The following is a 134,193-nucleotide window of genomic DNA, read 5'->3' on the forward strand; positions in this document are numbered from 1 at the left end:
CCCCTAATCTTGTGCTTTGGAATGTTTTGGCCTGCGCTCCCTGGGTCTTATTAAAAAGGCTCCTCCACGCGGCACCAGTGAGGGTGGCTCTGGTGTCCTACCAAGAGCCTTACTCACGTATTCAGTGTGGAGCCTCTCCCTCCACCCTGCTGGCCCGTCAGAGGACACGGCCACCATCCTCCTAGACCAGCCTGTGCCCAGACACTGGGCTCCTGTTCTCTGCTGCCCCCCAGTGGAGCTCAGGTGGCACACCATCATCTGCACAGCTGGGCGGGGCAGCTACCTCATTTCCCACGCTCCTGACCCCATTAGTCTCGTTTTACTGGAGCAGCTTTAAGCACTGGGGCTTTGCCAGGGCCTCTGAAAACCCTGAGAGAAACCAGTTACTCGGCGGCATGCCTGAACAGCTCCCCACGGTGCACAGGGACACGCACACGTGGGCATTGCACACCAAGAGACTCAGCTGTACTCACAGGGGACCACGCAAACCTCGCCAGTGCTGGGTTCTGCTCCAAAGCGGCTCCAGCAACATGCTGCATTATTGTTTTTACTTATTTTGAAAGTCAGAGTTACAGGGAGACAGACAGACAGGTCCTCCATCCACTGATTCACTCCCCAGCTGGCTACAGCAGCCAGCCCGCTTCAGACGGAAGCCAGGAGCTTCTTCTGGGTCCCCCACGTGGCCCACCTTCTGCTGGAGCAGCCAGGACACAAACTGGATGTTGCTGGCTCAGGCAGTGGCCGTGCTGCAAGGCCGGCCCCAACCTGGTGCATTTGTGAAAAGTAGTGCTTGATGCTGTTTGTTGGCTGGAAGCAGCTTGCATTCCCTGATAAGGCTGGCAAGCCACCCCCAGACGGACACTGCACACCCACTTCTGCCAACATGGCCATGGCTACAGCCTGAGGCCGTCAGCGCCGATGCTGCGAATGCTGGGGAAGACCCCTTTCCCCCAGCACCTCCAGCGTGGAGACTCCCGAGCAAGGGTCTCCCCAAAACAGGGTCACAGATTCTTGTCACCCAGAGCAGCCTTCATTCCCAAGGGGGTGGCACCGTTTGTGAATGTTCAGATAATCACCCACTCTTCATTCTCACTCTTGAGGACAAGGAGAGTTGATCGCTCCTGGTCGCCTGGTCCAGCAGGGGCAGGCAGGGGTCTGTCCGTAAGCCCAGGTCCCCTCGGAGGGCCATGCTCCAGCACAGGTGATAACCCCCTGCTGCCTTGCGGTTTTACAAGAGCCATGGGGGCAGGTATGGGAACTTTTCTCCAGCTGGGATAATAACCCAGTGGGGAGCAAGACTGGGTCAGGGCACCACCACAGAACACCCCAAGAACTGGCTGCTGGACCACAGTAGGGCCAGTGAAGGGTCCCATGCTGCCCGTCTGGTTGAAGCAGCACCCACACACACACACTGAGAACAGGCACACCACCCCATGTTCACCATCAGGCAGGGTGCTGGGAACACCTGGAGAGCTGCCAGGGGGAGGTGCCTGAGTGGGAGGATGTGGCATCCTATTTCCCAAATCCAGCCTGAAGCCCTGGGGTCAGGACCTTTGGGCAGCACACGTCTCCACTGGAAAACTCTGCTTCTCGCCCCGGGCCAGAACCTCACCAGCCTGGGCATGCCAGGCCCTGTGTGCCACCCAGCCCTGGTTCCCTGTGAATCAGTGACCTAGCCACATGCTCCCTCCCTCCATGCTGCAAGCACCAAAGCTTGATGGGAGCCACAAGCCAGAGAGGCAGAAATGGCCTGAGGAGTAGTTCAGGCCAGTTCCTGCGGTTCAAACCTGCAGGAGTTTCCACACGTGGGGACAAGGGCCTTGTCTTGTGAGCAACCTGGCACCCAGTCCAGACTCGCCCGGGGCTCGGACTGCAGCTCACGGCCCTCATTGTGCACCTGCTGCTGGCAGCTCAGGAAAGCAGTGTCTATGGGATGCATTCTCCGACCAGGTGAACATGAAAGGACCCTCCCCTGATTCCCTCCTGATTTCTTCCTGTCCTAGCAGGAAGCCCTGTCCCCCGCTGGCCCCCAGGGTGGGGGAAGGCAGCTACAGCCATGTGCCCAGGATGCAGCCACGTGACCCGTCGGTCGTCCACTGTGTTTATTATGCTCTGTCTGTCCGGTGCCATGGGGATATACAGGTGTGCCAGGGAGCTCATTGGACACCCGGCCGCGGGCTTCCCCCACAGCCTGGACCGTCGCCTTCAAGATGACACTCATTTCAACCCCACGTCCTGCTGCCTGCAGCAGCACCCAGCTAGTCAAGGGCATGTGTGCCACCTAACGTGGTGACCGCTCCTCCAACCAGCCCCTTGCCCGCTCCTGGGATCTGCAGGCCCTCCTGGCTCCCAGAGCCAGGAGCTTCCTCTAACCTGTACAGGTGGGCAGCCAAGGTCCCCTGGTTCCTAACCCGCCACCGCCCCTCCATGTCTGCGGTTCTAGGCGTAGGGGCCACTTGCCTCTGCCCAGCACTGTCTCTGCTCTGGGCTCAGGCCCTCCCGCACACAACATGCCACCTTGAGACCCAGGCCATCCCTTGCTCACATCCCAAGACCACCCAGACCGGTGCCTGGTGCAGAATCACAACAGTGATGCCTTCTTCCCGAGACCACCCTGTCCACCCCACCCCCAGCAGCACCGTGCCCTTCTGCCCAAAGCTTTAAATGGGAGAGCCCAGGGACAGACCTGACGGCTCCCCAGCCCCATTATTCCCTTGGCCTGCTCCAGTGCCCTGGGGCATTGCTGATGGGTCCCCAGCTGAGCTGAGCAGAGCCAAGGGCCAGCAAGGCGCGAGCAGGCACAACATCTGGCCCGGTGAGTGCCTGGCCCAAGCCATGGTCTGGTGCCAGGCGCAGGTCAGCTGTGTTGGCTGCCCCTGCAGTGTGCTAGGCACAGCTCCAGCACCAACTCTGGGTTAAGGGCTATGCCCTTCTCGTGCAGTCCAGACACTCCCAAATCCGGGCGAGGCACAGCGGCTGCCCCCTTGCCTCCTGCAGCTGAGGTCTGTGGCAAACATCCGGGTCCGGCCTGGATGTGGGCGCTGCGCTGGTTCCTCGAGGCCGTCAGCTAGGGCTTGTTTCGCTGCCGCACACTCCAGGTACTCCGTGCTCAGCAGGGGCCGTGGATCCGCCAGGAAGCTACCACGGCCGCCAGAAGTCAGGGCCGCGAGGAGGCGCGGGCGGCGAGGGCGGAGGCGCGGGCGCTGGCGCGGGCGGCGAGGGCGGAGGCGCGGGCGGCGGGGCGGCAAAGGGCGGATCCCCGGGGTCTCCAGGGTACCCGCCGTCTGGGGTGGCGCCGGCTGCCCTCCGGTGCAAATGCTCCAACAGACGCGAGCTCACGGCGGGCTCCAGGACGCGGCAGGAGGGCAGCACCCGGGCCAGGCGCGCCAGGCAGGCGCGGTAGCCCTCCCGGTAGCTGTCGGCGGGAGCTGCAGGCAGAAAGAGCATCGTGAGGCTCCGACTGGGGTGCAGGAGGTAAAGGAAGGGTAGCCCAGGGAGGAGCGCGGCGCGGTTCTCACCGGGCGCGGCGGCAGGAGCAGCGGACGCCGGCAGCTCCTGCAGGAAACGCACGGTCATCTCCAGGATGTCTGCCTTTTCCAACTTCGAGGAGCGCGAGTTCTGCGCCCCGCCACGAGGGAAAAGGCCAAAGAAGGGCAAACCAAACGGATGTGTGCGGGCTGCCACCGTGAGCGCCGCGCTCCCGGCCCGCAGCGGGTCTGCCCCGCGGCTTGCGTCCCAGCAGGGCTCGGTCGCGGGCGCCGCGCGCAGCCCAGTCGCCGGTTCACCTGCAGGAGCGCAGCCGCCCGCCCGGGGAGTCTCCACCCGCGGCACTCACCTCCCGGCCCAGCAACGGCAGCAGGAGCCCCTGCAGCTGGCTCAAGCTCTGGTTGATGCGCGCTCGCCGGCGCTTCTCCAGCAGCGGCTTCAGGCTCTGCGGGGCGGGCGCGGAGGCCGCGGTTAGGTGGCACCGGTCGAGGGTCGCGCCTAGTCCTCCCGGCCTCTGCCGCTCGTTCCTACCTTGCGCAGCTCCGCCGCGTCCCCAGCTCTGTCAGGCAGCCCCATGTTCCCAGCGAGGCACGGAGGCAGAGGAGTGCGCGCCAGGCGGGCCGCCGGGCTTTATGGAGGCGGCGGCCGCCCCGCCCCGCTGACCTCCCGCGGCTCCCACCTCCCGCCTTTGTTCCTGCGCTGGGATTGGAGCGGGGGAGAGGTTGGAGGGGGCCCGCAGGGGGTCCCCAGGGAATTGGCTCTCGGCCTCCGCGTCCCATCTGCGGCGGGTCCTGGGCGAGCGGTGTGGGCTCCTTCGGGGACCGCCACGGGCAGGACGGACGAGCGGGACCAGGCCTCGCCAGGTTGTCCGCGTCCCGCCTCTTCGACGTCACCACCATCCATCCCCAGACCGTCGTTCCGCTCCGTGCCTCCTCTGCACCCAACCGTGGGGCCTGGACGGCCCTGAGGAGCTCCCATGGGGGGCTAAGGGAGCACGGACCCTGTCACAGCTGCTCCACGGATCGAAGGACCGAGCTGGAAGGGGAGCTGAGGACCCCTGTCCTTAACACAGGGACCCCTCCCTGTGGTCTCCTACTCAGAGGTCGCCTGGCTCCCCCACTCCAGCTTGCAGTGGGAAAGCTCGGGGAAAAGGACACCGGGCACCCTCCGCACTCCTCTCTGCCCCCACGGTTCCGGCTCGCGTCCCTCTCGGGCGCCAGCTCCCGCCTGGTCCAGACCCCAGCGGCCACCGGGCCCGCCTCCGCGCCGCGCGGCAGTTGCTGCGGCCAACGGGCCGGCGTCCCCTGCCCATCTGCTGCGGCCCCCTCCCCGGCCGGCCGGCTGGCTGGGTGGCAACGGCCACTTGGCGGGCTGCAGTATAAACGCCCAGCACACAGGCCGGGGCGCAAGGGTGGAGGACGCGGGCTGGACCAGCGGAAGACCCGGCGGGTGGGGTCGGGGCGAGCTCTGTCCAGGGTGCTGGCTCCCTTTCCCCATTCCTGCGGCGGGAGCCTCACCCCGCTTGGCGGCCGGGCCTCCTATCCCTTGCTCCCCAGCAGAGCCCTAGGAAACCAGCAGATACCAATCCATAGAAGGGGTTCCAGAGCCCAGGGCTGGGCAGCTGGCATGCCTTCCACCACGAACGGGGCCAAGCTGAAGGCCCAAGGCTTCAAGGCCTGAGCCTCCATTAGCCTTCACAATTGTCCGAAGGATGTGAGTAAATCACTCCAAGTACTCAGCCCAGCCCAGGCGAGTCGAGCCCTTCCTTCCCAAGCTGAGTCCTACAGCCTGGCTCTGTTCCAAGTAATCGTGTTTTTAAGACATGTTTAATCTCATTAGAAAAGCAGGTTTGCAGAGAGAAGGCGAGATAGAAAGATCTTCCATCCACTGGCTCACTCCCCAAATGGCTGCAGTGGCTGAGCTGAGCTGATCAGGAGCCAGGAGCTGCTTCCAGGTCTCCCACACGGGTGTAAGGTCCCAGGCGTTGGGCCGTCCTCCACTGCTTTCCCAGGCCACAAGCAGGGAGCTGGATGGAAAGCAGAGCTGCCGGGATTAGAACCAGTGCCCTGTATGGATGCTGGCACTTGTAGGCAGAGGATTAGCTGGTTCAGCTATTGTGTCAGCCCCGAAGTAATCCTTCTCTCCCCCCCCCTTTTTCTTTTCCTTTTTCCTCTGCCTACCCCATCCAAGTAATCATTTAAGAGCTCAGGGCTCAGTGTGAAGGCTCATTGGCTAAATCCTCGCCTTGTATGCACCGAGATCCCATATGGGACTGGTTTGTAACCTGGCTGCTCCATTTCCTCTATGGGAGACCCAGAAGAAGCTCCTGGCTCCTAGATTCAGATCAGCTCAGCTCCGGCTGTTGTGGTCATTTGTGAAGTAAATCAGCAGATGAAAGGTATTTTTCTCTGTAAATCTGCCTTTCTGATGAATATAAACAAGTCTTTGAAAAAAAAAAGGCTCAGGAAGGGAGCAGCGGGCCTCCCCAGCCCAGCAGCTGATTCACCCATACCCTATATGGGTGCAGATTCCAGTCCCAGCTGCTCCACATCCTACCCAGCTCCCTGGTTATGCACCTGGGAAAGCAACAGGGATGGCCCATAGTCCCAGGACCCCTGGACTCATTTGGGAGACCAGGAGGAAGCTCCTGGCTCCTGGCTTCAGACTGGCTCAGCCCTGGTTGTTGTGGTCACTGGGGAGTGAGTAGTGGATGGAAGATCTCTGTCTCCTTTTTCTGTTGTTTCTGCCTTTCAAATTTATTTATTTATTTAAAAAATATTTCTTCTGGGCCTGGCATGGTAGCCTAGCTGCTAAAGTTCTCTCCTTATATGTGCTAGGATTCCTTACAGGTGCCAGTTTGTGTCCCAGCAACCCTGCTTCCCATCCAGCTCCCTGCTTGTGGCCTGGGAAAGCAGTCAAGGACGACCCAAAGCCTTGGGACCCTGCGCCAGTGTGGGAGACCTGGAAGAGGTTCCTGGTTCCTGGCTTTAGAACAGCGCAGCTCCAGCCATTGCAGTCACTTGGGGAGTGAATCATTTGTCAGAAGATCTTTTTATCTGTCTCTCCTCCTCTTTGTATATCAGTCAGATATACAAAATAAAAAATAAATCTTTAAAAATAAGTTTCTAAGAAAAATGAAGGGGAACCCCTGCTTCGGTGGCCCCAGCTCCTGCGTCCTAGCCTCTCAGCAGGCGTTGCACATCCAGGGCAGGTCTGGCATGCATGCTGGGAGTTCCAGCACGTGTCACTGTGCTCTGGGACTGTTGGGGAAGCCCCCAGGGTGGACACAGCAGGAAATGCTGGCTCCCAGGCTCAGCCACGTCTTCTGGGGGCACACAAGGCTGGTCAGCAGTGGGCGTGTTCACACCTGAGTTTACCAAGATATTGCCTGTAGTGGGAACAAGTCTGGGGCATCCACCTGGACCACCACACAGCAGCAATGTGTCACCTGGGCACGGCCCACAGATGACACCTCTACTACCTTCCTGGTGAGCTTCCAGGACCAGGAAAGAGGTGTTCGGCAGGACTCTTCAGCTCTGGAGAAGGCACAGGGGAGGCCCCCTCCCCACAACCTGCTGGCCACTGCATGCACTCCTCTCTGGGCTTGTGTCCACTGCTCCAGCCCCCCCGGCAGCCCCACCACCCCACCCTTGTCTGCAAGCCTTGGGGGTATCCAGTGGCCACAGGAGCCAGCGAGGCCAGCTAAGGAGAGCAGAAGTCTTTGGAGAAGCAGGTGGCAGGTGGCCACGCATGACGCAGCTGCAGGGGTTACCACACAGCGCTTCCAGGTGGCAGCCCAAGGAATCGCATCTGACAGAACCTGTGGAGACTAGCACTAAAATTCCCAGGGTCTCTGCAGGTGGCTTCATCCCACAGCCTCCTTCCCAGCGATGCCCTAGGCTGGGCGCAAGCAGTCGGCTCCGCCTGCGTGGATCCTCACCAGGCTCCTGCTGTAGGTGCGACTGGGAGGGGAAAGCATGGCTTATTTCTTTTTCTTTTCTTTCTTTTAAAGATTTATTTACTTTTATTACAAAGTCAGATATACAGACAGGAGAGACAGAGGAAGAGCTTCTGTCCGATGATTCACTCCCCAAGTGAGCGCAACGGCCGGTGCTGTACTGATCCGAAGCCAGGAGCTCTTCCAGGTCTCCCACACGGGTGCAGGGTCCCAAGGCTTTGGGCCGTCCTCGACTGCTTTCCCAGGCCACAAGCAGGGACCTGGGTGGGAAGTGGAGCTGCCAGGACTAGAACCGGCGCAGACATGGGATCCTGGTGTGTTCAGGGCGAGGACTTTAACCGCTGCGCTATCCCGCCAGGCCCGTGGCTTATTTCAAGGTCCCAGCTATGCTGGCTGCCCCCACCCTGGCCACTCTCCCACCTGTGCCGCCCACCCCACTCCTCCAGCTCCCGTGACCTTGTCTGGTGGTGGTGGCCTGGCTCACGTGGCCCGCCGGCGCCCTCCATGCCTTGCCGGTCTCCTCAGGCAGGACCTCATACCCCTGCTCTGTCTCCTGTGGGGTTGTCTGGCTCAGGCCCTGGCCCTGCTGGTGGCCTACTCTCCCTGTCAGGGAAGGCGGCTCCGGGCCACCTGATTCCGGGGTCGGATTGCACCAGGCATCCCTGTAGCTTCTTCCCTCTGGGAGGAAGATCTGGAAAGATCCGCGGGGACAGGGACTTGGCACCCTTGGCACTTGGGGGGAGGCACCCCCAACCCTAGGTCTGGTCCTCTCTCAGGGCCTCCGCGAGACCTGGCCCTCCTCTCTGGCCAGCCCCACAGCACAGCCTGGGGTGGACCTGTCCTTTGCACCCTCCTCAAAGATGCTGTCCCTGGTCCCCCAAAGAGCCGCATTCTAACCCCTCGAATTCTAACCTCGTGCGGCCGCTCTCTGCGTCTCGGTGTCCACCTGAAAGCAAAGTAAGGAGGGAGGCAGCGGGCTCCCGCAGGCCCTGTGGCCAGGCGGCGGGGCCGGGCGGAGCCTGGGGCTGGCGGAGGGGAGGTCCTGACCGAGGGCGGCCCCGGGGCGGGCCCGAGCTTTAAGGCCCGAGCCCGCGGGATCCCCGCCCCAGAGCGCAGCGGAGGCGGAGCGGAGCGAGGAGTCTGGAAGCCCAAGCCTGGCAGGCAGCCGCTCCGCCTCCCCAGCCCGCACTGCCCCGACGGCCGCGGCGAGGGCTCCTGCGGGCGCCCGAGGGGACACGCATGGAGCCCGCGAGAAGGCTCTGAGCTCCGGGTCGCGGCGCCGCGGGCGGCACCATGGCCCTGGAGCAGGCGCTGCAGGCGGCGCGGCAGGGCGAGCTGGACGTGTTGAGATCGCTGCACGCCGCCGGTCTGCTGGGACCCTCGCTGCGGGACCCCCTGGACGCGCTGCCGGTGCACCACGCGGCCCGCGCCGGCAAGCTACACTGTCTGCGCTTCCTGGTGGAGGAGGCCGCCCTGCCCGCCGCGTCCCGAGCGCGCAACGGCGCCACACCAGCCCACGACGCCGCCGCCACCGGCCACCTGGCCTGTCTGCAGTGGCTGCTCTCACAGGGCGGCTGCCGAGTGCAGGTGGGTCCATGTGGCTCGTTGGGTTGGGCGACCAGGGGCTTCCTTCCGGGGGCAGGGCTCGGGCCCAGAGGGGTGGGCAGGGATTGGCCCACCCTGGCTCCCTGAATTTTGGGTAGGGTGAGCTCCGTGGCAGCCCCGTGCCAGGTGGGGCTGGAATGCGCGCACGGAGTGTCCGGGCATCTGATCTACCCAGCGGGCAAGCTGGTGGGGTGGGAAGGGCCGGCGCAGCAGGGTCGAAAACCCTCCAGGATTAGGGCCGGAGGAGGATGGGCCGGGCTGCAGGTGTCTGGCGCCAGGACACAGGGGAAGGGTAGTGGGCCCGGACCACTGGGGGTGTCACCGCAGGGTGTCAGGCCAGTGGGGCCTCCTGGCTCCAACTCCAGACATGCCTCCTCCCCCAGGCAGGGGCATGACTGCCTCTCCCAGGCCTGGCTGCACAGCAGGGAGGCCGGGGGGCGGTGGGGGAGCTGGGGCAGGTGCACCTGGAACAGGCAGTACAGGGCCCTCAGGCGTGCATTCCTGCCATGCTGGAGGCCAGTGTGTGGGCGTCCAGAGGACCAGGCCTCAGCAGGAGGGCAGGGCACAGGAATTGGGGTGCTGTTCTGGTTGCAGGGGCAGCCAGAGGAGGGAGTAATGGAGTGACAGGATGCGGACAGCCATGCAAGCCCTGAAGCTGGCCATCACACCCCACCCCCTGCCCTCAGAGGATGAGGCCCCCTCCCTCTTAGATAGCCCATCCTTATCTCCTCGCTGGCCCTGTTATCAGGGGTTCCTGGCCACATGGCCCATACCCCGTCTTCTGGGAGGTGGCACGCCTCCTGGCTCTCAGTGTCCATGCCTGGCCGGAAGCCTCCCTGAGCACTGCAGAGGCGGGCGGGAGAAACAGCAGGTGCCCTTGTACCCAGCTTATCAAGTCTCCTGCCTTCAGCCCCCGGCAGGCTCGGGGGCCCAAGTGTGGGGGGATATGACCTCGATCCTCGATCCACAGGACCAGGAGATAAGCAGCTTAGGGCGCAGGCCCTGGCACGTGAGGCTCCCAAGACCTGCACAGCCCTGACGGCTCAGGGACAGGCCAGGGGCCTGTGGAGTTTCCCTTCTGCCACCACCACCCAGAGCCACCAGGGCCTCGAGATCCAAGCCTGAGGGTCTCAGCAGGGATTCCCACACACCTGGCCGGGGTCACCTCCAGCCGGGGCACAGTACATACACCTGTCAGTCGCCGGTCCTCCCTGGGCTGCCGGGCATATGGCCAGGGCTCAGCGTCCCCCTCCTCATCAGGTCTGGCCGCTGCCAGCCCTTGACCCTGGCCTGGCTCGTGACCTGCCCACTGTGTCCCTTTGTTTGTGTCGCCCCCGCAGGAGCCGTGTGTCCTCTTCCCACAGGAATCTGCCCTCCTCAAGCTTGGCATCGCTAGCCTGTGCCTTCTGCCTGGGCCATACTGTCCCCACAGTGCGCTCTGTCCACACTGCCCAGTGCTCCTCCCCCAGCTGCCCCAGCCCCCTCCCCATGTCCCTGCCCACCTCTCTGTGGCTCCTTGTGGTTGGCACCACGGCAGTGCTGTGTTCTGAAGCCAGTGTCCACTCTCCCAAATGTGCCAGCCTTCTAGCCCAGATGTCACCCGAACACCCCCACCTGCCCAGAGCCCAGGAGTAGCCCTTCCTTGCAGGCTGTGCCCCTGACAACAGCACAATGTGGGGGTACACAGATGGCACATTCAGTGGGGCCAGGCCCACCTCCTCTGAGTCCGCAAGCTCACCCGCCCCTGCACCCCCCCCCCCCCGCTGACTGCTCAGGCCTGTCCTCCATTTCTCCCCAGGGGCCAATGTACTGCCTGTGCCCATGTCGAAGCCAGGGACAGCCGCTAGACGGCAGTTTTCTGTAGAGGTTGGGTTATTGAAGTCCACCAGGGTGACCCCTGACCCTGCTTACCCTGGCTACTCCTAGGCTCTCGTCCAGGTGTCCCTGAGCCCTTGGCTGTGACTGAGCACTGGACTCCTGCCACGGAGACCAGACACCAAGTCCTGGGCACCTGCTGGGCATGGGCGTCTCCTGGTCATGTGCCTACAGGCCTGTGATGCTACTGTGCATGGACCGAGATACAGGAAGAGACACTGCTGAGCGTGGCCCGGGCTCCACTCCAGGAGGCCCCGCTCCGACTGTGGGCGGCTGGGGGTGGTCTGGGCCTGGGGCAGTGGGCTATGGGACTCTAACTGGCTCCCTTCCCACAGGACAGAGACAATTCTGGTGCCACAGTTCTGCATCTGGCTGCCCGCTTTGGCCACCCTGAGGTGGTAAGCTGGCTGCTGCGTCATGGCGGTGGGGACCCCACCATGGCCACAGACACGGGCGCCCTACCTGTCCACTATGCTGCCGCCAAAGGAGACTTCCCCTCTCTGAGGCTGCTCGTCGGGAGCCACCCTGAGTAAGGACACCCGTCGGGCCAGGAGGGTGGACCAGGGCCTGGCGGTGGCGGGGGGACAGTGGTGGTGCTGGGGCCTTGCTGTGCCTCTCCAGGACTCCTGGGAGCTGTGGGGGGTGGCAGAGGGCCGACCCTCGCCCATGCCCAAACCTGTCCTGCAGCCACTGTCCCCAGGCCCTGCAAGCAATTCTTGCTCCCCCACCTCCACCCTGCACCCTCAGCATGAGGGAGGGGAAGGTGGGAGAGGCTGGCACACACAGGCAGGGTCGCGGCTCCTCCCTCGGGGTGCTGGCCAGCCCATAGCTGGTGACTCCGCTAGCCCTGGGCCCATGCTGGTCTGAGCTTCAAACTTCCTGATGGCACAGGCCCATTAGGTGGGGCTCAGGGCAGGGGTCACATGGGAAGGGGGAGAGGCCCTTCTTGGGTGCTCCTGAGGGAGGCAGAACCCCTTGGGGAACATTGATAAAAGGGCTGCCAGACCCAAGGGGCCTGGGCCTGAGCAGTCAGTCACAGTGGATGCTTACACCAAATGACCCCAACTTCAAAAGACGAGTGGTCTGGCCTGTCCCCACTGGTCTGTTGCGTAGAACATCAGCACAGCCATCAGCCAGGCACCAAGAGCAGGTGGGAGATTAGGAAGCATAGTGGGTGCAGGGAGTGGCCTCAAGGACTCGGAGGCCCTGGTGTGGCTGGAGCAGGCCCTGAGGACAGGCTGCACCTGTCTCTGTTGTTAAGCAAGGATCTGTTTGGCGGGGGCACAGCAGGTACCAGCTCTGGGGTTAGGATTGCTGCTTGGACACGGATATTCCGGATCTTGAGCTTGGGTGAAGTCTGAATCAGGGGACTTAGAGAAGGGGGGCCGAAAGACCGGCAGGTCCTGCCCAGCACCTCTGCACCCTGGTGGCTGCGCCCCAGACTCCTGCTGGACTTTTGTCCGTCCAGCGGGAAGCCAGGAGCTGCACGGGTAACATCCCCAGGCCATGGCGGATAGTCTGGCTGCCCCGCCCTCTCACTTCCACTGACTCCTCGCGGGCGGGGTGGCCCAGCAGCCAGAAAGCCCTCTTGCACCTGCTGTGTCGTCACACCTGACTGCCCCTGAAGGCCAGCCTGGTGGCAGGGCCAGTGGAGCCCAAGGTGGTGCTGAGAGGGCTTTACACCCACCAGGGCTGATGAGGCATGCCGGCCTCAGGGTCGTCCCCGCAGAACCAGCCAGGATCCCTCCCAAGTTCCAGCTGGGGCCAGACCCTGGAACACAGGCCTAGGTGCCTTGGGGCCTTTTCAAGCCATGCCATGTGCTGGGTGCGATTGGGCCCTGGAGCCCATTTTGTAGCCAGATGGCCTGGGCCACTGAGCTGCCAGCCCCCTCCAGGAAGTCACCATGAATGCTAGGAAAATGGACAGAGGACATGGCTCCCATCCCTGTGGCAGTGTGGGACCAGCTAGAATGGGCTTGGGCAAGTGGCATGGCTGGGCATCACGGTTGGGGGCTGGTGTGCCCACTCAGCCTACTGCCTTGGGGATGAAGATCCCAGAGCTGGGAGCTGGGGTGGGCAGAGGCTGCACTGTGCCCAGCAAGAGGCCCCCTCTTAACGCGGCAGCACTGTGTCCCAGCACCACTGTGAATCCTTGTGAATTATTGACGAGGGCTCAGCTCGCTCCCTGGTGGGTGGGTGAGCCTGAAAGGGGGGGGAGCTTGTACCTACCCGTGGGAAACTCGATCGTGCCCAGGAGGCTGTGGGTGTCCGTGGGCAGCAGAGAAGCCAGAAGCCTGGCCAGCCTGGGGCGGACCTAGCTGATGCTTGCTATACCTTAGGGGGCTGGGAGGTCTTGGGGTCACACCAAGGCCTGCCTCTGCAGGTTCTGGGGCCCAGGGGCCACTTTGCACTCACATTGCCTCCCCCAGGTCTGCTCCGGGAAACCAGTTGGCCCAAAGATCACTATCGCTATTCCTGTAGGCTCCAGCCTTCCACCCAAGCTCTTCCCCAGCCCCAGGGACTGGAAAGCACCCTGGTCCAATTTAGGATAAGCCTAGAGCAGCTCCCACCCTGCCCGCCCGTTGTCTGCCCTTCCTCTGGCGCCACCCCCTATGGCCCAGCCGCCTCATAGCTCCGTCAGCTGGACTCGGCCACAGGTGAGCAGCCGGGATCCCTCAGTAAGCCATTGAGCTGCCTGCCTCGGCGGGCTGGCTGACAGCTGTGGTTCCCAATGCCTTGCTGTGTGGCCTTGGGCCCACCGTACCCCCTCTCTGAATCCGTGCCTTGCCCTAATCACTTGGGAGTCTGCCCCTTTGCCCTCACTTCCTGCGAAGCTTCGTGGAGACCAGGCCATGGGTCGTCGCACTCTGCCCTGCCCCAGGCAGTGGGACTCTCTCATTTTTGGTACCTTCCCCAGCCCCATGTCAGCTGACCCTCGGTGCTTGTCCAGGCCACCTTCCCAGGGAGGAAGGTGGTGGTCATCCTTGGCCCCTCTGGGTTTGGGGAAGGACCGTTCGCCCCATCTTGTCCCTCCAGTCCAGCCTGTCTTTGGCGCAGGGCAGTGACCACCCCTCCCCATGACTGGTCTGCCTGCCTCCACCGTAGCCCTCACCAGTCCAGCCCTGCCCCAAAGCTCTGCTCACCACCTGTAGAAAATCAAGTCACAGCTCTGGCGCTGTAGCGTAGCACACTAAGCCTCCACCTGCAGTAGCAGTCTCCCAGATGGGCACCAGTTTTAGTTCTGACTGCTCCGTTTCCAGCTCCCTGGGAAAGCAGTGGAAGGTGGCTCGAGTGCTTGGGAAACCCGGAGGAGGCTCTGGGCTCCTGGCTTAGCTGTGGCCATTGCAGCCGCTTAGAGAGTGAACCAGTAGCCAGGTGACTGTCTCTGGAACTCTACCTTTCAAATAAATAAAACATTAAGTCTAAATAAAAATAAATAAAATCTAAACAAACAAAAAAAAGAAAATTCTGCTCCATCTCTCCTCCTCTCTGTACATCTGCCATCCTCCAGGCCTCTGCTCACTGCCCCGCCCACACCCCACCCCAGCAAGGCCACCTGGGCCTGATCACCCCATGGTGTGCCCCCTTCACTGCCTCCCTCCGCCGTCAGTGGGCACCCACACTTGGGTCTGGCTGTGTCCTGGCAGCCTCCCACACTGGCACGGCCAGGATACATTTTGCTAAACTCCCTTGACCCTGACAACAGCCACAAGTCTTAGAGACACCCCAGCCCCCATTCCTTGTTCCTTAAAATAAGAAACAGATTTCTTTATTCATTCAAAAGAGTTAACAGAGGCAGAGAGACACAGAGAGAGGTCTTCCATCTGCTAGTTTACTCGCCAAATGGCCGCAGTGTCTGCAGCTGGGCAGGCGGTCTCCCAGACGGGCGCAGAAGCCCACCTCTGCCCAGGCACATGACAGGGCACTAGACTGAAAGCGGAGCAGCTGGGCCTTGAGCGGGTGCCCATGTGTGATGGCCAGGAGGTGGCGCTACGCGTTATGCCACAGCAGCAGCCCCTCCTTGTTCCCTTGGTCTAAGTTACTAACTAGTTACAGTTGGTCCTTATCTTGCCTTTTCCTCGAAGGAGACCAAGTCCCAGTTGGAGCCTCAGATCTAAGACAGGGCTTGAGCGGCAGGTGCCTCAGGGATGAGTGTGGGCAGGGAGACGTGAGATCTACTCCACCCACAGTGGTCCGAGGCAGGGGGCCGGGTGGTGAAGCCAGCCTCAAGCTGGAGAGGTGAGTAGCTATGGGGCACAGATGGTCCCAGGCAGGGCCTCGAGGCTGCCTCGCCAGGCAGGTACCATCAGAAAGGAGGTGGCACCCTGGGGCACACCCACGTACAAGGTCAAGGAACTAAAGCGCCTGGCCAGTGAGAACGGTGAAAGTCAGAGAACTGGGGTGGGACACCTAGTGGGAAAAGTTGGGTGGCTGTGGCCAGAGATGCCTGTGGGTGGGGACACAGGGCGAGACCCCTGGAGAGCCGGGATGGGGAGCTGCTCCAAGGTACCAGACTCGCCCTCTCCCTCGGCTGGGGAGGGGCCAGGCAGTGGCCACGCCCTTTGCCAAGGCAAGAGGCAGAACTTGGAGGTTGGGGGCTCCTGCTAAGACCCTGCCTGGGCAGGCTTGGTCCCCCTCACATGTTGTACTGAGCGTGAGAGCTTGGGCTAGAGCTGGGCGGGGGTCTGGAGGACCAGGGTCTGCCCTGCCATCCTGTCCTATCAGGAGCTGTGCTTGGCAGGGCTGGAACCCCCCAGGCCAGCAGTGGGCACAGTGGGGATGTGTCCTGTGCCAGGGGTGTGCCAGGCCTGGGGCTCTACAGGTGCGGCCCACAGGGCCAGAGCGACCATTACGGGGCCCCAGCAGACTGGTCAAGCAGCAAGGAACACAGTTTGGGGGTGAGCTTCCCCTGAGCCTGGGGCACCCCCTGGCCACATCCCAGTCCCACACAGAGCTGAGTGGGCTCTGGGCACGAGGCAGGTGGCCATCCCGAGTAGTGGGAGCAGTGTGGACGGTAGCATCGGAGACAAGTGGGCACCTGTCTTGAGGGCAGTGGGGACCTGGGGGGAGGTTGAGCATGCCAGCCATTCAGACCTGGGCCTGGCCAAGTGCCCTGGTATCAGCTGTAGTGGGGAGGTGGGCCGGTGGGCTGGGGGGATTTGGCTGAGTTTGTGTACAGCGTTGAACCTCCAGAGAGAACTCGGGGGGCCTGTGGGAGCAGCCCCGTCTGCCCTCTGCTCCCTGGAGCTCAGCGCCCGCTGAGCCTCGGCAACAGGCTGCTAAGTGTCGCCATGAAATATTCAGCAGTCAATGCCTGCCGCGCCAGCGGGCCCCGTGTGGGGGCGCTGGGTGACACGGGGCCGGGCTCCAAGCCATGTGGGCGGGCCCTGCTTGCTGGCCACCCTGGGGTGTCCAGGAGGCAACCAGGCCCGCCCCTGCTCCTCCCATGAAAATGCAACACGCTCACCCAGGGCCCCTGGGAAGAGGACCGTCCATGTCTAAAGGAAGATGGGGCAGCTAGGGGGTGCCTTGGGGAGAGGGGGACAGCGGATGGAGGACCTGAGCTTCTGGGAAATGCGTTACATGCTGGGACGAGAGGGTGCATGGGCAGATGGAAGGGGAGGAGTGGCCTGATGTGGGTGCTGGTGGGCAGACTGGAGGCCAGCAGCTAGACTGAGTGAGTGAAGGCTTTAACGGGTGGGGGTGGAGCCTATCACTCATTGTTGGGTAGAGGGCAGGAGGCAGGTGGTTGGACGAAACTGTTTCTGGGGCACAGAGGGCTGACCGGAGCTGGAGGGTGCACAGCCCCCACCTTGACTTAAGCTGGTGGACTTGAAGGGTGGACACACCTGGGCATCGCGGTGGGAGGGGGAAGTGGAAGGGGCGCCACCTAGTGCCCCCTGTGGTAACTGCACCCTGCGCTGTCCATAGGATTCTGCACAGGGAGCCAGGCCAGCTTTGCAGTTCCGGTTTTAGGAGCCTTCTGGGCTCGGGGAGCAAGAATGAGATGCAGTACAGGAGACACGGGCCCTTTTAGCCCCAACGCCCCCTCTGCTAAAGGGGATGTGACAATAGGACTTCGAAGAACCTGTGGGAGGTGGGAGGGGGCAGGCCTGGTAGCACTGTGGATTAAGCCCCTGTCCCAACTCTACATCCCATATCAGAGTGCAGGTTCAAGTCCTGGCCTCTCCACTTCCAATCCAGCCTCCTGTTTATGCACCCTGGACGGTAGCAGAGGGTGGCTCAAGTGCGTGGGCCCTGCAGCTCACCCTGGAGAGCCAAATGGAGTCCCAGGCCCCTGACTTCAGCAGGGCCCCTGCCCTGGTCCTTGCAGGGGTTGGGCGAGTGAAGCAGCAAGTGGAAGATTCCTTCCAGGACCAGGCGTGTCAGGGCCACACGTTCCAGCACGGGGTCACCAGATTTGCAAGAACAGCGGGGTTCCCTTTGAATTTCAGACAGTGCTTAGTGCCCTCTGTCCATGCCACTTACTCGGGTTTGACGGAGCCTCATCTTGTGCTGCTGCTTCTGGTCTGTCGCCTGGGTCCCTCATGGTCAGCCAAGCCTGGCAAACAGTGTGGGCACAGGGCAGAGCAGGGCAGAGACCGCCAAGTTCTGTTCTGAAGGTGGAATTAGGACAACCCTGGCGGAGCAGGGGTCTGCTCCGAGTGGGCTGGTCGGAAGGGCCTTGGAGTGGAGGTCAGGTGCTTGGTGACCACCCACCATTTCCGCAGGGGAGTGAATGCCCAGACCAAGAACGGTGCCACGCCCCTCTACCTGGCGTGCCAGGAGGGCCACCTGGAGGTGACGCAGTACCTAGTACAGGAGTGCGGTGCGGACCCGCACGTGCGCGCCCACGACGGCATGACCCCACTGCACGCGGCCGCGCAGATGGGCCACAGCCCCGTCATCGTGTGGCTGGTAAGCCGCGGCAAGGGGAAGGATTTTGGGGACCCGGGCGGGGGGCGGGCTGTAGTCGAGCCCACGCTCCTCTCCCGCCCAGGTGAGCTGTACCGATGTGAGCCTGTCGGAGCAGGACAAAGACGGCGCCACGGCCATGCACTTCGCGGCGAGCCGCGGCCACGCTAAAGTGCTCAGCTGGCTCCTGCTGCATGGTGGCGAGATCTCGGCTGACCTGTGGGGCGGGACCCCGCTACATGACGCCGCGGAGAACGGGGAGCTGGAGGTCCGGGCGCCGGGCAGGGGCCGGGGGCCGGGAGCCGGGGCGGGGCCCACGTGCCCTCTGCCGGATGCGTGTGCTGACCACCTGCCCCTTGCAGTGCTGCCAGATCTTAGTGGTGAACGGCGCGGAGCTGGACGTCCGCGACCGGGACGGGTACACGGCCGCCGACCTGTCCGACTACAATGGCCACAGCCACTGCACTCGCTACCTGCGCACTGTGGAGAACCTGGTATGCCGCGGGCAGCCTCTCCTCGGACTCCCGGTGGTCGGTGATGGTACCCCCTTGACCAGGGAGGAAGTGGAGGCCCAGGGACCTGAAGTCCTGTGTTCCAAGGTGACCACTACTCCGCGTGGCTGATTGGCCGAGAACCTGCTGCCCGCTGTGGGGGTGGGGAGCAGAGGCTGAGAGATGGGGGAAGGGAGATGAGGGGCTGCAGGCTCTGACAGGGTGCTGGGAGACCTCAGGCACTCAGTCCTCCTGTCCACAGCTGTTAGCTCATTTATCTCCGCTGCTGTGAGGCAGGTAACGTGGGGGTCTTCAGGGACCCACAGTCACACGGCCACCTGCCCCAGCCTCTCCAGTTTCCATCTCCTCCCTTCAGGGAACCCCTGTGGCCAGGCACGGAACAGTGGCAGAGGGAGGGCTGGGTCTCACAGCTCGGAAGGAGCTGGCCAGCGCTAGGGCGGGCCTGGCCGCTGAGGAGCTGCACAGGAGGCCCCTCGGGGAGGGCGCAGAGAAGGACGGCCCTGTGCCCTGAGCACCAGCCTGCTCTGTGCGTCAGCCGGGTCTGCCAGCACGTGAGGCTGCCACGGCCTGGCCTGAGGGAGGGTGAGATGGGCTGAGCCCGCTGGCCGGGGGGGCTATGTGAGCAGGTGTGACCACTGCAGCTGAGCTGTGGGGGAGGTCCCAGGGGTCCCGGAGCACCCCCACCCCAGTGCAGCCAGCGCCCTGAGTTCTGGTGGGCAGGTCCCCTGCCTGGCACTGGGCGTGGGCTTTCCTTGTTCCTCTTCCCGGTGGGAGGGATGCTTTGCACCCATGGTGTTTGCTGGCATGTCACTGACTTTGTCCCAAATGAGAGGACTGGGGAGAACAGCCCCACTGACAGGTAAAAGCAGAGAAGTCACAGCCGGTGTCGGGCAGGTGGCAGTAGAGCCCATTCCCTCCCTCTGCAGGCTGTGCCCACAGTGTTCAGGGGCAGGGGTCTGTGGGCACAGTGCTACCATCAAGCAAAGTGCAGCTTCAAGGGTGGGCTGCCCTGGCCAGCTCCTTCGATGCCCCCTTGGCTCCTCGGGCAGGCAGCGGGGCCTGGCAGTGCCAGCTGTGGCAGTGATGACTTCCAGCCACTGAGGATTCTGGCCCAGAAAAGGCAAACAGTCCCACAGAGCCCCTAATTACAGGGCCAATGAGCGTGGCCGCTGAGCTGTTACCTGGTGCCAGGCAGCCTCCCTCTCCCAGGGGGCCTGTGACACTTCTCAGGCTGGGAAGGGGCACGGGGCAGGGAGGAGCAGGCTGGGCAGGCGGCAGCAGAGCCACAGCGGCACGGTCGGCATGGGCAATGTAAGGAGGGCCCCCTCCCACAGTGGGCACGAGCGGGGGCGGGGGCAGGCTTAACAGCCTGGGTTCAGGTGCCCATCCCAGCTCAGCTGGGCCATCCTGGCCCCTGCCCTCTGCCCACTGGCCTTCACATGACAGGTTGGGCCCACAGCGGGAGGCTGGCATGGGTTCAGCCCAGAGACACTGGGGTTTGCAGCCGGATAATGGGGGTTTCTGCAGCTACGGGGCCTGCAATTGCTCCCCACTGACGTGCTGGGGCCAAGCCCTCTTGCCCTCTGGTGAGGAAGGAAGGTGGGGAGCGGCAGCAGCCCCAGCGCCCTGTCCTCCCAGTCAGAGGGACAGGAGTTTCCCAGAAAGCCCAGGCCCTGCTGCTGGGGGTGGGGCTCAGGGGCAGCTGGGCGGCAGTCACACAGCAAAGGCCCCGCAGACTGGCTCACGCTGCTTCTTAACCCCGCAGAGTGTGGAGCACCGTGTGCTGTCGCGGGATCCGTCCACCGAGCTGGAGGCCAAGCAGCCTGACTCGGGCATGTCCTCGCCCAACACCACTGTGTCAGCGCAGCCGCAGAACTTCGACCTGGGCTCACCCGCCAGCACCCTCTCCAACTACGACTCCTGCTCCTCTGGCCATTCAAGTATCAAGGGTCGCCGTCCTCTGCTTGGTGAGTGGGCTGGCCAGGGAGAGGGAGCAGGGTGGGCTGACCACCCTGGGAGGGGCTGGCCTTCCTGATGAGACACAGGGGCTGGGGTGGGCACACACACATCACGCGCCCCCACACCCCTTCACGCCCCATCTCCTCACGCTCAAAGGTCACACGTGTTCGTGTGTGCATGCTGTGTGCTACACCCAGCATTACCATGCTGCAGCTGTGCAAACACACACACACACAAAAGCACCGTGCCCGCAGCCCAGCACAAACAGAAAGCTGGCTCAAACACGAGCAGATGCCCTGGCAGCAGCCAGGCGGGTAAGCACCCACCTGCCGACCACACCCTGAGCATGGTCCTTGGTGCACCCGCAGTGCGTGCTCTGCGCCACCAGGGGGTGGCCAGCAGGGCTGGCAGAGGTGCCTGGCAGTGCACGCTGCACCTGCCATCCTGGACTGGACCACTCCCCGCCCCAGGTGTCTCTGTCCTTCAGCCACACCCTGGGCCCCAAAGCCCCCCTCTCTCTTGCTTCCTCTCCACACCTCAGCAAGTGCGGGACTGGAGGTGGGCAGGGCCAGGGGGAGGAATGGACCAGCACTGCCAGGGGCTGCGACAGGGTACACGGAGTGACACTGTGGTTCTGCCTGGTTGGCGGGCACCTGGAGGCGGTGGCCTTGGTCCTGGGAGACGGCTTTACTGCACACCCCCAGGGCCAACTGTCCCCTCTCCCCTTCCCAGGACTGCCTGGTGCTGGAGCTGCCGACATGCAGAGCTACATGGACCTGCTGAACCCAGAGCTGGGCCTACCTCGGGGCAAGATGGGGAAACCTCCACCTCCACCCCCTCCCCCGAGCTTTCCTCCACCACCGCCGCCTCCGGGCACACAGCTGCTCCCGCCCCCACCACCGGGCTACCCGGCACCCAAGCCTCCAGTGGGGCTCCATGCGGCTAACATCTACATGCAGACCAAGAGCAAGCTGCGCCATGTGGGGCCCGAGAGCCTCAAGGAGGTATTAAGTCCACCCACCCGCATCCCCCCGCCTCTTAGTGGTGAGGCTGCACCGAGGGGGACCGGCTGGGCTCCTGGGCACAGGATGGGTGTCCTTGTGTCTGCGGTTTCTGGCTGGTCTCTGAGGGATCAGGGCTGGACGCTGCCTCCTGGAGACTGTTGGGGGGTGGAGTGGGAACGCGCTCCTGGGCTGGAACGGGGGCTGGGCCACCTGCTATGCAGAGCGTGGGTGGTGGCACCTGCCACAGCCCGGGGCTCAGGTGGAGCCCTGGCCCCAGGGGGCTCAGGTGGGAGGGGCTGGTGCTGTGGCAGCCTGGAGGAAGGAGCAGAGATGAGGACCCTGACTGGACTTGAGGTGCAGTGGCTATGGAAGCTGCTGCCCCCCACCCGCTGGGGACAGGGCTAGGGAGAAGAGGCGTGTCCGGTTTGGGCACCTGGTGCCCCAGGCTTCCAAGACCTGCAAACTCCTGCTTGGGCAGAGGTCTGCTCTGGGTCACTCAGGGAGACCCAAGGAGGCCCTGGATATTAGCCACAGGGGGCACAGGGCTAGGCGGGGTGAGAGGCCAGCAGCCAGGAGCCGTGTTGGCAGACCCTTGACCTTAATGTTGTCTCAAACCTGGGGTAAATGCACAGGGTGGAGCTGAATAAAGCAGTGGGGGAGGGATGCTGAGCCTACAGTTCCACCTGCTACCCCAGCCTAGACTCATGGATTTCCCCTTTCATCTTGGGAGGTGGAAGGGACTAGGACCTGCCGCAGGAGATCTGGGGCCTGGACTCTGCGTGAGGCAGCGAGCACAGCCCAAAGTCCCTGGGAACCGGCGCCCTGCTGGAAACCCCCTCCCCACTCCCGGAGCCCCGCGCCCCTCCCGGCTGCGTGCGTGCTGGACCGCAGGTTCCCGGCCGCTCCACAAAGGGCCTTTTGTGTGCCCACTTGCGCCCCCGCGCGCGCGGGGGTGCCCAGCCGCGGGCAGGGGCAGGGTCGTGGCGTCCGGGGGCTACGGGGGGCGCAGAGGGGACGGGCTGGCCCAGAAAACAAATCCTGCGGTGTCGCGTTTCCTGCAACGTGAGCCTGGTGGGGCGGGGTGCGCGGAGGGTCTGAGGCCACCGCGGGGACGCGCGAGGCGGGGGGTAAGACAGCGGACAGCTCCAGCCAGGCCACCCGGCCTTCGGCCGCACAGCAGTCGCCTCACATCCCTGTCCCCGCGCTGGCCGTAGCGGGGGGCAGCCGTGACGGGGCGGGCCGCTGCACTGTCACCCGAGCCTCCCCGTCGCCCTTGAAATCCGAAGCTCGGGCGGCCGCGCTGGTGTCGCTTACGCGGACGGCGACGGTTTCCAGATGCGGGAGGAGAAGGGCGGGGGTGTGACCCATGGCTGCGGGTCAGATGTTAAGGGGCTACACCGCGGGTCGGGGTCCCGCCAGCCCCGTGCCGGTCGAGTCGGGGGCAGGAGGAGGGAGCTGTGTGGGAGCGTGGGCGTTTGCCGGGGCCCGACCTCGAGGACAGGAGCGCAGGGGGTGGGACCACATCTGGCCCGGGGGCAGGCAGCCAGGTGTGGCATCAGGGACCGCCGGGGGTGGGGGTCGCCCTGGGATTGGTGCACCCCCGGTGATGTCAAGCCGGCTGAACCGATAGGCGCGGGTGGGCGGGCGCGGACTGGGCTGTAATCCGAGAGGAAGGATCAGGTAACGCAGGTGCCCGGTCCTTGCCGCCCCCGCTGCCAGGTGCACAGCGGGGGGCCACCGGCACAGTCGCAGGTAGGAGCCGCCCGGCCGCCTCTGGCCTCTGGCGGACCGAAACCCGACGGGGCACTGGGTCTCCGGAGTTCCCTCCGGGCTGCGACCCCCGCAGGGGAGGGTTCGGCGGGGCCTGCAGGAAGGACGGGGTGCGGCCCGGGCCTAAGCTCTGACTGGGCTGCCCCTTCCCCGGCTCCCCCTGGCGTTTGGGCTGGGCCACCCCGCCCCCGGGCCCGCCCCCTCTAGCCTCAGTGGGGGCCCGTACCCCTTGGTCCGCGCCCAGAACCCCTCCCTCGAGTGCTGGCCGAGCCTGCCCTTCCAAGGCTCCCCCACACTGTACCCCGCTGACCCCCGTCCTTAGAAGGCGAGGGGCTGCGAAGGCGGCCGGCTGCGCGCCACTGACCCGATAGGTTGGCACACAAGGGAGACACAGAAGAGCTGTGGGGGGCTCACGGGGCCGCGCCCGAGCCCCACCGGCCCGCTGTCTCCCGCAGCCCAGCTCCCGCGACGGCCTAAACGGACTGCGGAGGCAGGACTCCGGCCGCAAACCTCGCGCCTTCAGCAAGCAGCCCAGCACGGGGGACTACTACCGCCAGCTGGGCCGCTGCCCCGGGGAGCCGCCGGTCGCACGCCCGGGCATGGCGCACAGCGACGAGGTGCGGGTCGGGCAGCCCGCAGCCGCCGGCCTCGCGGGACCTGGGCCCGCCGCACGCCCCTCACTCGCAGGCCCCTCCGATCGCCCGCAGGCCGCGTTGCTGCCCGGCGACCACGTGCACAACGGCTGCGCTGCGGACCCCAAGGCTTCGCGGGAGCTCCCGCCGCCCCCGCCGCCGCCGCCGCCCCTGCCCGAGGCCCTGAGCTCGCCGCCGCCTGCCCCGCCGCTGCCCTTTGAGGGCGCGGGCCCGGGCTGCGGGCAGCGCCGCTCCTCCTCGTCCACAGGCAGTGAGTAGAGTCGGTGCCATCCCTGAAGGGCAGGGAGAACAGGACACCGTCCCCAGCACCTAGGCCCCACTGAACTCTGGGTTTCCTCCCGACCCCTTGCCCAGCCCTGGACCCTAAGGGAAGGCTCAGAAAGCGGGTCTGGGATGTGTAGCTGACTGCTGACCACCACTCCCCCCACACACACACATCCCCTGTGTCTGGTGTTCCAGGAGAGCTATGGGGAACTGGCTTCAAGGAGACCAGGCTGCTGGGCAGCCTTCCTCCCACCTGGGCTCTGTTTCTCTCCCCACCCCCTCCTGGTTCCTCCAAGCAGGGACCTGAGCCTGTCCCCAGGCAGCCAGAGTACACCATGCTCCCCTGGGCGTCTGCACCCCCATGGCCTTGTGAACATGAGCTGCTTTTCCTGCAGGATGGGATAGTGCCCTACCCAGCACCAGGGATTCTAGGAGGCCTGGGAGCAGGTGCCTGAGTGCTGGGGCAGGGACTGTATGGGGGGGAGGCGCGGGACCCACCCCCTCCGTCATCTCTCTGAGCTGCAGCCCAGAACCCACGCGGTCAGTGCAGCCTGCTACAGGACCAGAGTGGGATCCAAGGGGCACACAGACAATGGGCTTCCCCAGGCACCCCCTCCCACCAAACCTGAGCTGGGTGCCCTTGCCCAATATAGTGCCAAGGCAGGGGCCCCCTGAGGGGGCCAGCCACAGTGGGAGCTAGACACGCCTCCCTTGTGGAGCCAGTCTCAGAGAAGCCCCTCCTCTCAGCCCCCTTCCCTCCCAGGCCCTCTGGCTGACTGCCTCCCACCCTCCCTGTTGTCACAGGCTCACGCCTGTCCCCTGTTGCTCCTAACTTCACTGTCCCTTCTCTCCTCTGATCCTTAGAAGTGAGAGTCCTGAGACACAGGAAGAGTGAGTAACAGCGCGCGGCTCCTGGCTGAGGCTGCGGCGCAGGGAGGGAGGCCTGGGAGCCAGGCAGAGGGGCCCTGCTCCCCTCACGATCCCCGGCTGGCTCGGCTGGCCCGGCTGGCGGCTCTGCTTAAACCAACGAACCGGCGGCCCAGCTCTCCTCTCGCCCTGCCTGGTCTGGCTCTGGGATCGCAGGCTAGGCACCCGAGAGCCACTGGCCAGTTTGGTGCCTTTGCCCCTGACCTGTGTCAGTCTCCAGATCCCCTTTCACTTCTGCCAGCTGCTTTGGAAAATACAAGCTCCGCCCCCAACATTTGCATGCCACCTGTCAGGGCCCTTCTTCCTGGGAGCCCCTGTCCGGTGTCCTTAGCTGGCTCCTCTTTCCTGGATCCCTCAGAGCTGAGCAGCGCTTTGCCCTAAGTGTGCTCTGCTTGCAATCCGTGTGTCTACTGTGCGTCTGTCTGTGGGGTGGGAGGGAGAGGCAGACTGGATGCCACCACCTCCGGGTCCCACCTCCGGGTCTATGGCCTCTATGGCTGCCAAGGCTCCAGTCAGCCCGGTCCAAGGGTCACTGGGCTCCGCTGATGCGCGGAGAGGGCCAGTGGCAGACTCCACCCTGGCTGGGCTGAGCTCGGGAAGCCGGGACAAAGGTCAGTGGCTGGCCACAGGTAGTGTTTCAGAACCCAGTGACAGTCAACAGTGGGGTGGAGGCAAACACCAGAGTCCCCACGGCCAGCCTGAGAGCCACCATGAACTGCCAAGGGCCTCCTGGTGGGGGCCCTGCACCCCGTGAGTAGGGCTGGGAGGATGCTGGTGCTGCCTTGGGCCAGGAGCCAATGACCCACCTCTGGGGACCCCAGAAAGCACCCCGAGGAACTCTGGCTTCACAAGACTTGCCTTGGGCCCCAGGGAGGGCTCTGTCCTTCCTGGCTTGGCGAGGGGACTTGGCAGAAAGCAGGGGGAGCGGGAAGGGAGTACTGCAGAAACTCTGCCCCACGCCTGGCCAGCACCCTCTCTTCTGCTTCCACACAGGCACCAAGTCTTTCAACATGATGTCCCCGACGGGCGACAACTCGGAGCTCCTGGCCGAGATCAAGGCGGGCAAGAGCCTGAAGCCGACGCCACAAAGCAAGGGGCTGACCACGGTGTTCTCAGGCAGCGGGCAGCCGGGCTTTCAGGTAGGCGCCCAGCTGCCCATTCCCCCGCCCGCCCCGCCCTGTCCCGCACTCAGGCCCATTTCTTCTCCCCATAGACTGACTCGCCACCACCCGTGTCGCCTGCGCCATCACCGGCTCGGAGTCCCACCCCACCAGCCACGGGGCCGCAGCCACTGCTGAACGGGAGCATGGTGCCCGCACCGCCGGCCACGCCTGCCCCGGGTGTGCAGCTGGACGTGGAGACCATCATCCCCACGCACGATGAGCAGGGCCGGCCCATCCCTGAGTGGAAGCGCCAGGTGATGGTACGCAAGCTGCAGCAGAAGATGCAGGAGGAGGAGGAGCAGAGGCGGAAGGTGGGTGGGGCGGGGTCTCCCAGAGCCCCTGGGCCCCTGAGCCAGCACCCGCTACCCTGGGGAGAAAGGCAGGGTCGCCGCCCTCGTGGGGCTGGTCCCTTTGTGGACACTGCAGAGCTGATCCAGCCAAGTGCTGGTGCTCTGTCCGCGGAGGCCCCGAGTGGGGCTGGGATCCAGCTGCATTGGGAAGGGGTTCCAGGGAGGTACTGATGCAGTGAGCTGCCAGGCCCAGGACCCTCGCTGCCACTCCCTGAGCCTCACCCAGCTTTCGTCTCTAACCGTCATGGCTGTGAGGATGACTTGCCGTGGGTGCTGTGTGTTGCATATGCCGTTGTACTCTGGGGTTCCCGGGTGAATACATTGAGGGCTGCTCTCCAGGTGACACAGTGTGTGTGTCTGTGTGCATGTGTGCCAACACTTCAGCGCCTCCTGGGTGATCAAACAGGACTTGCTGTGACAGAGGGGGTTGGCCAGAGCTGTTAGAATGCTGCCAGGGCCGGAGCAGGGGGAGCCCTGCTTGGGCTGGAAGGGGTGTTGGGGCAACACCTAAAATGAGGCTGAGGTGAGCAAGAGGTGGCAGGAGCAGGGAGGGGTTCAGGACAGTGGGTAGGAGCAGGGAGAGGTGTGGGGCAGTGGGCAGGACACGGTGCGCAGAGCAGAGCTCAGGAACTGCATGAGACGAGGCTGAACTAGGGTGGTGAGGGGGGAGCAGTGACGGGGGGCCTCCCAAAACCTGCCTCGCTGCTTGGAAGAAAGTGGACTTTCTCTCCAGCAAGTGTTGGGGGGTGGGGAGGGCAAGCATAGAGTGCCAGCCAGCAGCAGCATCCTGTCTGTGTGTGGGAAGGCTTGCAGGACGCCCCGAAGAATGAGCGGGCAGAGCAGCCCTGGTGATGGGCAACGCAAGCTAGTGGAACTGGGTGTGTCCATGTGGGGCGCCCCACGAGTCGAATGCTTTGGCCCAGTAGCTAAGGAAGGGAGCCGACAGTAGCCCAGTCCAGCCCAGGGGCCTCTCAACACCTAGACATGCAAAGAAGAGGGCTTGGACCACAGGGCAGCCAGAGAAGGGGCCTGCAGTGGTGTCCAGTGGCAGGCCTTGGCTGGGACAGCAGATGGCCTCCCGCCCATCAGCCGCGAGGCCTTTTGCATATTCCTTGGGTGGTGTAATGAGGTCCAGGTCCAGCGTGGAGATCCCATCTGCTGGCTACCCTCCTTGCCTTAGCAGCCACAGCCAGCTGTGCGCCACCCCCATCAGCGACCAAATGGACACTGACTTGAGCCCGGAGCGACCGCCCAGGGCCTGGGCCGAAGCGTAGCTCCAATAGCAGCTGGCCCGCCCGCCGGCCAGGACAGATGCAACCTCCTGAACTCATTACACCACCCCGGACATGCAAAAGGTCCCGCAGCAGCAGCGGCGCGGAGCTGGTCCAGAGGGCGACGCGCCTCCCCCCCTCTCTTGTCTTCTCCGCCTTAGCTGACGGCCGCTAGCTCGTGCTGCTACCCGCCCGAGGGCTGGAGGTACTCCCGAGAGCACAACGGCATCCTCGGGCCCTTCGGCGAGCTCATGACCGAGGCCGACATCCTGCGCATCGAGCAGCAAATCGACAACCTGCAGGTACTGCACAAGGCGCACAGGCTGCAGGCGCGCCTGGAGCAGCTGGAGCTGGAGCTGGAGCAGCTGCTGCCCGTCTCGGCCGCCCTGTCGGCGCGGCGCTTCACCGTCGACCCGCGCCGCATGCACGGCCGTGCTCCCAGCTTGCCCGCCTGGTGCAGCAAGATCTCCACGCTGCTCAAGAGCATGGCCACACTGCTGGCCGCGCTAGGCGGCCGGCCCGCGCACCTGGCTGACCTGTTGACTGCCGACACAGGCCAGCCGCTGGCGCCACTGGCAGATGCGCCCTGGCAGCCAGGGCCGCTCTGCCTGGGCCGTTCGCATTCGCTCAGCTGGTGCCGCGAGGCCGTGGCGCGCGAGATCCTAGAGTGCGGTGTCTCCGTGCGGCACCTCCGTGCCACCTACGAGCAGCGCGCCCAGGGCGCAGCGCCCACGCCCAGCCCGCGCCGCAAGCTCTCCCAGCCAGACTGCGAGCCCATCCAGGAGGAGGCCTTCTTGGATGCCGGCGGCGAGGACCAGTGCGTGGCGCCCAAGCACCAGGAGGCACTGCCGGAGCCCGAGCTACCGGGGCGCAGGCCGTCGCTCGGCGCCAGGCTGAGTGGCGGAGTCCAAGACTACATAGACATGCGCAAGGAGCGCATCGTCTATCTTTTCCTGGAGCACTGGCGCAAGTGGGCTTTCCGCGGCTCCGGCCGCCACGCCCAGGCGCGCCTGCGAAGGCTTCTGCCCCGAGTGGTGGCCGCGGGCTCGGACTTGAGCCTGTACCCCAGCCCCGACAATGTGAGCACTTGCCCGCCACCGACGGGCAGCGGCACTCAGTGCACTCGGGACGAGCAGCGGTTGCTGCACCTGCTAAGGCAGCGGCAGGTGGTGGGCGAGCTTCTGGGCCGCTGGAGGAGTCTGCTGCGGCAGGTGCCCGCGCAGGTACCGCGCGGCCAAGGCCAGGGGCCCGGCCTGTACTGGCCTGAGCACTTCCTGCCGCCTATGGAAGATGGCACATCCCGGAGCTACGACAGCCTCACCCTGGACCTCTTCATGCTTGGCTACTTCCAGCTGCTGGAGCAGGGCCTGAGCCGTGAGGAGCGCCGATTCCGCCACCTGCTATGCTACGAGATGTTTGATCGTCTGGGCAGCCACCCGTGGGAGCACATCCGTCTCTTCCACCGGGTCGTGCTGGAGGAGGTGGAGACCGGCCAGCGTGGCTGGAGAGACGGCTTCGATGACCTCAGGCGCCAGTTCTTTGGAGAGAGCCCGGAGGCTGAACCAGCAGGGCAAGAGGCTGAGGAGGAGGAGAAAGAAGAGGGGACAGGGGAAGGAGAGAGAGACAAGGAGGAGGTGGAGGAGGAAGAGAAGATAAATAGCCCAAGTGCAGTGGAGGAGGAGCCCCCGGAGGAGGCAGCCCCAGCTCCAAGGGAGGCTCAGGCAGAGCAGCAGCGCGAAGCCCCTGCCCCAGCGCCGCAGCCCCCGCCTGCCGCGCCTCCCCCTGCCCCAGGCTCCTGCAGCCCTGAAGCCCCTGCCGAAGACCCCTTGGAGCTGGTGTCGGAGATGGGAGAGTTCAGTAACGAAGACATCTGCCGTTACATTGATCGCAGCTTCTCCTTCTGGAAGGAGAAGGAGGCAGAGCTGTTTGACACCTGAGAAAGCTACGTCGTGGGATTTGCCTCTGGATGCCTCTCGGATGGGCCCCGGAGCCCTGAAACCTGCAGGCAGCCTCAGAGCACCCCTGGCTGGCAGAACACAGGGCCTTGGCCCGTGTTGGTGGAGTGTGGCGTCCACCTCTGGTCCAGTGGCTTGGCCGGGCTCTGTGTGGAGCCGGGCAGCTGCAGCCCATCTGAGAGATGGACTGTGCACCCTCCTGGGGCAGTGGGGATGCTCCTCTGGCTTCTCACTGGAGTGCGCAGCTGCACCTTAGCCACGTGTGCCGTGTGCGTGTACAGCTCTTCCTCCTCTGTAACATCCAAACAATAAATTATTTGTGGTATGCTGCCTCCCCCCCGGTCATTGCCACTCCTCTCTTGTGGAGCTGATGTACACTTCCGCAGGAGGGGAGCAGACAGGGAGGGGGTGAGTCTGTGTCTCCCCAGGCGCCCTGGCCATCTGTGCACCTGTTCCTCCTCTGTCCCTACCTCTAGGCCGCTGGGAGGCAGGAGCTCCATGGGGGAGGACGTGACCTGGCGCCTGTTGCCCCAGCTCCTCAGGGCCTCCCAGGTTGGGGGTGCCCTCATCTTGGCCTGATGCCCCCAGCTGTGCTGGCTCTCAAGTTCTGTGGTTGTGTTTCAGGAAGAGGAGGAAGAGGCGCGGCTGGCCAGCCTGCCTGCCTGGAGGCGGGAACTCCTACGGAAGAAGCTGGAAGAGGAAAGGTGAGTCCCAGGCCAAGATGGAGGCCGGACCCCGGACCGGCAGACTGTCTCAACCGCTTCCCGAAGACACCACCTAACCCTGTCTCTTCTTCCCTTCCAGGGAGCAGAAGCGGTAAGTGTGGGGCGTGGCCCCGAGCTGCCACCCCAGGACCCCACCCACACGCAGGCTTGGTCTTTGACCCCTGCCACCCAGCCCTGTGTTGTCCAGGCACATTCTCCTGTGACCTGGCCTGGCTGATCTCAACAGTCTCCCGGTAACTCGGCAGCTGGCTGTCCTCTGAGGCCAGCTGCAGGCTCTGTGTCCTCCTAATCCACCCAGCAGGCCCCCACTGCCCACCTCCTGTAACCCAGAGACCAAACACCTGCCAGGGGATCACACCCTCATTCATCTGTTTCTCCCCCAAACTTCATTCCCCCTACCGGGAGGCTAGCCCACATATAACATGAGATTTCCCATTAGAAAAGCAGATAGGTGACCTTAATTTTAATTTAATCAGTCTGCCAAAACTATGATTTGAACAGGTAATCAGTAGATAGGAAATTAAACGTGTGTAACATCCTCCCCTCAGAAACACCGAAGGTGCACTTGACCCCCAGAACCTGCCAGCATTCCCAGGGCTCAGCAGCCGCGTGTCTGCTGGCTGTCCTTACCTGCCAGTGACCTGGCCCCCTCGACACTGGGTCCCCAGAAACCCAACCCTGCTTCCGGCAGCCCAGGTCCTGGCCCTGTTGTTGGGGCCCCTTGCACCCCGTGACCCTTCCTCCCGCCCAAGTGCCGCAGGGCGAGCCAGCGACCGTTTCTAGGAACCCAGCCCTGGCCTCAATGCACTACCCACTCTGTCCTCAGTGACCCAGACCCTGCCCTCAGGAGCCCTGCACCCTTGGTCCCCCTCCGCCTCAGTATCTGGCCCCCCACCTCTTCCACCCCCTCCCCAGAAAAGAGGAAGAGCGACAGAAGCAAGAGGAGATCCGGCGGGAGCGCGAGCAGTCCGAGAAGCTGCGGACGCTGGGCTACGACGAGACCAAGCTAGCGCCCTGGCAGCGACAGGTCATCCTCAAAAGGGGCGACATCGCTAAGTAGCAGCGGTCGCGGCCTCCCGCTCGCAGCCTCGCGCGCTCAGGGGTCGGGGACCCTCCTCTACCCCCGCCAGTCCCCAGCCCCGGCCCTGGCCCGGTCTGCAGGGCCAGGGCGGAAGGGCAGGGCGTCGCGCGGCCCCCACCTTCCGCGCCGGAACCCCTCCCCGGCCCCATCTTGCCTCCCGCATCCCCGGCCCCGCTCCCGCTGCTGACGCAGAGCGCTGCTGCGCGCTCGCCTGCCGCCTCAAGCACATTTGCATGTCGGGGGGCCGCCGTCGGGGTGCGCCGCGCTCCCCCCGCCCCGGCCCCATGGGCGGCGACTCCTGGTGCGGCCGCTTGCGCCCGGGAGCCCGCGGCGCTGGCGCATCCTGGGCGGAGGCAGCCCCGGAGCTCGGGCAAGGGGCTTTCCTGCGTCCCTGACCCAGATCTGCGCCGGCCCTGTCGCCGCCCAGGGTTTCCTCCCAGTCATTTGTTTACCAGAAAAAGATGAAAGCCGCCCCGTCGCGGGGCCGCCCCTGCGCCCCGACCCCGCTCCGCCGAAGTCTGTGCCGCGGCCCCAGCCAGGCCCCCTCGCTCGCTCAGAGCCCTTTTGCTACCCTGGTGGAGCAAGTGGAGGGTCGGGGGGCCTGCCGCCAGTGCCGCCCCGCCGCACCTCGCTCCCCACCCCCATTAAAGCTCGCTCAGTCGCCTGGTGCCCAGTTTCACTCTTATTCACTGGCAGCGCCGAGACTTTCTCTGTTCCCGGGGTCACAGGGCCGCTGGAGACGCACGAAGGTTCTAGGTGCCCCAGGCCACCCTGGTCTGCACTGTGTGGGGCACTGGTCCCAGGGTCCTGGAGTGGCAGTCTCTCGGCGTCCTCCCCTCCCCTCAAAATCCAATCCCAGGCCCAAAGAAACACCAGTAAGTCACTCTTCTTCGTAGGTTTAATACCGAGTTACCCCCCCCCCCCCACAAGCCCGGGCTGAGACATGGCCGTGGGAAAACGCAACACCCCGCACGCACCCTTGCCTGCCTGCGCTCTAAGCGGAGCCCTAGGACAAACAGTGCTAGGCCGGCAGGCGCTTGCTACGCAGTGCCAGGCGGGGGCTTACTAAGTGACATAAAATGTCTACATGAATAAGTAACCATACTTAGGGCTTCTGCAGGGACCGCCAGAGCGCCAAGGCGGCCCCCGCACCACACGTCACGCACCACGCTGCAGGCGGCTGCGCAGGTCCTCGGCACAGCCGTCCAGCCCCATGCGCTCCAGGGCCGCATAGACGGCGCCCAGGCCCGCGGGCTGCTGCTGGCGCCAGCGCTTCAGCATCTCGTACTGCTGGTCGCGGAAGCGGCTGATCTCCACCTCCACCGCCTCGATCTCCGCCTCGCGCAGCCCCAACGTGCGCACGAACTCCTTCCAGCGCCGCGCAGGGACCGCGTCCATCACGTCGTAGAGCTGTGGCCCCGGCTGGAGCACGGCGGCGGGCGAGCCTGCAGCAGGCGCTAGGAAGGGCGGGGGCTCCAGAGCAGGGTCTGTGGAGTGGGGGGGACGGTGGCGAGGAGGTGGGGACCAGGCCTCCTTCCACACAACCTCCTACCTTGGACTAGGAGGTCAAGACCAGGGGCGCTACTTACCTAGAGCTCGGTTGGGCAGCTGGTCCCAGGGCCATGCCACCTGTGAGTGGGGGCCCTCCTGGGACTGTGGGGAGCTGTTGCCCACCAACTGGACGGTGCAGACTGCCCCGCCACCACCAGCAGACACCAGAAGGTTGTGGGCACTTGGTGAGGGTGAGAGGTGGTGGGCAGCCTGCAAGCCAACAGCGGCCTGGGGTTAGCGCTGCTTGTCCCTGGCTGTGGCTGCTGGCCTCAGGCAGCACAACCTGCCCCAATGCCACCCATCCCTTGCCTGTCCTCTTCGTATGGCTCTCAGAAGAGCTGCCACCTCAGCCCTCGAGCCCCTGACCCTGAACCCTTGACCCTGGGTTGTCTGCACCCAGGAGACAGCCACCACTGGGGCACAGGCTCACCCACAGCTGGCTTGGCTCCTGGCATGTTTGTACATGAGGTCTGTTCTGTGCCACTCACAGCGCCAAATGGTGAGGACCACGCATCACTCACTGAGTTCCAGCGGGTGGCACAGGTCCCATTGACTCTCTTTGCAGCCCCAGGTGAGACTTACCTGTGGTGGGGTCAGGGCCTCGGTCTCAGCTCCACCTGCCAACAGACAGAGGTCATCTGTCGGCAAGCGGGCAAGGTGCCCAGACCTGGGGGCTGGCCCACTTCCCTGGGGTCCCCCTGCACCCCACAGACTCCGCCTCGCTTTCCTCTTGCAGGTCAGGGTGAGGCGCTCTGGGTTGCTCCTCCCGGCCCCAGGCCCTGGTCTGATGTATGCATTCACTCACCACGGGCCATGCGCTTGCGAGGCCGGCAGCGCTGCGATGTGTAGGTCAGGGTGGCCCCAAGCAGGAGTGGAATCCCCAGGCCAGCCAGGAGCACCTGAACCCAAAACACTGAAGAGAACAGCTGGTGGGTTCCAGGGGTGCTGACCCCTAGCCTCCCCTTGGCGCACCCCAGCTCTCCCGCTTGCACTCCTGGGATATCACCTACTTTGCCTCCAGCCACAGACAGCAATGCATGGCTCGGGACAGCTGCCCAGAGTGCTCCTGCAAGGGACGGCGGGCTAAGAGACCGAGGGAGCACATGCGGGCAGGCCCACATTCACCATCCTGGAAGGGGTCCCTCACACCCCTGGCCTCTGGCCAGTGAGTCAAGGAGTGTCCCCAGGGCACTGCTGCAATGTCAGTGGTGTCCCCTTATCGACGACGGCAGCTCCTATCTATTGGATGCTCATGGATGAGACATAAGGGCCAGCAGAAAGCCCGTTGGACGGGGATAAGGCTCCCTGTTGTATCCTCAGCACCCTGGGTGCGCCTGGGGAATGGTGGCTTAGCAGGCTTGAAAGGGCAGTTGCATACAGTCTTGGGGAGTGGATAATGAAATCAAGGGCCTTATCCCACAGCAATCCGTGAAGAACCTGCAACACTCTCCTGGAGCATGGCAGGCTCAGGTCAAAATTCTGAACTTGCCCAAGAGACCCTCCCGGGACACCTGCCACAGCTCCAACAGTGTCGTCAGTGTGACTGTAAATGACAAATCTATCCTGACCTCATGCCTGCCAGGGCTCCTAGGGGGAAATTCCACGAGAAAATGAGAACGTGACCCACTATTTCTGAGAAGATTAAGAGTTCCCCTTCCTGTTCTACACTTGCCTAAAGTGGAGCCCGGCCCACCCCGCGACCGCCTCCCACTCATTCTGGAAGCAGCAGCCCCTGCCTTGAGGGCCCCCTGCCTACTCCCAGCCTTCCCACTCCCACCCCAGCCTCGAGCACCCAGGAAGTTACGTGGGGCAGGACACGCAGTCATCACCACGTTCATAGAACCCAGGCAGGCAAGTACCACAGACTGCATCTGTGTTGGAACCTACAGTCCGGGAGAGGGCCTGGGTCAGGATGGCAGAGGAGGGGCAGGTGGGCAGAAGGCGGCTGAAGGCCAAGAGCCCAGGCCAGGGGCACTCACAGTGCAATCGTGTGTGGCGGTGCAGGGCGCCACAGTCCGAGCAGGGGCTGCATTTGAAGGGTGAACTGTCCCCACAGTGGACGAAGAGACACTCTGGAAACCAGCCCGGCTCACAGCCGCAGTGGGTGTCTGCCACCGCTGAGCAGTTCTTCAGGGCTACCTGGGAGGCTGGTGGGGGTACAGAGAGGGGGCTGCAGACACGGTTAGGACCAGAGATGCCCCCCACCAGAAACTGACATGGGGACACAGGCCAGAGAGAAGTGGACAGGGGCTTCAGCCTGGCAGCCAGAGCACGTGGAGAGAGGAAATGTGCCAGGAAGAGGGTAGGCACAAAGCTCCCCTAGAAGGAAGGCGGGTGGTGGCATCGCAGCAGGGTGGGTACGGGGCCCTATTCCCCCAAGGCGGCTCCACACCAGCCCCCTCCTTCAGAGAGACCCTGGGCATGGCCTACCCTTGGGCAAGCCCTCACCTTGCTCGTCACAGGCCTGGCAGCGGGTACACTGAGTCCTGTAGTTCTCTCGTGCCAAGAAGGTGCCCAGAGGGCAGGGCAGGCAGGTTGAGTTGCCACAAGGCTCTGTGCAGGGGGCCTTCAGATAGTACCCTGAGGGACCCAGGCAAAATGGGGGCCATCAGAGGCCGCCTCCTCCCCTTTCCCTCCCTACCCCTCCAGGGCTCTCAGCTTCCCTCCATCCCCACCACCATCTCCCTCCCCCGACCCCCACCCCTGGCACTCACCTGCTGGACAGCCCTGGCAGCAGAGCGGGCTGTTCCTCCTGTGGAAGTCTGGGGTGCAGTCACACGTGGAGCCAGCAGTGCCTCCGCACACCCCAACACCCAGCAGCAGCAGGAGGAACGCCTGAGGGATGGGCGTTGCCGACTCCTGACTGTTGGGGTTCCCCCGTGAGAGTGGGGGACCCACTTCCTTCCCCAGGAGGGGGCTCCTGCCAGCCCTTTCCTTTTCATCCCAGCAGGACTCAGGGATCCGCACCCCCACCCCCACTTTCTGGGAGGAAGGGTACACTGAGGCTTGTCCTCCTGGAGGCCCCCCAGACCCTGGAGGGTACTGCCTCTAGTAGGCTGAAGGGCTCAGCTCTGCCAGAGCCTGTTCCTGGGGGGTTGGGGGTCCCAGCTGAACCCCAGAGACCCAGGGAGTCACTGGTGACCCGGGCTGGAGTTCAAGGCTGTCTACTGCACCTGGACTCACCACAGCCTCCCCTACCGCATGGCCCCTAGGCTGCGGTCTCATGGCCGCCGGTGCCTGGGGCCCTCTGCCCAGCGTGTGCAGCTGGGGCCTTCCCGCCACTCAGCCCCCGGTTCCGGCAGGTTTCGTGTACAACCCGGCGCCGCAGGGCCCGCCCCCATGCCACAGACAAGCCCGCCTCAGGGGTGGCGGCTAGGGCAAGCTGCCCTGCCCTGCAGGGGACTGGGACCCCACACACAACAGATTCCCCTGTCTGCTGCAAAGAGGAGCCCACAGGAAGTGGGGCTGTGACCAGTGACTCCCCCCTTTCTGAGCCAAGGAGGGCCTCGGGGCATGGGGGGACCCGCATTCTCCAGAGCACATGGTGGAGGGTCAGGGGAAGGCGTTCAAGGCAGCCCCCTTGGGAGTGACCATCAAATCGCCCACCCTAGCATAAGCTCCCAGGGGGCCCTGGTCAGGTCCCCACGGAACCCATGACACCTGCAGAGTGGGGTGCCCAGCAATGGTGGCAGGAAGGAGGCTTGTTTGGGGGTGTTGGTCTGCAAGCCTTCCTCACTTCACCATGGTCCTCCACAGCAGAGGGAGAGGTGCGGGTCACAGGAACTGGGGTTGCCCCCCCAGCAGAGGGAGGAGCATGAGTCACGGGGAGGGGGGGGAGAGCAGGAACCGGACCGGAAGCACTCTCCCACGGAGCAGATAACAAGTCTTTATAAAAGAAGCAAAGCTTAATAAATAGGCAGCTTTCCACAAAGCCCAGCCCGGGGCTGTGGCCAGGGGGCTGGCCCCTGCTGGGAGGCCACAGACAGGCTGATGAGGGAGGGGCAGCCTGGGAATCCAAGCCAGATGGCAGTTGAGGGCAGCATGTGGTGGGTGGTACTGCAGCCTGGGCCTCCCCACGCCAACCAGTCCAGCAAAGTGCAAGTCAGGCCGCAGGGTGGTGGGCAGGGGTCCTGCCAGCACTCCACGCACACGAGGCAGCAGCTGAGGCAGGTGCCGGCACCCTCCGGGAGGCGTACAGCCTGCTGTCCCCTGGTCAACGGCACCCTTGGGGGCACTCCTGCTCCACTCACACCTCCCTGCGGGGGTGGGGAAGAGGGAGAGAGGGTCCCTCCTTGGATGACCGTTCTGAGGAGGGTGACCACAGCCTCGGGCTTCCTATCCTGCCACCATTCCCAGTGGTCACCATGCCCCCAGGTCAGGCCACTCACGAGGCAGTGAGCGTGGAGTTAAGGAGCAGAGTCGTCCTGATTCGGTAGAGTTGGGCCAATGTCAGCTTCCTGTGCTGGGCGGAGATCCCTGGTGAGGGCTGCACAGCAGAAGTGGTGCCCGAGGGTTCCCTGGAGCTCCTCCCGGCTGACCCCGCGAGCTCCCCAGTCAGCTGGCCTCTGTCCTTGGCCTCCGAGGGCTTGAAGATACTGTCAGAGCCAGGAGCTCCTTGGCAAACCCAGCTGGGCCCGACTTCCTCAGGGGAACCCCTAGTCCTGCAGGGAGGCGCGGCGGCCCCCAGGCAGAGCTCTGATATGCTGCGACTGGGGCCCAGGGGTGCCTCCCGGTCAGCAGCCCCTGACAACAATTGCAGGAGACTGGCCTCGGATTTAGACTTGAGCAGGTGGGGCGGACAGGGCAGCAACTGGACAGGGGTACGGCGGCGGAGGCGGGGCGAGGGTGGGGGTGAAGGGGCAGGCGGTAGCACTGGGGGTGGGGGCACTGGCTCCGCCACAGGGGCCGGGGCCATGAAGTCCCGCAGGGAGGTTGGGGAGAGGGTGCCATAGGCAGAGTCCATGGAGCAGGAGCGGCTGTCGGCCGGGCCCAACTGAAGCAGCTCGCTGGTAGGCGTGATGGATGAGGCAGTGGTGCCCAGTGAGGTCTCATCTGATGGGGAGCTGAAGGGGCCGCTGTCCGACTCGGGAGAGGACAGCATCTCCCCAGGCCCCACCGCAGCTGTAGCCAGGGTCTCTGTGGAGCTGTCCGAGACACTACGGGGCCAGGAGAAGAGTCAGAGAGACCAGGGCAGCCCTGGGAACCCCAGGCCCACCCTGGGTTCTGTCAGGAAGGGACCCTGGCTGGCTGGAGTTTCCCTCTTGGCAAAACTGGCTCTGGCCCAAGATCTGCAGCAGCCAGCATGCCTGGCTCAGAGCCGGTCTCGGTTTGGGTGACCTGCTCTCCTTGCCGGGACCCTGGTGGGAGACAAGGCTCCCCTGCTTCTCCTGGGCTCACAGCGAGACCACTCAGAGGGACAGGACCTGGCTGGGTGTCGTGGCTGGCACCAACAGCCTTGGAGCCAGCAGCCCTGTGCTGAGCTCTGGCCGACCCCGAGGTGGGGTCTGCAACCAACATACCCGTGCTGGGAGTCGAGGCTACTGCTGCTTCTGCGCAGGATGGTGGGGGAGCTGGCAGCCGAGGTGCTGCCCTCCTCCTCCTCCTGCTCCTCCACCTCCTCTCCCAGGCTCTGCAGCTGCTGCTGGCTGCCTGGCTGCTCCTGGGCACGCAGCTGCTGCAGCTGGTTCTGCAGGAAGGAGCGGTGGTGCCCGGGGGCAGAATGAGTCATGTGACCAAGCAGACACCCCCCCACCTCTGCCCCCACCCCACCATCTCGGTCAAACCTGGGCACTGTAGATGGCCTCCACCCAGCCACGGCACAAGGCCTGGCCGCTAGCCTGGAACGTGTAGGCCCCCACGGCGCTGCGGAACTCATTCAGGTGGATGAGAAGGAAGGCGCCTGTGCAGGGAAGGGCCCCGTCAGTGTGGGTGTCAGCCAAGGTCATAGCCCCTACTACTCAGCCCCTTGCCCAGGGGCCTCACCGGGGTCCCGCAGCTCCCGGCACACAAGCTTGTCCACCAGCAGTGGCGGCCTGATGACCCTGGTCCTCTCGGCCTTCCTCACAGCCTTGGTCACCAAGAGCAGATCCGTGAAGAGGAAGCAGTATACATCCATCTGCCCAGCCCAGGGGAGCAGGTCAGGCCGGGGTCCTGGGGCTGCTGGGAGGCCCGCGTCCCCGCAAGCAGGCCCCTGCCCCGCGGCCTTCAAGGCAGTTAAGGAGGGCCATTCTCACTGAGACACTTGCCTACGTCTGACCTCAGGCTAAGCACAAGTTAGACGAGGAAAACTTAGAAGCCATTGCTGACAGGTGCTTGGCCACCCGGGCCGGGAAGGGGCGGCAACACAGCAGCGGGGATGGGACAACACAGCAGCGGGGATGGGACATGCACCCCCCCAGACCCTGCATTCACAGATGGACCTGCAGGGGCACCCCTCCCTGCCTCCATGAGTCACTTGGTCCACTACTGGATGGAGTGGACAGTGCAAAGTCATTCTCTGGAGCCCAAGAAGTACCCCTGGGAGAAAGGGCACGGAGGTGGTGGGGGTGTGGTGTGGATGCAGGGTGGGGTGTGGACACAGAGTGTGGGTGAGGGTGTGGACGTGGGGTGTGATCAGGGCAGTGGCGGGGGTGTGGGCACAGGGTGTGAGCAGGGGAGTGGGCGGGGGTGTGAAAACAAGGTGTGGGCGGGGGAGTGGGCACAGGGTGTGAGCAGCGGAGTGGGTGGGGGAGTGGGCACAGGGTGTGAGCAGCGGAGTGGGTGGGGGAGTGGGCACAGGGTGTGAGCAGGGGAGTGGGCGGGGGTGTGGGCACAGGGTGTGGGCGGGGGTGTGGGCACAGGGTGTGGACGTGGGTGTGGGCACAGGGTGTGGACGTGGGATATGGGCGGGGGTGTGGGCACGGGGTGTGGGCAGCCCTGGTGCCACCTTGCTGTCTTTGCCCTCCTTCATTCTCAGGCTGCCCTCCAGCAGCAGCTGCCGGGTCTCCTCTGGGGAGGCACCCACGATGGGCGCTGTCAAGTCCAGATGCAGAAATTCCTTCAGGAGCTGGACAAGGCAGAGGAGGGGGGAGGGGTCAGCCTAGACTCCAGGACGCAGCTGCCCCTGCCTACTGCATGCCAGGCTGGACCAGTACCTTGTCCACTTCGTCGTTGCTGCCCTCCACTGCCTCGTAGGCGTCGATGCGGCTCACCACCGCAGCCAGCCGCTGCCTCTCCTGGCGCTGTCGCATGCACGTGTTCACGTGGTTGATGAAGCGCTCCACGGAGCCGATCTGGGTAGGGACGGCAGGTGGGCAGGGAGCGGCGGGGGCTCCCTCTTCCCACGCGCTCCCAGCCTCACGGGGCACTCAGCTTACCATGGTGGCCACAGCCTCCTTGGCACGCGGCTCGTCGGTCTTCCGCAGTACCGACTTGAGCAACAGCGGGTACTTGGTGAGGCGCTGGTGCGGCTTGGCCAGCATGTCACTCAGCTTCAGTCGCTGGCACTGCTCGTGTTTCTCCGCCCACTGCGACAAGGGGCGGAGGTAAGGTTGGACCCCAGCCGCGCCCCCAACCCAAGGTGCCACGCACGCCCCTCACCGTGACGTAGGCGCGGAAGAGGTCGTTGTCCCGCAGCAGGCCACGCATGTACTCCATGCAGCCCTCCTCCTCCGTGCAATAGCGAATGTAGGGCTTAAAGAGCGAGCCGAACTGGCCGGGGTTGGGGCACAAACACTGCTGGTTACTGCGTACGCTTGTGGCCACCCCGGGATCGGCACCCAAGCCTGCGCGAACGCTACCGGGGCAGGTGGGGCTCGCGCCTGGCGGGGGAGCGGCTCTTGGCCACTAGGGGGTCGTGCGGGGTCTCCGGGTACTCGCAAGGGGAGCCTCAGCCCCACGTGGCCTCGTGCGTACCATCCTGAAGCCTTTGAGGAAGTCGGCGGGCTGCAGTGGCGCCCGCGTGCGCCGCGCCTTCTCCAGCACGGGCACCATCACGCTGCCCCACAGCCCGCCGTGCAGCCGCGCGATCTCGGGGATGTTGCTGAAGAGGCGCACGGCCTCCACCTGTGGGCGGGGCAGGAGCGGTCGGCCAGGCTCCCCCAGTCCCCGCCGCTGCCCCCCGGGCGCCCCCCAAAACCATCGCACCTCGCACAGCAGCCCCGACTCTTGCAGGTTCAGCAGGCAGCACAGGAACAGCTGTAGGGGCAGTGGGTGCGGCTGTGGGTGAAGCCTCGCCCTGCCCGCTTCTTTGTGGCCTTCACACCTGGGAGGCCAGACCCCGCGCCCAAGGGCCGCCCCAGCAAGTCACCTGCCTGGGGCGACCAGGAAGGGCGCTCTGGGAGCCAGGTCTGTCTGCCCCCTCTGGAATCTTGGATGCCACCTCGCCCCTAGTTTGGCCTCCCAACCCAAGACAGATGCTCCAGCCAGCCCCGTGAACACCCCTACCGGGTCCACCCACTCGGTCTCCTGCAGGTGTGGGGAGCCGCGCACCAGGTGTACCGCAGCTATGGGAGAAGGACATCCCACATGAGCCACTTCAGACACCTGGGCTGTGGCTCCACGCCCCCCCCCACCAGGCACCTGTGGGAGGCAGCCCTCCTCTGCCCTACGCCCCTCGCTGGCAGGCTCCTGGGCTCTCTGCGGGGGTCAGCACGCAGGGAGGAAACACTCAGAAAGGAATCAGGTGCGGGGCAGGTGCACCACACTCACGTTGGTGATGACCCGCAGCTTGCGGATGTAGGAGGCCTCCGTGTGCAGGAGCTCCCACACCGCCTCCTGCTGGTGGCACTGCCTCCGCGTCAGCTTCTGGAGACAGGAAGGGCGGAGGGAAGGATGGGTCACCCAGGAGCCCTGGTGCCAGCCTGCGAGGCATTGGGCTTTGCTCACTTCCTTAACAGGGACACAGGCTGCCCTCCCTGTCACCATCACCATTTGCCACCTAAGTCGCAGGCCTTTGCCTGCCACTGGTGCAGCCAGCAGGGCTGGGCGGGTGGTGTGGCAGCCAAGGCCCAGCTAGGATGCCTGCATGGCAGCCTGGAGTCCCCAGCTCCCAGCTCAGCCTGGCTTAGCCCAGGCTGCTGGCAGGCGTTCTGGGCTGAGCCAGCGGGAGAGGGAGCTCTCAGCTTCCCCGGGCTGGGCCAGTGACAGCAGGCTTGCAGGGGCCCCCAGACGGCTGCGGGCACACCTACCTCGTGCCCATCAATGAGTTCCCGCCAGCTGTCCTCCAGCCGCAGGCAGGAGGTGTCCTGGTCATCCTCCTCTTCCTCCTCGTCCTCCTCCCAGGAGTCGTGGTCAAAGTGCAGCCTCCGCGGCAGCCGGGGCAGCCCAAAGACGCTGTAGGCGTGCAGCTTGCCCTCCAGCTGCTCCATCTTGTCTACCTCCTGCAGGGAGGCCTGCACTCAGCACTCAGGGCTCCCGGGGCTGGCTGCCCCACCCAGGGCCCACAGCGCCACGTACCCGGCCCAGGGCGCCACTGCTGGGGCCGGAGCTGAAGAAGCCGCTGAAGCGACTGGCTGCCCGGTTCTTCCAGCTCTCGCTGCTGCCCCCACTGCTGCTGCTGGGCAGAGAGCAGCTGCAGGCTGGCGGGGGCTCCTGCCCGGGGACGCTGGCCTCCCCCAGGAATTCCGACATGTTCTTCCGGCGGCGGCCAGGGGCCTGGCCAGGGAAGGGGCGGTCAAGGTCAGGCATTCCTCAGTGCCCATGGCCCCCCACCAGAGCTTCTCCAGGACTCGGACCAGCGTGGCGTGGGCGTGGGTCCCTGCACACCTGCACTCTATCCGTGGGTGAGACAGGCTTGAGGGCAGTGAGGTCCAGAGAGAGCGACCGCTGGACGCCCCTCACCCCAAGTTCCCTAGCCACACATAGCCCATGGCACCGGGCACGCACACGTGCTCGCTGGCAGACTAAGCCATGCACAGCTAGCCCCTGGGGAGACAGTGAGGAATCCCTGGGAGTGGGAGTACCTCCCCCAGGCCAGCCCCCGTGGCCCCTCCTCCTCCTCACCAGGATGTCCAGGCTCTCCCGGCGGCCCTGGGGGTCCACACGTTCCCGAGTGGGCCGCAGGCTGGGCAGGCTCAGGCACTTGGGGTCCTTCATGCCCTGTTCCACCTTCCCCTCGTCCTCCGGCTTGGCTGGGGCAGTGTTGGGGGGGACAACAAGAGGCCTTTAGCGCCTGGGCCTGGGGTGGCGGGGGGCCCCAGTCTGCTCTGCCAGGAAGAGCCAAGCTGCCCTCCCCCACCTCCACCCTGCAGCCCCGCCCTGCCAGACCTGCCACCAACGCTCAGCACAGACACCTGTATGGTAATGAGCTTGCTAGGGGAACCCGAGCCTGGGGGAGGGGCTCCCATCCCCAGGAGGCCCTGGCGGCCGGCTGCTGCTCACCTCTGACCCGTAGGTAGTGTCCTCCGAACCGGTAGGCCTCGAAGGTAAGGGACAGTGGTGTGTTGGACTGGTCCAGGTAGATGTCCACCTTGCCCAGTGCCAGGCCCTTCCTTTCAAACACAGGCAGCAGGACCTCTCTGCCGGACACAGCATGTTAGGGATGCCACTGCCCGGCCCCATCCTCACAGCCCAGGGCATAGTCCCTGCCCCCGAGGCTCCAGGCAGGCCTGTGCCCGCATGCAGGCTTGGCCCCCAGGGGAGGCGTTCGCTGCCCAGGACCCTTCCAGCTCCCACTGCCGACCCTGCTGACCTAGGCCGGCCACTCACGTGGCAAGGCCCCTCCCACAGCCTTTAATCCTTCAGCTACACTCACATCTATCACAGACCCACAGGCTAGCAAGCACAGACTTCAGAACCCAATGTCTGTAACATGAACAGGTGGTAATAATTCAACAAAAACCATCCAGCACTGTATTTGCATAAATTTGGTCCAGATTTCTGAACTTGGCTGAACTCTGCTTTAAAAAAATAAAGATTTGGGCCTAGCATTGTAGCCTAGTGGCTAAAGTCCTTGCCTTGCACACATCAGGATCCCATATGGGCATAGGTTCGTATCCCAGCAGCCCCACTTCCCATCCAGCTCCCTGCTTATGGCCTGGGAAAGCAGTGGAGGACAGCCCAGAGCCTTGGGACCCTGCACCTGCATGGGAGACCAGGAGGAGCCTCCCTGCTCCTGGCTTCAGGTGGGCGCAGCTCCAGTTGTTGTGAAGCTCTTCCTCTGTCTCTCCTCCTCTATGGATATCTGACTTTCCAATTTAAAAAAAAATTTTTTTTAAATATATATACACAGACCCACAAACAACAAAAAGATCTTCCATCTCCTGGTTCACTATCCAAATGGCCACAATGGCTGAGCTGATCCAAAGCCAGGAGCTTCTTCCGGGACCTCTCCCCCTCCCATGCTCGTGGCCTGGGAAAGCGTAGCGGACGGCCCAAGTGCTTGTATCCACGGGCGCAGCTCCTGCTTCGGGGGGCCCAGCGTTGGCCGTAGTGACCCTCTGGGGAGTGACCCAGCACGGTGACTCTGACTTCCAAGTAAATAGCTCTTTTTTTTCAAGATTTCACTTATTTTTATTGGAAAATCAGATTTACAGAGAGAAGACAAGACAGAGAGAAAGATCTTCGGTCTGCTGGTTAACTCCCCAGTTAACCGCAATGGCTGGAGCTGAGTTCCAATCTGAGGCCAGGAGCCAGGAGCCTGATGAACTGCTGCTTATATGGGATCCCGGGTGTGCAAGGCAAGAACGCAAGCAACTAGGCTACTGGGCCGGGCCCTCAAGTAAATAGCCGTCAAAAACAAAACAAAATTAAAAAAAATTAATAAAATTACTAGTGGGCTTTGCCAGTGTAAGGGCCCAACATTTGGCATTCCTCCTCTTCCTTATATAACCACATTCACTTTGTTTCTATTTCTTCTGGCTGTGGAAGAGCGTGCCTTATTCAAGCTAACCATCTGGTTATTACAAACAGTGCATCTCCTTAGTCCAGCAACAACAAAAAGCAGTGCCCAGGCACAGAAGCCCTGCACGGGGTGTTGCCCACACGAGTCTGGGCACACAGGCAGCACACTGGAGGAACCCAGGGCCAGCCCCCGACCACGTCGCCGGCCCTGCTCCCCGTCGGCCCGCAGCCACACCAAGCCCTACCTAAGCGACTTCTTCTTCATGGCTGGGACGATCTCCGTCTCAGCGTCCATGCTGAGGTCGAACTTGAGGGTGAAGTATTCCTTGTTGGGGTCCTGAGAGGTCATGGAGACGTCAGCTTCTCCTCTGCCACCCTCGTGCCCACCTGCCCAGCCAGGATGGGGAGCCCAGGGGCCATCTGAATACCAGGAGCTCCCAGCCCTCCTGCACTCGGGGCAGGCGTCCACAGGGGCTCCTGGGCAGTGCCCGGCCACAGGCAGGGATCTGCAGCCTCCAGACCCCATCCTCTCTCCTGGAGTCAGAGCAGGGAGGTCCGGCCTCCGGGGGCGGGGAGGACTGCGCATGCCGGCCCAGAGGCTCCTTACGTCCGTGTGCCTCCTCCTTGCTTTCTTCTTGGACAGCTTCAGGCCTGTGTTCTTGCGATCCCTGCAGGGCAGCAGCGAGGGCAGCGGTGGGCCTCCACAGAGTGGACAGCAGTGGGGGCCTGCCTGGCTTTCCAGCCAACCCTCACCCCCCATGTCCCCACTCAGGCAGACAGGCCTACAGCATGGTGCGCCCTCTGGTGGCCATCGTGGGAGTCACTACTGGGGCACTGGTGGCGGACCCCAGAGCCTTCAGGGGTTGCCCAGGAGGGGACCCCCTCCTGCAGGAATCGGGCACCTGCAGGGGCAGGGAGGGGTCTGCCAGTCAGACATTCCGGGGGAAAGCCCCAAAGCACCTGTTCCTTGGACAGCTGACCCAAGATGCAGCCCTGGGGCCTCTCCACCTACCCTTTGCCATCCACAGAGCCCTCGTCCTCCTCTTCCAAGTCGACCGCAGGGCTGGTGCGCGGGGGGCATGACCGAGTGGACACGTTCCGGGCCAGGACAGAGCCTTCGCAGTAAAAGTGGAGGGTTGTGTTGTGCCCGGCCCCAACATGGCCAGGTATAAGGCACCAAACCCCAAGGTGCCCACAAGTGGCTAGGCCCCTTCAGTTCTGCTAGCAGGGTTGTTCATCCATGGCCATCTGTCCCACCCCAGACCCCAGTGACTCCAGAGCACTGAGTGACATCTCAGGTGACAAGCCCTCCCCAGTGCAAACCCACCTGCGGTCTCAAGTTACCTTTCTGTACTGCAAGGACAAGGGACCTGCCTCTGGGACCCAAATCCATGGCCTCCCCGCCCCCACACAAGAGTCCTTCTGTCTTTCTGTCCTGCCCAGCCTGGTGGCCTGACAGCCTGCACGCAGCAGGAGGGATGTGTTTCCCGCGGCCTCAAGCCGTCGCTGTCCCCGCTAGGCCCAGAAGGAACAAGGAGAAAAGGAGTCCTCTCCAGGAAGGCTCTGGGCCAGGGGCGGGGGCAGCGGGAGGTGGGAGGCGCAGAGAGCACCCAGGGCCCCGCCCCACGTTGGTTTCCCTGCAGAGAGAATGGAGGCTCACCTTGCGGGGGCAGGTCGAAGGGGACATGGTCATCGCAGTGCATGCTGCTGGGGAACTTGCTGTCAGAGGCTTCGCAGGGGCCGAGTGGCCCCCCGAGGTGCAGCTGCCGGCAGCTGGAGTGCTGACACAGCTGTGAGGGCGGGGAAGCAGAGGTGAGGCCAGGCCCCGGCTAGGTGCCCCTGCCGCCCTGCACCGCAGCGCACGGTGAGGCTGCTGACCGAGGCCAGGCTGCGCCTCCCTCGTCCCACTGTCTGCTGCTCACAGGGCCCCAGCCCGCTCCTACCCTCACTCAGCCTCAGCACCTGCGGAGTGTCCTCAGTGACAAACTACAAGGCAGGTGCAGCCAGGGGCCGGCACGCAGGACCTCCAGAAAGGAAGCCTCGGGCGGCCACGGGGTCTGGCCAACTCTGCTGGCGTGGGAGGGCCTGAGTCCCCAGGTGCCCTCCCATGGAGGTTACAGGGCAGTCAGAGATGCCATGTGTAGCTGGGCAGCGTGGGCCTCAGTTTACCCCACTGTGGCACCCCAGTTCCACACCCACACAAGACCAGGGCTCGCGCCCAGAGACATGCCTACAGCCGCCGTGAAGGCCCTCCCCCAGGACCATGCCCTCAGGCACCCGACCCTCACAGAACCTGCAGGCCCTGAACCACCTTCCGCAGAGCAGACACCTGCACCCACCCTGCCCCTGCTCTCCAGAGCCGACAGACGGCTCAGGAACAGCTCACTGCCATCCTGCAAGCTGCCCACTCCTCACCCTCCTCCCGGGCATCACCCAGAACAGGACGTCTCCTGCAAATCCAACTCAGGAAAACGGGCTCTGCCAGGCAGTCAGTCCATCTGGAGTTATGTTCACACTTTCCCAGCCCTCAAAGCTGTGTCCTGTCAACGGGGTTTGGTTATGTCTGTTTATCTCCCCAAGCCTGAATTCCCAGGGTCCAGCGCAGTAGCCTAGTGGCTAAAAGTCCTCTCGCCTTGTACGCACCGGGATCCCATATGGGCACTGGCTCTAATCCTGGCAGCCCCGCTTCCCATCCAGCTCCCTGCCTGTGGCCTGGGAAAGCAGTTGAGGACGGCCCAAGGCCTTGGGACCCTGCACCAGTGCAGGAGACCTGTAAGTAGCTCCTGGCTCCTGGCTTCGGATCAGCTCAGCTCTGGCCATTGCGACCAGATGGGGAGTAAATCAGCAGACAGAAGATCTTCCTCTCTGTCTCTCCTCCTTTCTATATATTTGACTTTCCAATAAAAATAAATAAATAAATCTTACATTGGGGTCTTTCGTGATACTGATCATTTAAGAGATCTTATTTGAAAGGTTGAGTGACAGAGATCTTCCACCTGCTGGTTCACTCCTTCAGTGGCCGCACCAACCTGAGCTGGGCCAGACTGAAGCCGGGGGCCTGGAACTCTGGGTCTCCCACATGGGTGCAGGGACCCAAACACTGAGCCATGTGCTACTGCTGCTGTGCCAGGCATGTTAGCCGGGAGCTGGACAGGAACAGGGGCTGGGGTCCTGGGGAGGGTCCCTACTGGAGATTTTCCTTTGGGAGCCCTCGGCCTGGGAGGTGGTCCTCAAGCCCTGGCCATGGCAGCTCTCCTGAGCCCCCTCCTGCCTGCCTCCTCAGCTACGTCCTGCTCCCTCCGTCGCTGGCAACCTTCTCTGTGCTTCTGTCTTTATTGTGCCCACTGCTGAACAAAGCAGAAAACTCCTTAGGCTCTCTGCAGCTGGCTCAGCTCCCATGTTCGACCACCTTGGCATCCTCAGGGCGCTACGCTGCACTTTAGGGGACTCCAAACTAGAGAATGAGTTCTGGGAGTTACCTGCCCTACTCAGGGGCCCCCGCCCCAGCACAAGCTGCCTCCTCCCTAACCAGCACACTTTGCTCAGCCCCGGCTTCACAGCGGGTGGTGGATGACAGGGCAGGAACCTGGCTAGTTGCAGAGGCCCTGGGGAGGCACCTGGGACCCCTCCAGGCCCAGCTCCTGCGACACCAGCTGGCTTGGAAACCAGGAGACAGGCGTGGTGGTAACAGGGCCTGAGGCTGCTGTTGGGGCCTGGAACCACAGGGAAGTGTCCGGTGCAGCTCTTAGCTCCTCTGCTCCCGAGCATTAACAGACAACCAGGTACCTGGGCCCCCGCACCTACACTGGAGACCCCGAAGAGGCTCCAGGATCCAGGCTCCAAGCCAGCCCAGCTCCAGCCATGGCAGACATCTGGGGAGTGAACCAGCAGATGGAAGACCTCTCTCTCTGTAACTTTTTGTATTTTTAAGGGTTTTTTTTTGTGGGGCGAGCAGTGTGATAGCCTAGTGGCTAAATCCTCGCCTTGCATGCGCCAGGATCCCATATGGGCACCAGTTCATGTTCTGGCTGCTCCACTTCCATCCAGCTCCCTGCTTGTGGCCTGGGAAAGCAGTCGAGGACGGCCCAACGCTTTGGGATCCTGCACCTGTGTGGGAGACCTGGAAGAGGCTCCTGACTCCTGGCTCTGGATTGGCTCAGCTCCAGCCATTGTGGCTACGTAGGGAGTGAGCCAGCAGACAAAGATCTTTCTCTCTGTATCTCATTCTCTCCGTAAATCTGCCTTTCCAATAGAAATAAATAAATCTTTTTTTTTTTTTAAAGATTTATTCATTTTATTACAGCCAGATATACACAGAGGAGGAGAGACAGAGAGAAAGATCTTCCGTCCGATGATTCACTCCCCAAGTGAGCCGCAACGGGCCGATGCGCGCCGATCCGATGCCGGGAACCTGGAACCTCTTCCAGGTCTCCCACGCGGGTGCAGTGTCCCAAAGCTTTGGGTCGTCCTCAACTGCTTTCCCAGGCCACAAGCAGGGAGCTGGATGGGAAGTGGAGCTGCCGGGATTAGAACCGGTGCCCATATGGGATCCCGGGGCTTTCAAGGCGAGGACTTTAGCCGCTAGACCACGCCGCCGGGCCCGAAATAAATAAATCTTAAAAGAAAATATTTTTGTTTGTTTGAAAGGCAAGCACCAAGAGAAGTCGTGTATCCACTGGCTCACGCCCCAAATGGCTACAATAGATAGAGCTGAACCATTCCAAAGCCAGGAGCCAGGAGCTTTTTCTGCGTCCCCCACATGCGAGCAGGGTCCCAAGGCTCCTCCTCTGCTCTCCCAGGCAATCAGCAGGGAGCTGGATCATAAGTGGAGTTGTCAGGACTCGAACCAGCACCTATATCAGATGCCAGTACTGCAAGCAGAGGCTTAACTTACACTCCACTATGCTAGCCTCTCCGTAAGTCTTTCAAATAAATAAAACAAGTCATATATATGTAAATATATATATAGTCTTATACATATAATTTATTTGCAAGGGAGAGTGAGAGTGGAAGGGGAGTCTTCCATCTGCTGCCTCACTCCCCATTCGGCCATCACGGCCAGGCTGGTGCACACCCGGCCCAGCACTCCCTCCTTCACCGTTTCCCCCATGGGTGGCAGGGACCCAGGTAATTGGGACACTGTCTGGTGCCTTCTCGGGCACAGGAGCAGGGAGCTGGGTTGGAAGTAGAGCAGCCAAGACTCTAATCTGCGCTGTGAGAAGAGATGCTGGCACAGCAGGAAGGCAGCTCACCACACTGCAAGGCCAGCCCCTAAGCAAACACTGCAACAATGTAATTCTTCTCAAGAAATTACAAAACCAAGCCAGCCCGTAGGCAGCACACTGTATGGTCACTCCCTACAGAGCAGGCAGACATCTGGTGAGGTTCTACCCCTTATAGGCTCTGGGTCTGTGTCCCAGCTGTGTTGGGCTGCTGTGGCTGTCACGGGACCCCTGGGTGGGGCTGCTGCTGTGGACAGAAACACCTGCACGGAGCCTGTGCAGCCCGGAGTCACAATCCCAGCCTGCTGTCCCCAGGCTATCCACACAAGTCCTGGACAGTCCCCAGGGAGTGGGGCTGGGACCCTCTGGGACAGTTGCCCCTACCCAAACCACAGGGTCTCCCAAGCTCAGCTCCCTCCGGGGGCAGGGGTCTCCCCAGCACCAAAGCAGGGTGGTCCTACCCCCAAAGTCTGGCCCTTGCCCTCTTCCCTCTGACCTCATGAGTGCCTCTGAAGGCAGCAGGGCTCCCCCCTTGGGGGTGGGCCAGGACCTCACCGTCCAAGGGCATGTCCAGGTCACACTTGACAAAGGCCAAGGGTCTCTTTTTCACCTCGGTAGGGTCAAGGCCATCTTCCTAGTGGGTGGGGGGGCGCCTGGAAGTCACTCCTACCCCTCACACAAGGCTGAGCCCAGGGGCAGAGGTCTGTAGGGCAGGGCCTGGGGCAAAGAAAGGAAAGTGGATGGGGCCTGGGAACCACAGGTGTGTCCGGAGAGGCGGCTCTAGACAGAAAAGGCCAGCGGTGGGTCTTCCCACCCGGATCACGGGAGTGGAGGGAGACCACAGGGCGGATGGCCCCTGCCCGCTGCCCCCTGCAGCACATCCCCCGGAGACCACGCCTGGGGACAGCCCTACCGCGCGAAGCCCCACCCCACCCTCCCCAAGCGGGACCCCTCCCATCGCCCACCCCCATACCTGCTCGTTTCCGTCGCGGGGGCGACGCCGGGGCCAGGAGGGCTCAGAGTCCCGCGAGGGCAGCCCCGGGTCCGGCCTGGAGGCCGCTCGGTGCCCGGAGACGCCGGGTCCCGTCCCCATGGCGGCTGGAGGAAGCCACGCTCTCGCTGGACAAAGCGCAGAGCCCCGCTTCCTGCCATTGTAAGCCGCGCCCGCCCCACCGAGCGCCATGACCCCGGGGGCCGGGCCAGTGACAGCCTGTGCTCCTCCCGCCCAGAGGCCATCCCTGCCCACACCTCCACCTCCTGCCTTGATGGGGGGACCCCCGCCCACTCCGCCCCTCTCCCTCCCCCGAGGACACATCTAAAGGCTGGATGGAGGCTGGTTTCCAGCTAGATGGGGCAAGGCCACCGCCCCAGGCAGCCCACCAGCCTGCCTTAAGGCCAAGCCCAGGATCTGATGCCTAGAAGAGGGTGAGGGTACTCCCCACCCCAGCTCTGATGGGCCCCAGAGCCAGAGGGCGCTCTCTGGACAAACCACAGAGGACACCCACCCTTGGATTGGGGGACCCTGGGGCCCCCAGGTGCTTTTACATTGGTCTACAGGGCTCTACTAGCCCTGTCCATCACAGGATGGGCACAGTCACAGGGACACACCAGAGTCCATGGACTGGACGCAGGCTTCCGACCCAGCCTCCCCAGGATCCGCCGGCCAAGGGGGACATCCGGCCCTCTTCGAGGGGGCTTCCAGAGAGCAGTTCACCGAAGGTTGGCAGGTTTTTGAGGGTCATTTCTACCCGCAAAGCCCAAGTTCTTCTCCAGCTACACCCCAGTTTTGCAACTTCATCTCACTTAGAATGAAACCCTACCCCTGGCCAGAGTGGGGTGAGGCTGCTGTCTTGACCCACACCGGCATGCCCTGTGGGAGTGTGGGTCTGAATCCTAACTGTTCCACTTCTGATCCAGCTCCCTGCTGATGGACCCCTGCCACTCAGCCCTCTGGACGCAGCTCTGTCCCCTGAGGCTGGATTTCTTCCCTCCGGCACTCCCTGCCTCCTTAACTCACTTCACTGCCATCTCCACCTGCCTCCCTGGCCCTGTCCAGAGGTTGGGTGCGCAGTGTCGCTGGGATGCGGGAATGGATACCTGTAGACACAGGCAGGTATTCACGCACAGGGCAGGGGACGGGACAGCTTTTCCTGCTGCCCATGGTCAGCAGAGCCTTCCCGGTGCTGGACCAGAGATTCCCCCTCCTCCTAGGTCCGTGACCTTGGGCTGCTGGCCGAGGTAAGTGGGCGTCCATCTGAGATCCTGCCAACGGGCCTCTGCCACTGTCATTCCTGAGGAAGGGCTATGCCTCCCAGGGGTCTGGAGCAGTCTACTCGTCCAAGACCCCAGGAGGTGTCACTGTCCCCCGAGGGGCAGCCTGGCAGCTACAGCCTGGAGAGCTGGAGAGATCTGTGCCAAAGAACTGGCGGGGGGGGGGGGAGTGGATGTGGGGGTGGTTGAGCTCATGGACATAGATTTCTGCGCCCAGCTAGCCAGGGGTGCAGTGAGGCCTGGGAACCAGCTCAGTGAGGTCTGAGCAGAAGGGCTGGAGCACCACCCTCCTGGGGGCTAGGGAAGGGGACGCCCTGGGATGGGGTAAGGCCCACCCAGTGGCCTGAGGGACCAGGCACACTAGCAGCGCAGGGCACTGTGGCCAAGTGGCCAGTCGAGGGGTACAGGAAAGGCACCTGGAACCCAGGACCCATGAACCCAAAGACCTGAGCTCCCCAACCTCCTACAGCAGGGGTGGGGAATGCCTCCTGAACACATCCAAGAGCTCCGGCTCCACCCCAGCCCAGCCTAGCCTGGCATGGTTCCGGTTCCGGTTCCAGCTCTGGCCACAAGCGGATGAGTCAGGGCCGGCTTGTTGAAACCGATACCCAGACCCAGACACTGGGGTTCATGAATAATGGAATCTCCGACGCAGGACCCTCACCCCAGTCCCCCTGTTTTTCTCCAGTACCCCCACCAGCCCTGAGGGCCAGTGGACTTCCCAGGAATCCAATGGGCAACCCTGCCCCTGGGCTGGGAACTTGATGACCAGGAGAGGCCACGGGGCTAGAGCCAGGTCCGTGCTCTGCTGGCAGCAGCCTGGCCTCCCTGGCTGCAGGACACAGCTGCCTGGGGCTTCTCCGCCACAGCTAAGCTCCCCTTGGAGCCTGCCGGCCCAGGGCCACACCTGGCCTCTTAGACTAAGGGTGGAAGCTGCCTGCGTGGGCACGCTGGCCAGGGCGGGGCAGCTCTGCCAGCTGTCTCCCAGCAATGCAAACAGCACCCCCAGCTCCTCCCTCTCTGGGACCTGGGCCTTGCCTTTCATTTCACCCTTTGGGTTCCAAGGCCTGCCCTGAGGCCTCTGGAGCTAAGCAGATGGCAGGGGCACAGCACAGGGTCTTGGCTGGCTAGGCCCAGGGGTCCCAGCTGAGATGGGGAGGCCCCTGCACCAAGTCACCCACCCCAAGGTCATGGATCCTGGGACCCTAACATCTTTTTTTCCCAAGATTTATTGATTTTTGTTGCAAAGTCAGATCCTCAGGGAGGAGAGACAGAAAAATCTTCCATCCACTGCTTCACACCCCAAGTGGATGCAACAGCCAGAGCTGAGTCGATCTGAAGCCAGGAACCAGGAGCCTCCTCCTGGTTTCCCACGCAGATGTAGGGTCCCAAAGCTTTGGGCCGTCCTCTGCTGCTTTCCCAGGCCACAAGCAGGGAGCTGGATGGGAAGTGGAGCAGCCAAGACACAAACTGTGGCCCTTCTGGGATCCTAGCGCTTGAAGGGGAAGGGTTAGTCAATTGAGCTATTGCACCAGGCCCTTCCCTCCTGCCACCCAACATCTTTTTCTCTGTGCTTTAAAAAGATTTACTTGTTTGAAAGGTAGAATCCACAGAGGAGATAGGGAAAGAGAGCGCGCACTTCCATTTGCTGGTTTTCTCTCCAGATGGCCAGTCAGGAACTCCATCACAGACGGCTCCCACCTGGGAGACGGGAGCCCAGGCACTGGGCCGTCCTCCACCGCCTTCCCAGGAGCTGCAGCAGGGAGCCTCAGAATCAGGGGTAGACAGCAGCCTGAACTCAGATGCCGGCGTCACCATCAGTGGCTTCCTCCGCTGTGCCACATCTGCCCCAGGCCCTGATGTCACGGCACAGCAGCACTCAGACTTGCCGCTGCCAGAGAGGGCTGCTGGGAGGAATTGAGAGGCAGGGTCCTGGGGGCCACCTGCCCTGCGCTCCCTCCGCGTCTGTGAGAGAAGGAGCTGGCCAGGCCTCTGGAACATGCGCTCTATGAGCGGCAGTGGCTGTCAGGTCTCAGCGTGGGTCCTGCTCCCACCCAGAGCAGAGAGGGTAAGAACCTCCAGACCCCTCAGCCCGGGGCTGCTGGGGGACCCGAGGTAGGTCGGGGTGGTGACACAGTGGGCTGAGGCACAGCTGAGGACGTCAACACCGCCCATGCGAGTCCTGCTTTGAGTCCTGGCTCCTGTGCCTCTGGTCAGCTCCCTGCCCACGCATCTGGGCTCAGGCCATGTGGGGACCCGGATGGAGCTCAGGGCTCCTACCTTGGGCCTGGCCTAGCCCTGGTTAGTGCAGGTGTCTGGCGAGTGAACTAAATTATCCAAGTTTCTCTCTCTCTCCACTCCTGTCATTCTGCCTTTGAAATAAATATTTACATCTTAAAAAAAAAAAGGCATAATAAGGCAGCCGGTGCCCCCACAACCTCCTCCCCAACCCCAACACGAGAAAGGCGGGGCTCAGCAGGCTGCCCTCTTGTGCCCCCTGCTGGCCTAGGGGACTCCAGCAGTGGGGCCTCCCAGCAGGGGCAGGGCCAGCGGGCTCCCAACCACCGCCAGTGCCAAGGCCCCTCCAGGACCACCCCGCCCTGACAACAGCCCTCACATAGGGGCCGGGGTCCCACCATTTCTCCCAGAAGCCCCACCCTAGTCATGGGGACAGGGTGGGCTGGAGAGAGCAGCAGAGCGTCCCCCCAACACCCACCCCACGCCTAGGGCCTCCGTGATCCCAGACTCTGGATTCTGTCCATTCATTCCATGGTGGGGGTGGGCATCTGGTGCCCAGCTCCAATTCCTCCACAAAGCTCACCCAGCAACGTGCATCTCCTCTGGCTGGACCTTGGGTCCCGACTGTCAAAGACCCAGGGAACCGCAGGGGCCAGAGCTGCAAGACCAGCTCAGCGCCTATCAGACCACAGGATGTCGTGTAATTATGGCAGGCTACACACATGCTCACACCGGGGCATGCGTGGGGACTCAGAGTAGACAATTTCCCCGGCCCCTGGGGGTGGGTGACAGGAAGACACACTAGCAGCCGGACTCGGTGGTGAGGGTTGGGAGTGTCACTGGCTGGCAGGAGGCACCCCAGGCCAGGCTCCTTCTGTGAACAGCTGGAGTCCGAGCTGCACCCACGTGGTCCCCCAAAACACCCCTCCTTTCTCTACATCCCATTCCGCTTAGGTTCACATGGGGCATGGCCAAACAAAGGGGCCAGTCCCCACACTCCACGGACTCTGCTCCCCTTGCCCAGCAGTGGTGCCCACCAGGGCAGGAAGGCAGACTGCACCCTTCCCAGGCTGGAGAGCACACCCGGGCTGGGGTTCTGCGGGTCAGAGTGTTCCCCTGCACTGTCGGGCCTTTTCCCAGCTTCTGCAGCCCCTCCCAGCAGGAGGCCCCCCTCCCCGGAAGCTCTGACTCCTCTCCTCACCCCTGTTTGCTGGGCTTTCCGCCCCAGACCGCCCCTGTACCCACAAAACCACTGAGCCAAAGTCCAGGACCAGCCACTCCGCTTCTCTGGCCCTGCTTTCTTTGACAACAGACGCCACATTCCCCCGGCCACAGCTGACCAACATCTCCACAGACCCACACCTAAACAGCGGGCCATCCCCCTGCGTGGACCCCCAAGCGAGGCCAGGAGAAGCGGTGACTCACTGCATCCTGTCCATTCTTTCTGCCCCGGGCTCCCAGGCCCACCCCTTCCTCCGACTGGGGCCCCCGCCCGCAGACACTCGCCCCTGACTCATCCCTGCCACCTCAGAGTCCATTGTTAGGCCCAAAGGGAGCTGAGTTCATCACCTCCACTCTGCACTATCCCTGTCTCTGCTTCACTCCTAAGACTGGGTGGGGTGGGGGCGGGGCAAGAGGGCTCAGCATCCCTGCACCTGGGGACCTGCTGCAGCTCGGGGCAAGCTCTCCCATCTGGATGTAAACTCACCTCCAATCCTCCGAGGGATACCTCTAAGGGCGGTAACCCGGCCAGAACCCGGGGTGGCCTTGGCAAGGCCTCTGGCGAGGTCATTGCCGCATGCGGCTGGGCTGGGCTGGGATGAGGCCCCCATCCAGGGTTACACCCTGGTCATACCGTGACATCAGGTGCAGGGGAACACCCCTCCTCTGACGTGGTGGCTGGGGCCAGGCACTGCGTGTGGCACAGCCAGGGAAGCCCCTCTGTGACACTGGCGTCTCGGTCACTCCACTTTCAGTCCAGCTCCCTGTTAACGTGCCTGGGAAAGCTGCGGCTGATGGCCTAAGTGGACGCCCGGATGAAGCTCTCAGCTCCTGGCTGCAGCCTGATCCAGCCCTGCCCATTGCAGGCATTTGGGAAATCAACCACTGCATAAAACGTGTGTGTGTGTGTGTCTCAATCTCTCTCTTTCAAATAAACAAATATTTGGGGGAAGCACTGTGGCCTAGCACGTGAAGCCACACCTGCCAGGTCTGTATCCCATACACCAGTTCCAGTCCCGACTGCTCCACTTCCGATCCAGCTCCCTGCTCATGTGCCTGGGGAAGCAGCAGAGGATGGCCCAGTGGCCTTGGGATCCTGCACCCGCATGGGAGACCCAGAAGCAGCTGCAGGCTCCCAGCCTCAGACCGGTCCAGCTCTGGTCATGACAACCCTTTGGGAAGTGAGTCAGATGACACAAGATTTTTCTCTCTCCGTAACTATGACTTTCCAAGTAAAATAAATAGGGCCTGGCGGCTTGGCCTAGTGGCTAAAGTCCTCGCCTTGAACATGCTGGATCCCGTATGGACACTGGTTCGAATCCCAGCAGCTCCACTTCCCATCCAGCTCCCTGCTTGTGGCCTGGGAAAGAAGTGGAGGACGGCCCAAAGCCTTGGGACCCTGCACCCGCATGGGAGACCCGGAAGAGGTTCCTGTTCCCAGCTTCGGATCAGCGCAGCACCAACCGTTGCGCTCACTTGGGGAGTGAATCATCGGATGGAAGATCTTCCTCTCTGTCTCTCCTCCTCTGTGTATATCTGGCTGTAATAAAATGAATAAATCTTTAATAAATAAATAAATAAATAAATGTTTTAAAGATTTATCTTTTAAAACATTTATTTTATTTTTATTGGAAAGTTAGACATACAGAGAGGAGAAGAGACAGCGAGGAAGATCCTCTGTCCACTGATTCACTCCCCAAGTGACTACAAATGGCCAAAGCTACACCCATTTGAAGCCACATGCCAGGAGCCTCTTCTGGGTCTCCCACGCATGAGTGCAGGATCCCCAGGACTTGAGCCATCCTTTGCTGCTTTCCCAGACCATAAGCAGGGAGCTGGATCAGAAGTGGAGCAGCCGGGACTTGAACTGATGCCTATATGAGATGCCAGTACCACAGGCTGAGGGTTAGCAGTAACCCAGACTCCTAGGACACAGCATCATTCCTCCTCTACGTACCCTGACGACCCAGACTGCCTTAAACAGACCATGGTACCTAGGATATGGAGTGTCCAAGCAGGGTGCTATGGGTCCCTAGCAAGAAGACGGGGTCACTCCCAGCATGGTGCCCTGCCTTGGTCTCACCCCTTGGTGACAGAGGATGTGAGCATGGGAACTTTGGGAGTAGGCTACAGGGCGGGGTGGCTGTGTCATGTCAGGAACCCCAGCCCCCGGAAGAGCCTCAAATAAAATCTCCAGGGCGGGTCCAGAAATGGCAGGGTACAGCCCTTCCCAGGGCAGCTGGGGGATGGGCACAGCCAGCACCCCTCGCTTCCCTGACTCGCCCCTCGAGCACAGCCTGCCTGCCCCAGTGGCGTTCCAGGGACAGCCAGGGCCTAGAACGGGCCCAGCAGAGGACACCCAAGGCTGAGTGAGAGAATGAGTGAAGGGACCTCATTTGGTGAAGGAATGAAGCCATTGTCTTCAGAGCACTCCTCACCCACTGGGGAGCACCACTGGAAGTCTTAACCACACGAAGGTCCGCTTTCCGGGGTCGGCACGGCCGTCAGCAAAGGCTGGGGAGGATGAGCCAGAACGGGGGCTCTGAGACCCCTTCGGTGGGACTCTGGAGTGGGGCAGCCATCGTGTGACAGCATGGTTACGGCTTAAAAAACTGCCCCTCAATGTGGTAATCCACACGACACAAAACCACCTGCCCCACCAGGTAAACAGCACAGCTGCCAAGACATGGTCCGACCAGGGATGGAGAAGGATGGAGAAGCAGACGGGGGCAAAGTGTCCCTCAAGAGAACGAATTCCTTTCACTTGCAGCCAAACGCATGGAACCAGAGCACGTGACTTAAATCAGGCACCGAAAAAAAAATAACACATGTTCTCACTCATCTGTAGGAGCAAAGCAGACAGAACAACCTTCTTGTGAACAGACAGCACCTGGCTGACAGGGACGGAGGGAGGGAGGGAGGGACGGAGGGAAGGAAGGAGGGAGGGAAGGAGGGAGGGAAGGAGGGAGGAAGAAAGGGAGGGAGGGAGAGAGGGAGGGACGGAGGGAGGGAGAGACAGAGGGAGGGAGTGAGGGACTGAGGGAGGGAGGGACGGAGGGAGGGAGGGAGGGAGGGACAGAGGAGGGAGGGAGGGAGGGAGGGAGGAGGGACAGAGGAGGGACAGAGGGAGAGAGGGAGGAGGGACAGAGGAGGGACCAAGGGACAGGAAGGGTGGGAGGATGATGGGAGCTTTGAAGAAATTTGGGGACAACTGGGTGTGGTTGCAGACTGACGTAAAATGCTAACTATAGTGGGAGGTGGCTCTGGACCTCATGGGAATGCCACACTTCACATTTCCTGCTTTGTAAAGATAAAATTAGTCTGGAATGAGAAGTTAAAATGAATGGAACCTGGGACTGTTGCCATGGCGTAGCATGCTAAGCCTTCACCCACAATTCCAGCACCCCATATGGGCACTGGTGTGAGTTCCAGCAGTTCCACTTCCAATCCAGCTCCCTGATTGTGGCCTGGGAAAGCAGTGGAGGACGGCCAGCAGCCTTGGGGCCCTCTCACCCACGTGGGAGACCTGAAAGAACTTGGCTCCTGGCTTCAGACCGCCCTGTTGTGGCCATTTGGGGAATGAACCAATGGATGGAGATCTCTCTCTCTGTCTCCTCTTAGTTTTCTGTAACTCTGCTTTTCAAATTGTAACAAACAAACAAAAAAAAGAATGTAGCTCTGGGTCAGACAAGCCTTGCTGTGGCCTGGCCGACCGTCACACTGTGTAAGGTGGTCAGCTCCCCTAGTGTCTCTGAGCCCCAGCTTCCATTCATGTCACATGGTGACAGGACTCCCACAGGGTTCACTGAGGGCCAGAGACCCTGCCTGGCACACAGACAGGGTCACAGCGGCTACCGCCGGGCTAGGCCCCCACACCAGCCTGGGTGTCCCCCGCCTTCTCTCACTCTGGGTTTCTGCATGTCCATCAGCGGCAGGTCCCCTGTCATACCTCAAAGACCACTTCCCATGGCTGCACCTGCTGCCCCTGCACTCTCAAGCACTTTCTGACCCTGTGACACGTCCCGTGGCTCCCCAGACAGGCCAGGGCTCAGCTGTAGCAGGCCTACACCTGCTCTGTGACCACTGCGCCTTCTGCAGTTCCTGGGCCAGGTGCTGGGATGGTGTGCCTTGGTCCTCCTGTTACCCCCGGTCACAACTCTGCAGGTCCCTGGTAGGATGTGGGGGGGTCAAAGCCACTTCTTTGCCTGAAGAAGCACCAACCAGCCTGTACACAGAGTGCCATGCCAGGCACAGGTGGCAAGCAGATGGTATCTGACAGCAGAGTCGCCCCCTCGCCCGCCTACCCGGTGACCACGGCAACTGGACCCGCCTCCCCTCCCGCCCCCAGAACAGTCTGCCCATCCCTTCTCATCATGGTCATGCTATGGATCTGAGAAGGGGGTGGGGGCAGGGGGGCTGCCCTGGAAAGGCCCCTGCACGGTTGAGCCACAGGGGCTTGGCCACCACTCAGGCCTGGGTACCAGGTTGGAACCCTAGAAGCATGTGGCTTCTTAGCCACATGCCCTCAGGGGAACCCCAACAGCTCCCAGGCTAGTGGGAGAACTCCAGGCCTGGCCCTGCTGTTACCAAGGTGTGTCACTCAGGGGCATCTGGGGAGACAAACCTGGGTGCGAACCCCAGCCTTCAGAAGCTGTGGAGCTCAGCCGCTGCACAGGACCGCACTCAGGGCGCAGGGCCCGGGGTGCATGGCACACAGCCTGGCACTTCACGCACAGAAGTGTCGGGCGGTGGCCTCCTTGCCTCTTTTCCTTCCCTTTTCTCCCTGACTTATCTTTGACCCCCCATGTCCCTGCCCCACATCCTGGCATCCTTCCTTCCTTTTGTCATGCCACAGCCATAGTCACACCCGCCCAGATGCCCCACACTGTCCCAGACGCACACCCAGGCCTCAGCAGGTGCTGGCATCTGTGACATGGGTGCACAGATCCTGTCCCCATGGCAACAAACACTACAAGGCCCCCAGTGCCAACGGAAGGCTCCTCTCCTTGTCCCTCCCGCTGCCCCATCCCCCAGGGCCCTGGACAGTCCCCAGGGTACCCAGCTATCCCCAGGCTGTCCAGTCTGCCTACCTTGGCGGCTAGCCCCTGGTCCACGCAGGCCGGCTGCTCACAGAGTAGTTCCTCCTGGGCCAGGCTCCCGCTGGGGTCCTCTGCAGGGGAGGGGCAGAGAGATGGGTCAGGCAGGGGTGGGGCGCCCCTGGGGCCCAGCGGCCTCCCCGGTCTCCTCAAAGCTCCCTTTAGAGGAGGTCAGTGTCCCTTCTCTTTCAAATGCCCACTTATCTTGGCAGTAATCTGTTAGCGGAGCCAGGAGCCCGGGTCTGGCTGTGGCTCCCCAGGGAAATGATCCGGATTCCACCGGGAGAAAACAGCTTTGGAAGTGAGCTGGGGGTTCTCTGTCCCAGGAGTGGCACTGAGGGGTGGCTCACTGACCTTGTGGGGCCCCAGGCTTCCTGGGAGACCCCCTCCCCGCCGCCCAGGGCTGCTGGCGGGAGGGACACTCCATGGCTCCAAGCTCGCCCCCCAACCCTGCTCTCGCTACAGGAACAGACATCCGGGTAAACCCCCCTTTCCCTGTTGTCTGTCTCAGATCCTGAATACGACCCCCTCCCCCAAGCTGCTTTGCTTCCTGGGGGCTGGGGCACCCCCAAACCCCACCCAGCCAGCTGGATGCAGGGGGAAGGGGAGAAGCGGGGCGACCTGGTGGCAGAGTCGGGGTCCCCAAGGCGCCGCGCCCTGCGCAGGCCCTCCCCGCAGCGGCCGAGGCCCCGCCCGGCCCCCCCCAGCGCCCCCGGCCGCCCAGCGCGGCGCCCCTCCCCCGGCCCCGGCCAGGCCCGGCACGGCGCTGCGCCCGCCCACCGGACCGAGCGCCCGAGGCCCGCACTCACCCATGCGGGCCGGCGGCAGGGTGGCCAGGGAGCGCCGGCGAGCGCCGGGGAGTCCTGGAGGCCGCTGGACCCTCGCGGCGGGAGGCGGGGCGGGGCAGGTGGGCGGCGGGAGGAGCCGGGCGCGCGCCACGCCCGCAGGGGGCGGGACGCCGGGCGCGGGTCTGGGGCGCCCCGCGGGCGGAGCAGCGCAGGGCTCCGGAAAGGCCCCTGCGCGCAGGTGGGGCACCGTGCCGCCCTGGGCGCCCCGCGACTGCGATCGGAACACCCCGGCTTCCTGGGACGGGGTACGGAGGCGCAGGGGAAGCCGGCGCGGAGAGGGTCGTGGGGACGCACCGCAGGGCCGGTCCGCGTCCCCAGCCCCATTTAGCGCAGCGGCGGAGGGCAGGGTCCTGCAGAGGGGAGTGGGCCGGCTGCCGCCGCCGCTGCTAAGGCTGCTGCTACGCCTTCTGTTGGCTCAGTTTTTCCAACTTGCCTGAGGGCAGGTCTGTCCACACAGGTACACCTGCTGTGAATGCGGGGCTCCAAGCAGCCCAGCAAGGCTCAGCCGTCAGAGCGCAAAGAAGAGTATCCCCAGCCCCCTAAGCAGAGCCCTGCACCAGCCACTCCCTTCCACTGCACCCGTCGCTTTGCCTCCTCCTGGTCTTCATGTAAATGGTATCACAAATCACTTAGCTGCACATCGTGATCAGGAACCCCTTTGCACTACAGAAATGGGGACAGGTGGCTGGCTGGGACTCCTCCAAGAGGCCCGGTGTGCCTGAGCCTCCTGTGCTGTGGTGTCAGCCAGACCTGGGTATGAAGGGCTCCGGTTCCAGGCTTTGGGGGGTTCTGTCCGAGAGGCTGGGGTAGGCTCCCGGCCCCTTCCCTGGAGGCCTCTGCTGGAGTTGGTGCTGCCAGGGCTGGGTGCTGAGGCTGTAGAGTCCTCAGAACCTGGTCCACGACCCTTGGCAGAGGGAACCGTAATGGTCTCGGGTCTTCCAAGTTCCCTCCCTGAATTTGTTCAGCCAAACAGAACATGGGGGGGGGGGAGCACGAGGGGCTCCCGAGGGTGTCCTGAACGCCCAGGGGTGAGAACGAAGCAGTGGCCCAATGACCCTGCCTGCACAGGGGAGCTTGCAGGGCCTCACGCTCCATGGCCAGCTTTCCCCTGCTGCGGCAGGGCCAGCAACGCCTGCTGGCCTCTGTGGTGGTCAAGGCGGGCCCTTCAGGGACCCCATGAGGTGGTCCCCATCCTGCCTACCAGGGGTCACTGCCTACAGAGCAGGGTGGAGGTCAGAACTTACGGCCACCACAACCCCAGGCAGCCCCCTCCTCCACCCTTCTCCACCTCATCCCCCACCCACTACAGCTCTGAAATGTTTCCCACGCACCTTGCCTAGACTCTGCAGTGCGGCAGGACACCTGGTGCTGTTGCTGGCAGGGTCCAGGTCCTTGTGTTCTCTGGCGCCAGGCCCCAGCACCCTTTGCCCAACCTCGCGGGGTTCCTCCACCACTAAGATCCGGGACAGCCATAGCAGCTTCAGAGACCCTGCCATGCCCACTGCAGGCCACAGCCGCCATGGGGCCATGTGGGGTAGCTGGCTCTTGAGTCCTGGTCCTTGATGCGCTGGATGCCCCTGGCCGAGCTCTCTGCTTCTAACCCTCGATTTTCTATGGCTCGCTGTACTCACGCTGCACCTGATACCCACACCGCTTACCCACTTGGCTCTGGCTGTCCCAGGTTTGTCAAGTTGTTGCAAAGCAGCAGCTTTGTGGACCTCACAGGTGAGCAGAGACCCTAGAAGCTGTTAGGGCTCTGAGCGGGCCCTGGGGAACTCGGTGGAGAGCTCAGGGACCCATAGTACCCTCCCGTGTGTGCGCCGTAGCTCCCACAGGCGTCTGCCGTCCATCTTCAGCCCTTCCGGGAAAGTGAGAGCTGACAAAGGTGAGGTCATACCCTAGACGTAGCCTGATGGGGACTGAGGTGTCTACCCAGGCTTGCTTGACCAACCGCATTTGCTTGCTTTCTTTTTAAGATTGATTTTTTTACTGGAGACTCAAATATACAGAGAGAAGGAAAGACAGAGAGAAAGATCTTCCATCAGCAGATTCACTCCCCAAGTGGCTGCAATGGCTGGTGCCTGGAGCTTCCTCCGAGTCTCCACACGGTTGCAGAGTCCAAAGGCTTTGGGCCATCCTTGCCTGCTTTCTCAGGTCACAGCAGGGACCTGGATGGGAAACGGGGAGTCCAGGACTAGAACTGGTACTATACGGGATCCGGGCGTGTTGCAAGGCAAGGACCCTAGCCACTAGGCTACCGCACCAGGCCCTAGATTTGTTTTGTTGAGAGCTGAATTGAGACAGGCCACTCCCATTGGGCCTGGAAACCCTGGGAGCAAGGACAAGAGGCTGCACAGAGTGATGGAAGCAAGCAACCTGGCTCCCAAGCTCCTGTGTCCACTGCCTGCCCTTGGCTGCCCATGGACCTGACCTCTTATGATACAATACCCCCTCTCGCTAATCTCCTCCTGGACCTTAACCTTCGCAGGCAGACCTGGACCCGTAGATACCAGAGGCCGCCTCCCTGCGTGTGAAGCAGTCAAGCCCTCCTCCTGGGGCTCTCACTGCTGTGCGGAAGGCCCAAGCTGCTCAGCCCGGCCCACAAGCCCACCAGCCCATCCTGCCTCCCGGCTGCTCCCCCAACCCCTATCTCAGCCCCCTCCACGTGGTCGCTGCCAGGCCCAGCCAACAGGCGCCTGGGCAGGAGCCAGCCGGCAGCCATGTTTGGTTTGGCTAAGCAGAGTGTTCCAAAAGAATTTGAATTGGTTGCCAACTTTGAAAAGTCGGGAGATTTCACATAAAAATTCACATTTCTGGCTCTCTTGACAGACCAGAGAAATCTGGTAGCTGGGGCCCTATGTTCCTGATGGGCCTGGGCCTAGGCTTTGTCTGTCTCAGACCAGCACAAACCCCACCTCCTTCCCGAGTCCCCACCACTCCCTGCCGCCTCATGCTAGCCCCACGTCCAGCTGACTCCTCTGCTCTGTCACTCGCCTGTACATCCGTGCCTCCTTGGGGCCCAGGTCCAGTGCTGCCACTCTCGGGAAGGTCTCCTCATCACCACTTACATACCCAAAGTCCGCTTGGATCTTCCCACTCGACACACACTGTCCTGGGACAGGATGGGCTCTGAGCTACCTTGTTCTTCCTGCTCAAGCCTGCCGGGGGTGGAGTGGGGTGCAGGGGTGGTGTCCTATAAGGGCACCAGTTTGTGTCTCTGTTCTACTTCTGGTTCAGCTCCCTGCTATGGTCTGGGAAAGCAGTAGAGGATGGCTCAAGTCCTTGGAGCCCTGCACCCGCGTGGGAGACCCAAAAGAAGCTCCTGGCTCCTGGCTTCAGATTGGCTCAGCTCTAGGTGTTGCAGCCATTTGGGGAATGAATCAATAAATGGAAAATCTCTCTGTAACTTTTCCTTTTGAATAGATAAATCTTTTAAGAAGTTTGACTTTGCATACGTGTTTTTTGGTCTTTGCTTAAGTGGCTACTAAGAAGTTTAAAGCCGGACCTGGCGGCATGGCCTAGTGGCTAAAGTCCTTGCCTTGAAAGCCCCGGGATCCCATATGGGCGCCGGTTCTAATCCCGGCAGCTCCACTTCCCATCCAGCTCCCTGCTTGTGGCCTGGGAAAGCAGTCGAGGACGGCCCAAAGCTTTGGGACCCTGCACCCGTGTAGGAGACCCGGAAGAGGTTCCAGGTTCCCGGCTTCGGATCGGCACAGCACCAGCCGTTGTGCTCACTTGGGGAGTGAATCATCGGACGGAAGATCTTCCTCTCTATTGAAAGACCCTCACCAAAAACCATGAACTTTAACAGCAGAAATGCCATTTTGCAAGGCTTTAACTAAAAATAACAGGATCTCTGAAAAGAAAGCAGGCGAGGTCAGGACTAGCTTGTCACACGCTTGTCACACATTTGTGGTCTAACATCTGGCCCCAAAAGAGGGAAGAAACGTTAAGAAAGAGAGCCAACTCAGCGCCAACTCAGCGCCAATTCAGCGCCAACTTAGCTATTATTAGACTTCGCCTATCAGAATCCTGTAACTATGCATCTCACTTCTGTACTGTGCTTTTTTGCCTCCCTACCCTATAAAAACCCCTAGACCCCAACCTAAGGCGCGCAAGTCTTCCAAGAGACTTTGTCGCCCCAGGTACCTGTGTATCTGAATAAACCTCTTGCTGTTTGCATCCGTACAAGTGGTCTCGCTGTTCCTTGGGAGGGGCCTCCCTAAAAGTACCCTTCGGGGGTCTTTCATTTGGGGGCTCGTCCGGGATGAGAGACCCCTGCCCAGGGACCACCGACCCATTTCCGGGAGGTAAGCTGGCCAGCATTTAAATTTTGTCTCGTTCTCTGTGTGTGTGTGTGTTGATAAATATTGCGCTTGCGTTTGTACGACTCGGCCGTGTCGCTTTGTATTTGGCGGAGTCGTGGAGGAGCCGACGGGCTCGGACTCCCGACCGCAGCCCTGGGAGACGTCCCGGGGATATTTGGGGCCAGTGGCAGTGGCCCATTTGAAATTTTGTGAACCCGACCAGAGTAGGACTCTTTGGGGCTCCCCCACTGTCCGAAGGGTACGCGGTTCGTTTGGGAGACGAGAGATCCGGACTCTCATCACGATCTCCATTTGAGGTTTTGCTTTCGGTTTTGCGCCGAAGCCGCGCCGCGAGGTTGTTCTGTCTCTGTTGTGGTCTGTTATTTGTGTGTTTTGTTAATTGTCTCTTTTTAAGTGTTATTGTGATGATAATAATGGGACAGATTGTGACAGCACCCCTTAATTTGACTCTTAACCATTGGACTGAAGTTGAGGGCTCATAATCTCTCCCTCCAGGTTTAAGAAAATCTTGGCAGACTCTGCTCTGCGGAATGGCCCACCTTTAAAGTGGGCTGGCCGAAAGAAGACTTGTTTGTTGAACTCAATTGGGCATTTAAGTTCCTCAAAACTTTAAACTAAGCCTTCTGACTTTGAGATGTCCAGCAGGATCCCTGGACCGCTCAAAGATAGAGGAGAAATTTGGATAATTTAATTATAATGTGATAGTGTTATATAATTGTGCCAAGTTTGTTGTTTTATATGTTCTATTAAAGTAAATAAATATTTATAAGGTTATGATATGTGCGGAATTGAGGCTTTGCTGTATTATTGCAATTGGCTTCAGTGATGAATTTTCAGTGTTCTGCAATGTTTTCCTCTGCTTTTGTTGCTCTTTGGTCTTGAAGTTTAACTATTTATTGGTTTATAGTGCTATTCTAGCTCTGATCAGATCTGGTCTAAGTGTTTATACCTAGAGCAGTGTTTGTTAAAATTCTAAAAAGCTGCTAATGCATATATTGATTGGTTATGTCTATTGGCCAAGTTGTTCTAATTATGAAGCTGTATTAAGTTGTGAGATTATTTGTGTTTTAACTTGCAATTTTTGTTTTATAAGAAAATGATGAATTTTTAAAGGATGTATAGTAAAATTGTTTATATTGTGTGTATTTTTTTAAGTTTTTAATCTTTAAAGTAATAGAATTAAAATTAAATTTTGATCCCTTGTTAGAGAATAGCGTTTTATTGATGACTAACCTGTTAATTAAGTTCAGTAAATTCTTAGATAACCTCCTAAGATAATAGCCAAGCCTGGAATTCTATATATCCTTGATTTTAATAAAACAGAAAATAAAAAGATGCTCCAGGACCTAAAAAAAGAAGGGGCATGCTTGGAGCCTGGCCTTTGTCCTTGCCATTGGGATTCTTAAAAATGGAAAAGTTCCCAAATTAGCCGGAAAGAGGTAATTACTTCTGGTGTCCATGTGGGTTCGCATTTTAAAATGTTTTCATAGATTGACCATATATAATTGAAGATTGCCTGAAGCAATTGTGTTTAAAATTTAATCTGTTTTTATTTAGAAAATGTTTTGGTTTGGAGTTTTAAATGTTTCAGAATGTAAAATAAAGGATGGTGGCAAGTCTGAAAATGTGTTCTTGGTGAGAAGATTATGGTACGAGAATTATTGAAAAGAGCATCATTGTTAAAATATCTTATCCTATAGAAGTATGGCTATTATAAGATGCAAAGGGACAGGTAAAGTAAAATATCTAAAGGTTTAAGCATGTTAAGAAAGAGGTACAAATTAAGAGATTTCAGATATTAATCTGGCTATAATTTTTAAGATATCATTATAGTATTATTTATGTATTTAATATTAATGTCTAATATATGCTGATATTTGAATCTGTTTACAAAATGCCTGTGAAGTGCACATCTATGGAAGTGCTCCTGAATATCTGACAATGGAAGTTTCAAGTTTAAAGGACGGTTAATGGTTTGTCAATTGTTTATCCAGCTTCATTTTAATAAGTTTTGTTATTCCAATTTTTGAATTTGTTAAGTTTTTAGAGGTAATGTGATTATGCATTAATTCCTGTGTTTAAGGTTATATCTGCCTTTGGTGATTGACCAAAGAAAGACATATTTTGTGTCTCAGTAAGGTAATTTAATTGTTTGTTAAATTCTTGTGATTTTGGAATTCCTAGATGGGCCCCTGGGAGTCTCAGAAACATAAGAATATTTGTTAAAAATATATATTTAGTTAATAAAGATAGTTGTGTAAAAAAGTTTGATTATAAAAATAATTTATAGAAACCTTGTCAGTGAAAAGCGAGCATTAGTTACAATTCTGTCAGAAAGGCTCCAGGAATGATTAATGTGAAAATTTATACAAAAGAAACTCCCTGGTCCTCAGTTCACATAACAGATTAAAAAAGACAAGAAGAGGTGCTTTTTCTTCCAGAAAGAGGAATAGGAACTAACAGGCCATATGTAAATTCCTCAAGCCTTCCCTTCTGATGTCTAAATGATTATCTGGTTGTGGTGTTGTTCTAAATCCTTTTAAAAATAATGTATGGATGTATAATTGGGCTCTTGAAGAGTCATGTCTGTTTCTGTTTTTTCAGGATCTATGAAGTCGGTTCAGTTGTATAGTTCTATATGCATTCAAATAGATTTACTGCTAAGGGCACCGTTTCAAAATACCATAGAATGCCAAATCCTCATAAACTAAGTAGTAAAATGCATGGCTATGATAACTCAGATGTCAGGCAATGTTAAAATGCTCCAACATGGGAAACGGTTCTTACAGCAGACTCATAGACTGACTAACTTAAGTGGCACTCAGTGGCCTCAGAATCAGCCCAAAGGCATTCTGGTCTGACAGAAGAGAGCCAGCAAGAGAGCAAGCATATCAGGTGTGGAAAGCCAGGACACTGCTGCAAAGAGTGTCCCTCCATGAAGGACCTCTGTGGTCCATGCCCCAGTGCAAAGAAGCAGCCATGGAAGATGGTTGTGCTCTTCTCTCAATGGAGGAGAGAACTTCCACTTTGTGTGTGGCCTTGTCTAAGAATACTGGGAATGCTGTGAATTCAAGAGGCTTCCACAGCCTAACCATCGTGTGTCGGAGCCTCAGGTGATCACTGACGTCACACATAAGAGTGCTAATTTATTAAATTCATTAGAGTCACTGTGTACTGACTTCCCATGCAGGACCTGTAACTTCAGAGTTACTAGAAAAATATATTATTAATATTCATAGATTTCTCTAAGTAGTGTCTTGTGGATCTAAAAAGCCTTATTAATAAGAAGAGCTTGAAATACAGTGACTACCAGTGGCCTATAAGTTAGTTGGCCTATGACTACTCAACCAGCACCACAACTAAGCCTTCCTAGGGTAGGACACCTCGAGTACTCTAAAGCAGAGCTCATGACTTCCTTGCCAAACTGTTTGGAATCTGTTTGCTCTCCTACTTAAAATTCTTGTATTCTTGAATTGCAAGTGCATAGCTTGTTAGACTATAACCAGTATATTACTTGTCTCTGCCTTAAAGTGTGTAAAGTTCTGTAAATTCTTGTTGGAATGCTACAAACTACTGAGTTACCGCAAATGAAGACCTGTTTTAATCTTTTGCCATCTACACTGTGACTAGTAGGTCTTGCAATAAAATGTCTTCAGTGCTGTGTTTTATATTCTAGGTTATGTGTGTCATCCTGAATCTCTTAGGGCTTGCAACAATTGGTAAAGTATAATTGTTTTAAAAAAAATCTAATATTTGTCTGTTCCCTATTGTTAGATTCGCCGATTTTCAGGGAAGGAATAACTGTGCCAAGTATATAAAAGGAACTTGGATGGCCTTTGTTTCAGGGAGTCATAGTCACGGGCTTCCCTTCCCTTCCCTTCCCCATACAGCAGACAGACAGACCTGGAGTTAGGGCTGCGGAAAAGATAGACATGGAGGAAATGAGAAAGGGCCCTTTTTGGACTCTGCTTGGCATGGAAGCTAAAATGAGGGTCATCTCGGCCCTTGTTAAAATGGAGCGATGTGGGTTTGTGCCCCTCATTAGTGCTACGGTGGTTTCACAACCTGAGGGGGGCCACACCAGAATTCTGCCATGCATTCTAGGTTTGATTAAAGACAAACTCCGCCCTTCTTTAATTACGATGATAAGGACTTTCATGTGTTCTGTCAAATTCATTGAGTAGTTTTAACTGAACTCATAATGTATTAGATTGAAAAAGATTATAATTGCCTTTGTTTTGTCATCTAGACTTCAACAAAAAGAAACACCCAGAGCCCAGACAATATGCCAGGCACCTCTAATGACTTCTACCAGGCACCTCCAATGACTTCTACATTCTACCGGGGACCCTTAGACTGACCCCCCCCCCAGAGGAGTACCTAACTGCTGCCCTTAAACTCCGTCCTCTGTCAGCAAGAAGCAGTTAAGAACGAACGACGTCCCTGTCCCCCTAACAGCAGTTAAGGTCACTTCTTCTGGGGGGCAAAATATAAAAGAAGTTAGACTGGGTAATAGACAGTTAGGGTATTCTGGGTCTCCGCCATGTCTTGGATTCACCAGAGCACGTCTCTTCCTAGGGACAAGGATGACATTGGCGTATCAGTTCCCCACCTGAAACATCTCTGGCCTGTGTGTAGTTTTTAAAGGAAAACATTGTTTTTATATAAACATTAAAAAAAGCAGGGATGATTTGAATCATGGTTTCAAAAGTCCCCGTGATTCACCACCCTGATATTAACTCTTTTAGGACCCTTATTAATTCTTCTATTAATATTATTGTTTGGACCATGTATTTTAAATTACCTAGTTCAGTTTATAAAAGGCAGGTTATCAGTTATTCAAGCACTAGTCCTGACCCAACAGTACCATCAGCTTAGACAGATAGAATTAAAAAATTTTTAACGAGTTTAAATGGAAGATTCCATTTAAGTTATAAGAGAAATGGGGGAATGAAAGACCCTCACCAAAAACCATGAACTTTAACAGCAGAAATGCCATTTTGCAAGGCTTTAACTAAAAATAACAGGATCTCTGAAAAGAAAGCAGGCGAGGTCAGGACTAGCTTGTCACACGCTTGTCACACATTTGTGGTCTAACATCTGGCCCCAAAAGAGGGAAGAAACGTTAAGAAAGAGAGCCAACTCAGCGCCAACTCAGCGCCAATTCAGCGCCAACTTAGCTATTATTAGACTTCGCCTATCAGAATCCTGTAACTATGCATCTCACTTCTGTACTGTGCTTTTTTGCCTCCCTACCCTATAAAAACCCCTAGACCCCAACCTAAGGCGCGCAAGTCTTCCAAGAGACTTTGTCGCCCCAGGTACCTGTGTATCTGAATAAACCTCTTGCTGTTTGCATCCGTACAAGTGGTCTCGCTGTTCCTTGGGAGGGGCCTCCCTAAAAGTACCCTTCGGGGGTCTTTCACTATCTCTCCTCCTCTCTGTATATCTGCCTTTGTAATAAAAATAAATAAATCTTTTTTAAAAAAAGTTTAAAGCCACAGGAGATCTGTGGGCCTGCACTATTCCAGACGCCAGAGAGCAGGAAGTGTACATCTTGTCCCCATGTTACAGCTGAGGAAGCAACCAGCAGGAGGGCCAACGAGGGCCAACGTGCCTAACCCTAAGAGTGATGAGGCTGGGGCTGTAACTGACTCTCCAGACACCATGGGTGCTGCCTCACCCAGGCTGACACAAGTGTCTAGAGAGCCACCTGCTTCGCCCACTCTGCAGGGAGAGCTGGTCACCTGTTATCCCGGACCCTGACAATCCCTTCCGCCCCGAGGCTGTCTTCCTTGCCCACCAGCTCCCAGCCCCAGTACTGGCCGGGCCTGGGCTGCCCCTCCCAGGAAGCAGCTGTGGCTTTGAATGTCCCCTCCTACACAAGCGAGGCCCTCCGGGGAGCCTGCCCTTTCCTGGCAGCTGCCACAGGCCAGGCCGAGGCTGACGCATCCCCCACCACATGCACCAGCACCACTCAGGGCCTGGCCCAAAGCCACGGGGGCGCATCCTGGGCAAACGGGGGCTGCATCCAGGACCCTCACCAGTCCCTGCACCAGGCAGGCCCTTACAGAGCATCGCAAGAGGCCTGGGAAAGACGCGGGGTCCCGAGCCCCTTCCACCCGGACTGTGAGGATCTTGGGGAAGGGATACAGTCCAGGGCCCCTGACATACTTCTTGTCTACAGCCCAGAACCACTGCTGCTGCCTTTGTCCCCAGAGGCCTGGGGGTCCTAGCCATCCCCTGTCCACCCACACCCTTTGGGCTCCAGAACAAGACACGGGAGGGATGCATGCAGATTCCTTCCCCAGAGCCAGAGACATCATCCACACAGTTGCTACACGCGGGCCTAGGTCTGGCCGGCCACTTCCCTTCTGGCACCTGCCATCTGCCCACTGTGGGCCTCCTCCCAGGGCTCCTCAGAGGAAGTGAGAGTAGGGAGGGAAAGCCAGAACCAGGCTGCAGGAGTGGGTCCCACCCCAGCAGGAGCCCCACGACCCCGAGTCCAGAGCCAGGCTGGCACCAAGCCCTAACACCACTCTGCGTGGGTCCAGGCCAGCTGGTGGCAGGGGACAGAGCCCTCAGACAGCTGTGGGCCTCAGCTCAGCCCCAGATCTGCTCATGCACTATGACATGGCACCCCTGGGCTACCCTCGGGGAGAGAAGTACATGGGCACATGTGGGCAGACGGGCCTTATCTGGGCTGAGGGTGAACAATGTCCGTGGGTGTCACCCTTACAACCTAGCCAGTCCTCACCAGTGTCAAGGGGCCACCAGGAATGTCCCTATCTCAGAGGGTGGCAAGAACAGGGCTGGGGTTGGAGCCCACGGAAATAAGTGTCTCAGGATGCCTGGTCTCATGTCAGACTGCCAGGATTTGTCCCAGACTTGTCCTGGCTGCTCCACTTTGGATCCAGCTTCCTGCTAATACATCCTGGGAGGCAGCAGATGAAGGCGCAGGCGCTCGGCTGCTGCCCCCCACAGGCTCCTGGCTCCTGCCTGGCCCAGTTCTGGCTGTCACGGACATTTGCAATAGGAACCAGAAGATGGAATAGCTCTGTCTTTCACTCCCTCTCTCTCTCCTATTAAAGTAGATGCAAATTAAATAATAACAAAAGACATTTGGGCCTGGCACATTAGCCTAGCTGCTGAAGTCCTTGCTTTGAACATGCCAGGATCCCGTCTGAACGCCAGTTCTAATCTCAGCGGCCTTGCTTCCTATCCAACTCCCTGCTTGCAGCCTGGTAAAGCAGTCAAGGACAGCTCAAAAGCTTGGGATCCTGCACCTGTGTGGGAGACCCGGAAGAAGCTCCTGGCTTCAGTTGTTGTTGTGGCCACTTGGGGAGTGAATCGGCGGAAGGAAGATCTTCCTCTCTGTCTCTCCTCTTCTCTGTATACCTGACTTTCCAATAAAAATAAAATAAATCTTAAAAAAGAAGATATTTACATAGTATTAAGAAAAATAATTCTGGAAGGCAGGTCTTAAGAATGCTGGGCACAGGTACACCCTGGGGTTGCCGTGGTCTGAGGTGTCCAGAGGGTGGGAGTTGGGGACAGGGCCCTGGAGCTGCCCCCTACGTGCTGAGATGTCCTGGGAAAGGGACCAGCATGATGACCGGCGAGCAGGGAGGAACCAGGGGCGCCCTGGGAGGCCTGGCCTGGGGGAGAGGTCTGATGGGGGCATGGACCAGGGCACAGATCCCGCTGGCCTGCTCCACACATCTGCAGGTGCCCGGAGCTCCTGCCCGCCTTTCCCTCATGCCCTCCTAGATGCCCATTCTCCTTGCCAGGAGCTGCAAGTCCCTCTCCACTTTGAAGACTCAAGCGCATGTGGCCAAGCCGCTCTCTGCTGCCTCCGGGGTGGACCCCAGACCTTGTCATCCCCCTCTAAGCCCTCTGGCTGCCATGGTGGGTTCGGGGAAGGGTGCAAGCCTGGCCGGGGGGGCTGCCCCTTGGGAGAGCTTCCTCCCTGGCTTGGGGAGGCCGTTGGAGAGGACAGCTGGTGCACGGCTGGGCTCTGTAGGCCACATGCAGCTCCTGTCTTCACGCCAACACATCCTGAGGTAGGCTCACAGTGAGCATGTCAACCGTGCTGCAGGACACACAGGGGCCCACTCCCTGCACGCACTGTCCCAGGTGCTCCAGCTCCACAGGGGCCCACGCCCTGTACGCACCGTCCCAGGTGCTCCAGCTCCCCACGAGGTAGGAAGAACCCCCACGCCCCCATTCACACAGCTCTTCTGATGCTTCACCCAGGAAATGGCCAGGCTGAGGTACAAACACAAGCAAAGGCTCAGCATGCTTGTGATCTTGCCCTGGTCTCTATGGGGCTCAGGCTCTCTCTGCAAAACGAGGGTCACGGCAGAACTGACCCCCACGTCCTGAGGCCTGGAAGAACATTCTAGAAGAGCTTGTTTGGCCACATGGCTCTGAGACAGCCCTGTGGCCTAATCCGGGAGGTGGGCGGGACCCTCATGCCTGGTCCCTCCCCCATAGCAGCAGCTCCTAGAAGGGGCTCTGGACCCGGTGCTGCCATGGCCATGGTGCATGTGGCATAGGAGTAGGCCACCTCTGGGAGTCCCCCGGGTGCTGGGCCTGCACCTACCCCCCAAATCCTCGATGATGTCCAGGGTGGAACTCCGGGAGAAGCGCTCCACGGCCCCCAGCTCCAGCTCAGCCAGGTCACCCGGCAGGGCCTCCAGCTCGTAGGCGCCCCGCTTCCGCCAATACAGAAACATGCTGGGGCCGAGGGAGGCCTGCTGAGAGGCCGCAGGGACCACTAGGGCTGGCCTCGGGCCGGCCGGCCTGCACAGCCCTCCCCGGGGAGGGGAGCATTCTGGGAGCGGCTGGGGGCCTTGGAGCTGACCAATGGCCAGGGCCCCGGCCCCACACAAAGAGCCTTTCTTCTCCTCCTACAGACATTTTACAAATTTCGCCTTCCCGGCCCCCTCGAAGCCCCCGCTGAGGAGATGGGCCGGCCGTCTGGGCCTGGTCGAGGCCCGGAAAAGAGTGCGATTGTTTCGTGGGCGCTTTGCCGGGCTAAGTTTTCAGAGGAGAAAAATGTGCTGCCCCAGGAACAATTCCAGCTCCCCGCCCCTGACCTCTCACCCAAGCCCCCAGCCCCAGGGGGCCCTGCAGGATCTGCTGATGAGGAGTAGAAGCACTTTTGGGGGTACCCTGGGTGACCCCCCTGGTGGCAGTTTCCAGCTTGGCCTGGGTCCCCTCCCTGGCAGTTCTTCTGAGCTGAGGCCTCAGGAACTCCTTGGGGTCAGAGGGCAGGAGCGCTGGCGAGCCCGCCCTTCCCCAGGTGGCCTGTGAGGGGCGACCTGCCCTCTGGGGTCTCACCCAGGCCCCACCCCACCCCACCCATCCCACTCTGTTCTCAAGCTCCCTCGCTCCTCAGACTGTGTGGTCACACCAGCCATAACCGCTGTGCACACCTGGGCTGAGCCCACCTCCCGCCCTTGCTGAGTTCAAGCTCAGCGCCTGGGCGGGGGGGCACAGGGATGCAAAGCCAGGAGAAGGAGACCCCATTGGCAGGGTGAAGCAGCAGTTGAGGTAGCTCCAGCCCCAGCCTCGTACATAGCCCCGTCTGAAGACCTGGCTTTCCCCAGGCAGGTGGCTGTGCTCCGCCTGTTGATGCACAGTTCCCAGCCAGCGTGGAGGCCTAGCAGGGCGAGTCTGCCTGGAACACCAGCCACCCGTATGTGTGCTTGGCTGCACTCCCCATCCAGCCATAAGGCCCATCTAGTGAACCAGCGGCTGAACGATCACTCTGTCTCCCTCACGTCTCAGTAATTCTGCCTTTCAAATAAACAAATAAGCACATCTTGAAAAAAAAAAAACAGTAACAGAAGTGACTTGGAGGTGTGACCAGCAAAATCTGGGCTGGAACCCAGGCTTGTCTGGCTTTACTGCCAGCTTGGAGGCCTGGACAACTGCCCGCAGGGGGCGGCCAGGAGGTCAGGGGGCAGAGAGGGGTCTCTCTGGATACCCAGGCCTAACTGGGGAGCAGGGCACCTTGCACTGCACTCTGCCGGCTGCACAGCCTCCTCCGTCTGACCCTCCCCTGTCAGCCAGGCCCCAGGAGAGCTGGCCTGGCTGCAGGCAGAGGCAGGCCAGCCCGTGCCAGACCAGATGCCTGGCAACAGAGAGCCACATGGCCCCAGCACAGGCAGGTGGCTGGAGCGCTGTGCTTTCCTGGGAGGGGAGGCCAGGGCTGCGCTGGGGGTGTCCACCAGGCAGCCTGCACGCCCCCAGCTGAACCCTAAGGTGCCAAGAGGCACACGCTTGAATAATGCAAACCACATGCCTGCTGCCCCCTCCCGGCCCAGCGCCAGGGAAGCCAAGGCAGGCCCCTTGGACCATGGTCACAGGCACCCACATGTCCTGGGCTCCAGTTCATGTGGCAGGCAGCCAGTGTGGAGGTATCAGACTGAGGTTTGGAGAGTAATGGCCCCCCAGTCCCAGCAGCCATTGCTGGACTCAGCAGCCCTCCCAGCAGAGGTCAGGGCTGTAAATCAGGGTGCCACAGAGAACTGCCACCCTACTGCACCCCTCTTCATCTGGGCCCAGAGGGAACAGGCCTGTTTGAGAAATTATAGTCGTAGCACTCTCCACTCTGAGCATCCACCTGAGAGGGTCCCAGGCCCACCTGGTGTCTACAGGCTGGGTCCCCTGAGGGCTACTGTGCTTGGCCCTTGCACCCACCTGCTCAGCAGATTCGGTCCCAGATGAGCCTTGACTCCCGCCTCCCTCGCTCTGTGGGCTGTCGGCCGGACCTCCTCCAGCTCCCAGGGGATGCTCCGCTGCTGGGCTTTGCCTCAGCCTCCCCGCAGGAGGGCAGGCGGCAGCCCCAGGCAGGCGGACACTCCTGGGCCGTTCCCTGCAGGTGGACACGCCTGGACCGATTCCTTGGGAACCAGGCCAGCTGGAGAGGCAGAGGCAGCTAGGGACATGCGAGCGGCACAAGCCTACTCCCTCCTGAGCCTGCTGGGCAGGGGCTTGGTGGGCTTGCCTTCTGCTGTGTCCCCAGCTCCCGCAGGGACTGTTTCATTTCCCAGGCTGAGCACCAGCCCCACGGCAGGGCCATCACCCCTCACACTGTGCACCCGAGTCGCAGCCAGCAGCCCACAGCCCTGATGGGGATGCTGAGGCTAAGTGTCTGTTACCTGTCATGGCCACACAGAGATGAGAAGAGAGGCAACTGGGGCTGACACCCCAAGCTGGGCCTCACTGCCTGCCACGCTCCCAGCCTGGCCCGGCAGCCACACCTGCAATCCAGAGAGAGGCAGAGGCGTCTGAGCTGGAAGCCCAAACCCCAGCCCCCACCTGGCCTTCCTTGAGGGACCATCCTCCCAGCGGGCCCTGAACAGGAAGACCAGCAAGGAGCTAAGAGCCCAGTGGCTCAGGCACTCCACTTAAGCTGCCCACTTGGCACTGGGTGCTGTGGCCCTGGGCAGGGGACGCTGAGATTTCCCTCTTATCCCCTGTCCCAGCTCTTTCTGCGCTCAGTGTGGGGCCAGGGCCAGGCAGCAGGACAGGAAGTTGGAGGCCTCGGATGTGGGCAGGGGTCCAGTCCTCTGCCAACCACAGCTGTTTCCTTGAGAGCAGAAGTACCTCGTGAGGACCCCAGGGGGTAACCTTGCACGATCCTGCTGAGTAAGGGGCCAAAAGAGGAAGCATAGCAGGTGCAGGACAGGCCCGCCCCCTGGGCAGCCACCCCTTGCCTGCTGCCTGCACAAAGTCAGGGCTCACACATCTGGAGCAGCTTCCTGCCTGAGCACACCGCTGGGTCGGATGAGGGCTGGGCCCCCAGGCTCTCCGAGGACAGCTCCCAGTCAGAGTTCTGAAGAGGTGCCTGTTTGGTTTTATTTATTTGGAAGGCAGAGTGACAGGGAGAAGGAGGCTCTTCCCTCCAGCGGTTTGTTCTCAAATGCCGACGGCAACCTGGGCTGGGCCCACCCAAGGCCTGCAAGCAGGAGTCTAGCCAGTTCTCCCACAGCGGAGGCAGAGCCCAAGTCCCTAAGCCATTGGCTGCCTCCAAGGGGCATTGGCAGGACACTTGATGGGGAGCCAAGCGAGGCCTCTGATACAAGATGCAGGGCTCTCCAACAGCGACTGCACTCGCTGTGCTAAAGTGCACCCCATTTTCTCAAAACCTTGTTTTCCCCATCTGTAGAATGGGTTTAGGGGGAGCCTTGCCCCGGGACTGAGCAGAGGTGGACAGGACAGCTGTTCACACTGTCACCCACCCTGTCCCCAGGGACTGAAGGCTGGGAGATGCCTGCTTCCTACGCCGCAAAGCCAGGTAACCCCCTTTCCTCCCCTCCCAGTGTCTGGGCCCCCAGGGCAGCCACAGCCAGCCAGCTGTGTGAGTGTTGAGAGCAGAGATGCTTGGTGTGAGCTGCTGGGGATGCGGGCTCCCAGGGTGGGCTGCAGGGCCCCTTAGGAATGAAGTATGGCCAGAGCTGTCACATAACGGGGCAAGATGGGGGAGGGCCAACCACCCCCACCCCAACTCCCACTCAGACCTGTAGTGCCCTGTGAAGCTCCTGGCCTGTTCCCCCTGGCGGAGTTGTGTGCACAAAGCCAAGGATCCTCCCCAAGCAGCGCCCACCAGTGACTGTTGAGCTGGCATGGCGGCCTGGAACTGGCACTGCGAGAGGGCAAAGAGAAGGGCACAGGCCCCCTCCCCTCCAAATTAAACAACTCTGCAGGCCAGACACATGGCCCCAAGCCCGACCCAGCCCTGGGGCCCATCCATTTGGAAGCTGCTGGAAAGCTAGACCACCACCAGCCTGGCACTGAACCAGCCAGCCCTCGGGTTCCAGCCAGCCCAGCCTCAGCTCTCCCTCCATGTCTGTAGTAGCACAGCTGAGCCAGTGCCAGGGCCCTCTACTTGGGCACTGTCCAGAGATGCCCAGGGCATGTCAGGAAGCCAAGTTATTGTGTGAATGAGGCAGGAAGTGAGCCCCCGATGCCAGGCAGGGGGCTGAGAGGAGGTCCCCAGCTCCTGAGCCACTTAGCTAGCAATCCCATCTGCTGACCGGGAGTGGCTGCCAGGGTCTGGGCCAGGACTGGACAGGCCAAGTGGGGCCGAAGGCTGCTTCTCAACCCAAGGGGGCCTTGAGCTGTTCTGTTCCTAGTCCAGCAGGGTGCATGGGTGGACTCATCCTATCCATCCCCAGGGGGCCAGCTTTGAGAAGGCACCAGCTGGCACTGTTCTGCCATGTAAGGATTTGCAACTGTTCTGCCATCACCTGCACTTAGAGAAAGCTGAGAGCCAGAGAGGCCGGGACACGGGCCCTGGTCGGCTGGGGCTGGGGGCTATCTCCAGAGGCTCCCTCCATGACCCGGAGGAGGGGCGTCCACACGCCCTGTGACCATCGCAGCCCTGGCCAATGGCTCTAAGCCCACAGCCTCAGAAGACCTAGAGGCTGGGCTAGACCTCCTGGCCCTTGAGCCCAGGGGACTAGGGGCTCACCTGGATGGACAACAGGAGACCCCGTGGGGACAGTGTGGTGGGAAGGTGAGCATCCCTGGCCTGGCAGCATTGCCTTCTTCCACCCACCAGGGCAGGCTGACTGTCCCCAGCTGTCCACCTCATTGTAGGCTCTGCCTTCACAGTGACTCAGCTCCCTCTGCTAATACCTTGTCTTGGCCAGGCTTGGCCAGCACCGCCTGCATCCCTGGTCCACACTCTGGGCAGCCTCCAGAACCAGCCAGGACATGTGAGCTAAAATCCCAGCTCGTCATCCTGCTAACAAGTTGCTTAGTTTCCTTGGACATCAGTTTGTTCATCTGAGCAATGGGGCTATTTGGAGTACCACTCCTAGGGTGGCTGCAGGAATTACATGTCTGAATCCAGAAGAGAGACCTGCATGTCCAGGGACACGGTTAGGGATCACAGCTTGGGCTGGACTAAGCTGGACGGCGGCCTGGTGTTGGTTAAAAGCCCCGGACACTGGCTACTGGGGCAGGGAAGATGCTCCTCGCAAGACTCCCAGCTCATCCCTGAGGGCCTGAGTCGAGTCTGGCTCCCTCCTCACCCCCGTTTGGTTCCCTGTTGGTGCACACCCTGGGAGGCGGCAGGTGACAGCTTAAGTACGTGGGTCCCCACACCCAGGGGAGACCCAGATGGAGTTCCAGGCTCCCAGCTTCAGCCTGGCCCAGCCTTGGCTGTTGCAGGCACTTGTGGAGTAAACAAGACGAAAGTCTCCTCTCTATCTCTCTCTCTCTCTCCTTTCAAATAAAATGAAAATGAAAACATATTTCTTTAAAAAAAGATTTATTTATTTTTATTGCAAAGTTAGACATACAGAGAGGAGGAGAGACAGAGAGGAAGATCTACCATCCGATGATTCACTCTCCAAGTGACTGCAATGGCCAGACCTGTGCCCATCTGAAACCAGAAGCCAGGAGCTCTTGCAGGTCTCCCACACGGGTGCAGGGTCCCAAGGTTTTGGGCTGTCCTGGACTGCTTTCCCAGGCCACAAGTACGAAGCTGGATGGGAAACAGAGCCGCCAGGATTAGAACCGGCACCCATATGGGATCCCAGCTTGTTCAAGACGAGGCCTTTAGCCACCGCGCTGGGCCCAACACAGTAACAGGTGCTAGGGAGCCCACTGGTCCTGTCTAACCTATTAACCTACCTACCTAACCTACCTAAACCTTCCTCCCTTTCATCTCCCTTTCTATACACTGGTCATACTGTGGGACCCTCACTTGCTCCATTAGGCTGCCAGCCCCTTGAAGGCTTCCTTCTCCCCTACCTCCTCTCAGCCTCGCCAAGAGCAGGTGTCAGAGGACTGCCTGTTGACTTGGTCTTGAATCAGTTCACAATCCAGTATCTCTCCCAAATATCTCAGGCCGGATGCAGCTGGGCTCTCATCCTTGGTGGGAAGGGTTGGGGGAAGAAGTCAGGCTCATGGCCTCCAGGGCGGACCCCAGCTGGGGGCAGGCCTGGCTGGCAAAGTGGCTGCCAGTCTTGCTACCAGCCGTGGCCACAACAGGCTCTCAGAACTGGCCAGACAGGCCGGGAGGTGGGGCCCTCCTGAGAGCCAAGTCTGGGCAGGGAACAAAGGCTTCTGGGTCAGGCTTGAAGCCATAGGACACCCGAATCCAGGATGGCTGGGCTCTCCAGACCGCCACAGGCTTGGCCGCCAGACCCGTTGGCTGGAAGCTCCTGGGGCTGGTTCCAGGACATGCTGAGCAGAGACCTGGGGTCCTTGGCCAGGGCCCAGGACTTAGGCCCTGCCTTCAGGAGGTTCGTAGGCAGGGAAGTTAGACAGGGCAGGCCTTTCCTGGAGTGCTTTGGGGACTGATCCCTGAGCATCCTGCACAGGCCCATGAGGTCATGTCCTAGTTCTGCTTGGCACATCACCAGAAGGATGGTGCAGTGGGTTAAGCCACCAACTTGTGGCACAGCATACCACGCTGGAACCCCAGTTTGAGACTCAGCTGAGGGACTGGATGAAGCTCCTGGCTTTAACCTTACCTAGCCCTGGCCACTGTGATCACTTGGGGAGTGAAGCAGCAGATGGAAGAGATCTCTCTCTGTTTTTCCTAATACATATATGAGGCCTGGCATGGTGGCCTAGTGGCTAAGAGCCTTGCCTTCATTGCACCGGGATCCAATATTGGGTACCAGTTCATATCCCAGCTGCTCCACTTCCCATCCAGCTCCCTGCTTGTGGCTTGGGAGAGCAGCCGAGGATAACCCAAAGCCTTGGGACCCTGCACCCACATGGGAGACCCAGAAGAAGCACCTGGCTTCTGGCTTCTGGCTTCGGATCAGTTCAGCTCCGGTCGTTGTGGCCACTTAGTGAGTGAATCAGCAGATGGAAGATCTTTCTCTCTGTCTCTCCTTCTCTCTGTAAATCTGCCTTTTCAATAAAGAAAATAAATAAGGGTCCGGCACAGTGGCCTAGTGGCTAAAGTCCTCGCCTTGAATGCGCCGGGATCCCATATGGGCTCCGGTTCTAATCCCGGCAGCTCCACTTCCCATCCAGCTCCCTGCTTGTGGCCTGGGAAAGCAGTTGAGGACAGTCCAAAGCCTTGGGACCCTCACCCGCGTGGGAGACCTGGAGGAAGTTCCTGGCTCCTGGCTTTGGATTAGCTTGGCTCCAGCCGTTGCAGCCACTTGGGGAAGTTTGAAGATCTTCCTCTCTGTCTCTCCTCCTCTCTGTACATCTAACTTTGCAATAAAAATAAATCTTGAAAAAATAAATTTTGAATAAAGGACTTAGGCACAAAAGCCTAAAGGCTAATCCTTCTCCTAGAGGCACCAGCATCCCATATGGGATTCCACTTCCAGTCAAACTGTCTGCTTATGGCCTAGGAAAAAAGCAGAGATTGGCCCGAGTTCTTGGGACCCTGCACCTGAGTGGGAGACCTGGAAGAAGCTCCTGGCCCCTGGCTTCAGTTCGGCTCAGCTCCAGCCATTGTAGCCATTTGAGGCGTGAACCAGTGGGGGTGAAGACCTCTGTTTTTCCTCTCTGTGTAGAATCTGCCTTTCAAACAATAGACAAAACCTTAAAAACTTGTTTAGTTATTGGAAAGACAGCTACAGATACAGGCTTCAGTTTGTGGGTTCACCCTCCATGTGGCCCGCTGACCAGCAGCTGGGGCTGGACCAGACCGAGGCAGGGAGCAACAGCTTTGTCCAGGTTTTCCTTCTGGGTGACAAGGACCTGACATTTGGGTGCATTAGCAGAGGCCTGGCACGGGAAGTGGAGCCCAGGCAGGATGCTGGCATTGCAGGCAGAGGCTGCCAAAGCTGTGCCACTTGAGTCAGCTGGGACTCAGAGTCGCCACCGGGAGCTTCTGCCCTGCACACTATGGTGAGGCCTTCCCTAGGGTGCCAGCAATCAATCTGGGTGTCAGTTCAAGTCCCAGGTGCTCCACTTTCACAACAGGCCACTGCTAATGTGGTCAAGAGCTTAAATGCTCCCACATGGAGACTTGAGAGAAGCATCAGGCTCCTGGATTCCAGTAGGCCCGGATCCTCTGAGGCCACTTGGACAGTGAGCCAGTGAATGGAGCGTATCTCTCTCTCCCCCTCACTTTCTGTAACTATGCCTTAAAAATTAACAAATAAACAAAAAGAAAATTAAAAAAAATACAGAATGGAAAAAAAAACCTGTTACATCTTTTTTTTTTTTTTAGAAAACAGATATAATTTATTAAAGGGGCTTGAAAATCAAACACAAATCAGTTGTAGGCACTTGGTGAGTACAGACTATGAGTGTTTTTGTTCTGTTTTTTAACCAAAGAATGGTTTCCTATCGGGTAATACCATGCAAGACTTAGTTTTTACAATACACAAGAGCTAGACAAGTGATAAGAAATACTATACAACTAATCCAATTCGTTACATTTTATCACAATTCCATGTGTTGTTAGGGCCAAATAGAAGTATTCAAAAGCTCTAAATTTTGGCTTTCCTTTAGTATGTTATCAAGGTAAACCTGTTACATCTTAAAACATCCCTTTAGGGGCTGGGATGGAGGCTCAACAGGCTAGTTCACCACCCGCAAGTTCCAACGTTCCATACGGGCATTTGTTTGTGTCCTAAGCTGCTCCACTTCCGATCAAAAAGAAAAAAAGAAATCCAACTAGGAGCTGGCACGGTACAATGATTAAGCAGTTGCTGTGATACCAGGATCCAATGTGGGCACTGACTCCAGTCCCACCCGCTGCGCTCCATCTGAAGCCAGGAGCCGAGAGCCTCCTCCAAGTCTCCAAGCACTTGAGCCATCCTCTGCTGCTTTCTCAGGCCATCAGTAAGAAGCTGGATTGGAGGTGGAGCAGCCAAGACTCCAACCGGTACACTTACGAATGCTGGAGCCATACATGGAAGCCTGGCCTAACACACCCTGGTGCCGGCCCCCACCTGTTCCAGTCCTGATCCATCCAGGGCCTGGGAAAGCAACAGAAGGTGCCTGAAGTGTGCCTGTCACCCTCGTGGAGGGCCTAGATGAGACTCCGGGCTCCTGGCTTCTGCCCCGGTCACTGAAGCCATTTGGGAATTGAACTAGCGGATGGAGACTCTCTCCCTTTCTCTTGCTTTGTAATTTTGCCTTCAAATAAGGAAAATAATTTTTTTTAAAGATTTATTCATTTTATTATAGCCAGATATACAGAGAGGAGGAGAGACAGAGAGGAAGATCTTCTGTCCAATGATTCACTCCCCAAGTGAGTGCAACAGCTGGTGCTGTGCCGATCCAAAGCCAGGAACCAGGAACTTCCTCCAGGTCTCCCACACAGATGCAGGATCCCAAAATGTTGGGCCGTCCTCTACTGCTTTCCCAGGCCACAAGCAGGGAGCTGGATGGGAAGTGGAGCTGCCGGGATTAGAACTGGCACCCCTATGGGATCCCGGTGCGTTCAAGGCAAGGACTTTAGCCGCTAGGCCACCGCGCTGGGCCCAGTACAAAGTAATCTTATGATCAGAGTTTGTGTGTGTGGTTTTTACTTTCCACGTGGTACTATGGTCTAGCTTGATAGGGCTTGCCCTCAGTCCTGGCACCTGCCACCCTGGAAAATCATAGGATGTGTAGTCTGACCTTTGGAGTGTATGTATTGGGACTGGGCCTCCTCACTCGTCCACTGCTAAAGCCTGTGTGATGGATAGCCTGGGGGACATGACAGCCAGTTCATCTATGCCAGTAGGGGACATCGACTGCCTTGTCAGAGGACGAGAAGCAGAAGAGGTTGGACAACTCTCCAGGCCAAACTTTGATGCATGTTCCTGGGTCTGTGGCTGCACTAAGGTAAACTTGGTCAGCCAACAGACCATGGAAAGATTTCCTCAACCCTCAAGTAACAAAACTAACAACTTCTCAGCATGATCAAAATCACTCAAGTAGCACCTTAAGAGCATTCTTTCCCACATTGAGGCCTCTAAGGTGTCATTAAAGGACCGGACTGTATCCCCGGGTGCTGATGTAGTTTGACAGCAAGGAGTGGCCCTCCTCCTCACCCCCCACTGCAGACACAGGGGGGAGGTAACAGAAACATCTGCCCCACCCCTCCTCCATACTTGAACCTCCCCACCCTAACTGAGGCCCAAATGGGCGTGCATCCACCTCAGTTGTACAAACAATACTAAAAATTTTTAAAAAATCAACTAAACAGAAACACTTAAAAATTAGGACACTGATGCTGGTAACGCCAAGAGTGACTTGCCTGCGGTCACAGCTAATGAACAGGGGAGCCTGTCCTCCGGCCGGTGGCTAACCCTCCACCCTCCCACTCTCCATCCCTCCCTGCCGGCTGCAGGCTGCCTGCTGAGCAGACCCTGCTTTCCCTCCGGGACGGGGATGGCAGAGGAGCCCCTTCACAAGGCACCAGAGAGGCCCCAAGCATGCTGGGCTGGAGGGCTCCCTGTTCCCACTGATGAACAGGAGAAAGTGTGCCCAGTCTTGGTACATGGGGCTTAAAGGGTTAGACTCAGCTAGGGCAGGGCCTTCAACCCTCCTTTCCAGGCAATGGAGGAGGAAAACTTAGTGTTTCCTGCATGCAAGTGAAGCCGGCCACAAGGTGGAGACCCGATTTTGTCAGGACTGCATGCACACCTGGCCCCTGGGGCTGGTGGCAGCCTGCCTGGCCCTCCGTCCCTGTGCCAACAGCACAGGTCTATGGGATGGAGCCCACAGGTGTCGGTCCCTCTGGCACACCACGCTTCTCGCACTCAGCCCCAACCTGGCGGTCTTGGGCTGCCCTCTGCACGGGAAGCTGTGATGCTCTCTGCCCCTGCAAGTTCGCTTCCTCTCCACGCGGGTCCCCAGGGCACTGTTTATTTTAACGTACAGGTTCCAGGCTGCAGCTTGCATGACCTTTCCCGGTTGTTTTGTTTTTTCTCCCTACAATTTCCACTCCCAAGGACCTCTTCACTCCAGGCTCCTCACGCCTTCCCTCCTTTTCCAGAAAGCACTGACCAGACACCTGTGCCATCCTCGCAGGGCACAAGGCGTCCGCCGTGGTGAGGAAGGCTGGAGAGCTTGGGGGATTCCCCTGCCATTCCGAGTCATGACCTGGAGACCGAGTTCCGGCGCTCAGTGCGCTGGGGCGCAGTGGCAATGGGGCTGGCTGCCAGGCAACTCCGGTATTCCCTGGGGCCAGCCCCGTTTGCCCTGCTCAGCTCTATCCCTTCTTTGCTTACTCAGCTCTCGGCATTCCCAGATGGGACCTGCCACGCCTGGCTGCTGATTGCCCTTTCAGTTGCCTCCCCAGACCAGCCTTTTCCTGGCAAAGCCTTGGAGACATGTGCCGGAGCAAGGACTTTGAGTCTGCCATGCAAGTCATGTGGCTCCCCCTTGGCTGCACAGATGGCCCCTATTGATCTGAGCTGTTGTCTGGGCCAGGCCTGTCAGCCAAGTCCCCCTCCCTCTGCCAGGCCCAGGCCAGCCTGCTGAGCCAGTCACTGGCGCAGGCCCCAGGTTGGGCGCGGAGGGGTGCGAGCGCTGGGGTTTTGCTCTGTTTTTCCCCTCTTTCACTTGAACTCCTCTACGATCAAAACTTCAGTTTTCTATTACCCAAAGTCCAGAGGAAGCATTGCGTCCTCTCTTCACTTAGATTGTGCCTCAGAAAAAATCAGCTCCCACAGCACTGAGTGGCGGAACGAACAGAACAGGTGCTCCAGATAGCATTCCTGCTCTGGCCCAGGGCTCTACCTTCCTGCTTCGGATGTTGTCCTATTTTCAGATTTATTTTAAGGGCCCGCTGTTGTGGTTTAGCACATAAAGCTGCCATTTATGTAACGCCAGCATCCCATATGGCTGCTGGTTAAAGTCCTGCTGGCTCCACTTCCAGCTCGGCTCTCTGCGAACGTGCCTGAGAAAGCAGGGGAGGATGGCACGCCCACACGGAGACCCAGAAGCCCCAGCTCTTGATCAGCCCAACGCGGCCCGTTGTGGCCATCCGGGCAGTGAACCAGTGGCTGGAAGATCTCTATCTTTCTCTGTAAACTTTGTCTTTCAACTAAAACCTTTTTAAAAAAAAAAAAAAAATCTGAGGGGTTGGCACTTTGGCTTAACTTGCTTATCCTCCATCTCCCAGTGCCAGCATCCCCTATGGGCGCCAGTTCGCATCCCAGCTACTCCATTTCCCATCCAGCTTCCCTCTTGTTGCCTAGGACCCTGCACCAAAGCCTTCGGACCCTGCACCAAAGGGAGCCCCAGAAACAGCTCCTGGCTCCTGGCTGGCTCAGCTCTGGCAGTTACAGCCATTTGGGGAGTGAGCCAGCAGAGGGAACATTCTCTCCTCTGTGAATCTTTCTGATAAAAATAAATCTTCACACACACACAAAAATGTTTTTTGGAAGACAGAGCAGCCCATTTGGAAGAAGTGCTTCCGTCTGCTGCTCACTCCCCCAACGGCTGCAGCCAACAGAGGCGGGCCGGGAACTCCATCCTGGTCTCCCACAGGGGTGGCAGGGCTCCCAGTTCTGGGCATCCTCTCATACCTTCCCAGGAGCCTGAGCAAGGAGGGCAGTGGAGGCAGTGTGCTCCAAGCGCTGGGCTGCTGGGGTTGCAAGTGGTGGCTTAACCCACGGCACCACGTGACAGCACCTCTTAATGTTCTTTATCATTTGTGTTCCCCTGTTCTACCAAGGTTAAATTTTATCGGAAAGGCAGATAGATGTACAGAGAGGAGAGGTGCAGAAAATCTTGAATCTGCTGGTCCACTCCCCAACAACGGCCACACCGGCCAGAGCTGATCAGGATCCGGGAGCTTCCCCAAGGCTGGACCGCCCTCTCCTGCTTTTCCAGGCTCTAAGCAGGGCAGCTGGGACAGGAAGCAGCAACCACGTGGGATGCTGGTGCTTGGCGGTAGATGAGCCTGTTAGGCCTGGTGCCAGTCCCCCAGCGTGTCTGGATGTCACTGTCCACAGCAGAGACTCCTGGACACAAGGGCCAACATGGCAAAGCTGCGGGATGAATTCATGTTCTCAAAGACTTCTTTCCGACAGACGCCTGGGCTCACGCAGAGGCGGGCAGGACGCCAGGCTCAAGCACTCTCACTTTCAGTGTTTACTCTCCGGGTGTGACGAGAGTTTATGCAAAACCCCCAGGAGCAGGTTCTGGCTAGGGCGGACGGGGTCATGGCCTCGAGTGTCAGTGTGTAGCAGAATCCCAACGCCTGGTCTCCCGTTAGGCCCCGCCAGGAGTCACAGACCATTTCCCATGAACCGAGCCTCCCCTGACTGGGGTGCACATGACTTTGTGGTCACCCAGGAACCCCAACAGAGGAAGCAGGCTGAGGTGTGCATCTTTGCAAGGTTAAAGCTTCCACGTGGCAGCGCTCACAGCAGAGACTGCGGCTGCACTGGTTACACTGCCTGGCAATTTTTAAAACCCATCATGTACAGAATACAGACAGGGTACAACTCCTTTCACCATCAGAGCCACAGCTGACCGGAGCTGCCAGAAAGCCCAGGCTCATCTGAGTGTCGTCCAGACCACACGCAGGTCCACCGGCCACGTCTCTAGGGGTTCCCAGTGCAGCTGCCTGACGGATGGCTGGTCATGTCTTTCTTCTTTACTGGCGGGGACTAAAGAAGATGACATTTAAAGGACAGTTTTTGATGTCAAAAGGCAAACTCAAATTTAATAGAAATGCAAACCGCAGGGTACCACCTTCATCTTCACGGTGACCTGCTGTCAGGGGCCTGTAGCAGGTGTTACTGGCACTGGGGAAGGGGCTGGGCAACTTGAAACACTCGGTCATGAGGCTCCCCGGGCCTCCAACAGCCTTGGTGTCACAGAAGCAATGGCAGTGCCCAGACCGCTCGGCTCAGCTCTGCATCCCCAGGGCCACCACAAAGCTCTGGGAACAACCATCCACAGTATAAATGAGCATCGAAGTGAAAGGCCACGAGCGGCAGTCCCAAGGTCAGTCAGGAACCGTCCTCAGTGACTGCCCACTGCCCCCAACACAGACTTGGCTCAGTTGCTGACAAAAGCACTTCCAGCGACCGTGGCCCTGGGCAATGGGAAGAGCAGTAGAAGTCTCTGGTGTTCCAGGAGGCACAAGTCCAGCTGTGGCCCCGGCTGGCCAGTCCTGCCTGGAGAGCCAGGCCTCCTCCCACCTGGCTCCGCTGAGGCCGAGACTCCGGACAGGTCCGGCTTTAAGAGGCAAGCTCCAGGAGAGGATTTGTCAACTGCCAGCCGCTTCCCTGGCACACAGCATCCAGGAGTGTCCGGGCAGCAGGGAGGCCCGCCCTGCCCGAGGCTCTGCAGTTCCCTTCCTCCCCTGATGCTTCGCCTTCCTGGCCTTAGGCCCAGGTTCAGATCCTGAGCCGTCCAGGGACTTTCTGAGGAATCGAGTGTGACCCACCCTTCTTCACGGTGTACTTTCACCTGTGTTAGAAAACTCGCCAGAGCCATGAGCCACGTGGGAGACCAGACCACGCAGCTCTAAGAGGGAAACAAAGAGCTATTTACAACACGACACCTTCCCAGATGACACAGAAAACTCCATGTGCCTCGTGCCGCAGCAGGCCAGCAGAGACGGCGCCCCTCACCCAGTCTCCGGGACAGGCTGGCTTCTCTGATGGAGCCTGGGCCGACGCAGCATGTTCGTTTCGGTAATGTCTTGACCTTCTCTCAACCCCATTTTTTCTGATGCTCCAGGAAGCTTCATATTGTAGTCCGTTGTGACATAGGGAATCGTGCCCTCGAGCCCATGCTGCAACAGAAGCACAACAGTGCACATGAGCAGGTGCGCCCTTCCCGCACGCCCCGTTTCTGTCCAAGTGCACAGCCACCAGCACGGGAGGACGCGGGTGAGAAGCGCACTGCGTCCAGGTAGCAAAGGCAGCAGCATGACCGCTGACCACCCGCAGACCCGCAAGTCACCAGGATGGACGCCTGTGTCCCAGATGTGACTCCTTTGAAAGGAGGGACACTGAGGCCCCCCAACACCCCAGTACTGGCAGCCACACAGCAAACTGCCCTTGGCTCCAGAGGGCACCCTAGCACCTCAAGACAGTCTCAGCTGGGCTTGCCAACAAAGTCTGTCTCCCAGAAAGCAGGCCCGGTCCTGGGCCCCCACCCTGCTCACCTGGCTCTTGAAGACGCTGTGTGGAACGGACACGGCTCCCACGAGCAGACAGTTGACCGTCCTTAGCTCCTCAGGGGGCACGGGCGTGAGGATGTGGTAGCGCTGCTTCTCCATGTCGATGCCCCTGCAGATGCCTTTGAGAGCAGGTTGCAGGTGAGCTCCCCCACCGAGATCCCGCTCCAACCCACCTTGCAGTCAGGGCAACGGCCCTTTCTGGGCTGGCTGGGGGGAACAAAACTACCCTAGGGTTCTGGATGCCTGAACAGGGCAGAGAACCCACTGCTGCCCCTCATCTGAGATGTGTGCTTCCTTAATTCTCGCTGGCTTCACTGTAACACCTTCTACATGGCTAGGCCCACATCCCTGACCTCAGACAGCTGCAGCAGGCAAGAAGTCAGGGCTGCTGGAGGAGAAAGGGCCCAGCCCACGGGGGGACTAACCCTCCAGCTGCAACCCAGAGCTGGGTGGCAGGAGGGCCAGGCCCCGTGCAGCCACACCTGTGTGCAGACACTCGCGAGTGCAGGGCTTAATGTTGAGTTCCTGGCTCCTGGCACTGCCCTGGCCCAACCCCAGCTGTGGTGGGCATCTGGAAGGGAGTGAACCAGGAGATGGGAGATTTTGGCTTTCTCTGTCTCTCAAATAAATAAGTAAAGATTAAAACACACAGAGAAAGACAGCAGGAGTGTCCGGCTGAGAACTTTCTGGTAGCCTAGTGCAGAAATGAGTGCACTGATCCTACAGCGTGGAGCAGAGCAATCTACCACGTTTTGCAAACAGACCCACAAGTGGGCTGGAAGTGGCAGAGAGGTGCCAAGGTTCTGTTTAGAGGAGACCTTGGGAGCGATCCTGCAAGGCCTGAGCAGGCAGGGCAGGGCAGGGCAGGAGAATGGTGGCAGCGTCCACCAAGGCCTGCTGGACTCCTGTCTCAGATGCCACAGAGACCCCGGGAGCAGCAGGCCAACGTGGGCCTGGTGCATGGATGCGGCTGTGCTCGGGAAGATGACAGCTCATGCCTACAAATGCATGGAAACTTGCTTTATTCATGAGACAGAAAGCACGCTCCATTTACTGGTTCACTCTCCAGATGCCCACATTGGACTAGAAGCTGCTGTCTCCCACAGGGCTGGCAGGAACCCAACTGTACGAGCCACCCTTGCGACCACTCAGGGACTGCCCTGGCAGCAAGCAGAACTCAGGAGCTCCCTGGGGACCTGGGCATCATGACCCTAGCTAGACCCTTGAGATGGATTCATAGCACAGCACTGGGCAAAATGGCCTGAGCAGCTGCTTCCTGCACAGCCGCAGCCCCAGTCCACAGGCCCCAGCCCCAGCCCCAAGCCCTCAGCCCCAGCCCCCAGGCCCTAGCCCCAAGTCCCAGCCCCCCAGCCCCTAGGCCCAGCCCCAAGCCCCTAGCCCCAAGCCCTCAGCCCCAGCCCCCAGTCTCAGCCCCTAGGCCCAGCTCCTAGGTCCAGCCCCAAGCCCCTAGCCCCAAGCCCCTAGCCCCAAGCCCTCAGCCCCAGCCCCAGCCCCTAGTCTCAGCCCCAAGCCCTCAGCCCCCAGTCCCTAGGCCCAGCCCCAGCCTCAGCCCCCAGCCCCCGCCACCAGCCCTCAGCTCCCAGCCCCAACCACCAGCCCTCAGCCCTCTGTCCCCAGCCCATAGGCCCAGCCACCAGCCCCCAGCCTCAGCCCCAGCCCCAATCCTCAAGCTCCCTGCCCCAGGCCCACCCTAGGTCCCAGGTCCCAGGCTCAGCAGAGGCACTCTGGCCTCATGGCAGACAGATGCGAGGTCCAGACCACTCATGCACTCTCCAGGGACCCAAGGCTATCACCTTTGGGATGTGGTGCATGCACAACTCACCGAAGCCCAAGCAGTCACAGATGGGAGTCTGTGCCAGCAGGATGGGCCCCTCTGAGTACCCAGTGACGTCATCAAGAATCCTGCAGAGGGCGACCCAGCTGGCGTTCAGGGCGTACATGATGTGGGTGGGGGCGACATCGGAGTGGGTGATCCGGAGGGCCACTGCATTGAAGGGGACCTGGAAGACAGATGTGCGCCCTCCGCTCACTCCTTTCTCCTTGGAGAGGCAGCTGCTAATGCTCCCGGCAGACTGGCCAGCTATCAGGCTGGGTCTGCCCGCCCATCCCCAAAGGACTTGCAAGCAACAGACCCCCAATCAGAGCCAGGCCAGGCCGTGCCATGTCCACATGGAAGACCGGAAACACCGCCCAGACCTGCCTACACCTGGGAGTGTTTATGCCTGCAGAGACGTACACGGTGCTGGCACACAATGGGAAAGCAGAGATCTCAACCACGGGGCAAAACGCCTGCACTGGCTTCCCACAGGACATGGGGAATTAAGAAAAACTGACCCCTACCCTGGAGCACAACAAAAATGACAGAAACATAACTTCCTGAGATTCGTTTTCAAAAATAAATGCTGGGACCAGCACCATGGCATGGTGGGTCAAACCGCAGCCTGTGGTGCCAGTATCCATATGGTTGTTCAAATCTCTGCTGCTTGAAAAAGCGACAGAAAATGCCCCATGTGCTGGGCCCTGCACCCACGTGGGAGGCCCAGAGGAAGCTCTAGGCTCCTAGCTTTGAAAGCAGTCCAGCTCCAACCACTGTAGTCATTTGGGGAGTGAGCCAGCAGATGGAAGATCTCTCTGTCTTTCAAATAAACAGAAAGAAATCTTTATAAAAGGTCTGTCTGTGACCACAGCTCAGGGTCTCCACCTGACCCTGGGCAGTCCCCACACCGACAAGGGACCCTGGCCAGTCCCCACACCGACAAGGGACCCTGGCCAGTCCCCACACCGACGAGGGCTCGCTGCCGTATCTTCCAGGGAGGGCTGCCACAAAGCCACTGAGCCACCAGTCCTGCAGACAGCTTTCAAAAGCCATGGGGCTGGACGGGCTGCAAAGTGGACACTGGGCCCACCTCCCAACCCACACCTTCACTGTGCCACTTGGGCAGGCCGACTCGGAGCCCTTGGCCTTGGTGTCACCATCAGAGGTGGCACTGCCGGAGCCCAAGAAGGTGAACTTGGAGGAAGGGCTGCTGTTGAGCACTCTTGTCTCCGGGCCAAACCCCACCTGCCACCATGTGGGTTTCCTCCTAAGGCAGCGGGGGAGGAGGCAACCCGAGCGCCGAGGGGCAGAGTGTAGTAACAGGAGCACTTGGGGGGCCAGGGCCACGGTGAGTGCACCCTGAATCCACAAAGCCACTTTGCCAGGTCTGCCACGACCGTTTTAGGTGGGAGTTGGGCAGGATGCACGTGCCCAGTGCCTAGCAGGAGCCCGGCCTTGGCGCTGTGTGTGAAGGCCCACTCTCCAGTGCCAGCCTCCCTGCACCTGAGTCTCATCTGAGAATTGGGGTTGAGAGAGCCCACCGTGTGGCCACGTTCCAAGGATTAGACCAGGGAGGTCACAAGGTGACGAGAAAGATGCAGCCAAGAACGCAGACAGCTTCTCCCACAAGCCCCAGTTACCTCATACGGAATCAGACCGTGCAACGGCAGCACTTCCGGCGTGGGGGGCAGCAGCTGGCCCAGGTACCCCAGCACCGCCAGGTCACGGAGAATCCGGTTATGTGACTCCCTGCAAGGCAAGTCAGAGCCAGGTCAGCCCATGGGTCTGTGTCCCCACAGCGACGTCCTCCCTGCCTCCCTCAGCCCATGGGCCTGTGTCCCCACAGCGACGCCCTCCCTCACAGAAACCCTGGGGCCAGTGGAGGTGTCAGGTAACCACTCCCCTGGCAGCCTTCCTGAGAACACGGGATGGAGGTAGGAACATCTCTCTCTCTAACCAACCCCTCCTGGCCCAAGCATATCTGAGATTTCCTCACCTTTTCAATAAGGTTTATTAAATCAAAAACAGGGCCCAGTATGGTGGCCTAGCAGATAAACCCTCACCTTGCATGTGCTGGGAACCAAGTGGACGCCGGTTTGTGTCCTGGGTGCCCTATTTCCCATCCAGCTCCCTGCTTGTGGCCTGGGAAAGCAGTCGAGGACGGCCCAAAGCCTTGGGACCCTGCACCCGTGGGAGACCCGGAAGAGCTCCTGGCTCTGGATCAGTTCAGATCTGACCGTTACAGCAACGTGGGGAGGAACCAGTGCGTGGAAGCTCTTTCTCTGTCTCTCCTTCTCTCTGTAAATCTACCTTCCTAATAAAAATGAACCTTAAAAAAGAAGTGGAGCATAAAGACCCTCCTTTAAGCCAACCAGACTGAGGGCTGTCTGGGGAGTTTCCTGGGAGGACAAAAGCAGACAGAAGACATGCTTCAGAGGCAGAGGAAGCAAAGGTGTCCTTGGGGAGTGACGCCGCCCTCACCTGTTCCTGTCTGTCTTTCGGAAGCAGAACTCCGACTGCACGTTTATCAGCTTATGTCCCATCAAGATGACCGGATACTCCTTGTCCTCGTCGGATAGCTCCAAGCTCTCTGCGAATTCCGGAAGTTCGAAGCTTTGGTTTCGCACCTTGGACTTGCTTTTTGTGTAGAGACCGTCCATGCCTTCCACGTACTCCGGGGTGAGAGCAGGCATGTACTTGCTCTGGGAAGAACTGAACTGCACCACGTGGCTAGGGGCCAGCAAGCGGATCAAGTCGATGAGCAGCAGGAGCCCGCTGTCTGCAGGCAAGGGGCGGGGTCAGCCGGGAGGAGACCCAGGCATGCTCTGCCCAGGACGACCCCAGTGGCAGGACGCATGCTTGGGGCCCACAGCTCACCCACCCTACCCCTGCCCAGGGCTCACCTGTCACCCAGCCCATGGTGTTGACAATCAGAGGGGCCTCCCTCTTGTAGGAACTGAACACATATTTCACTATTTCAATGTAACTCTCGCAGCTGTCCTTACAGGTAGGCTTGCCGTAATACACCATCTTCTGCGGCCTCCTCTGATGGGTGAAGGGCGGCCCTGGGGACAAGGAGGCAGGTCAGGCCACGGCTGACAGGACAAAGACTCACCCAACAGGACTGCAGCGACTCCACCTTCAGCTTCCTGCAGACTTCTCACACTCCCCCCACAGCTCCATTCTGACCAGCCCTTCCTGCCAGATCTGGGAACTGACCACCGTTACCAGCTGCCTTTGCTCCAGACACTCCAGATCTACCAGCGAATGCAGAGCAAGCAAGTGGGTGTGCCACAGCCAGGGGTCACCTGCGGGAAGACTGCACCCACTGCCCTGGGCACCCCTTCACCTCTAAGCTCAGCCACTCCCGGCCTATGTGCCACCGCTGCCCTCCACTGTACAGATGACACGCAGCCTGAGATGCACTGGCAGCGGGGCAGGCAGCCAGTGGACACCTCGTTGGACACGAGCCTGGGGCAAGATCCAGAACCCAACAGCAGCCGCAAACTTGTCAGGCAGCCCAAGCCACTTCCTATCCACCCTGCTTCGTGGCAAGGAGCAAAGCAGCGCGGTATGGCCACAGCTGGCCAGGCAAGGGGCCAGGACAGCGGCGGACAGCGGCTGAACTGCAGCTCGTGCAAGGCTCCCTGGACAGAACTCCAGCTCGTGGTTGGCCACAGTGACCAGAGCTGGGCAGCGTGTTCTCCACAAGGTCGGGCAGGGAAGGCCACGGACAAAGGCAGCCTATGGCTGAGCAAGTGGCCTGGGCCCATGGGGAATGACACATACAGAGGGACCAAGGCTGTGCAGTCATCACCAAGCAGACCAGCAGGGGGGAAGCCTGCTCGGGGAGCTCTGGGGAAGCTACAACAGCCGTCTCAGCAGCCTTGGTGGGAAGACCATGGCTCTCTGGCAGTGGCCCTGGGCAGTCAGCATGAAGGTGCACGTCCCAAGCCCAGGCTGGCTGGTCTCTGAAGCCCAGCGCCCGTTCCCAAGCCCAGGCTGGCTGGTCTCCGAAGCCCAGCGCCCGTTGGGTTTTGAGGGGAGGACTGCCGCACGGGCCTGACTGGGCTCCACCACTGGCACCCGGACTCTACCATCCGCAGGCGGCTGGGGCTAGCGCCTGTAGACAGTGCCGTTCTGGGAGCTGATCGACTTCACAAATTCCCTCCCACACAGAACGCAAGCGCCACTGCACAATGGGACATCAACAATAAACTTCGCTGTAGAGAAGCTGCTGTACGGGACCAGCATTGCAGCATAGTAGTTCAAGTGCTGCGGGCACTCCAGAGTGCCAGTGGAGGTCCAGCTCTCCACATGGACAGGTGACTGGCACAGTGGTTAGGACAAACACATCCCTATCAGAGTGGGTTCAAGTCCCGGCTTGGAGGCCGATTTCCACTGCTTGCTAGGGCTCACCAGGCAGTCAGCTTCCTGCTGTGTGCAGGACAACCCGCTCCTGCCTTCCAAATGACCCAGCCCTAGTGTTGCAGGCATTTGAAGAATGAACCAGCAGATGGGAAATTTCTGTTTTTCTTTCTTGTCTCACAGCCTTTCAAACAATAACTAAATTTTTTTAAATTAAATTTATTCGTTAATTACATTGTGTTGTAATTTCATAGGAACTGGGATTCTCCTCACACTTCCCCATCCAATTTATTTGCAAGGCAGAGGGGCAGACTTACAGTTGTTCACCCGGCAGCCTCAGAAAAATCGAACAAAGCCAGGAGCCCAGAATTCTACCTGGGGCTCCCACGTTGAAGTCGAGTACTTAAGCTGTCACCTGCTGCCCCCGGGTCGAGCCTGGTGGGCAGCTGGACCAGAAGCAGAGTAGCCAGGGGCTGGCATTCTGCTACAGTGCCGCTGCTTGGGACGCATGCCTGCCATTGACGAGTGCAGGCTCGAATCCCAGCTGCACCATTTTTAACCCAATCCCCCACTAACGCACCTGCGCAGCAGTGAAGGATGGCCAAGGACTTAGAGATACAGGGCAAAGTCCCAACAGACTCCAAGTTAACCCAGCAACCAGGACTGAGCCACGCTGGGGTCAATGCCCCAAGGCACAGCGTCAATTCTGCAGTGTCTTGAGCCTTCATCAAGAGTACTCTACCATGTCCTCTCCAAACACGGAGGGGCTAAGGGTGGACGTGTGCCCAGAGGGGCAGATGCCCGACGTGATGGCCAGCTCTGCTCCTGCCAAGAGTCCCAGACACCCATGGAGAGACTCCTGAGTTCCCGTCTGCAGATTTGAGTCCTGGCCCTGCCCTGGCCCTGCCCTGGCCACTGCAGCCACTTAGGCAGTGATGCAGAACACAGGGATCTCACTTCAGTCTCTCAAAGAAAAAAAAATCAATGAAAATAACATCAAGGTGAGGAGCAGGCACTGGGCTGAGCAGCTGTCAATCACCGGCTCCAATTCCATTGCGGCCAATGCAGACCTGGAGAGGCAGGGGGCGGGCTTTCCAAACTAAACTCTTAGCTCACAGTTCTACCCAAGCCTGCAGACATTTGGGGGAGTAAACCAATAGCTGGAAGCTCTCTCTGCTTTTCACCCAAAACAAACCAGGTCATAAACCATAAGAAAGGCTCTAGGAACTGTTCCTGATGGAAAGAAAGTAAAGAGATTTAAGCAAATGTGGAGCTCACGCAGAGAAAACTCCAACAAAGGTCCACTTATACTATTACCTAAATAACTAAATTCTTAGGAAAATATCTAACAGAAGAATTAAAAGCCTGGTATACGTAAAATAACCAAACACTTCTAAAGAAAGTTGAAGATTACATAAAAACTACAAGAGGGCCCAGCAGCATGGCCTAGCAGCTAAAGTCCTCACCTTAAAACACCAGGATCCCATATGGGCACTGGTTCTAATCCCAGCGGCCCCACTTCCCATCCAGCTCCCTGCTAGTGGCCTGGGAAAGCAGTCCAGGATGGCCCAAAGCCTCGGGACCCTGCACCCGTGTGGGAGACCTGGAAGAGCTCCAGGCTTCGGATTGGCGCAGCACCGGCCATTGCAGTCACTTGGGGAATGAATCATCGGACAGAAGATCTTCCTCTCTGTCTCTCCTCCTCTCTGTATATTCGCCTTTCCAATAAAAATAGATAAATCTTTTAAAAAATAAAACAAACAAATAAAACAAACAAAAAAACCAAGAGTGTCCCACGGTTACAGACAGGAAAACGTAGGGTTGTCAAAGGTTCCAATACTACTTGCGGCAACTATAGCTTGGATTGAGCCCTTCCAAACTCTCTGAGCCTCTTCTCCCAAGAGCCCACAGGCTGGAACAAGCCTGCAGGACGAAGGCAAGGGGCTCAGTATTGCTCAGTGCAGCCCTCACTGTACCCGCCAAGGCCAGCAGGCACGAGAAAAAAATGAAGGCATTCTAAATTTAGAAAATTCCTGGTATCTGCTAATATTACTGTTTGAAGCAGTATTTGAGTTACAGAGAGAGCAACATCTTCCAGCCGCTGGGTGACTCCGAAGGCTGCAGAGGTGAGACTGGGCCACGCTGCGGCAAGAAGCATACTCCTGCAGCAGGAACCGGAGTCCTGGGCCATCGAACACTGCCCTTTGTCAGGCCAGCAGCAGAGATGGACCAGAAACAGCAGGGGCTCAAAGCAGCACTGTACATGATGGCCGTGCAGCAGGCAGTGGTCTTATCACCTGCACTCTATAGAACACTGGCTCCTAATAGGACTATTTTTTGTGTGTAAAGTTTGTTTATTTTTATGGGAAAGTCAGATGTACAGACAGGAGGACAGAGAGAAAAATATTCCATCCATTGGTTCACTGCCCAAGTGCCTACAACAGCCAGACTGAGCTGAGCTGATCCGAAGTCAGGAGCTCCTGCCCATATGGGATCCAGTGCCCACATGAGATCTTGGGTGTGCAAGGAGAGGACTTTAGCCACTAGGCTACCACGCCTGGGCTCCTCATGTTACCTTTTCTTTTCTTTCTTTTTTTAATATAAAGCAAGCATATCATATTTCTTTTTTTTTTTTTTTTAAGATTTATTTATTTTTATTGGAAAGTCAAGAAAGATACTCCATCCGCTGATTTGCTCCCCAAGTGCCCGCAACAGCCAGAGCTCAGCTAATCCAAGCCAGGAACCCAGATCGTCTTCCGGGTCTCCCACACGGGTGCAGGGTCCCAAGGCTTTGGACAACCCCTCACAGCTTTCCCAGGCCACAGGCAGGAAGCTGGATGGGAAGTGGAGCTGCCGGGATTAGAACCGGCGCCCATATGGGATGCTGGCGCGTTCAAGGCAAGGCCTTTAGCTGCTAGGCCATGGCGCCGGGTCCTAAAAATAAGTAAATCTCCAAAAGCAGAAACGGGGCCCGGCGGCGTGGCCTAGCGGCTAAAGTCCTCGCCTTGAACGCCCCGGGATCCCATATGGGCACCGGTTCTAATCCCGGCAGCTCCACTTCCCACCCAGCTCCCTGCTTGTGGCCTGGGAAAGCAGTCCAGGACAGCTCAATGCATTGGGATACTGCACCCGCGTGGGAGACCTGGAAGAGGTTCCTGGTTCCTGGCTTCGGATCGGCGCGCACCGGCCCGTTGCGGCTCACTTGGGGAGTGAATCATCGGATGGAAGATCTTCCTCTCTGTCTCTCCTCCTCTCTGTATATCTGACTTTGCAATAGAAATAAATCTTTAAAAAAAAAAAAAGCAGAAACGCACCTGTGCTTTGGCTGTCAGCACTGCCTCGCCAGTCAGTTCTTGAATAGTTATACTTCTGCAGTGAACACTGAGGGGAAATGCACTTGTAATTTACAAAGATGCAATGAGTCACATTTGTATTTCCTAAGATGGAAAAATAACCTAAGTTCATTTTGTCGGAGGGAATTGCGCAAAGATCAGGAATCTGGAAAGAGTATGCGGTCTTTTCATGTTCTGTGTCGACGTACTGGTAGGGGTGACTACTTTTGAACTGCATCAACCCAAGACACTTAAGAACTATGCAATACATACCTAGAATTGGTTCTGTGATGTTAAGTAACGAAATGCAACCAGGAGGAGTGAATTCTGTCTGTCCCAGATCACATTCCAGGTAGTCAACACAGGAAATACTGAAAACAGAAAAAAAGAAACAGAAACCTTAACATGCCTTACACCACTGCAACAACAAAGCAGACGGGGCCTGAGGAAGGCCTTCCATCCGATGATTCACTCCTCAGGTAAGCGCAATGGCCGGTGTTGTGCCAATCCGAAGGCAGGAGCCAGGAGCTCTTCTGGGTCTCCCACGCAGGTGCAGGGTCCCAAGGCTTTCCCAGGCCACAAGCAGGGAGCTGGATGGGAAGTGGAGCTGCTGGGATTGGAACCGGTGCCCATATGGAATCCCGGAGCGTTCAAGGTGAGGACTTCAGCCGCTAGGCCACGCCGCCGGGCCAGACAGTAAGCATTCTGTGCTGCACAAGGACACAGTCTAACTATGCAGCTTCTTTGTTTGTTTCATTCTGTTTTTGATTTTAAGACTTACTTTTTCCCAGATATAGGCTGCTTTGTACCTAGGCAAGTGTTATACTGCTGGGAGAAAAGCAGCCAGGGATGGTGGGTATCCTGGGTCTGGCGCATGCCAAATCTGTGCAATTATACCAGTGCGCCAGAGTAGCTGCTTACTCAGTTTGTGGGGAAGGCAGGGATGCCAGGCTAGGCTATGCCACCCTGGTCCCTGGCAGGGAACTGCACATGGCCCAGGGAAGGGTGTCTGGGGACGTGCTGGCATCTTCCATTGACCGGCCACTGCACATGCAGTAGGTGAGGGACTGAGACATTGTGGTTTAGAAAGGAGAAACCAGAGGGTATGCCTGGTCAGGCCAACGCAAGCACCCATGTGGGAGACTGCCCCAGATGAGTTTTCTGGGGGACTCTCCTGCTGGATAGCTGGACTCGGACCCCGGTCACTGTGGTCCGAGCGCGGACTGTACGTATTGGGATTGGGCGTCCCGAGTTGCTGATGCCTGTGCCGTGAACAAGTCCAGATGCACACAGGCGACATGACAGCCAGCTCAGCCAGACCAGCAGAGGACATGGACACCTCCTCGGAGGATGGGAAGCAGAACAGGTTGGACAACTGGCCTAGCCAAGCTAGCAGCACGTTCCTGGGTCTGTGGAGGCACTAAGGTGGACTTGACCAACCTACAGACTTCGGAAAGAGCACGATGAAGCCAACAACTTCTCAGAACTATCAAAACACTCAGCTAACACTCTCAGAACACCCTTCCCACATCAGCGTGAGTGCCCCCTCCCAGGTAGCTGCCAGTGGGGGTACAGCAAGAAGCAGCCCTCCACTCCAGTGGAAGAGTCCTCCCACTCCCCCACTGCAGGAGGAAAAAAAATGAAACTTCGGTCCCATCCACTCCGCTCCACAGTCAGCCCTCTCTATCCTAATTAAGAAGCCCACATTGGCATACATCTTTCTCAATTATGTAAACAATATATAAAATAAAAATTATGTGTATTTATTTTTCTTTAAAAGGCAGATTTACAGAGATGAGAGAGAGGAGTCTTCCATCTGCTGGCTCACTCCCCAAATGGCAGTAGTGGTCACAGCTGAGCTGATCCAAAGGCAAGAGCCAGGAGCTTCTTCTGGGTCTCCCACATGAGTGCAGGGTCCCAAGGACTGGAGTCGTCCTCTACTATTTTCCAGGCCCCTAGCAGGGAGTTAGATGGGAAGTGATACAGTGGAGACCCACACTGATGTCCATACAGGATGCCAACACTTGCAGACTGAGGATTAGTGTGCTATGCTACTGCGCTTGTCCCTCCTCCCTCCCCATGCACACTGTCAGTAGCTCCCAAGGTAACAGTGTAAGAAAGAAAAAAACGGAAAATGTGTGGCAGTTGGTTGTAATGTGCATTCATAACATGGATACGACCTGGATATTACCAAAATGTCCATTCTGGGATCCAGTGCAACGCTTCAGTGGCTAATCCTCCCCTTGTAAGCACCAGGATCCCATATGGGCACTGGTTCGTACCCTGCCTGCTCCACTTCCCATCCAGCTCCCTGCTTGTGGCCTGGGAAAGCAGTCGAGGATGGCTCAAAGCCTTGGGACCCTGCACCTGCGTGGGAGAACCGGAAGAAGCTCCTGGCTCCTGGCTTCAGATGGGCTCAGCTCTGGCCGTTACAATCGCTTGAGTGATTCAGCACATGGAAGATTTTTTTCTTGGTCTGTCCTCCTCTCTGTATATCTGACTTTCCTCTAACAATGAGTAGATCTTTTTAAAAACACACATAAACACTCTTTAGAGGCAGAGTTGTGGTGCTCACCAGGCCACCACCTGCGATGCTGACCCCTGTCCCAGGGCAGTGGTTGAGCCGCAGCCGCTCCTCTTCCTATACAGCTCCGTGTTAACTGGTAAGTGGAGGAAAATGATTCAAGTGTCTGGCCCCTGGCAGCCACGTGGCAGACCCAGCTGCAGTCCCGGCCTAGCCCTGGCTGCTGCGGCATTTGAGGACACCAACCCGCAGTCCACTCTGCTTTGATGCAGACACACAGAACACCCCACAGTTCACCTGGCTGCAAAGACAGCAGGTGGATTATGGGGGGGGGCTCCTGAGAGCAGGCCTGGGGCAAGGCAGCGCCCTCACCCTGCAGTATGCTCACTCGCTTGCCACATGCCAAGCAGTAAACCCTGGGAGTGCTGCCAGTGCCCTGAGCAGCGAGCCCTGGCAGACAGGAAGCACTGCCAGGAACTCAAGACTCCAGCAGAGCGTCAGGGAGATGCCCAGCCCCCTTACCTGTTCAGCAGCTGGTTGATGAGGTACCTATTGAAGGTTGACTTTCCGACATCCTGGGACCCACAAACCAGGATGATGGGGCAGCCATCTATTTCCTCTGCAAAGCAGACAATGGAAGGAGCCCAAGATGAACAGGGTCTCCTGGGCGCACCAGCCCTGGCCCTCCCCAGCCCTGTGCCCTGGGCGGGGGCGCACCAGCCCAGCCCCTCCCCAGCCCTGTGCCCCAGGCACACCGGCTCCCCCCCCGCCCCACCCGTCACTCACCACAGGAGGCGCTGACAAGCTCCTCCAGGGCCGCAAGGGCGCTCTCAGTTAAGTGAAGGCCTTTCTTCCTTTTCTCTTTCTTGATCCCAACAGACCTCATGGCTACATACTGGGCATTGATTTGCAAAGTTGGACTCTGAAATGAACACGCATTTTATTCAGTTGAAAATTATTGAGCTCCATGCGCTCATGAGCGACAGAGGGTAATTTTGCTTCCTCCTTTCTCCCATGCCCCTCAAAAGCCACCCTGGCCGTGTCATTCATCCACTCCTGAGGTGGGACAGGCCTCTCCTCCCACAGCCTGTGCCAGCTGCTACCCTCTGAGGTAAGCACACGCAGATGTAAGAAGGACCCCATGTGGAGTAGGTGCTTGGCACACTGATGCAGCTGTCGAGTGCCACATTCAAGTCCCAGAACCTTTGCTTCCAGCCATGGGAGCAGGGGAGGCAGCAGGTGCTGCTCCTCACACCTGCGGGGACACCCACGTGGAACCACGCTCCCGGCTCCAGCCTGGCCTGGCCCTGCAGAACAGACGTACGTGGAACCACGCTCCCAGCTCCAGCCTGGCCGGGCCGGGCCCTGCAGGGAGACCCACGTGGAACTTCGCTCCCAGCTCCAGCCTGGCCGGGCCGGGCCCTGCAGGGAGACCCACGTGGAACCACGCACCCGGCTCCAGCCTGGCCGGGCCCTGCAGGACAGACCCACGTGGAACCACGCACCCGGCTCCAGCCTGGCTTGACCCCTGCAGCATTCGAGAAGGAAAGGGGCAGACAGAAAGGCATCTGCCTCGCCCTCCCTCTCTGTCATTCACGAAGGAAGCAGGGATACACATGTTAGGTCCAGCAGCATCTGGCAGAGGCAAAGGAAGCCCTTGGGGAGCGACTGAGGGGAGGCCGCAGGGGAGGACATGAGGGAAGGAGGGGAGGCCGCAGGGGAGGACATGAGGGAAGGAGGGGAGGCCGCAGGGGAGGACATGAGGGAAGGAGGGGAGGCCGCAGGGGAGGACATGAGGGAAGGAGGGGAGGCCGCAGGGGAGGACATGAGGGAAGGGACCCACGCTCAAACACACCCTGGTAAGACTTCCTTCAGCAAAACCAACTCCAGCAAACAGTGGAGTGAGCATCTTCATGGTGGCACAGCAACCTAACCCTCTGCCTGTGGTGCCAGCATCCCATGTGGGCGCTGGTTCTACTCCTGGCTACCCCACTTTCCATCCAGCTCCCTTCTTATGGCCTGAGGATGGTTCAAGGTTTTGGGCCCCTGCGCCCATATGGGAGACTCAAAGAAAGTTCGTGGCCTCAGATTGGCCCAGCTCTGGGGAGTAAAGCTGGTAGAAAATCTCTCTTTTCTCTCTCGCTCTGTCTAGAATGAACTGAGAAAAGAAGGAAGCTGGGCGGAGGGGTGCTATCCCAGGGAGAATGGGGGGGTTATCATCCACAAGACAGCTGGGATCCCCCCAGCAAAGAACAGAAAGCTGAAAACAACAGAACAGGTGTCTGATCACAGCATCCGGAATGCAATGGTCTGTAATGGGGATGTCATTCCTCCAGACCCCGCCCCTCAAGTGTAACCCCCAAGCCACGCCCCGGCCCACCTTACTCCTCCAGTACCCACCACCTGGCCATGAGATGACCTTGACTCCCTTCCCAGGGTTGGGGAAACCTGCAGGAGACGACCCCTCCTGGCCTCTGGCCCTCTCCTGGCACCTGCTCTAGCTCAGCAACCATTTGTCCTCCGGTAGCGGGCCCTCTCCTCTCACTGTGGGGCCTCTCCTCTCCCTCTCCTCCCCCAGCGGCCCCTCTCCTCCCCCCTCCTCCCCCCCTCCTCCCCCTCTCCTCCCCCCTCCTCCCCCTCTCCTCCCCCAGCGGCCCCTCTCCTCCCCCTCTCCTCCCCCAGCGGCCCCTCTCCTCTGGGTCACTGACTGGGCTGCTGTTTTCCTCCCTTCCTCTGAACAAGCACAGCCCCTGGGGCACTCAGCCCTCCAGCTCCAGCCTTCCGTCCATCCTTTACAGCCTTGGCCTTCTTCTCTGAGCAGGCTACCACTCCAGGGAGCCAGGGCCACACTGGCCCAGGCCACCTCCCCCTACCCCCCAAAGCAGCCGTTGGTCTCTCTGCCCACAGCTTGTTGGCCGCCCACCAGCAACCTTCCCAGTGGGGCCCTCTTTGCCCAGGATACCTCCCGCGGGGTTAGACTCTTGTCTTCCAGCCCCTGGCATCCCCTGTGGCTGTGGGTTCCCAATCCCTCGCCCACCATCCTCTCAGCAATGTGGACTCATACATTCCACGACCTGATCCAATCTCCACGGAAGCCACTCCAGGTCTACAGGCCCCCACCACAGGGGGACGCCAGTCGCTCCAGTGCGCCCCCACCCAAGGTGATGCCATCCCGGGCGACGCCACGCGCTCCAGTGTGAAGGCCTCCCCCACCTCCCACACCACACATGGCCTGTCCCCAACTTGCACAGATTAGATTCAACCTGCTGGCTCACAGGACACATTTTCAGCAACAGCACTTGCCTTTAGGGAACCAGCAACAATTCAGAGGTGGCAAGAGACGGACATATAAATACATCCAAACTACATTCGTTCTACACTGAAAACCAGCCCTCCCCACGTGGACAGTGTTGCGTAGCCAAACAGTGTGACTGAAGACGCCTGCGAGATGCCGGGTCCCTTCCCTCATGTCCTTCCAGAACGGCTGCGTTCTAATGAGACCCACGCCACACTCGGGCGCCATGCGACAGTCAACCTACTCAACTGGCATAAGCGATCAGCACAACAGAGCGGAAGCTGTACCTCTTGCAGGAAAACATCAGGCAAGCCCAGGTAGTTGCCGATGAAGTTCACAGTGGAATTCTTCAAACGTTCTAGCAGCACAATGGAGCACAGAGGAGAGAAGTTCTTCATCGACCAACTTCTGTCCTCTGTAGGGAGAAAGGCGAGTTGCCTCAGCAGGACCAACCCCGGCACAGCCGCGGAGACACCTGCACCTCATGGGAGGGACTTACCCCAGCAGACAGGCGCAGGCAGCCAATGGCAATGCCTCCAAGGACCTGGGTTCCCCCAAACCTGGGGGAGAGCTGGGCTGCTTGCCTGGCCTCCAGATCCAGTCCTGACCCAGGCCCAGTGTGTGGGGACTTGCGGAGTTTGTCCATCCAGCAGCATGGGGAGGGCACCCAGCAAACAGCCAAGTGCTGCTTGGGGATGGTCCAGCAGTTTACTGGGCTAAGCCAGCCCTGGGCACACGGGCTCTGAACATTGCAGCACCAGTCTCAGTGCCAGCTGCTCACCTCTGGGTTAGAGTTTCTGGCTAACACACCTGGGAAGGCAGTAGGTAATGGCCCGTTACCTACATGAGGCCAGGACAGGCGACCTGGCCCATGGCTGTGGGCCTGGCCAAGCCTAGGTCACTACAGCCACTTGGGGAGTAAGTCAGTGGATGGAAGATCTCTCTCAATCTGTCCCTTAAAAAAAAAATAAATTTATTTTTTATTTTTATTGGAAAGTCAGACATACAGAGAGGAGGAGAGACAGAGAGGAAGATCTTCCCCCAAGTGACCAGTAACGACCAGTGCTGTGCTGATCCAAAGCCAGGAGCCAGGAGCTCTTCCGGGTCTCCCACAGGGGGGCAGGGTCCCAAGGCTTTGGACTGTCCTCAACTGATCTCCCAGGCCACAAGCAGGGAGCTGGATGGGAAGTGGAGCTGCCGGGATTAAAATCGGTGCGTGCAAGGTGAGGACGTTAGCCACTAGGCCACCACGCCGGGCCCAATCTGTCCCTCTTGGTCTGTTACTTTTTTTTTTTAATTTAAAGATTAATTCATTTTTATCGGAAAGTCAGATATACAGAGAGGAAGAGAGACAGAGAGGAAGATCTTCCATCCACTGCTTCACTCCCCAAGTGGCTGCAAAGGCTGGAGTTGCATCCATCCGAAGCCAGAAGCCAGAAGCCAGGAGCCAGGACTCTTCCGGGTCTCCTACATGGGTGCAGGGTCCCAAGGCCTTGGGCCATGGTCAACTGCTTTCCTAGGCCACAAGCAGGGAGCTAGATGGGAAGCAGGGCCGCCCAGATATGAACCAGTGCCCATATGGGATCCTGGCACACGCAAAATGAGGACTTTAGCCACTACGCTGCTGCACCAGGCCCTATTCTGTTACTCTTGCAAAGAAATATTTGTAACTACACAATAGCTGGGTCCACTTGGGATCCAGCTTCCTGCTAACACACAGCCTGGAAAGCAGCAGCTGATGGCTCAAGTGTTTGGGTGTTGGGAGCACTGCACGTGTTCCCTACTCTAAGATGGCAGTAAACAGGTTTCGGGAAGTGCCTTCTGATTGGCCCGTAGCCGCATGCCTGGTGCGTGTGCTGCACGTGATCAGAGTTATGATTGGCGTGCCTGCCGCGTGCATAGGTGACCTTTAAGCTGATTGGATTAGGATGGTATATAAGTGGTGGGGGTTTCAGGAAGAGGGACAGGAAGAAGAAGAGAGAGACGGATGGACGGACAGATATGGAGGACAGGGCACGACTGGGACTGACGGACAGAAGAAGACTGGGGGGCGACGAGGAGACTGGGGAATGAAGCAGAGAGAAACGGGAGAAAAACGGGAGGAAGAGGGAGAAGTCGAGTCGACCGGCTGGGAAACGGACCGGTTGGAAGAATAAAGTGCCTCATGAAACAGAGCCTGGAATGTCGGGTGATTTCTTCCGCGGGATGGGAGACCCCGATATTTGGGTCTCTGCTGCCCTGGTAGGAGACGGGGTTTTAGGCTCCTGGTTTTGGCCTGGCCCAATCCTGGCTGTGATAGGCATTGGGGGGTTGGGGGCACCATGGCAAAGGTCTCTTCCTCAGCCTTTCAAATGAATCAGCTAAAAACAAGAAGAGACGGTTGCTGTCGTGTGGTGTGTTAAGCCACTGCTCGGGACACCAGGGGTTCAAGTCCTGGTTCCTGCACTTCTGGTCCTGCTACTGCATCCTGGGAGACATGACTCCGCTACCCAGAGAGAGGGCTGAAGCGCCTAGATGTTTTCTACCTTTGTGATTCTGCCTTAATGGCTTGGCTGGGTGCTGTGTGAACCTCAGGCCTGATAGTCTACGTGACACCCGGCAGGACACCTGACAGTCACGCAGGCAGACCACTCCTCAGGAAGGCGGTCCCTGGTGTTTGATAAGACCCACCGCCCTATAGCTCATCAATTTGTACTTTTTGAAAGTTGCTTGCTTCAAACCCACCAATAGAAGCCTGCTAGATCATGACTGTATAATTAATAACCTGAAATGTATAAGAACTGGGGGGCTCGCTCTGGCTCACCGGCTCTCTCCTTCTCTTTTTGCCCTCCCTGTGGATCCTGCAGCTGCTGTGCCTCCCCTGCCCAGCCCTGCTGGACTGGGGGAGGTGGCTGGGAGACCTAGGCTAAGCTGAATAAACCACCTTTATGCCTTAGCACCGACTTCAGACTTGATTTTCTGGGGATTTCAAAATCCGGCACAAGAGAACCAAGTCTTACTTCCTGGTTCTTATCCTCGCTGTGACCCTAAACATTGGCAAAATGAAGAATGGCAATTCCACTCTGTCTTTTAAAATGGCTGTCTCTTCAGATCAAGAATTATGTCTGCGAGCCTTCTGCAGGAAGCCACATTAAATAAGACAAGTGCTCTCTTGCATAAAACGGTAAAAAGACAGGTAGCCAGCATACTGCCCAGACCACCACACATGTCTGCCAAGCCCTGGCGTGCCTGCTGCGAGGCGGGCCCTCCGCAAGGCTGCTCTCCTTACCCAGGCTGAGGTGGCATCTGAGGGCGACACGGGCCTCCTTCTTCATCTCCTTCCGGCTCCTCTCGGGCATGGAGTAATGGACCGCGTTGATGGTCAGGTACGAGTGTGTACAGGCGGAGAAGACCTCGCGGGCGGGCTGGCCTTGGCTCAGGATAAAGCCAAACACCTCCACCTGGCCGTAGAGGCACGTCAGACGGCAGACCCCGCTGAAAGTAAAGCTCTGGTGGGGGAAAGCACAGACCCTGTAGCAGGCAGCTGCAAAGCTCTGAAAACCCCAACCTGCCCCACCAAGGGGCGGCTGAGGCGGGGCCAGCGCTGGGGGCCTTCCCGTGGGAGACTGTGCTCGGTCCCAGAGTCCCGGCTTCTGCCCGGCCCGATCTGGTGCCAGAGATTGATTTACTCGTGTAAAAAACAAATCTCTACTTAAAAACAAAAGCCAGCTGATCTCTTAAGTAGTGGATTCTAACCCTCCTGGGCACAGTCCGAGGCAGTGTCCATCCTCAAGCCAAGCTCAGCCCCCCTGGCCAGCCCGGCTGCATCACGGGGTCTGGGCCAGTCGCTGCCCCTCCCGGGCGTCCATGCACGCCCCCCACCCCTCAACCCCACATCTTTAGAAGGATCCCCCGACCTGGGGCCCGCGCGCTCCCGCCGGGGCGCACCCACCTGCTCCACCTGCAGCAGCAGCAGCGCGCGGCCCGGGCCTAGATGCCGCAAGGGCGCGATGGGACCACTCGCAGGGCAACTCGGGGCGGGGGTCGGGGCCGGGGTCGGGCTGGGGGCCGGACGGGGGCTCGCGATCTTGGGTCGCCAGGTGGCCGCCGCCGGACAGGCGCTCTCCCGCCACTCCGCGCCGGCCGCCGCCGCCGCCGCCTGCAGCAGCCGCCGCCGCCCGCGCCGCCGGCTGGACCAGCGCGAGGTGCCGAGCCGACGGCGGGCCCGGCGGCTGAGCATGAGCTTGGGCCGGGACTTGCGGACCCGCAGCCACACGGGGCGGCCCGGACCCCGCTTGAGAAGATGCGGCGTGTCCGCCATCTTGGGCTCCCCGGTATCCCGGCGCGCCCGGCTATCGCGAGAATCCGAGGCCACGCCCAGCGAGCCCCGGAGCGACCGACACAGGGGCGGGAGGTGGCTCGGGGCCGCTGGTGCCCTCTTTCGGCGGTCTTCGGAAGTGCACGACGACAGGGCTCCCCTATTTACATAATGCAAAAGTCGGCCCTAGGGCCAGGAGTCGCCTCTCCGGAAACCCACCTGGAAAGGTCTAACATAGGCTTTTTAAGCAAAAGAGCTGAATTTGCATAGCTGTTGTTTGCATGCATTTGTCTCTAGAACAAACGGAGGAACCCTGGATGGCCAGGCTCAGGAATGGGGGCCTGTTCCCTTGGAAGGAGGGCATGTCTCCTGTGGTTAACTAAGGCCCCTGGGCTGCAACATTCTATAACCCACAAGCTTAGGGCGCCCAGGGAGACTGCTCCTCGGCTTCTCTGCTTCCCTCCGTGGTAGGCCAGGGACCCACTCCCAGAGCCAGGTAACAGAACCCACAACCATACAAAGGAGGGGGTCCTTGGCTGCCCTCTGGTTTGCATTCATGCCTTGGTCCTGCCCAGTTCCTGAGTGGGACCACAGGCCCGGAAGGCCAGGGCAAACAGCCTGGTCTCGGTTGACTCCAGTCCCACCCCTTCCAGAGGCCTGAAGTGGCCAGGCATCATGGCAACCGACATCGATTCTATTTAAGCAGCCAGACCTGGTCAGGGGGCACTGCATGGCCATGCTGGGCACCTGGTCAGCATGTTGTGGGGCACGGCTCACCTGCTGGGCATGCATCTTTCCCTGGCCTGGGCTCTCAGCTGCTACGAGACAGAGTCCTCAGCTGACTTCAACCTCCCTGGGGACTACCTCTTGGCCAGCCTGCTCCCCCTGCATGGGAAATGCCAGCGCGTGACACACAGACCCCAGGTGACCCTCTGTGATCGGTGAGTGATGGGTCACCTGGGGGACAGTACCTGGCCCCCAGGGCCCCTCTGCCTTGCCCTGGTCGCCACTGGGTCACTTGTTGAACCACCCACAATCTTTGCTGTATTACATTGCAGTTCCATGTAGTTCCTGCTCCTCCCCCCACCCCATGGTAAGTGTGAGTCCCCAAGGAACAAAAATACAGAGTTGTTGGCGCTGGCGCTGTGGCACTGTGAGCTGAGCTGCCGTCTGCCTATGGGATGTGCTAGTATTCCTGTGTAAGGTCCTAGCCACTCTAGTTTGGCTCCAGCTTCCTGCCAAAGAGCCTGAGAGAATGAGAGAAAGAGCCTGAGAGAACCATTTGGGGAATGAGCTAATGTATGGAAGATCTCTTTCTCTCTCTAGTAGTAGTTTAAATTCATGTGTGTATGGGGAGAGATGCAACAGTTGATACCTCAGGAATTTGGCAAAGATAAATTAGAAAGTCAGAGGTTTAGTCAGTGAAAAATGGCTGCTTTTTGGTTTGAGAAAACCACTGTTTGCAGACTGAACGAAGGATAGTTCCAGAGGCCTGAGGGTGCTGTCAAAACTCGGCTGCGGGTTGTCTTACACGTTGGCAAAAGAGGAATGTTCTAGAAATCTTAGACCAGCACAAAGAACTGGAGATGGGAGCCTGGGAAATGAAACGGGCTGGGAGAGAGGCAGCCAGGTGAAAACCAGCTAAGACAACTGAAGGCACTGAGCCTCCTTGGAGCGATTCAGGGGACGGAAGTAGCAGAGTGATGGTAGAGCATGCTCAGAGGTGGAAAGAACGAACAACAGCGCAGGCGAGCACATGGTTCAGACAGAGCCGAATCAGGTCCCCCAGCAAGGCCCTGCTGGGTTCCAGACAGTGCCCCCAGTAGGGGCCGCAGAGCACACAGGCCCTAAATGTACCAGGGAGCAGTGCAACGTTAGTCAGGCTAAGCAAGCAGGTTCTGTGATTTTGTACCCACCGATGTAGGCAAAGCGCCCAGCGGTGTTGGGTCTAATGCCCATGTTATGGTGGAGGCATTTAAATCAATGGACTGAACAAAACAGATGACCCTCCAGGATGGGGTGGGCCTTGTAAGAGACAAGACTGAGGACTGGTGGGTCTCAGGACAGGACGTCTCATGCCCGGATCCCTGACGCCAGCCACCATGTATGTGCACGTGGTGAGTTGTCCCTGGGCTATCAGTGAGCCATTTGGCACCAGGATCCGCCTGCTGGCTGCCCGGCCAGGACCTCTGGGGTTTTGGTTCTTTGAATCGCTGCTTAGGTAGCTCCAGTTTGAACCCACTGTTCTTTTGGGACGTGAATCAATCCTAAAGATTCCCAATGACAGTAACTCTTCCTTTGAAGAACTTGTAATCACTGAACAATGCTGACCACTGAACACCAGTCCATGCAAAACCTAAGGCTCAGGGCTTTTCCTGCAGGTTCATATCCTATTACCTGACATGATGATGGAACAGGAGAAGGGTCACGTTATGCAGGGCCATGACATTAACTAGCACTTGAGAACCATACCCAGGGGTAGATTCTATGGAGGATGTGTGGGCCAAACCCTGTGGAAATTCTAGCCCCACAGGTTAGCTCAAGAGATGGGGTGGTGATGGACTAAGCTAGGTGTGACCAAGGAGCCTGCCATCAATCACAGGTAAAGGAACTGACAATAGTCTGGACCGGTCAAGGCAGCAGCACCTGAATGTGCATCCTGAATAGGGTGTGGGGTAGGCCGGGCTGCAACGTTCACCAGCTCATACAAGACCAAATAGAAGGCCAGACTTTCGCCAAAACCTGGCCTAAAACCCACTGGCATGTATGAGAACTGGGTCTGGGAGTGGATCAAGTGGAGGAACTTGGGATACTCCCCTGGTGAGTCATAGCTCCCACTGGTGAACATGTGGTCTAGACCTGGGGGTCAGACAAGCTGGGCAGAATAGCTCCAATAGCTGGCTAATGTGTGAATTGGTATTGGAACAGGGTGTACCGGGCAGGACTGAGCACACTTTAGCCCACAAGCAAAACTAGACACCAGGATGAAGCACAGGTCATGCCGAGCTAGGCTCTTGCACCTACTGGTCTGCCAGGAATGCTAAGCCACAGTGTCTAAGGCAGAGGCTGGGACAGGTGAAGGGCTGAACCCAGTTGAGTCAGAGCAACGACTGGCAGGTGCATTATCTATGGCTGGGAACAGGCCCGGTTGGGGATCTAAGGGGACACCCTGGCTGGGTTGAGGTTCCCACCAAGGGGCACGTGGGCTGGAATGGGGGCTGCGTTCTGATCAGGATAGAGTTGTAGTCTCCCTTGGCACAAGTGTGGTCTGGGACTGGACACACCAGGCTGGGCCAGACTCCAATACTCTCTGGTGTCCTGGAGGACCAGGGTAGATGTGGGACGGACTAGGCTAGGTCTCAACCCCTACTGAGCCATGTGTGAGACATATGTGGGAATGGACAAGTCATGGTTGGGCTGAAACATCCAACAGCAAGGACCAGTTTGGGTTGAAGGCCAGCCAGGAAAAGCCACTGTTGCTGCTAGAACAGGAGGCGAACTGAGTAGGGCTGGCTCATGGTCCCCCTGGTATGTGTAAAATCTGGCATTGGCAGAGGTTCTGATGGAGGAGCCTGGGCAATTCCTTTGGCAGGACACAGTCCCTGCTGGTAAGCGCAGAAGCATGACAGGAAACAGCCTAGAATAGGCCATGGAAAGTTTCCCACTGGCAAACATTTAGCATGGGTTGGGGGCAGACCAGGCTGAATCAGTTCATGTCATCCACTTGCAAATCCAAGCACCAGAACCCAGTGTGGGTCGAGCCAGGTTCGGTCGCGACAAAAACCAGTGCACAATACGGAATGCCAAGGTGAGGTTGCCTATACTGGATGTGACTGCAGCGCCCAACCAGCACACGTGAGAACCAGGAAAGGAGGGGGCAGAGCCAGCCGAGGGAATGAGGGGGGGTTCCCTTGCTAGACAGCTACTCCCACTGGAGAGCGTGAGCTGGGATGGGGGCAGACCAGACTAAGCAGGGCTACAACACCTGTGCGCCTCATGTGGACTAGATCAGGGAAAAGCCAGGCTGGGCGGATTATTCCTACTGGTACAATCTACAATTGGAGTGGGTGAGGGTTGTTTGGGCTTAGCCTCAGCATCAGCTGGCAGAAGCTGGCACTGGGGGCTAATTCTGTCAAGTCTAACCACAGAACCACCTGGAGAGTGCATAATCTGGGAGTGGGAGAGGACTGGGAGGAAAGTAGTGGGCTCCTCTCTCTTGGGTTACCGCTCCCCACGGGAGGGCATGAAAACTAGGACAGGGGTTGGGGTGGCTGGACAGAGAGACACCCAACAGCATCTGTATAGGCTGCCTAATGGAGCTGGTTAGATGGAACAAGGCTTTAATACCCATTGATATGTACGAGAGCCAAATGGGATGTGGGACAGACTGGACTAGTCTGCTACGCATACTGGCAAACCAGGGTAGGAGGCAGGCCTGGTGGGGGTTACTGTGGGTCGCTCCGACTAGGCTGCAGCTCCCACTGGTTTATGTGAGGGCTGAGTATGTGCTGGGCAGAGCCAGGCTGGACTGCAACACCCATTGGCTCCAGTGAAGTCGGGGCTGAAAACAGAACCGAGCCAACAATTGCAACCACCAGCTGATTGGGGCGATGGACTGTGCCGGGCCCTGTACTTGCTAGTACATACAAGAATCTGGTCTGGGAACACCTCAGACAAAGTTTTTTTGGGGATCTCCCCAATCGAAATGCCGGACTCAGAACCCTAACCAAGAAAAGACAGAAGACAGAACAGGTCAATCAACCACCTCAGCTATATGTTGGCAGCGAAATACTGGGCAAACGGAGACTCTATGATGGACTATGTCAATCAGTGGATTCTTTTTTTTTTTTTGTAAGATTATTTATTTTTATTGGAAAGCTGGATATACAGAGAAGAGGAGAGACAGAGAGGAAGATCTTCCATCCGATGATTCACTCCCAAGTAAGCCACAACGGCCGGTGCTGCGCCGATCCGAAGCCGGGAACCTGGAACTTCCTCCAGGTCTCCCACGCGGGTGCAGGGTCCCAAAGCTTTGGGCCGTCCTTGACTGCTTTCCCAGGCCACAAGCAGGGAGCTGGATGGGAAATGGAGCTGCCGGGATTAGAACCGGCACCCATATGGGATCCTGGCGCGTTCAAGGTGAGGACTTTAGCCGCTAGGCCCCTGTGCCGGGCCCAATCAGTGGATTCTTCAAAGACCTCATCGTGCTTGGAGTGGCGAGACTGGCAGTGACTCATAACTAGTGGACTATCAAGACCACTTGAGCAAGAATCTCAGAGCATGCCCCACATCTGGGACTTGGGGAGGGTGGGAAACTGGGTGGGGCTTCTCCCTCAATATCCCCCTTTAAACATGAAGGAAACAATATGGAAATAATAGTCTTACCCACTTTCCTATAGCCCTGGAACTTTTTACCCCAATTAGCTATGTAAAGATTGTGAAAAATCTAAAAAAATAAATGGCAAAAAAAAAAAAAAAAAAAAAAAGACTGTGGGTGGGCAAGGGGGGAATTCGGCCTCTGGGTCGCCTCTGCACACCGCAGTACAACAGCAGCACTTGCCCGGCACGCTGGCTTGCCCTGCAAATCTCACACACGCCAGCCCCTGGAATCCTGCTAGTTCCTTAAAATAAATGAATCTGGGCCCGGCGGCGTGGCCTAGCGGCTAAAGTCCTCGCCTTGAAAGCCCCGGGATTCCATATGGGCGCCGGTTCTAATCCCGGCAGCTCCGCTTCCCATCCAGCTCCCTGCTTGTGGCCTGGGAAAGCAGTTGAGGACGGCCCAATGCATTGGGACCCTGCACCCGCGTGGGAGACCCGGAGGATGTTCCAGGTTCCCGGCTTCGGATCGGCACGCATCGGCCGTTGCGGCTCACTTGGGGAGTGAATCATCGGACGGAAGATCTTCCTCTCTGTCTCTCCTCCTCTGTGTATATCTGGCTGTAATAAAATGAATAAAAATCTTTAAAAAAAAAATTTAAAAAAAACAAAAAACCTCTCTGTATCTGTAGACATGAGGGAACGTCAAAAAGCTTGTAGAATATGCATATTATGGAAAAAAAATGTCTTGCACTAAAAGCAACTCAGCTTTCAAGTCTTTTTTGCTCCTGCTCTCTGCAGCACCTTCCTAGGGTTCACGATGTCTCCCTAGAGAACCCTAGTGAACAGGTGGGTCCATGCTATGTGCATTATCTGCAGGTGAGCCCCTGCCCCTTCCATGGCCCTCTGTGGCCCTGTGTGACCTCAGGCCATGCCGAGGTGTTGCTTGTAGGGGGCAGTTGACTTGGCCATTTCTTTCTGCCCTTGAGATGCTAGAAGGTCAGACAGTCAGGGGAGGCCGGGGCGGGGGCGGTGAGCACGATTCCAAGCCTACCAATTCTGGCTGCCTTTCCCCCACAGGCCTGGCAGCTTCAACGGCCACGGCTACCACCTCTTCCAGGCCATTCGGTTTGGCGTTGAGGAGATCAACAACTCCACAGCCCTGCTGCCCAATGTCACCCTGGGGTATGAGCTATACGACGTGTGCTCCGACTCGGCCAACGTGTACGCCACCCTGCGTGTGCTCTCCCGGCCCGGGACGCACCACGTGGCCATCCGAGGAAACCTGCGGCACTACCTTCCCAAGGTCGTGGCAGTCGTGGGGCCCGACACTACACAGCATGCTGTCACCACTGCCGCCGTGCTGGGCCCCTTCCTGGTGCCCCTGGTAAGCTGTGGCCGGGCAGTGGGCCCTTGCCCATCCCCTCCTGCTAACCTGGATCTGCCCTCCCTTCTGAGGCCAGGCCAGCTCCTAGGGACTCAGACTTCTTTCTTATTTGACGGCCACCTGTAAGCTCCCCTGCTTCTGCCCTCAAGGTAAAGCCCACTTCCTGTGTGCCTGCTGTGGACCCTCATGCCCTCTTTCTATCCCTAAAGCTCCCATGCCTTTGCTAAGAATGAGACCTTCTCTGCTTTCCTGCTGCCAGCTTGCCCAGGGCTCCCTTCCCTCGCCTGGCTGCCTCCCCTACTGCCTCCAAGGCCTTCGGGTCACCCCGCTTATGGAGCTCAGTCCCTCTGGTTCCTGTGGCCTGGCTCCTGCCCGGCTTGGGAGTCCCTCCCAGCTGGCTCCTTCTTGGTCTGTCTTCCAGACAACACTGCTCTCTGCACATTCTCTCTCTCTGTCTCTCTCTCCCCCCCTTTGCCATGGGACTTCTCTGCTTCACCCTCTTGAGCTCTGCTCCCTGTAGAAACGCTCTGGCGCTCCTCGGTGGCCTGCAGGTTGAAGAGCAGGGCCTTTAGCTGTAGAGTTAAGCCCCCCTGCCATCTCTGTCCTGTCCTGCCCTGCCCAGCGCTCTTTCTTCCTGGCACAAAAGCTATAGCTGAACGCAAAGCCCTGAGGTCCCCAGACACCCAGTACCAGCACCTCCCTGGAGGTTGGTTTTGTTTGGTGGGCTCTGACTGCAGGCTCCCCCTGCCCCTCCCATGACGTGCCCACTTCTTCCTTGGCCTGCACGAGGCTCTTTGTGACCTGCCCCCCTCTCCTGCTGTGTGCTATTCTCCCACACCTAGCACAGGGACCTGAATGCGGGCTGTATAGCTGGGGAGGAGGGGGGACCCTGGGTTCAGGCAGATGCTTCTGAAGTGGGTGCTGGGCCCCCCACAGATCAGCTACGAGGCCAGCAGCACGGCGCTCAGCGGGAAGCCACAGTACCCCTCCTTCCTCCGCACCATCCCCAGCGACAAGCACCAGGTACAGATCATGCTACTGCTGTTGCAGAGCTTCGGCTGGGTCTGGGTCTCGCTGCTGGGCAGTGACGACTACTACGGCCAGCTGGGAGTGCAGGCGCTGGTGGAGCTGGCCATGCCACAGGGCATCTGTGTCGCCTACAAGGACACCGTGCCTTCCTCTGCCCAGCCGGGCGACCAGAAGATGCAGGAGGTCGTAGCCAACCTGATCCGCTGCAACACCACAGTTGTGGTGGTTTACAGCAACCGGCAAATGGCACTGGTGCTCTTCCGGTCTGTGGTGCTGGCCAATCTCACTGGCAAGGTGTGGATCGCCTCGGAGGACTGGGCCATCTCCACGCACATCTCCACCTTGCCTGGGATCCGGACCGTCGGGACGGTGCTGGGCGTGGCCATCCAGCAGAGACTTGTCCCCGGCCTGCGGCAGTTTGAAGAGGCCTACGCCCGGGCACACAAGGTGGTCCCTGGGCCCTGCCTCAGGGAGGCCTGGTGCAGCGCCAACCAGCTCTGCCAAGATTGCCAAGCGTTCACAGAACACATGATGCCCGCTCTGGGAGCCTTTTCCATGAGTGCAGCCTACAACGCATACCGGGCAGTGTATGCCGTGGCCCACGGCCTCCACCGACTCCTGGGTTGTGCCTCTGGAGTCTGCTCCAAGCGCCAGTTCTACCCCTGGCAGGTAAGAGAGCCCAGTCCCAGGTACCCTAGACTGGGCAAAGCAGCCAATCCTGAGAGCAGCAAGAGGGGCCGGGAGGCGAGGGGCTGGTCTCCTCCGTTAGATAAACCCTTCCTTTCTCTGAACCTGTCTCCTGTTTGCCAGGCATCAAAAGTGGCCGGAGCTAAAAACTTTTGCAAAAGAGTCCTTTGCCACAGGTCTCCTGTGAGGGGGCTAATTGGGCAGCTGAAAGGGCATCCCAGGAGGGGACAGGGCTCTCAGGAAGGCAGGCACCAGACCACGTGGGTGGACTGAAGTCACCCAGGATGGAGGCCTCAGGATGCCCCATGGCCTTGACTCCCTGTGCTCTGGGCTGCACTGTCCATGGTGTCTGCTTGTTTCAGCTTCTGGAGGAGATCCGCAAAGTCAACTTCCCCCTACATGAGGACACTGTGATGTTTGACGACATTGGGGACCCCCTCAGTGGCTATGACATCATCACCTGGGACTGGAGCGGGCCCCAGTGGGACTTCACTGTCATTGGGTCCTTCATGTGGTCTTCAGTTCATCTGGACATAGATAAGACCAAAATCCAGTGGCCCAGAGAAGACAACCAGGTAATGAGGGTGTGCCCACTCAGCAGGTGGAGAGAGACAACCAGGTAACGAGGGTGTGCCCACTCGGCAGATGTAGAGAACACACTTCCCAATGGCCACAATAGTCAGGACGAAGTCAAGTGAAAGCCAGGAGGCAAGAGCTTCTTCCTGGTCCCCCCTGGGGGTGGGAAGGGCAAAAGTACCCCCTTCTGCTGTTTTCCCAAGCTCATCAGCAGGGAGCTGGATTGAAAGTGGAGCAGTGGGACTCCAATTGGCACTCATGGGATGGCAGCATTGGAGGAGGCAGCTTAACCAGCAGCACCACCATGCCTGTCTCAGCAGGTGCCTGACTCATGGACAGTCTGGGGGTGACGGTTACTGAGTTGTGCCAGGCAGGAAGGGTACTCCAGGTACTAAGTCAAAAACCCTGTACCCAGTCTTGCTAGTGGAGCTAGCACACAGGTGTCCAGCTGGGCACCGGCTCACTCAGTCGGGGCTCTGCCCTGTGCACTGTGTAGAGACTCTTTTTCTTTTTTTAAAGATTTATTTATTTATTTCTATTGCAAAGTCAGATATACAGAGAGGAGGAGAGACAGAGAGGAAGATCTTCCGTCCGATGATTCACTCCCCTAGTGACCGCAACGGCTGGAGCTGAGCCAATCCGAGGCCAGGAGCCTGCAGCCTCTTCCAGGTCTCCCACTCGGGTGCAGGGTCCCAAAGCTTTGGACCATCCTTGACTGCTTTCCCAGGCCACAAGCAGGGAGCTGGATGGGAAGCAGGGCTGCCAGGATTAGAACAGGCGCCCATATGGGATTCCAGCACATTCAAGGCGAGGACTTTAACCACTGCGCTATTGCACCAGGTCCCTGTGCAGAGATGAGCTGTCTCTCGCCTGGGCTCCTCCATGGTGCTGCAGGACACCCGCGGCCTCTTCCAGGTACCTCCATCGGTGTGTTCCAGTGACTGTCTGGATGGACACCAGCGAGTGATCGTGGGTTTTCACCACTGTTGCTTCCTGTGTGTGCCTTGTGAGGCCGGGACTTTCCTCAACATGAGTGGTGAGTGAGTGAGAGGAGCGGGAAGGCTCAGCAGGGTCCACACAGCACACAGTGGGGACATCGTCGGCCTGTGTTGTGTCACTGGGCCATCAGTGAGGTACAGGGTGGAAGACATCTGGAAACCCTCGCCTTTGATCGACGTGCTGTTTCATCCTGGATCCAACCTCTTCCGTCCAAACACACCTGCTGTCCTCCCATCGTCCCTGCATAGAGGCCCTTCTTGTGCTCTTTCTAAAACTCACTGGCACCGGAAGGGATTCTGTGCAGGCAGGCTGCAGCGTCTCCGCAAGGCACCTCCCAGCCAGCAGTGGAAGGGGCAGGCCACTAAGGGTGCTGTGCAGGGCTGGCCCATGGGGTGGTGGGACTGCATCTTTTCTGTCCCCAGAATTGGGGCTCAGAGCCCAGCTGGGGGCAGGGGACAGCTCGGGATGATGGATCACGGAGAAGGTGGACAAGGCCCCTTTCCTGGGCTGGCTGTGCCCATCACCGGAGAAACCATGTGTCCCGGCTCTGCCAAACCTTCTGCGCCTTCCCTTTCAGAACCGCACAGCTGCCAGCCCTGTGGCCAGGAAGAGTGGTCACCCGAGGGGAGCTCCACCTGCTTCCCACGGACTGTGGCCGTGCTGACCTGGGACGAGCCCATCTCCTTTGTGCTCCTGACAGTCACCATGCTGCTGCTGCTGCTGCTGCTGGCCACAGCCGGCCTGTTCGCCTGGCACTTTCACACTCCTGTTGTGAAGTCTGCGGGTGGCGGCCTGGGCTTCCTCATGCTGGGCTCCCTGGCGGTGGGTAGCTGCAGCCTCCTGGGCTCCTTTGGGGAGCCCACGCCGACCTCCTGCGTGCTGCAACATGCCCCCCACTTCCTGGGATTTGCTGTCTTCCTCTCCTGCCTCACCATTCGCTCCTTCCAGCTGGTCATCATCTTCAAGTTCTCCACCAAGGTCCCACCCTTCTACCATACATGGGCCCAAAACCACGGGGCCGGCCTGTTTGTGGCAGTCAGCGGGGCGGTCCAGCTGCTCATCTGTCTGATGTGGCTGGCCGTGTGGACCCCTGTGCCCATCAGGGATTATGGCCACATGCCCCAGCTGGTGCTACTGGAGTGCACAGAGGCCCATTCCGCGGGGTTCATGCTGGCTTTCACCTACCACATCGTCCTCTCGGCCTGTGCCTTCACTTGCAGCTACTTGGGCAAGGAGCTGCCTGAGAACTACAACGAAACCAAATGTGTCACCTGCAGCCTGCTGCTCAACTTCGTGTCCTGGGTCATCTTCTTCACCATGGTCAGCGTCTACCGCGGCAAGTACCTGTCGGCCGTGCGCGTGCTGACCGGCCTCATCAGCCTGAGCAGCGGCTTCAGCGGCTACTTCCTCCCCAAGTGCTACGTGATCCTCTGCCGCCCGGACCTCAACACCACACAACACTTCCAGGCCTCCATCCAAGACTACACCAGGCGTTGTGGTTCCTCCTGACCAGGGCGCCAGACAGGGACAAGCTGAGGGCAGCCGAGTCTTCTGCTTCTCTTTGATGGTCTTTACATAGTTGATAAGGGTGCAAAGGGTCAAGGGCTACTGGAAAGTGGGTAAGACCATTGTTTCCACATTTTCTCTCTTTTTTTTCTGTTTCTGGGGGGAGGGGGAGATAAAAGGAGAAGCCCCGCCCAGCCCTCCGACCATCCCAGGTCCCTGATGTGGGGCATGCTCCAAGGGTCTTGCTCAAGTAGTCTTTTTTTTAAAAAAGATTTATTTAGTTTTATTGTAAAGGCAGATATACAGAGAGGATGAGAGTCAGACAGAAAGATCTTCCATCCGATGATTCACTCCCCAAGTGACCGTAACGGCCGGAGCTGCACCGATCAGAAGCCAGGAGCCAAGAGCTTCTTCTGGGTCTCCCATGGGTGCAGGGTCCCAAGGCTTTGGGCCGTCCTCGACTGCTTTCCCAGGCCACAAGCAGGGAGCTGGATGGGAAGTAGAGCTGCTGGGATTAAAACCAGTGCCCATGTTGTATCCCAGCTTGTTCAAGGTGAGGACTTCAGCCACTAGGCCACCGGGTCAGTTCCGTTCAAGTAGTTTTAATAGTTCAATAGGTCTGAATTGCTGCCAATCTTGCCACTCCAAGCATGGTGAAATCTCTCCAGAATCCACTGGCTGACATAGTTCACCTCAGAGTCTTTGTTTCCCTAGATTTTCACCTCCAAAATGTGGCTGGAGTCATTGATCGATTTGTTCTGTCCTCTGTCCCCTGTTGCAGTACCAGGTGTCCTCTGCAGGTTCCGATGGACTGCCATATCCTCCATGTGCACCTGGATATGCTGTCCACTGCTCCATCTGAGCCTCTGAGGCGGCTCAGCTTTGACACATGCACTCCATGGTCAGATCATGGAACCTGCACTTCTCTTCATGGTTGGGTTCTGAGATCAGCAGTTCAGTTGGGAGGATCCCCATAGAAACTTCATCTGAGGTGATCCCAGACCTGATTCTTGTGTGTGCTTGCCAGTGCAGGGCCTGGCAGTCTGTCGCCCCAATCAGTTTATGCACATGCTGGTGGTTGCAATTGCTGGGTCAGTTCTGCCTCCAACCCTGTCTTCCACATGAACCAATGGGTGTTGCAGTCCAGCCCGATCCTGCCCACCACACACTCGACCCTCATGCAGACCTTTGGGAGCTGCAGCCTAGTCGGAGCGACCCACAATAACTCCCACCAGTCTGGCCCCCTGCCCTGGTTCCCGTGCTTGCCAGTATGTACAGCAGACTGGTCCAGTTTGTCCCACATCCCATTTAGCTCTCGTACATGTCAATGGGCATTGAAGCCTTGTTCAACCTAACCAGCCCCACTATCCACCCCACACACATGTCGGTGGGTGCCATTCTGTCTAGCCACCCCTGCCCCAGTCCTGGTTCTCATGCTCTCCAGTGGGAGTGGTAACCCAAGAGGGAGGAGCCCACTATTTCCCTAATGGGCCTATTCCCACTCCTGGATCATGGAATCTCCAGGTTGTTTGAGGGCAGTGGATTTTAACCTCTGGGGTGGACTCCAGGTGTGCTGCCTAGGGTCTGGGAAGTCCAGGAGGCCTTTGGGTCACCCAGTCTTGGCTTGGGATGTGTAAGTGCATGGAGAGCCCAACATAGGCTCCAAGCTTGCCAATAAAGAAGGTGAAATGGGTGCTTGTGTTTTGGCTTAACTTCCTGTCTGGGGACACGTCATGATTTATTTATTTTCATTTGAAAGACATATTTACAGAGAGAAGGATCTATCTGATAGTTTACTCCCCAAATGGTCACAAGGACCACGGAGCTGTGCTGATCCAAAGCCAGGAGCCAGCAGCCAGGAGCATTTTCCGAAGCCCATGTGGGTGCAGGGTCCCAAGGACTTGGGCCATCCTCCGCTTCTTTCCCAGTCCACAAGCAGGGCTCTAAACCCAAACTGGGGCAGCCGGGTCTTGAACTGGCTGGAGTGCAATTATGAGAATTAACCTGTTGAGCTACCGCGCCGGTCCCTAGGGAAGACTTCAGGAGCTGGCCGCCTGGCTTGGCGTTGCCTGGCAACCACGACGAAAGATCCGTGCCTTGTCCCGCCCCCTTCTAGATTCCATTGGTGGCTTCGGAGAGGCCCCGCCCTCAGGGGGGTGTGACTGAAGCTCTCAGGCCTGCGTTTCCGAGGCGCCCCGCCTGAGCAGGCGCGCCCTGACGCCACGTCCGGCGCGACGCCGACGGCGAGCTGCACGGTGGGCCGGGCACGCAGCGCCAGGGCCGAGGTCCGCTGGCTGTGTCTGCGGCGGGTCGCGGGGCCTGTGAGTCCGGCGAGGGGTCGAGGCGGGCGGGAGGCCCCGGCAAGCTTTCCGCCCGGCCGCTCCGGACCCCGCTTACCGTGGGGCTGCCGACAGAGAGGGCGTCCCGCCAACCCCCGTGCAGTGTCCCCGGCGCCCCGTCCACCTGTCCCTTCTGGCCCCGCAGGCTGACAGTGCGCTCCTCTTGCGCGCACCTGTCACCTTGACCAAACCCTCGTTCCGCGCGGCGTGGGCTGACCAGTGCCGTCTAACGCGTTCTTTCTCCCTCAAGTGCAGGGGCTTAGCCTCACTCTGGCTGCGCCATGGACGGCTCCTTCGTGCAGCACAGTGTGCGAGTCCTGCAGGAGCTCAACAAGCAGCGGGAGAAGGGGCAGTACTGCGACGCCACGCTGGACGTCGGGGGCCTGGTGTTCAAGGCGCACTGGAGCGTGTTGGCCTGCTGCAGCCACTTCTTCCAGAGCCTGTACGGCGAAGGCCCCGGGGGCAGCGTGGTCCTCCCCGCCGGCTTCGCCGAGATCTTTGGCCTCCTGTTGGACTTCTTCTACACCGGCCACCTTGCCCTCACCTCAGGGAACCGGGATCAGGTGCTCCTGGCTGCCAGGGAGTTGCGAGTGCCTGAGGCTGTGGAGCTGTGCCAGAGCTTCAAGCCCAAAGCCACGGGAGGACAGGCCTCGAGCGGCCGAGCTGTCTGCCAGGGGGTAGACAGCCACCTCCCGGAGCCGGTGGGACTGCAGGAAGAGCCGCCCTCCAGGACGCTGGGCCTGGTCCCTGGGGAGCCCCAGGGCAGCCCCAGCCCCCAGGCTGCCCCGCTCCAGCCCCTCGCTCAGGGTGCCAGTCCCCCATTCCTGCGTGGGAAGTTCAGGCAGGCCTTGAACCCTGGTGTGTCGGAGGACAAGGAGCCCGAGGACTGCAGAGTGCCCCCCAGGCCCTTGGAGGCCGAAGGTGCCCAGCTGCAGGGCGAGAGGCATGAGGTACTGTGCCCAGGGAGTCGGGACTGGGGGAGGCGGGGGCCTGGCCGGGGTCAGCAGCTGACGTGGTCTGTGCCAGCTTCCTGGGGGCACACAGACCATGTCAGGGGACCTTGTCTCCCCAGGGTAATGAAGTCTAGTTGGGCTTTGGGTGCCCCACGGGCAGGGCCGTGCGTCTGTCCTGGGTCCCTGATGAAGGGGCATGTCCTGGGGGTGGCCTGGGCTGGATGTGGAGCTAGGGCCCCTCAGGTGACCCTGCCCCCGCCTGTGTGCCACAGTGGGAGGTGGTGGTCCAGGTGGAGGATGGTGCTGGTGATTCCGTGTTGGAGTCCGAGCCCGTGCTGACCCGGCGCAAGTCCAGCCAACTCCGAAAGCCATGTGGCACTAAGCCAGCCCTGGGCACGGGTACCACGGAACCTGCCGAGAACAGAAAAGGGACAGCCGTGCCTGTTGAGTGCCCCACATGCCATAAAAAGTTCCTCAGCAAGTACTACCTGAAGGTTCACAACAGGTGGGTACCCTGTTGGTGTTCTGGCCCTGGGCAGAGGCAGGACCTCCCACTTGTGGGCTCCAGTCAGGCCCCCAGAGTGCCCGGCTTTGGTCATGGGCAGTGAGCACCTGGTTTTGCGTTGACCCCTTCCTCCCTGTCCTCCTGTGACCTCAGGTTGGGGGGCAGGGTCTGTGGACACCTTGGCAGCAGGCCCCGACCACTGCAGACCTTGGCCTACACCTGGCACCTGCCAAGGGGGTGAGAGCAGTCTGGGGCCCCTGTGCCGGCGAGGGCACAGTCCTGGGGTTCAGAGCTTCATGGTCTGCATCTTGGACCAGGGTGCTGTTTTGTGGATTTGGGGCTTCCTGTTTCTAGGGCGATAGCCGAGGGGTGTTGGGGCAGCGGAGAAGCCCATGGACTGAGGCTGCAGCATCTGAGAGCGCAGCCAGGAGCCCATGGGCAGTGTTCACTGTAGGTGCGTTCAAATCTAGGAAACATGTTGGGGTGCACCGCACTGGTCACACCCCAGGAGTGCTCCAGCTTGTGCTCCCTGGCGGTGGTGGCTGTGGGCTCAGGGGCACACCGCACTGGTCACGTCCCTGGTGCTCCCTGGCGGTGGTGGCTGTGGGCTCAGGGGCGCACCGCACTGCTCACGTCCCTGGTGCTCCCTGGCGGTGGTGGCTGTGGGTTCAGAGACCAGGTATTTGCATTGCAGAGCGCTCTCTTGTCCCGTGAGGCCTTGGGGGCGGGAGTGGCAGCAAGGTGACATGCCTTCCAGTCCTGCTGCTGCCCACGCAGAGTGTCTCTAGGCCCCCACTTGGCTCTCCCCTGCCAAGCTAGGCCCGACCACACACATGTTGTCAGTGGGCCTCTGTAGGAAGCTGCCAGAGACCCACTGGAATGGGGACTGCATGCTCTGCTCGGGCAGCCGCCACCAGTGGGAATTTAGGTTGCTGCAATGTGGGGAGCCTGAGGTGGTCTGTGTTCCACTGGGTGCCACCCGGGGATTCTGCGTTCCACTGGGTGCCCTGACGTGCCACCAGGGGATTCTGAATGCTGAATTGGCCTTGAGTGATGACGTCGTGAGGTCTCTGTCATGGGGAGCTTCCCCTTGGTCTTCCACATGGCTGCAGGGTGCCAAAGCTTTGGGCCATCTGCTGCTTTCCCATGCTACAGGCAGGGAGCTGGAAGGGAAGTGGAGCAGCCGGGACATGAACTGGTGCCCACATGGGGTGCCAGTGCTGCAGGTGGAAGGTCAGCCTACTAGGCCATGGTGCCAGTCCCCGGCTCACATTTAATTTTTTCTGGCTACTGAACTTATAGCAGGGAAACCGGCCTGGGGCGGGGGGAGCAGGTGGGTGGCTTCCCTGGTAGGCTCGGAGATGTTATGGGTGCACCGAGTGGCGGCTTGGGGCCTGGTGCTCTGGGTTGTCAGGAGCTGACGCTGGGTCGCTTGGGCTTTCAAATGGCGTGCCAGGTGTGCCCGTCCTCCAGGGCGGCCTGCCCTGCTGAGCACTGCTGGCTGCGGGTGGCGGCTGCCTTAAATGTTAGCACCGCACGGGCCCTTGGTCGTCATTGAGTGACTGCATGGTAGTGACAGTTTCTGGGCTTGCCCCCGTGTGTACACCAGTGACGGTCTGAGCAAGCCCACCCAGTGAACCATGACTGGCCTCAAGACATCTCACTTCCTTGCTGTGTGGCAGAGTGAGGGGCGAGGGAGAGCTGAGTGGTCCCATCAACCCCCACTTGCTATTGGTTCCTCTGCCTGGCAGGAAGCACACTGGGGAGAAGCCCTTCGAATGTCCCAAATGTGGCAAGTGCTACTTCCGGAAGGAGAACCTGCTGGAGCACGAGGCCCGGAACTGCATGAACCGCTCTGAGCAGGTGCCAGGGGCTGGCCCTGTGTTTGTGGGCAGGCCTGCGTGGGGCTTGCTCTTCATGCCGTCTGGCAAGCTTGAGAGAGTTCGGTTGTCATCAACTCTGTGTCCTGGGGCAGCGGGGCACAGGTGCCTGCGGCAGAAGGGACAAGCCTTGGCCGGACCTTGGGGGAGACTTTTTGGGTTTGCCCGCTGGGCTGGTGGCAAAGGGGCGCCCCAGTGGATGCTCCCACTGCGGGCCTGTGGGGTAGGGGCGACTGACGCACCCTTCTCTCTCTGGAGGCCAGGGTCGGCGGGTCGGGCTGCTTGGCCCTGTTCTGCTCTTCCGGCCTGGGCAGGCCTGGCGCGTGGTGGGTGCAGTGTCAGTGGGATCAGGACAGGCAGGTTACGTGTTGCCTCTCCTACCCCTGCACCCCAGCCCCAGGCAGACTCTTGGCAGCAGCGAGTGGAAGCCCCTGCAGAGGCTGCCGTCGTAGGCAGAGGCCTCGCCTGACCTGGCCCTGCTTGCCCTCACACTGCCAGGTCTTCACGTGCTCCGTGTGCCAGGAGAGCTTCCGCCGGAGGATGGAGCTACGGCTGCACATGGTGTCCCACACGGGCGAGATGCCTTACAAGGTCAGGCTCAGCCAGCCCCGGCGTCCCCACCCTCCACGGCCTCCGGTCTCTGGCCCCCATGGTCCCTTGCCAGGGGAAGGGTCATGCGTCTTGTTCTTAGTGGCTGTAAAGCAGCTGCCTTCCCTGTCCATCCAGGGTCCACCACACCTGTGGTTGGGCCATTGGCTACAGCCTTCCCTTCAGGCCCTTTGGGGTGCCCTGTCTGCTTCCCTGGAAGGCAGGTCAGCATGTCCCTGGGTGTGGCCTGGGCAGGATACAGGGGGCGGGCGCTGGGCACTGCCAGGACCGGCTGTCCTGAGGGCACGGGGCCTGTCTTGCAGTGCTCCTCCTGCCCCCAGCAGTTCATGCAGAAGAAGGACTTGCAGAGTCACATGATCAAGCTGCATGGCGCCCCCAAGCCGCACGCGGTAAGAGCCAGGCAGGGCTGGGGCTGGGCGTACTCCCACAGGGCTTTTCCAGCAGGAGGGAGGGGTTGTGTCTGTCCGGAAATGGTGCTTGCTGTCACCTCTGGGACCCTGTAGGACTCCTAGTCCTCACCCCTTTGCCTGACCCGTCTGCTCTATAGTGTCCCACCTGTGCCAAGTGCTTCCTGTCCCGGACGGAGCTGCAGCTCCATGAGGCTTTCAAGCACCGCGGGGAGAAGCTCTTTGTGTGTGAGGAGTGTGGGCACCGGGCCTCAAGCCGCAACGGCCTGCAGATGCACATTAAGGCCAAGCACAGGTGCCGCGCTCGCTGGGGCCCTGGCATGGGGTGGGCAACCAGCTTGGGGAGCTGCCGCCTGCCCTGGCACGGGGTGGGCGACCGGCTCGGGGAGCTGCTGCCCGCCCTGGCACGGGGTGGGCGACCGGCTCGGGGAGCTGCTGCCCGCCCTGGCATGGGGTGGGCGACCGGCTCGGGGAGCTGCTGCTGCTTGTGGGTGAGCGTGCCTGTTCCCACGAATCTTTTGCTTGCAGCATTTCTGGGGTGAGCGGGGTTGTGGGTCCCCGAGAAGCTGGGGGGCAGGCAGGCTTCAGGCAGCCACAGGCCCCCTCCCTCCAGGGCCCATCCTGGTTTCTGTGATGCTGCTCCATGGCGCCCCAGGATCGAGGTGGCCCTCCCTCTGCCCACTGGCTCCCCTCAGTGATGGGCCCTGCCTCTGCCCCCGGACAGGAATGAGAGGCCGCACGTCTGTGAGTTCTGCAGCCACGCCTTCACCCAGAAGGCCAACCTCAACATGCACCTGCGCACGCACACGGGCGAGAAGCCCTTCCAGTGCCACCTGTGCGGCAAGACCTTCCGGACCCAAGGTGAGGCGGCCTGTCCCGTGCGGGCCCCTCGCCCCGGGCCGAGGACCAGCGGCCGAGCCCTGCCCTGTCCCCACAGCCAGCCTGGACAAGCACAACCGCACCCACACAGGCGAGAGGCCCTTCAGCTGTGAGTTCTGTGAGCAGCGCTTCACCGAGAAGGGGCCCCTCCTGAGGCACGTGGCCAGCCGCCACCAGGAGGGCCGCCCCCACTTCTGCCAGATCTGCGGCAAGACCTTCAAAGGTGCCTGGGCGAGCCCCGGGAGGGGGCGGGCCAAGTCGCACGGAGGCTGTGTGACTCCTGCCTGTCCCAGCAGTGGGACCTTCTTGCTGGGGATCCCGCGTCCGCATGTGAGGTGACACCGGAGCTTCTGGGGAGCAGGGCCTGGGCAGTTCTTTTGGGTGGCGGAAGTGGCCCCAGGCCTCTGTCCCAGCTTCCTGCTGCATCTCCTGACTCCACATGCGCCTTGGGGCTCCACTTCCACGTTGCCCTCTCCTGACACCGGCACCCCACCTTCCTTTCTGCAGCCGTGGAGCAGCTGCGTGTACACGTCAGACGCCACAAGGGGGTGAGGAAGTTTGAGTGCACTGAGTGTGGCTACAAGTTTACTCGGCAGGTAAGTCAGGCGGAGATCTGCACCAGTGTGCGGCTGCTCCTTGGTTTCCTTGTGTCGTCACTGCCGCACCCCGTGCCTGCAGGCCCACCTGCGCCGGCACATGGAGATCCACGATCGGGTAGAGAACTACAACCCACGGCAGCGCAAGCTCCGAAACCTGGTCATCGAGGACGAGAAGATGGTGGTGGTGGCACTGCAGCCGCCCGCGGAGCTGGAGGTGGCTTCAGCCGAGGTCATCGTTGAGTCCCTGGCCCAGGGTGGCCTGGCCCCTCCGCTGCCTGGCCAGAGACTGTGTGCCGAGGAGAGCTTTGCTAGCCCCGGAGTGATGGAGCCATCCCTGCTCATCACGGCAGCTGTCCCCGAGGACTGTGACACGTAGCACTCCTGCCCACCGAGGCCCACTTGGCCCTGACCCAATAAAACATGCTGTTGGACTTGATTTTTCAGCCTGCCTGGTGGTTTGTTCCCCTGCAGCCTGACTGTAATGTGCTGCCTTTTCGCCTGTGCCCACCGCAGTGCCCTGCCCAGTGCTCCCTTGACCTCAGGGCTCAGCTTACAGTACCCTGACTCATCCAGAGAGCTCAGCTGAGCGAGCCCCTGTACCCAGTGCTTCTCTGCCTTTGGTTCCACGCCCTCATTTTCTATATTCTAGGCCTGGGAGCATTGGCCAGTGGGCACTCACGTCTCCTGTTGCGAAATTGAGGGGGTGCCAGTTGGTGCGGGGAAGACTGATCACTAAGCTTGAGGTGTAAGGATGGAGAGGTGTAGCTATGGTGCAGTGGCCTAGTGACTGAAGTCCTCACTTGGCACATGCCAGGATCCCATATGGGCGCTGATTCATGTCCCGGCTGCTCCACTTCCCATCCAGTTCCCTGTTTGTGGCTTGAGAAGGCAGTCAAGGATGGCCCAAAGCCTTGGGACCCTGTATCTGCATGGGATACCAGTAAGAAGCACCTGGTTCCTGGCTTTGGATCAGCTCAGCCTTGGCTGTTGGAGCTATTTGGGGAGTGAACCAGCGAATGAATCTTTTCTGTCTCTCTTCTAAATTTGACTTTCCAGTGTAGATAAATCTTAAAAAAAAGATGGGGGCCCGGCACAGTAGCCTAGTAGCTGAAGTCCTTGCCTTGTACTCCTGGGATCCCATATGGGGGCTGGTTTGTATCCCAGCTGCTCTGCTTCCCTTCCGGCTCCCTGCTTGTGGCCTGAGGAGGCAGTTGAGGACGGCCCAAGGACTTGGGAACCCTGCACCTGCATGGGAGACCCAGATGCTTCTGGCTCCTGGCTTTGGATCTGCTCAGCTCTGGCCTTTGCGGCCATTAGGGCAGTGAACCAGTGGATAGAAGATCTTCTTGTCTGTCTCTCCTTCATGCTGTAAATCTTTCCAATTAAAACAAAAAAACAAAAAACAGAGATGCGTGGGCTCACAATGATAGCCTCACCAGCCAGTCAAGACTCACCAGGTGGAGTGGCCCAGCACACGTGGGGCTTTGGCAGGGCTGGGCAGGCAGGGCTGGTTCAGTGGCACCTCCTGGAAGGATCTGCCCCCTGGGAGGACACTGGCTGGGTCCACAGGGGCTGGGGGATGGCTGGGGCGGGAGGGGCCTGTGGTGGTTCTGGGTCCTGCAGCCCTGGGCAGCTGTGTCGGGGGACAAAGCACACGGGTGGAGTGGACTGCCTGGGCTGACATTTTTAGTTTTAGAATTTTCCATCCTGTGACCCTGCATAAGTTCACATCCTTGGTCTTGAAGCAGTGGATTAGTAACAGCATGAACTTTACAGCCAGAAATCCCACTGTGCCCCTTATTAACTCCTGGGCAGGAAATCACAAAATTGGCCTGGCAAAGCTGGGGACTCTGCTCTCCTGGGCCTGGCAAAGCTGGCGCTGGGGCCAGGTTCCCTCCACTAGCACCGTGGGCTGCAAGGTGACCGGGTTCAGGAGCAATACCCCAAAAGGCCTTCCTGCTGACGGCACCTCTGTCATGTCTTGTTGGAGCAGTCACCAGGTCCACCCCTCAGATTCTAGGGAAAGACACGGGTCACCTTCACCACCTGACGGGCGGGGCAGGGCTGTGGTACAGCAGGTGGCACTGCCAGTTGGCGTGTAGGGATGCCTTCTCCCCTTTGGCTGCAGCTTCCGGACCATGCGCCCGGGGAAGGCGGTAAATGATGCCACCGTGTGGGAAACCCACGTGGGTTCCTGGCTGACGTCTCTGGGAAGGCAGCAGCAGATGGCCCGAGTGGGCCCTGCACCCAGGCAGACCCGCATGCAGGTCCAGGCCCAGCCCAAACCGTGGTGACCATTTGAGGAGTGAACCACTGTAATGAATCATCTCTCCACCCCTTCTAGGCCTGCATTTCAAATAATCTCAAAAACCAACACAAGAGGTCCCTGCTTCATATCTGGGTGCCCCCTTCAAAAAAACAGACCAAAAAACCCTCCAAAAACCAACAGACTTCTGGAGCAGCTGTCTGGGATAAATAAATAATCCATAGCGCTGGTACCGTGGCACAGTAGGCTAAGCTTCCCTTTGGCACAGGCATCCCACAGGTGCTGCTGGTTTGTGTCCCAGCTGTTCCACTTCCCATCCAGCTCCGTCTGTGGCCTGGGAAAGCAGTGGAGGACGGCCCAAAGCCTTGGGACCCTGAGCCCATGTGTGAGATCCAGAAGGGCAACTCAACGCTCGCTGCTGTGGCCATCTGAGGAGTGAACCCGCGGATGAAGAACTCTCTCTTTAACTTTTCTTTCAAGTAAAGATTAAAGAGTCCGTGGACAGATTTCTAAAGTGCCCACTTACAGACTTGTGGTCAGGTTAATCAGTGGCTGTGATGGCCATGACCCAAGCCAGGTAGCACTGAAGGACCTCTCCATGCTGGCTCAGGTGCTGGCTCCCGCACCGTGGCAGGAAGCTGGATGGGAGAGCCGAGGAAAGACCCAAACCCATCAGTGAGACCTGCTCTGCCAAACTGCCACTCCCTGCCCCACTGCAGAACAAGAACACTTCAGCCACGGGTCACTGCCAGAGAGCCAGGAGCAGGTGGCAGGCCATGAGAGTCCAGGGCCGGTGGATTTGCCCACGCTGGGCCTGAGCTGCTTCGCGAAGCCTGTAAGAGCAAGACAACACTGGTTCCCCGTCCAGGTATCGGCGTCTCCTGCGGCTGTGACAGCTCTCCCACTTTGATCCTTCCCAAGTGTCCCAGGGCCATCCCACAGCAGGGTGGGGCTCCTTGCTGTCCTGCACTGCACCTCGGGTGGGTGCCCAGGCTTGGGAGAGAGAGGACAGCAGGGCTGCAGCTGGCTCCCTGGTGACCAACTGCCCAGGGAGGTCAGAGACAAAACCAACCTGGTGGTGCCCTCCTTCCCTGCCAATCCAAAAAGGGAAAGGCCTGAGGGTTCTGACCCGCTTCCTTCGGGGCCTCAGCCTGGCCCAGGGACTGCCTCTGCGGCCTCCCCCCAGACCGTTCCAAGGAGACACAGCAGCCAAAGGAAGCAAGCTACATGAAAAGTCTAGCAAATACTTTTATTTCAAAAAGTACTGAAGGCCTCCTAAAATCCTAGGTAGGACTCTGGACATGTAAGCCCACAGGATAGCTAGACCAAAAAATAATAAATATGCAAATCCAACCCACCTTCTCAGGTAGGACTGGGAACGGGACGCCAAAGGGAGGGCAGCCTTGACTACACGTCTCTGAAGCCATATAAATACAGTGAGCGATCAGCATTAAATACTAGTCACCGAGTTTCATAACTTAACGTGCCTTGTGCACAGTTCTGTGCACACAACCTGTGGGGAACCCCTTTCCCCAGGCAGCCCAGTGATGACTCCCCCAAGTGCTGGGGGCCCCGCAGCTTCAAGCTCACAGTGAAGGGCAAGCAGGCCAATGCCGGCGGAGGGGCCTGCGGGAGCAAAGGTTACCACTGCCCCCTCCGCATCCTCGATGCTTCCAACACGAGGGCAACCCAGGCAGCCCGGCAGTGCCAACCTTGCTTCACCTGCAGAGCTGCGCCTGAGCAATGCAGGCCAGCAGCCGCCACGCTTGACCGCAGGACTCCATCCTCAGACTGCACAGGAAGGGCTTTCTGGGGACAGCCCAGGGCTCAGTGAACCCTGCCTGGCTGAGTCCTGCCCTGCTGTCCCCGCTGCAGCTGCCAAGACCGTTCAGTGCCACCTACTGCCCACCACTCAGCAGCATGAGGAGGCCGTGGCCCGATGCCGTCTTCTCAGGAGACGAAGCGACAGGCAAACCCAAGCTAGGGCCACCACCTGCTTCCGAGAGAAAGCCATGGCTGCCTGGGTCCCCAGGACCCCCACTCTTGCAGAGGGCTCCAGGACTGGCACTTTACGGTTTGAAAATCACACACACCCACTTCAAATCCAGGAAGCGGCCATGTAGGCCGGCCCCCTCCAGGGCTTCCTTTAGGCACAACCGGGGTCCTCACTCTGAGGCCTGAAAAGGTCTTGGGCAAGTGCAGCTGTCTGTTTGGCTGGGGTCAATGACAGACACGAGAAGCCACGCCCTTGCACGCGCGCGGCAGGCTTCCGACTTCTCCTTCACGGGCCTGGAACCCCACGAGGACACACCGGCCAGGCAGACCCAGAGGCCACCACGCCAGGTCCTCTGCGCGGCCCCTGCAGACTCTCATGTTCACACTCCCACCTAGGGCCACGGCCCAGCACTCAGCTCTGCCCCACAATGATAATCAGTGCTGGACATCGAGCT

The 134,193-nt window shown here is 59.5% G+C and overlaps 8 protein-coding genes across 25 annotated transcripts in view; 3 read left to right on the top strand and 5 right to left on the bottom strand.

The window, feature by feature from the left end:
- Window positions 1-3,095: 3,095 nt before the first annotated feature.
- HES2 (hes family bHLH transcription factor 2) lies at window positions 3,096-4,507 on the bottom strand. The gene is made up of 4 exons (XM_004596085.2): window positions 4,018-4,507; window positions 3,836-3,931; window positions 3,519-3,618; window positions 3,096-3,428 (listed from the first exon to the last, which is right to left on the bottom strand). Exons 1-4 carry the CDS (start codon window positions 4,060-4,062, stop codon window positions 3,139-3,141), a joined length of 531 nt encoding a protein of 176 aa, XP_004596142.2. The 5' UTR covers window positions 4,063-4,507; the 3' UTR covers window positions 3,096-3,138.
- A 4,049-nt stretch (window positions 4,508-8,556) lies between these two features.
- On the top strand, window positions 8,557-32,141 carry ESPN (espin). Of its 12 annotated transcripts, XM_058674538.1 has the most exons (16): window positions 8,557-9,031; window positions 11,260-11,453; window positions 17,656-17,842; window positions 17,925-18,107; window positions 18,202-18,333; window positions 20,117-20,318; window positions 21,043-21,314; window positions 23,540-23,701; window positions 23,792-23,987; window positions 24,866-24,892; window positions 25,922-26,067; window positions 26,142-26,402; window positions 27,874-28,014; window positions 30,292-30,371; window positions 30,472-30,483; window positions 31,308-32,141. In XM_058674538.1, exons 1-16 carry the CDS (start codon window positions 8,738-8,740, stop codon window positions 31,450-31,452), a joined length of 2,634 nt encoding a protein of 877 aa, XP_058530521.1. In that variant the 5' UTR covers window positions 8,557-8,737; the 3' UTR covers window positions 31,453-32,141. The 12 variants fall into 12 exon arrangements, with proteins under 12 accessions (XP_058530521.1, XP_058530526.1, XP_036350333.2 ...); XM_058674543.1 differs by lacking the exon at window positions 30,472-30,483; XM_036494440.2 differs by lacking the exon at window positions 27,874-28,014.
- A 281-nt stretch (window positions 32,142-32,422) lies between these two features.
- TNFRSF25 (TNF receptor superfamily member 25) lies at window positions 32,423-36,418 on the bottom strand. The gene is made up of 10 exons (XM_058674607.1): window positions 36,208-36,418; window positions 35,739-35,859; window positions 35,473-35,604; window positions 35,004-35,171; window positions 34,829-34,907; window positions 34,035-34,090; window positions 33,830-33,937; window positions 33,607-33,641; window positions 33,063-33,234; window positions 32,423-32,960 (listed from the first exon to the last, which is right to left on the bottom strand). The coding sequence occupies exons 1-10, from the start codon at window positions 36,247-36,249 to the stop codon at window positions 32,632-32,634; spliced, it is 1,242 nt and encodes a 413-aa protein (XP_058530590.1). The 5' UTR covers window positions 36,250-36,418; the 3' UTR covers window positions 32,423-32,631.
- A 575-nt stretch (window positions 36,419-36,993) lies between these two features.
- Window positions 36,994-61,783, bottom strand: PLEKHG5 (pleckstrin homology and RhoGEF domain containing G5). Of its 2 annotated transcripts, XM_058674531.1 has the most exons (22): window positions 61,702-61,783; window positions 60,887-60,966; window positions 46,505-46,634; window positions 45,857-45,959; window positions 45,452-45,512; window positions 45,090-45,181; window positions 43,384-43,520; window positions 43,006-43,133; window positions 42,460-42,657; window positions 42,192-42,383; window positions 41,713-41,808; window positions 41,149-41,199; window positions 40,918-41,067; window positions 40,603-40,713; window positions 40,380-40,529; window positions 40,158-40,295; window positions 39,950-40,069; window positions 39,007-39,139; window positions 38,808-38,923; window positions 38,544-38,710; window positions 37,413-38,180; window positions 36,994-37,280 (listed from the first exon to the last, which is right to left on the bottom strand). In XM_058674531.1, the coding sequence occupies exons 1-22, from the start codon at window positions 61,703-61,705 to the stop codon at window positions 37,271-37,273; spliced, it is 3,135 nt and encodes a 1,044-aa protein (XP_058530514.1). In that variant the 5' UTR covers window positions 61,706-61,783; the 3' UTR covers window positions 36,994-37,270. The 2 variants fall into 2 exon arrangements, with proteins under 2 accessions (XP_058530514.1, XP_012785475.2); XM_012930021.2 differs by lacking the exons at window positions 60,887-60,966; window positions 61,702-61,783 and adding an exon at window positions 51,040-51,173.
- Window positions 61,784-89,128: 27,345 nt separating this feature from the next.
- On the bottom strand, window positions 89,129-109,823 carry NOL9 (nucleolar protein 9). The gene is made up of 12 exons (XM_058674599.1): window positions 109,441-109,823; window positions 108,778-108,997; window positions 105,797-105,924; window positions 103,001-103,136; window positions 102,737-102,833; window positions 99,964-100,061; window positions 94,894-95,055; window positions 94,472-94,769; window positions 93,631-93,739; window positions 91,997-92,174; window positions 90,139-90,272; window positions 89,129-89,763 (listed from the first exon to the last, which is right to left on the bottom strand). Exons 1-12 carry the CDS (start codon window positions 109,807-109,809, stop codon window positions 89,596-89,598), a joined length of 2,097 nt encoding a protein of 698 aa, XP_058530582.1. The 5' UTR covers window positions 109,810-109,823; the 3' UTR covers window positions 89,129-89,595.
- A 654-nt stretch (window positions 109,824-110,477) lies between these two features.
- On the top strand, window positions 110,478-121,315 carry TAS1R1 (taste 1 receptor member 1). Of its 2 annotated transcripts, XM_004596081.2 has the most exons (6): window positions 110,478-110,747; window positions 116,203-116,509; window positions 117,446-118,207; window positions 118,588-118,800; window positions 119,717-119,837; window positions 120,378-121,315. In XM_004596081.2, exons 1-6 carry the CDS (start codon window positions 110,563-110,565, stop codon window positions 121,307-121,309), a joined length of 2,520 nt encoding a protein of 839 aa, XP_004596138.2. In that variant the 5' UTR covers window positions 110,478-110,562; the 3' UTR covers window positions 121,310-121,315. The 2 variants fall into 2 exon arrangements, with proteins under 2 accessions (XP_004596138.2, XP_004596139.2); XM_004596082.2 differs by lacking the exon at window positions 117,446-118,207.
- Window positions 121,316-123,506: 2,191 nt separating this feature from the next.
- On the top strand, window positions 123,507-129,897 carry ZBTB48 (zinc finger and BTB domain containing 48). 5 transcript variants are annotated; one of them, XM_058674654.1, is made up of 11 exons: window positions 123,507-123,591; window positions 123,896-124,595; window positions 124,871-125,103; window positions 126,855-126,966; window positions 127,482-127,574; window positions 127,895-127,981; window positions 128,140-128,294; window positions 128,724-128,860; window positions 128,937-129,101; window positions 129,386-129,474; window positions 129,557-129,897. In XM_058674654.1, exons 2-11 carry the CDS (start codon window positions 123,927-123,929, stop codon window positions 129,851-129,853), a joined length of 2,037 nt encoding a protein of 678 aa, XP_058530637.1. In that variant the 5' UTR covers window positions 123,507-123,591; window positions 123,896-123,926; the 3' UTR covers window positions 129,854-129,897. The 5 variants fall into 5 exon arrangements, with proteins under 5 accessions (XP_058530637.1, XP_058530627.1, XP_058530643.1 ...); XM_058674644.1 differs by having other exon boundaries at window positions 123,513-123,627; XM_058674660.1 differs by having other exon boundaries at window positions 123,513-123,627; window positions 123,901-124,595.
- Window positions 129,898-133,772: 3,875 nt separating this feature from the next.
- The window catches only part of KLHL21 (kelch like family member 21), a 7,733-nt gene continuing 7,312 nt past the window's right edge, over window positions 133,773-134,193 (bottom strand). Inside the window, exon 4 of the mRNA XM_004596079.2 lies at window positions 133,773-134,193. This exon is cut by the window's right edge and continues 651 nt beyond it. The gene's annotated coding sequence lies outside the window, so the exon portion shown is untranslated.

Source organism: Ochotona princeps, chromosome 2 (assembly GCF_030435755.1).
Source record: "Ochotona princeps isolate mOchPri1 chromosome 2, mOchPri1.hap1, whole genome shotgun sequence".
NCBI classification, from domain to species: domain Eukaryota; kingdom Metazoa; phylum Chordata; class Mammalia; order Lagomorpha; family Ochotonidae; genus Ochotona; species Ochotona princeps.

What these genes read in the sequence shown, in the direction of transcription:
- HES2 (XM_004596085.2), bottom strand. Translation starts at nt 4,062, where the DNA reads ATGGGGCTGCCTGACAGAGCTGGGGACGCGGCGGAGCTGCGCAAG. An exon ending in ACGCGGCGGAGCTGCGCAAG is followed by an intron (nt 3,932 to 4,017) that starts GTAGGAACGAGC and finishes CCCGCCCCGCAG; the next exon opens with AGCCTGAAGCCGCTGCTGGA. An exon ending in TGCTCCTGCCGCCGCGCCCG is followed by an intron (nt 3,429 to 3,518) that starts GTGAGAACCGCG and finishes TTCTGCCTGCAG; the next exon opens with CTCCCGCCGACAGCTACCGG.
- ESPN (XM_058674538.1), top strand. Translation starts at nt 8,738, where the DNA reads ATGGCCCTGGAGCAGGCGCTGCAGGCGGCGCGGCAGGGCGAGCTGGAC. An exon ending in CGGAGAACGGGGAGCTGGAG is followed by an intron (nt 18,108 to 18,201) that starts GTCCGGGCGCCG and finishes TGCCCCTTGCAG; the next exon opens with TGCTGCCAGATCTTAGTGGT. An exon ending in CTCCTCCTCGTCCACAGGCA is followed by an intron (nt 23,988 to 24,865) that starts GTGAGTAGAGTC and finishes TCTGATCCTTAG; the next exon opens with AAGTGAGAGTCCTGAGACAC.
- TNFRSF25 (XM_058674607.1), bottom strand. Translation starts at nt 36,249, where the DNA reads ATGAGACCGCAGCCTAGGGGCCATGCGGTAGGGGAGGCTGTG. An exon ending in TGTCTGTGGCTGGAGGCAAA is followed by an intron (nt 33,938 to 34,034) that starts GTAGGTGATATC and finishes TGTTCTCTTCAG; the next exon opens with TGTTTTGGGTTCAGGTGCTC. An exon ending in TCGCAAGCGCATGGCCCGTG is followed by an intron (nt 33,642 to 33,829) that starts GTGAGTGAATGC and finishes GTCTGTTGGCAG; the next exon opens with GTGGAGCTGAGACCGAGGCC.
- PLEKHG5 (XM_012930021.2), bottom strand. Translation starts at nt 51,159, where the DNA reads ATGGGGACGGGACCCGGCGTCTCCGGGCACCGAGCGGCCTCCAGGCCG. An exon ending in ACACTACCTACGGGTCAGAG is followed by an intron (nt 43,134 to 43,383) that starts GTGAGCAGCAGC and finishes ACACTGCCCCAG; the next exon opens with CCAAGCCGGAGGACGAGGGG. An exon ending in AGGAGGCTGTGGCCACCATG is followed by an intron (nt 40,296 to 40,379) that starts GTAAGCTGAGTG and finishes GTCCCTACCCAG; the next exon opens with ATCGGCTCCGTGGAGCGCTT.
- NOL9 (XM_058674599.1), bottom strand. Translation starts at nt 109,809, where the DNA reads ATGGCGGACACGCCGCATCTTCTCAAGCGGGGTCCGGGCCGCCCCGTG. An exon ending in TGCTGCTGCAGGTGGAGCAG is followed by an intron (nt 108,998 to 109,440) that starts GTGGGTGCGCCC and finishes TTCCCCCACCAG; the next exon opens with AGCTTTACTTTCAGCGGGGT. An exon ending in ACAGCGTCTTCAAGAGCCAG is followed by an intron (nt 89,764 to 90,138) that starts GTGAGCAGGGTG and finishes CTTCTGTTGCAG; the next exon opens with CATGGGCTCGAGGGCACGAT.
- TAS1R1 (XM_004596081.2), top strand. Translation starts at nt 110,563, where the DNA reads ATGTTGTGGGGCACGGCTCACCTGCTGGGCATGCATCTTTCCCTGGCC. An exon ending in GCCCCTTCCTGGTGCCCCTG is followed by an intron (nt 116,510 to 117,445) that starts GTAAGCTGTGGC and finishes GGCCCCCCACAG; the next exon opens with ATCAGCTACGAGGCCAGCAG. An exon ending in GCCAGTTCTACCCCTGGCAG is followed by an intron (nt 118,208 to 118,587) that starts GTAAGAGAGCCC and finishes TGCTTGTTTCAG; the next exon opens with CTTCTGGAGGAGATCCGCAA.
- ZBTB48 (XM_058674654.1), top strand. Translation starts at nt 123,927, where the DNA reads ATGGACGGCTCCTTCGTGCAGCACAGTGTGCGAGTCCTGCAGGAGCTC. An exon ending in CACATTAAGGCCAAGCACAG is followed by an intron (nt 128,295 to 128,723) that starts GTGCCGCGCTCG and finishes GCCCCCGGACAG; the next exon opens with GAATGAGAGGCCGCACGTCT. An exon ending in CAAGACCTTCCGGACCCAAG is followed by an intron (nt 128,861 to 128,936) that starts GTGAGGCGGCCT and finishes CTGTCCCCACAG; the next exon opens with CCAGCCTGGACAAGCACAAC.